Consider the following 143,697-nt stretch of genomic DNA (forward strand, 5'->3'; position numbering starts at 1 on the left):
AAGAGATGATGAAGAGGCCAGAACATAAGAAAAGTAAATTAAAAAACCCAGCACTGTTTAAATGTGAAAAAGAGCTATAGTAAAAGAGAGGAAGAAATTGCAGAGGTGGAAAAAAGAATGAGAATTACAAGAGGCAAGCTATAGGGAGCCAAGTTAGGAGCCCCATCTCTAGCCAATGTTATTAACTCCTTCTTCCATAAATCTGAGCTCTTTCCCTGTAGAGTTCTCCAATCCCAAGCTGTGATAGATTGTTTCCTTTGGTACAAAGGCTCATTTTAACTAACATAATGATTTTAGAAAGAGAAAAAGACCCACAGCCAAGAGTAAATCCAACACTTGTTTTTATTTTTTTCCCACGGATGCCAGGCACCAGTGTTAGAATGAATTACTGTGGCTCCTCCTCACATAGGACCAATAGCCCTGAGAATTTATCTGTGTTACAACCTCAGAGAATAAAATCAATAGCTGAGTATTATAAACACTGAGCAGTCCCACGCTGAGGGATGCTGAAGCAGGCTGCTAACACCTGGAGGGAACTGGCAAACAATTTTTTTTAACTTTCCATATCTCTAGGGTGAAAGAGCAAAGACTTGAAATAATAAACAATGTTTACAGAAGACTTTTCAGTTCCAATGACCTAAGGTGGAATTAGAAACACAGTTCAGGACTTGGACATAATCACACCTTTTAATAGCTGCAACAAAAAGGCTATAGTTACTTTAGCTTTTAGGTCCAATCTTCAACAATCTATAACCATTTATGTACATTTCTGGCTTAAAGAGACCGATGTTTTACCACCATGTATTTTGCCCTCTTAGAAAGCTTCAGAATCTTCAAAATTCCTAGGAAATTGAATTTTCAGTTTTATTGAACCCCACTGGTACCCACCAATTAGATGCCACTTTACAATGAAACCAGCCTCAAGCTCTTTCATTTTCAAATCTTAATGTGGGAAGCGGAGACTAGAGAACCAAAATGCGGGAGACACACACCAAAATAAGGACATCTCACTTTGGTTAAGCTAAACCAATGTCCTTCCAACAGCATCCTTTGGAAAGGTAGTTAAAAATACAGATGAAAAGTCATCTTATGTACACTCATGTTATATAACAGAATCATGTTATGTTAGGAATTATACTGTGTTGGAATATTCTTAGCAATCAAGAAAAAGGTCCATAACACCACACTTTACATAGGTATTTACAAAATCACCTTTTTAAAGAAATTGGTAGAGATCGCAAAGCCTGCCAACCAAAGCATTATGGGGCCACAAGTCCAGAAAAGATGCCTCATCTGTAGAATCTTAGCATCAGCTGAAACCACAATTCTCTCACTTTATCCTAGTCTTGAATTCTGCCTGCTTCTCAGATATAGACCCTCTTCTAGCAGGAGGGGTCCTTTGCCTATTGGGGTCCTTCAATGGGTTAGTCTTGGTGTCACTCCTCATGTTAAAAGTGCAACAGCTCTTGAGATGTTCTTCCACGGTACGGACCCCCTGAGAGTATGCCAAGCCATCTGAACCTCAGTAATACCCCATAATTGGAGTCATCTCCCTAAGGGCATGTGGGGCTCATGCACCCTCTACACTAGCTGCCCACATGGAGAGATTTTCTTCAGCTGCATTCAAAATGGTACACTGATGTAGATTTCCAAAGGCTACAGCAGCCTTTGGCTACACGGGCATGGCTACATGGACACCCTGTGTGGACTCTTCAGAATCCGATCTCTCTCTCCTCCTTGGGACTGGATCCTCCAAAGCTATCATGTCCTCACATGAATTTCCTATTTGATTATCTTTCCTTAGGAAACATCTCTCCCAGTTCCCCTACTCACCCTGCACTGATCAGCCTTTCATTAGGCCACGAGGCTTCCTCTGCTTCTGGGAAACATGCAAATTATATAGGAAATTCTTCTTTTTCCATAAATAGTTCTTTGAAAATTACATACAGGGGCAGAACCTGGTATAATCCATAGTAAGAGGTAGAATAGCCAAAGACATTATTTTTTTTTAATTGATGAGGATCTAGATCAAAGCAATTCCTTCATTTCACCCTGTGCCGTTTCATCATATGATATGTTTGGCACTGTCAAACTCATTCTAAATCTCAGGGGAAAAGTTATTAGAAGGAATATGATTAAAACAAACTCTGCATAACAAATCTAAGTCTGTCCATAGAGATGGTTCACTGTAAATGAATTGCTACACGTATAAAAAATACTCCGCCTATAAATACATATACTTTTCTCCAGAAATTATCAAAATATGATCAATATTATTAGTAACGTAACTAAATGAAGTATTTATCATAGGAGAGAGGCAAAAAAGGAATGGAGATATGGGGGAAGGGTGCTATTCTATACTGAGTGGTCAGGGAAGGCCTTTCAGATGACATGACAGCTGAGAGACCTGAATGGAGTAAGAGAACAAATCCTTGGACCATCTAGGGGAAGTGAGTTTTAAGCAAAGGGAACAAATGGTGCAAAGACCCTAAAGCAGAAGCTTATTTGGTGTGTTAGAGCAGGGGTCAGCAAACTATGGCCCACTAACTGGTTTTATAAATAAAGTTTTATTGGCATACTCCTTTGTTCACATATTGTCTGTGGCTGCTTTCGCTCTACAATAGCAAAGTTGAGTAGTTGTGACAGTATGGTCAACAAAGCTATTTACTGTCTGGCCCTTTATAGAAAAAGCTTGCTTAACCCCTGGGTAGGATGAACATGAAGGAGGTAAATGTAACTGAGAGATGCAGGCAGGGGCCAGATCACTTAGGGTCTGGTAGGATAAAACCACCCTAACAACCACCCACCCGCCAAAGGAAAGACACATCTCCAAGGGTTAGGAGTGCAGGTATCATCTACAAATTGGGGATCAAAGTCTTCTTTTCACTGACTCACTCCAGGGTGCCAGTCTGAACTCTGCTTTATTTCTGGTCCCCAGGTTCTCAGTCTTTTTTCCCATGTGACAGCAATGTGCCATCTGATAGGCTCCCATGCACACATCCTCAATAGGCCTAGGCAAGTGAGGAGATTTACAACATAAGGGTAACCTTGAAGGTGCACTAACAAAATCGCAAAATGAACATTCACAAATAATAATGATTTTCTACAAATTACTTTGATATAAACCTAATATTTTAAAGTGTTTCACAAGACACAATGAGCACCACTGCCACAGACTATGTTTTCTGCATTTTTTTCATTCAAGCAAAATTCCACAGACACAAAATGTATTCAAAGACTTTGCTACTCAAAGTGTGGTCTGAAGACCAGTAGCATCATCATCACCTGGGAGCTTGTCTGAATTGCAGGATCTCAGGCTCCGGCCCAGACCTATGGATCGGAATCTCCATGTTAACAAGACTCCCAGGAGATGTGAATGGTCACTAAAGTTTGAGACCACTGTCCTGAGAGGAATTGGCCTCTAATTACTGTTTTGCAAGAGTTGGAAATATAGAGTTTTAAGTTTCAAAGAGGTTAGCCTGGTTTATACTATTCATACTAGTGAACATTGGATACAACTTAAGTGCTCAATAATAGGGGATTGGCTAAACAAGAAATGGCACATTTATCCATACAGAAATATTATGCAGCTGTCAAAAACAATATTGTAGAAGAATAGCATGAGAATATATTCATAGTTTATCAGTAAGTGAAAAAAAATCAATTGTAGGTTGGACTAAGACTAAAACAAATGTAGCAATTATGGTTAAAGAACAGAATGTAGATGTGAAAAACCTTAGCAATATAGTAATGATAAAACTAATAAAAAGAGGCGAGGAGAAGGGAGAGGAGGTGCGTAAAGCAGTGTAGGCATGTGGATTTCCTCATCTTTCATAGCCACAGGTAAAAATATGTAATTTAAGGCTAATAAATCAAGTAATAGATTATAATTATATTTAAAAATGTAAAGTCAATCAATTAATCAGTCAATAGAATGAGTATTGAGGAATAGAGAGAAGCAGGGAACAGGTGGAAATACAAACTTATTACATTCATTTTTCACAGGATATTAATAAATACTGCCTAAAATATGAAGGATTAAGGAATTAATTTAAAGTTAAAAAAAAAACAGCTGTGGAACAGACATTTAAGTTTTCCAAATTATCAAAAGAAACACACACACACAAAAGGAAACAGAACAAAAAGCAGAGACCATATGGTAAAAGAAGCAATATAAACAGAAAGCATAACATAAAATGTGATGAGGTGAACAAGACTTCAATAATATAATGAGATAAATTCACCTATTAAAAGAAAAATATTTCTCATAATGGATTTTAAAGCAAAATCCAAATGTTCTTTATATACAAGCAACAGACCTGACAAAAATGACTCGGGCTGAAAACCAAAGGACGGACAGAGGCATACTTGGCCAACGCAAACAAAAAGTAAGCAGGGTCCCAATCTTAATATCAGATAAGGATGAATTCAGAGCAAAGAGCAATAAAGAAAACAAAGGTGGCTTTTTATAATGATAAAAGGGAACAATCTGTAATGGAGACCTAAAAACATGTCTTTATATATTCCAAAATCTGAAAAAAATACTCAAAAAATTGTATAACCTCATGAAAATTATTAATCAAAAATATAAATGAAAGTATTAACAAACAGAACCTATCAGCACATTAAAAGAATAGGACATTACTGTCAAGGATCACTTATTCCAAGAATAAAAGGATGGTTCAATATGAGTAAATCTATAACACAACTGATTACATTAATTGATCAAAGAGAAAAATCACATAATCAATCTCCAGTACACTGAAAGAGATTTCGTGAAATTCAACATCCATTCTTAAGGAAAAAAACTCTTTTAACAACATAAGTACAGATGAACAATTCCTGAAGATAACCATGTGTCTATCGATCGATCCACTTACGCTAAAGCCAGCATCATGCTTAATGGGAAAATACTACAGCACGCTCGTTAAAGTCAAGAACAAGACAAAGATGATATTGACTATTATTCTGACTTAACATTTTTCTGGATGTTCTAGCCAATGTAATTAGACAAAGAGCAAAAATAAGAGGTATAAAACTTGGAAAAAGAGGAGCTAAATTTTACAAAATTTGAAAAAAAAATCTATATGGAAAATCCAAGAGAATCAATCGAAAAATCATTATAATTAGTAAGAGAATTCAGTAAAGGGCAAGAGCTGGTACATAATTAATATACCAAAATCAATAACTTTCATATATATATGTAACACCTAGTTGGAAGAAATAATAAAAAAATTCTCAGAATGTATCATATTCCTCAAGTATGCTATTCTCCTTCATGATTAATCACCTTTTCCCAGGGGGTTCCTGTGACTGACATGCTACCTCCTTGCCCCTGCCTTCTTCCCTGGAGAGTACTTGATGCTCCTTCAAACTCAGCACAATGTCACCACCTCCAGGAAGCACCCCCTGACCTCATAAGTGTTTCGATATCCCTTTTCTATCCTCTGGTCCTCATTTAGACATCACATAGTGCTTACCACACTGTTCTGTAACTGATTATTGGCTGCTGCCCCCATTTGACTGTGAGCTCCTTGAGAAAAGGGACCTCGTCTGCATTATCCCTACATACTCAGAGCCCAGCACTGGGCCTGGCAAAGATTAGGCGCTCTGTCAAAGTCCACAGTAGACACTAAGTTAGGCTTTTGATTCTCTTCATAAGAAATCATGGCCCAAACCCAAAGACAGACTAAGAAATGGTGAAGATGGACAGATAGATAGAGAGGGAGAGAGATGTTAGATTCATATAAGTTGGAAAAGCAGGTGCTGGTGAGTAGGTTGTTATGCCTCATTTGGTCATCTTTATGGATTGTAATTCTTTCATTAATGAAACAATGAATTGAATAAAAAACACTTATTCAGTAAAATGCTGTCCAAAACTGTTAAATTGATGAATGCATGAATGTATTTGTTCTAGAAACAAATGGTTACAGCTTTTATTTGGTTCCTTTCCTAAAATATTTGTTAAATTTGTTGTGTTGACTTTTAGGATATTCTGATTTAGTTTTTAATTATCATAATCATTAATATTATTGGTTTCCCCAAATTAAAATCCTCCACTTTAACATAAGAAGTAGAATGTATACGTCTTAAGCCAATAATTTTGCAATGTCCATATCGGTTAACAAAATCTTAAAAGATGGCTGTATAGAAAATATATAAACATTTTCACCAATGGAAAAAAAGATTAGGTGTTCCATAAATAAGTAGATGGATGGATGGGTGGGTGGATGGACAGACAGGGGAACGAATGAACAACATAAAGAATCTGCTCTCCACATGAACTTTTCAAAATGAAAATTGTATCATGTCATTCTTTTACATGAAAACTTCAAATGCATATAAATAAAACAAAAACCTAAAAAAGAAGAAAGCAGGCAAAGGGCAGAATGGTGTGTAGAGGATGCTATCATTTGTGGGCTTGAGAAAGAACAAACAGGATGGTGGGAGGGAGACTCTATCACTGTGTAGCCTATGTACCTCCTGAATTCTGACATATACTCATATAAGCACAACAGAAAACACTTTCCTATTGTTCCAAAATGTTCTAACGTGAGCATGTGCTTCTTTTGCTAATAATTGTTTTTAAAGAAAACTTCAGAAATAAAGCACCTTTAATGACAGTACAGCCTCTGGAGTTAGTTCCTCATCATTTTAAAGTCATCTTTGTGTTTCTTTTTCTCTAGCTCTGATGTTTCAAGTGAACAGTTTGAAAAATGGCAAACCTTGTTGCGCCTTTTAAAAATACACACCCATCTCTCTTTGCTTGGATCTAATATACACTGTTTTCTTCCTATTTTAACATTTATGATTTACATCAGTGGCTCCTGATCTTTAGTGAGCTGGAGATGACCCCAGGGAGGCTGTTGAAATGCAGATTCTTGGGGTCCTACCCCTAGACATTCCAAGTCAGTGGGTCTGGGTGGAGCTCCAGAATCTGCATTTTTAACATCACCACAGGGCATTCCAATGCAGGTGATCCATAGACTGCACTTTTCCAAACATTCATCCATGCCGTGTTAAGGAAACTTAGTATTCCTCATATAAAAGTGACAATCCTAAGTAGTACAAAATTTAGATCTCTCCTTCTGATGACTCCTTCCCCAACACACACACAGGCACGCGTGCACACACACACACTACTTATACCTTTATAAACATCTGTATTACGTTATATGCCTTAAAATGTGGTTCTTTGAACACTCACCTTGTCTTCTCTCTCAGCTTTTTGAGAGTGAGAGCCATGTCTTTCTCTAGCCTAATGCTCCAAAGGTGTGAAATAAAGTATGTGTGACAGAAACCAGAGCATACAGTTCCAATTTTACTTTCTTTGCTTAAGGATTGTTTCTCTGCCAGCTGTGTAAGTTCCTAGTCTTTCTTCCTCCGACAAAGCTCAGATGTGGACAGCACAGTGCTAACCGTCTCCACTGCACTACTGCCCGGTAAGTCTAGAGAGGGGCAGTTGTTTTATGTAAAAGTACATGTATAAATCACTTCTGGTAGCTTTCCCAGGACCTCTGATGGGCCCTTTCCTCTGAGAATCTTAGAGTGAAAAGAATGCCTGAAAAAGCAGCACAAATTGTTCAGATAAACATCCCAGTGGGTTTCCCACATGACATAAATTATCGAGTGTGATGTGAAGGGACCCACGATTTATAGCGGCAGCTCTATGCTACCCCCTGGTGGCAAGATGCTCCATGGCATCCCAGCCCCACCCGCATCCCGGCTGTCACGGCGGACTCCCACAGCCCAAGTTCATTTATGCACCATGGACTCCGATGAACCAAGTTCATTTATGTGTCTCCAGGAGCACCAAGCCCAGTGCGCCTACAAATATTTGCTGGAAAATAAGTTAACAGTATGAGTGACAGGAAACAAAAACCCGTGTTTAGAGTTTTTCTTTCTTCTGCTCAACTGAGGATCACTGGTTCTGCCAATTGTGTAACTTCCCAGGTTTTTTTTTAGCACAGAACTTGTGAGCCTAATCTTTTAATGAACAGATCCGTCAAAAGGCAAATGTGGAAGACCTCTTAGACTCAAAGCACAATCCTAATAGCACAAAATATACACGCCTATCTCGTCACTGGTAAAACTCTAGAGCTTTTGAGAAAGGTCATTGCACTCAACAACTGAGACAATCATCCCCACCCAGACCTGGAACCCTCAGAACGGGCTAAGGCTAGCTTGAAAGTGATTGTTCCAGGAATATAACTCGGAGGATTTAGCCTGAAGAAGAGAGAGGACTAAGAGAACTGAGCAATGATTTACCAGCCTGGAGGATGCTCTGTGTCCACTGAGAATAAGAAGAAATAACCTAGGGTGGCAGTGGAGGGTGGCTCAGGTTCTTTTGGTAAAGAGCTTCCTAAGAAGCGCCCGAATCTTGCACCTGGATTCTTCTTCTTTAGAGGTCACTAGGAGAAAAAAAAATGTAATCAGAAATAAATGCGGCCCTGCCCAAGGCAAGGGGGATGCATTTGATGGCATTCTGGGTCCTTTCCAGCCCTACAAGTAGAGGCTCATTTAACAGTCCCTGTGAATAGGCAAGACGAAATAACACGAATAAAAGCAAAAGCCAATTTTCTTGTAAGACTCAGACAGAAACGACCTCATGGCACACACAGCTATCATAGGAACTGAACGCATCTCTGGGATTTCAAGTTCCCTGATGACAGAATAAGCCTTTAATGGAAGATGCTTGCTGTGCTAATGGTCAGGCCTAAGTGGAAATTCTGAGATCAATAGGCCTTTCCAAATTCAGGAAATCAAGACTGCACCTAAAGCTTAATGGCCTGATAAGAACAGCAAATACATACTGTCCTTTCCTCTCCACCCTGCCAGGCATTTAATTGGTTCACACCCCCTTTTTCCTAGAAGTTAATGCTGTCATTACATGCAAACTTTGGGAAGAGGTGAGCAAGGAGAGGAGACAAATTGTTCACAGAAGATCCCGTGGAAGATGGGTTTAAGGCAATCTAGGCTCTGCCTCATCACAAACAGCAACATTTTCAAAGCACGCCAGTGAGGTCCACTCCTAAGTTGAGTCTTTTCTATGCTTAAGACAAGTCTCTACTTTGCCGGGATTACTAACTGGATCAAATGTACCTAATTCAGAGTTATAGGTGCTTTGTTTTAGGTGAAAGTTTGAATTATACCTTTTTAAAATGCAAAATAATTCTTTCCTAGAACAGTGCTTACTGCCCTGGGCATTGCAGTGAATCTTCGATCAGGAAGGTTTCTTCCCTGTCCTTGGCTTTTATGAAGTGGAAAAGGCCAAGTTAAACATCAGGGAAATGAAGGAAGCCTTAAGAAAGTAAATTAGGAAACAAAATCATGGATCTTAAATACGAGCAAAACTTGCACGTTTAATAGGGAGTCATCTGTTTCCCACACTTTCTACAGGTCCAGTTCAGACAGAAGTCACGGGAGAAAAGACTTCTTTACGAGCTAAAGGGATCTTCTGTTCAACTGGATGACTGAGGGACAGTCCAACTCTCACCAGTAAAGGGCTGGAGAGAGGAGCAATGCGTAATGGAGGAATTTTCAGCAAGGGTTGAAGCACACAGGGGTGAATGGCCACAAGTGTGATGAATGAGAAGGTCCCTCGGCACTCCTCCCATCACTGAAATGTGCCTCACTCTATCATTGGAATTGCCTGGATTATTTTGTCCACCACCCCACTTCCAGCTAGACTGCATGCTTGGAGAACTGGGAACACGTCTGCTTTTTTTTTTTATCATATGTGAAGCACCTAGCAAAGTGCTGGCATTCAATGAATAAAAGTTAAATTAATTAAATTGAGCAAAGATTTTGCTCTAATAAGTAAATCAGGCAAGAACAAAAGAAGAATTAACAACAGGCCTCCATTACTTAATAACATCTCATAAATATTAAAGTTACTTTCAGAATATAAGAATTAATAACTGAATTCTGAAGTTGAAAATCTACTGGGGAATCGTTAATTCTTAAAATCTTACGTTCGGAAAAATCTATTGCTTTAAAACTAGATTCCTCTTACTCATCAGTAGGATCCATAAAATAAGTATTTAATGGTTTGCTTTGCGCAATCTTAACAAAGGCAAGCTCTAGCTTTGTCCTGGAGGAGGAAGGGACTGTGACAGCGTGCCTGGATGACCACTGTTTACCTGATTTCTCACCAGAAGCCCACAGGCGAAGGGACTGCTTACTCCAAAGCCCCAGAATATAAGAAACAGCCCAAGCAGCCAATAAGTCTGGAGTTTCACTTCCAGAGGAACCTCCCTACACACTCAAGAATTTTTTCTTGCTGAGTTTATCATTAACAACCACTCATCAAATCTACCAGTGTTGGCTTTGTGAAATCCCTCCCCACACCTGTCACCTAGGGCTTTCTCTTCTCTTCTCTTCCTTCACTGAGTGGGCGCAGAGTAACAGAGGAGAGTGGAAGGTGGTGATGGGCAATGCGGATCTGTTGCTGAAAAGTACACGTTTTAAAGATATTTTATTTTTCAAAATCATTAATGACCCAAAAAGCAAGCCTTAAAGCAGGAAGAGATAAAAACAAAACCCAAAAAACAAAACTTGCAATTTAAGCTTCTTAGGGGGAAAAATGCTATAAATATGAAAGGACTGAAAGAGAACATTCACTTTGAATGCACAGTCCCAATGTACCCGACCATGACTTCAAACAGCTATGTCCCCAGTGCCTTCCTAGTGCTCTAAAATCACCTCTCTCAAATAATGAGACACGGGTCTCCTTTATTTTTTTAATTATTTTGTACGTAATTTTTATAAATTGCGTCAGACCCACAGTGAGTGTCTTTCTGGGAGTTTCACCAAAACCAAAGCAAAGTTCAAAGAAAAAATTGCAGCGGAAGATCAGGGAGAGAATGCAGAACCGCGTGCTCACAGAGCTAACCTGCACGCTGTCCTTAGTCTTGGGCACCTGAAATCAAGCCCACAAGTCCACGCCCTGGGGCTAAGGGGACCACGCGGAGGCCAGCTGCAGGACAGCAGAGCCTGGTCCTATCTCCCCTCCAGGGGTCGAAACTGTAGCTCGCGCTCAAACTGCTCCGCAGTCAGAGTGCCCTGGATGGCCTCGCAGCCCGGGTTGAACACAGAGTAGGCGCTCTTCTCTCCCGCCTTCTTCTCTCCTGGGCCTCGTGTCCCAACGTACATCCAGTAGAACAAAGACAGGACAAAATAAGCCAAGCCAAATTCCAGTTCCACAAACAGTCCGAGCAGGACCAGCCAGAGAAGAACCTTCAAGAAGGTGATGTTGGTCAGGATAGACTGGTCCCGTGGCGATGGCAGAGGAATGGCTGTATTCCGTGGTGGCTGTGATGTGCTGCTCCCAGGCTGAGCGGCTTCCTAGGATACACAAACAAACAGAAGTAAGAATAAAGGGGCATGGGGCTGAGAGATTGAGAACCAGTGTAGAGAGGCAGCTCTCAGCGCTCTGGGAAGGCTTCCGGCTCATTGATTTCTATTTTCCTGCCCTGCTCTCTAAAACAATCATCTCCAAGGAGCTCATGCGCCCTGTTCTGACTGAATCAAAACTGATCAGCACTTAGTGAGATGCGACCCAATAAAAACCTTACACTATTCAAATGGATTCCCATTCACGGGAGACATTTCCTCAGATTAGTCTGCTGCTAACAAGAGCTAATTTGTGCCCCATACAGAAGCTCCTCAGTAACTGATCATGCGACAGCCATGCGTATGCTTTGCACACAGAATCGATATGTTTGTTGATTTGATTAGATGAGCTAAAATTCTGTGAGTGACATGATTCTAAAATGAGGACTATACCAGAAACAGGAAACAAAAATCCCTTCCACATAATAAAAAAGAAAAAAATCACTGTTATAGCCACAACTTCTCCATCCTCTGTGACCATCCTACTCCCCGCAGACCCAGGCAGTGTTTCCTAACTAGACTCCCGGCCTCCTCCCGCCTCCCTCCCCAAACCATAGTACGGCTACTAAATGAATCTCCTAAGACGCCCATCAACCTCCTGCTCACAAACCTTCAACACATTTTTATTGCCTGCAGGTTAAAATTTAAACTCCTTGGGCTGGAATCCAAGGCTTTCCATTTACTCAGCAGACAGAAATGCCAGGACATTGGCCTCTGCACTGGGTGCTAATGGGAGACACAGGTATTTAGGTAGCTTTAGGGAGCTTGATCTGTAGTCCAGTATCTTCCAAACTTTTTTGGGTATGACCCACAATAAGAAATACATTTTGTACTATGAGCCAGCATATATATGTGTAACAGAAAAAAAAACTTTCACAAATCAACAAATACCTTCACTATATGAAGCTCTCATTTTCTCTTCTATTTTTTAAACTTTAAACTAAATTGATTTCACCACCCACTAATGGGTCATGACTTGCAGTTTGCAAAACAATAGTCTACAATTTTTCCTGTACAACACAATCCACAATGTATTGCTCGACACATGAACCCTCTATGCAGTTCAACTGGGCTTTCTACCCAAAGCCATTGCCAGCTTCGGCCTGGAATACCCTCTGCTTCTTCTCCTCTCCCCAGCTCCTTGACTTCCTTCCAAGAAAGCACGACCAGTGAATTGTGGATGCCCTGACCTCCTCGGCCATCAAGGAGGGCGCCCCCTCTGCCTCCTGGAGCACTAACTGGCACTCTTTCTCGTTGAGCACCAAACTATTCAGCACTGAAGTCTCGCTCTTTTAATATAGGTCACAAATGTCCCTAGATTGTTACCATGAAGCCATGGACTGCCATTTATTATCTTTTGGTGTCTCCAGAGCCAAACACAGCACCCCACACAGAGGTTCTCAATGCAGAGCTTTTGGTTCATTTCTTCAGTTATATCCCCTGCTCTTCACATGATCATTTAAAAGGGGACAACAAATATCATTTGGTCTCAATAAAAAATACAGGTAATTTGATTTATGTTGCTTCAGAAATTCTATTTTGTTAGAACCTCCTTTTTTAGCACCAACATTGTAATTATTACCTTTTCAGTTAGATTGGAAAGGCCCTTAACATATCATCAGCAACACTCCCCCCCCCAACCCCAGGACACATACATTTACTAAATAAATAAACGTCCCTTTCAGATTGGACCAGTGTGCATAAGAGGAAATCACTGCAGGTCTTAGCAGGGAACTAATACGATCGGATTGATATTTAAGACTACTCTGGCTGCCACGGAGAGAAATGGGCTGCAAGAGCAGAAGCAGGAAAATTGCTAGTAGCTCCTGCCAGAGGCCCAGAAAGAGAGGACCAGGCATAGACTAGGGTGGTGACACACAAGTTGGAGAGAAATGATGGGTTGATGGATACAGAATACATTTTGAATGTGTATGACTTGAAATTCACAGTAAACTGAATTTATTTTATTATTGAGGGAGTATAAAAAGAATAATGTTTATGGCCACCACTTATTGAGCGCCTTCAAGACACCTGAGCTCCTGTAACCCAGGAGGCAGGTGTTATTATTCCCAATTTACTGATAAGGAAACATTGAGACATTAATTTCTCTAAAGTCACAGAGCTAGCGATAGGCAGAAATGAGGTTGGTCTAGGATCCTGGGATGGTCTCCCTCCAAGGCTCTTTGTACTTGATTAGGGGTCTTCATGGGGGATGGCAAGGGAAGGGTTAGAGAGCTAGAAGGAGATGGGGTGGGGGAAGGGGGTAAATGAACTGGCACAGAGAACAAACAAGGGAGAGAAGGGATGTGGGAATTCCTCTGCCTCACTTGGCATTTGCTTTGGTGCCAGTGCACCTTCTGCTGGGAAAGCTGTGTGTGGAAGTGTTGTGGTTGTCACAGCACATCTGGGCATAGTTTAAGGAAGATACTTTCATTCCTCAAATACCAACCTGCTTCCCACCTCAGGGCCTTTGCACTTGTGGTTCCCTCTGGGAGGAATGTCCCCTCCCCCTCATGTCACCTGGCTGGCTCCCTCTTCTACAAACCTCAGCAAAAATGTCATCACATGTGCCCTTCACCTTGTCCCCAGGTTTCTGCAAGAATGGCTCCTTCCTATGAAATGTCACCTCCTCAGGGAGGTCCTCCCTGCCCACACCATTTAAAGTAGCACTCTGCACCCACCTCCCAATTCACTATCACACTAGCCTGGTTTTCTTCCCCTTTCACAGCATTCATCCTTCTGCTCCTTTGTTTATTGGCTGCTGTCCCTGCCTCTTCAAATTCAAATGCAAGACCTGTGAGAGGAGGGCTTTATCTGTCTGTATTACACTTTCTCCTTGGATTTAGGACAGGAGCTGGAACACAGCGGGTACATGAAAGGATTTTGTTGAATGAACACATGATGGTGATGGACAGGAAGAAATTAAAAGATGACCCCTGGCTTTGAGGGGGTGATGCAAAGGCTGTGCTTAGCCAGGTGACTCCAGAGAAGGAGAGCACTGAGCTGTGGGCCAACCTGAGCCCAGGCCTGGAGGTGAGGAGCTGCAGGATGAGTGTGGGCAGTGGACCCTGGGACGACATGTTGCACTGGGGGCTGGTGTGGGATATGCTTGGGGAGGGAGACGGGGGGTTTCTGCAGGATTAAAAAAAGTTACAAGCATTTTTGTCCTAATGTAGTAGAAGCTTGTCACAGGAAGAAATATTTTATTTGAGGGACTGCTTTTCCCCAAGCTAAATTTGAGCGTGGAGGAAGGGGGATGTGGATGCTTCCTTATCAATGACTCCTGAAAAGAAGCAATTACAAAAAGAAGGCTAAAGAAATCTCCGGCAAGCCACCAAAATTATTAGGTAGAGATGGATTGCAAATTAGAAAAAAAAGAATTTAATGAGAAATTTCACATCAGAGCAAACCCAGGAATGATAACCAAGTCCATGACAATGAGCTTAAAACAGAGTCCCTTATGAAAAACAGAGTGATTAATAAGAAGCAACTGGAGGTCCAGCACTTCTCTCATCCTTTTGCCAGGGCATCAGCTTTTGGGTTTTTAACCATGGAAGCTTTCTCCAAGTTTGGCTTCTCTGGGTCCACCTCAGTAATCTCATATTTCTTTGGAAATGAGATATACAGTCAAAACCCATTGTGTGGGTTACACATTGTATTCTAACTGTGGGGAGGAAAAAGGGTAGGGGAAGTGGATTCTAAAATCTCAAGCAACTGTGCTCAGTGAGTTCTAATCAACAACAAAGTTATCCTGAGACAGACTGCCCGCAAGGAAACGGATTGTCTGAATCCTGCCACACTGTTTCTGCAAGTCAGCTGGAACCTTTCGTGTCATGGAGAATAAAGGAACCTTTCGTGTCATGGAGAAAAATATCTAATCAAAACTGAGAAACAAAAAGTTCTCCTTGATTTAAAAAAATCCCCCAAAACCAGACGTTGTGCGATAATAAATAAACTGAAGAGAAATAACTTTAAGAGGCGTAAAGCACACTTCTGCTCCAGTACCTTTTAATTTTTAAAAGGAATTTTTGGCTCTTATTACACTTTTGAGGTAAAAAAGCCTTGTCACAGATTGTCTCAAAGCACTGATTTTCCGTTAATGTTTTGTCCTGTATTCCCACACGGCTCCAATCTCACATGCAAGCCACCTTGCCTTTTTACTCCTGAATGAAAACTAAATGAAGTTACCAAGAGATGCTAAGTTTATCAGCAAAATAAGAGATTACCAAAGAATTAAAGGGTAAAAAGACTATCATACTAATCTAAATATTGATTTCGCCTTGGATATTCCTTATTGACCTTGAATAAGCTTCTCTAGTTCAACAGTGACGCACAATAGGCATATGCCACCACTGGCAGTTACAGGTGCCACACTTTTGCAAGTTTTGCATTCAAACGCTAGTTTGAATACAAGTTTTCTATTTCTAAAGCACAGGCTATTTGGTCTACTGGCTGCATGTGGCCCAGGTGCGAAATCAAATGCAAGCCTTAATTACGGCCACTTTTTATGAGTATCCAATTAGACCTTTTCCCCTCCATTAGCAGAGGGCTGTGGCTCGGCACGGCTGTGGAAAGCCACAGGGCGTCACGATAACTCAGCTCGCTGTGAATCACTCAAGGGCAGGAGTGCTTTCTTCCAGGACCTTAGACCCTCGCTTCCCGCCTGGAAACAGGACCTGCGTGGGCTCCACACTGGAAAGAAAATGTCAAAGCCACGTTATCAGCGCTGACACGAGGGCTAGGACACGCGAGGCCCCGCCCCCGAGCGGCCGGAGGCGCCCGCAGCCCCGGCCCCGCCGGGAACCAGAGGAGGGGGCGTGGCTAGAAGGCAGTCACATGGTGGGCGGGGCCTGAGCGTCACCACGTGGTGGGCGGGGCCTCGACTGGAGTTTCCGGAGAGTTCACGACTGCGGCGCTGAGGCCCCGTCTCGGGCCGAGGCTTTCGTTCTCTCACCTGAGCGACGCTGGGCTGGGTCTGGGCACTCGCGGGCCTCGGTTTCCACCCCAGAAACCGTTTTAGCCAGCCTGAGGCTGCCCTTGGAGTCGCAGCTGCTTCCGCCTTCTCTCCCGAGGTTTGTGCGCTCTGCCTCGAAGGGCTCGGTTCGGCCGCCTGCCCGGCCCGTTTGCGGGCCTCCCGGAACTCAGCTAACCGCTGTTCCATGGCGCGGCCGTCGCTCCCCCGCGCCCGGCAGCGCGCGCCCGCCTGCGGTCTCCGGCCCTCCTCTTTGCCTGGCGCAGGGCCGCGGTGCGCCTGCGTAGCGAAGGCTCTGTGCTGCGCGTGCGCGCTCGGGGCCTGTGGCCCTGGGGCTCCGCGTGCGCTGGTTTGTGACGTTCCGGGGCCGGCTGTATGGCTAACAGTCCCCTCCAAAACCGCGTGGACGCTGTGGGCAACTCTTCACGCTGCATCGTTCAGAATCTGAAGCATACAGACTGCCCCATTGTTCCTCTCTCTTGCCCCGGGCTTCATCTCTCTTCAGGGATCTGCTCCCCAGCAGGTGGAGCATTCTTGAGCAGTTGAGCGCTCATCTTGGGCGCCAGATTGAGAAGGTGGTCCCAGGGCGTTGAAGAAGGCCCTTGATCTCTGGGAGGTTCTGGTGTCCGAAGGAAGGCAGCCTCCACTTTCCCTTTTAACGGGTTTACCGATCTTTGCACTTGGAGAGGCTTTCTCGCTGCTCGTCTGGCAGGCAGGCCGTGCAGACGTCTATCATTGCTCGAACCACGATGGAAACTACTTGTTGATGTGTCTAGATAGATCGGAAACTTAAAAAAAAAAATTTATTGCAGTGAAACTTAAAATACATCTTAAGTGTACTGCTAAATAGGTTTGTACTTACGGATACACCTATATACCTACTTCCAGAATAAAGAACATTTCTATTACCCTGAGGGCTCCCTTGTGCCCTCTTCTAATAGCTGCTCACCCAAAGGTCACACTTCAGGTCAGGGACTGTTAGATGGATTTTTAAAGCTCTAAGCCTCTGGCTAAGTGCCACTCACATAATTGAGGCTGAAATATTTCTTGGATCTTGGTGAGTTTGAGTCAATAAACTAGACAAACTAGAATGGAGTCTTTCATTCATTTAACAAATATTTATCCAGAGCCTGCTATGTGTTAAGTATTTTACTTGGCACTAGAGGTGTTGGAGTGAATGAAATAAACCCCTCTTTTCTTAGCACTTATGTTATAAATGGAAAGACAAATGCGTAACCATGTGTTTATGTTTAATGTAATGTCAGGTACTGATTAGTGCTATGAAGAAAAGTAAAGTAAGGAATAGGAATGCTGGGACTATTTAGAGCAAATGACCTGGGAAGACTTCTCTCAGGAGTTGCCATTTGAGCAGAGACCTAAATGAAATGAGTGAGGCATGTAGATATCTGCAGAAGAGTGTTTCAGTTGGGGGATACAGCAAGTGCAAAGGTCCTGAGACCTCAAGTGGTATGTATACTTGACCTACTCACAGAACGTTGTGGAGGTCAGTATAACTGGATGGTGGGAGGAGGGAGAAGAATGGTAGAAACTGAAGATGCACAGGTATCCAGGGGCCAGGTCACATAAGGCTTTATAGGCCATGGAAGACTACTGCATTTGGGTGTGATGGTAGGTGATGGGAGGATTTTGATCAGGAGATGACATGCTATGACGTATTTTTAAAGGATCACACTGGCTGCTTCAGATGGGGCCCTGGAAGAGTGCAAGTTACAAGGAGGGAAACAAGAGCAAATACAGTAGTATAAGAGAGACTGGCTGTTTGGGCTAGAGTGGTAGTGATGGAGTTGGTGAGAAATGATCAGATTCTGGATATATTTTGGAGATCTGAGCCAGCATGATGTGCCGATGGATTGAATGTGGAGTGTGAGAAAAAGGAATCAAAGAAGACGGATTTCTGTTACTCCCCCTCCTCCCCACCCCCCACACACACCCTGAGCAACCAAGTGAATCATGCTGGGGCCCTCTACTGAAATGAGGGAAGATTAGGAAGAAAGGATTATGGAATAAACATGGGGAGTTTTGTTTTGGACATGCCGAGAGTTTGAAATGCTTATTGGATATCCAGTTTAGGCAACTGGTTAGTGAAAACTGGGAATTCAGGGAAAAGTCAGGACTGGAGATACCTTTGGGGAGTCATCAGTATGTGTGTGACATTTAAAGCCATGAAACTGGATGAGATCAACTGGAGAGTGAGTGTGGCTAAGAAGAGAAGATATTTGAGGACTGAGCCCTGAATAATTAGAGATGGTTTGTAAAGCATAAAAGAATGACATCATTATACCACAATGACCTCTCCTTGAGAAACCACAGAGAAAATTTCTTGCCCATCTTGGTGTCAGGAGTAGGTCTGCTTCTCTCGAGGGACTGGAGAATTTTTTATTGATTGTGTTTCTCAGTTGATAATCACACTGAAACCTCAGAGCTGTATTTATGGTCTACTTCGAGGAGGCATTTAGACTTAAGACATGTGATTTGTGGGCTGTTGCAATCAGGTCAGTGGCAGGAAACATGGCACCTTCAAAAGGGTTGAGTGAGGAGAGTCTCATGAAGGAGTTAGTTACAAAGATGTGGCAGGATTAAGGGAGCCAGCAAGGGATGGTTCACAGGAAGTGTTACCAGCCTCTAGGCCTCAAGCAGCAAGAGGACGGAGTGGTCATCAGAACCCAGTGGGACCTGTAGCTATAGGAGAAGCCCAAGACAGGGGAGCCCTTAAAGGAGCATAGAGCAGGTAGAGAAGAGTGGAAAGAGGATTGAGAGAGCAAACAGAGAAAGTACAGCCAAGTGCTAATGTCATTCCAGCTCCATCTTGCTTTAGTAACCTTATTTTTCCTTTGCTTGTTTTCTGATTTATTATACATTTGTTTTGTCTCAGTGCTTTGTAAACCTCTTAAACCCTTTTTGGAAGAGATTGAAAGAATGGAAAAAAATAAAGATGAAAGAGATGATCATGAAGAATAACTCCTGCCAAACTAACTTAATTTCCTTTTTGAATAAGTTTATGAGACTAGTAAATAAGAAGGGTCCCAAAGTGTACTTAATGTGTGAATTTGATTTTTATTATAAAATACTTTGTATATACCAAATTATATATGTATACATGCACATATATACGCATATATATAATATGTGTACATATGTCATATTTAAAGTTATAAGTAATAAAATACCCACATGCCTTGTGATATATTAAGTCTTTGGCCTCAGTTCCTCACTACTCCTTGTATCCATGCCGTAAAAGGCAGAGTAGACTTCCCCATTGCTTGACTTTGAACTTAGCCATGCAAGTTGCTTTGGCCAATGGGATGATGGCAGACGTTATGCAAGCAGGGGCTTGAAGTGTGTTTGTCCTGCTGAGTGCGCCCTCTTAGTCCTCTGTGCTGCCATGAGATGAACTTGCAACAGCTAGCCGGCTGGTCCAAGAATAACAAGAGTCCATGGATATAGTCACCCAGCTGACCCACAGACCTACAGTTTAAAGCCAAGCTGCCCAGCTGACCCCAGCTTACCCCATGATATGTGAAAAATAAATGCTTATTTTATATTACAGAAATGTGGTTTTTTGTTACACAGAAAAAGCTAGTCCAGAAAAAGAACATTTCTCTGTGTGCCTGTGGTCCGTCCGTTCCTGACTCCTTCCCACCTCTTCAGTCTAATAATGTAGTGAGTTACATTAATAGAGATTCTGTGAAACCATCCTGCGTTCCTGGAATAAACAGAACTCAGTCACTTTATAAAATAGAAAATTCAAAGCTAGATTCGGTTTGGTAATTTTTAAAGGAATTTTCATCTTTGTTCATTAATGAGATTTTCCTATAATTTTCTTTTCATGTACTGTACTTAAAAGGTTTGGGTTTTAGAACTACACTAGCTTTATGAAAGAAGCTAAAGTGTGCCTCCATCTCTGCCCCTCATTTTCTAGAACAGTTTGAATAAAATGGGAATTAACTATTTCTTGAATGTTTGATGGGACTTAGCAGTAATACCTTCTAGACCTGGTGTTTTCTTAGATCAGATAAATAAAGGTTAGCTACAGTTAAGTGGGTTCATAGCTAGTCAGCACAAGCTTACCCAAAAAGTGTTAAGAAATGAATCAACATCAGTGTGTCCTGTCTGATGTGGCCTGGATGAAAACACAAAAGGCAGTTTATCATTTTTCAGGTGACAAAAATTTGATAGAGAAGATCTACAGTTATGTCTTTAGGGTAAAAAAGATAAACTGAAATGAACTTCGTTCAATTTGTCATGATTAAAGGGTTGTGGAGATGCTCAGAGGGAACCCTGCTTCCTTCTAGATTTGCATTTATGTTTTGTCTTTGCTTTTGTTTCTTAATCATTTGTTTCAGTAGGACCTGGAGCTTTTCCCTGACCACAGACTGCGGAGGAGGGGGTGTATGTGGTGGATGCTTCAGCTGCTACAGTCACTCCCATTGTCATAGTGAGTGAGGACCCCCAGGCTCTCATGCTCTCTTTGGTCCTGTCCCTGCGGGTACCACATGTAAAGTTCTGAGCACTGTGCTTTATATGACAAGCCATAGCGTGTCCAGAGGAGAGTCACCTGCATAATGATGTTTCTAGAGCAGCGTTTCTCAGCCTTAGTACTTTAGACATTTGGGGCCAGATAATTCTTTGTTGTGGGGACTCTGTTCTGTCTGGTAGGATTCTTCAAAACATCTCTGGCCACAACCCATAGTTGCCACTAGCACTCCCTGCTAGTTGTAACAGCCAAAAATGTCTCCAGACAGTGCCAAATGTCCCCCTGGAGGCAAATTTTCCCCCACTTGAGAACGACTGGTCTAGAGACCATATTGTAAGAGTGGTAAACGCAGTTGATGATTTGGGCCCGAGGAGAAGAGTCATAGTGAAAACATAACAGATAGTTTTAGAAACTATTAAAAAGTCTATTGTCAATGGGGGAGGAGAATCATTCTGTGGGGCTCCAAAAAGCAGAACTAAGGCCAACAGCTGGAAATTACAAGGTGACAAATATGGAATCTAAAAAAAAGAAAAAAGGATTCCAGCAACAGTGTGGGCTGCCTTTTAGAGCAGTGAGTTCTCCGACACTAGCAGTATTCAAGCAGAGGCTGACTAACCACTTGTCAGGAATGTAGTAGAGGGGATTTCTGAACTGGAGAGGGATTTGGTTTACCTAGATGATCACCACATCTCTTCCAACTGGGGAACGTTATGTTTAATCCAAAGAGAGCAAACTGGGAGGAGAGAATGGAAGACTTTGGGGCATCAGGCTAAGAACGTGTCGCTTTAGGTGTTGGTGCTGCTGCCTGTATCATCTCAGATCTCACTATTGCTTCCAAGCTGATGGCTTGTTTCTACACGCACCTGAGGGCTTTCTCTGGCTGCAGGAGAGTGTGCAACCAGTGCATGAGGCAGACTAGTACCCCTCAAATAGTCTTCAACCAACTTTGGATGGCAGTTGGTGGATAAATACCCCAGCTCTCTCTCTCCTCATGGGGGAGATGACTCTGAGGTGTGTTCCATAGACTCTCCCAGGGGTCTTTAGGAGGAACAAGCCTCAGTTGCTCACTGCGGTGCTGCTCATTAAAGTACTGTATATCGCCTTTTTTCCCTTGCCTGTCTCATTTCCTTGCTCCACTCTCAGTGCTCCCTGAAGTCACTTCCCCAGTAAACCTCTTCATTTTAATCCTTATCTCAGGGTCTTCCAAGAGAATCTAAGGTAAGACCTAAGCCAGGCCTACAGACTTGCTTGCAGAAAGGGAAGTAAACTAGAGGGCTGGTTGGTATTTCACCTTTACAAGACCCCCGTCTTGAAGTTTGAAGCAAGCAAAACAGAGCTTTAGACTGGCACAGTCCGAGAAGGATATTTGGAGGCGGGAATAAAGAAATTGAGAAAGGAGAAAAGAAGGGGAGGGGAGGGCCACAGTGCTTCAGCTGAAGCGGCCTGTTCAGGACAGCTTCTGGGACGATGTTTTGGCCCACAGTTTGTGTTGAGCTTTGTGGAGGACAGAATCAGAAAAACTGAGTATTTGATTCTGTCCTCCAAGGACTTTAGAGACCATTCTGTCAACAAATGTTGGTTGAACACCTGCTATATGCCAGGCCCTGTGCCAGGCTTTGAGGGTGCAGAGAGGAATGAAATACAGTCCCAGCCCTTAGGAGTTTAAGGTCTGGTTGAGGAGGCAGACTCATTAATAGACAGTTACACACAGAGGTCTGTGGGAGCAGGGGAGGGTCACTAAGTCACGCTGGGGAGTAGTATGACTTCTTCAGATTTAAATGTGGGGAAACTGAGGCCAGAGAAGGAAAGCTGATGAGGTTATATAATTCCTGGGCATTACTGTAGACAAAAAATATTTCTGGTAATAGCTCATTTCTTTAGAGCACTATCTTTTGCATTTGCATCAGAAAGTATTGCCGCATGACCCCCTTGCCCCCACCTGCTCTTGGCTTGGTCACAACTGCTTTTTCCTGACACCTACTGCTGGTTTGAGCTTTGCCTTTTTGTGTTCCCCCATCTACAGGGATCTTGTGTTCCAAAAGAGCCCAGCAGTCTCTGCTGTCTTTCTTAGTCAGTCCTGCCCAATCCTGTTATCTGAGGCTTCCTCATTACCCTCTTCTTCATCTCCTTAACTCCCTTTAGATTCTAAGATCTCCGGTTGTGACAGTTTTCCACCCACCTGACTTGCCTTATGTTGTTCTATTTTGAGTTGCATTGTGCTCAGCTCTGATGCTCAGAGAAATGCCTCCTGTGGCTTGCAGGACAGATGATCAGACAAAGCCCACAGGATTACAGCAAAGATAATCTATATGTAAATTCCATCCCAAAACTGTCCTTAAAATTTTCTCAAAGTATTTGGAGAAGAATCTCTTTGCAAGTTGAGAAGGCACATAAAGCAATAGGCGTTGTGTGTTTCCCATGAGCTTGCTCTGCCTCGTTTACGTATGGGAATAAAATTGGAAGGAAGCCAAGCTTTTAAGCTCTTTAAAATCCTTTGAAGAACTGGACTGTTACACTAATATATATTCACATGCACCCAGAGTAGTATATTTCCTGATTCTTGACAAAATCCGCTGCTCAGCCTCTTCCATGGAAACCCCCGCTTCAGCCTTTGCATTTCTCTCCAGCCATTGACCTTCTAGAATCTTGCCTGACCGCCAGGGTTTGGGGCCCAAATGGACCCATTTTTCACCCTAACAGTACTAGCTGCTGCTGAGGCTTGAAGGGAAAGTTGGCCCGTTCTGCATGACTTAGCAGCAGGAACACAGCCAGGGTCCTGACTCTGCTTGGTTGTCGCCTGCTCGGCTGTTAGTCGTTTCAGTAGTCTGCACACGGGGGAGCCAATATTGCTTCTGTAGTGAGGTGGATGTGATGGAGGGGAAGTAAGGCAATTCCTACCCTATGGTCAGCCTCCTTCCAACTTATGTTTTGCTTTTCTAGACTTGTATCCCATGGAAAGGAGATTTTCTGTCTGAGTGCTTCTTTTAAAAAAAAAGTTTTTTTAACTTTGAGGACCAGTTGAGTAATTCACTATCAACAACAAATTCTTCTTGGGTTCCAAAATAGTTGACCATTGTGGAGTGATTAATGTGTGCTAGGCATTGTGTTACACCCTTGAAAACTATTATGTACTTAAATTTTCTCAACAACCCTTCAGGAAGGCACTTGGACAGAGATTAAGTAATTCCATGTTACACAGCAAGCAACCGGCAGGGCCAGGATTTGAACCTGAGTCTGACTCCTGAGCCCAGGAATCCACTGTTCTACCTCCTCCTTCGTGCAGACCATTTTTAAGTTTCTATGAATACAAACAGGTATAAGTTATGATTCCTGGCCTCTGAAAAACTTACAGCTCATAGGGAAGATGAAACAAGAACGTGAAATGCTAAATAATGCCAGAAACTATCTGCTAAGTGTCCTTTCAGTGGAACAGACGGGCAGGAAGTTACCAGGCAGGACTTAACCTCAAGATCAGTGATGGCAGGGGTGGTCTAAAAGGCTCCATGGAAGAGCAGGGCATTTGATTGGCCTTGAAAGATGGAAAGGACTTAGGAAAACTGAGAGGAGGAAATCAAGGGACCGAGTACTTTGAACACTTGAGTTCAAGTCCCAGCTCTGACATTACGCAGTCATAGGAAAGTCCCTCATTCCCTTTGTTGCTCCATTTCCTTCACTATAAAGAGAAAGGCTCAAGAAGGTGAGATGGAGTAGGGGAGAAAGCAAAAGTTTGGAACCAGAAGAGGCTTAAGAGAAGTGTGGAGGGAGGAGGTAGTGATTTGAGGTGGGAGGGATGTTGGCAAAGTTCTATCTAGGCTTAAGTGGTCGTTCCACTGAGCCATCAAAATAAAGAACCACCCCTCCCCACCCCCCACCCCCCAGCTTCTAATTTTGTTTTGCCTTGGGCAGGGCACTTCTCCCTCTGTTTCTTCATCTGTCAAGGAGGATAAACCTCACAGGAAGATATCAGGATGAGGTGAGCTGATAGGGAGTGCCTAGCAGTACCTGGCTCATCAGGTAATTGCCCAGTTAACATGGGCTGCTTAGAGAGTATGAAACCAGCATGATCCCAACTCAGTGGGAGACCAAGGGCCTGGGAAGAAACAGGGAGGAAAAGAAGATCTTCCTTACCCAGAGAAAATGGAATGCATGTGGAGAATTGGTACCTTGGTAGGTTTCTAGACTAAAGAAGACACTATTCATCTGAGATGGTTGAATTGAAATTGTTTACATATCAAAAAACTAACATATGACTTCTGCTCCTGCCTTCTCCCGACTCCCATCACTCTCCAGAGCTTGTCTGAACCAAAATCAATCTCTTCTTCCCATTATCTTAATAGGCTTGGGTTTGATTTACTCAACCATTGGCTTCCCTTCGAGGTTGCTTTGAGGTGGTGTTGATAGGGTTATCAATCAGCCAGCCTCACACAGTCTGTTTGTAGGAGCCATTGGGGATTCCTGTCTGCCTCACAAGAAATCCAGCTGTTAGGGACAATGGACTAAGCCCCTCTGTGAATCTGGGATCTCCATGAGGAAGCTAATACTAGGAGGGAAACCATTAGCACTTATCTTTGGCTTTCACTCTCATCTCTCATCAGGAGATGCTAATGATGTGGAGAGATTTCATGGTGAAGGATTCTCTGATTAGAGTTTTTGTCATGTCACCACACACTCTGCCATTCGCACACAAAAGCCACTCCCAAGCCCCAGCCTCATTACTTCCCACTGCCCATTCAAATGCTACTCTTTAGCTATGTTGAACTGTGATTTCCCAAACATCCCATGTTGTTTCCTGTCTCTGTACCTTTGTCCACACTTTTTATTTTCATCTGGGGGCATCCTTTCCTCCCTTACTCACTAAGTGCCACTCATCTTACATACTTGACTTAAATATCTCCTCTAGGAAGCCTGTTAGTCCTTGCTCCCCAGGTAGGGTTTTGTTCCCTCAGGTATGCTCTCTCAGCACCAAGTGCATCCTCTATAGCAATCTTTATCACCTGTATTACAGTTGTTGATTTACCAATTAGTAGGATATAGTTTACGATTTTTGAATTAAGACCAAAAATAATAGTGGCTTGAATAAGACAGAAGTTTATGTTTTTCTTCTAGGCATTACTTGAGAGTGCCACTGGGCAGTGACCCAGGCCCCTTCTGTCTTGTTACTCTGCTATCGCTAGAGTACTGACTAACATACTGCAAGTTGGCTCACAACCACACCAGAATTCCAGCCTGCCTTAATTCCAGAGCCAGCCTCTTAACCACTAGGTCATTTTGCCTCTATTAGTGAAGCTGAGCTCATTGGAGATTGGGGAGGAAGATGTGAAAAAAGTTAGAAAAGCTCAAGATATATTGGGAGACATTTTAAATGCCTGGTGGGGAGTGGTGGGAGACGAGATCATGAAGGTTGGGTCTCATTGCAGGACCTGAATGTCAAAAATACCTCTGATGATGACAGTAACCTTCGTTGTCAGATAGGGTCATTTCTCAGGCACATATCCAAAATCACTGCTTCTGAAGTGGGTTAAGACACTCCCAAATCTTTCTTACATCATTTTGGAGAGACACGGGTCAAATCTTTATGAAGGGAAATGGAATAGAGAAGCTAATACTCAGTGAATCACTTCTCAAGCAGGAACCCATGGGCCTAAGCCTTCCACCCTCTGAGCTGTTTCCAAACCTGACTGATCATCAGAACCACCTTGGCACTTTAATGCAAAAGATCCTGAGCCCCTCCATGGCCCTTGAATCTCCAGGAGGGGACTCAGGAATCTAGATAGTTTGTAAAGTTCTCCCAGTGATTCTGATGAAGAGCTGAGTGGGGAACCTCACACTTAGGAGACCTGTGACCACCCTGTGTTTCCTCTAACTGCAGATTCACCAAATGAACTCCTTTTTCTTTCATGGCAGAAGCATTTTTCTTTCTTTGGACCCATAGCAGGGTGATTCTTGTTTGATGTTCTCTCTGAACTCTAAGCCGTGAGTTATTGCATTGTCCAAAAGACTTTGGGCATTCTCCAAGCCTGCTCAGTGACAAATCCATTTTCTAGAAACTTAAATACAGAGCTCAGCAGTTCAAAAGTTTGATTAACCACTAACCCAACTGTTTTACATCTTGTAAAGAGGTTTGGAAAATCGTTAGACTTCAAAATTTCAAGTGGATCCCTGATAGAGATTTTTTTCTTACATTTGACCACTCATATCCTATGATTCCTATCTCCCAAATCCCCTGGACCAAGCTTTCTGTCTTTAGAAAATTACCCAGGCAGGGATGAGCCCAGTGATGATAATAGAACATTTATTTAGTGCCTTCATGAACCATGTGCTTTATATTCATCATCTCATGTAAACCCCTTTGACAAGCTGAGGATATTAACATGAGTAGTCCCAATTTATAGGTGAAGAATCTGAGGCTCAGAAAAGGAGCAGACATGGGATTCAAACCTAGATCTACCTGAATCCAAATTCTGAGTTACTAAACTACTTCTCCCCATGTTTGGGGGCTAGGGCGGGAGGAAGAGAGGAGACAGAGGAGAGGAAGAAGACAAGGAATGGAGGTGGAGAGATAGTATTTCTTTGTTGGGACCTGCTGCCTATTATCCTTTCCTGTCCCCACCCCCCTTCACATTCTCATTGCCAGTAGCAACCAATACAGGAACAGCCTTTCACGCTCCCAGGCAAACTTTAGCAAAGAAAGTTGAGCTCCTTTTGCAGAAACTAGCTTCCCCTCTGCATCATTTCAGAGCCTCAGTGGACCCACAAATTTCATTTCCAGCTAATCACATATGCACCAGACAGTTATGATATACAATAAATGATTAACACATTCAGCTGATTCCCTTGAAGGCAATTTACCAAATTTATTGGAAGGCACTTTTATTCAAGATGCCACACAGATTCCTTTTTTCTACATTTCCTTCCTTTGCTGATTCACTGTGTATTGTGCCTGAATGAATCACTTGGCTCTTCTAAGTCAACAGAGCTGAATGGGAGAAATCCAGGCACGTGATTACTGCTGGGAAAATGGCAGGTTTGGCTCATGAGAGAGATGATTGGGGCACTCTTTGGGATCAGGAGCATTCTAGGGAGATAACCATTGCATTTGGTTCAAAGAGGGAGATAACCATCACATTTGGTTCAAAGCTTCCCTTGCAGGAAGCTTTGGTTCATCTCCCCAAATGCTATTATTTGCTGATAGGAGGGAAATCATACTGGATCCTCTTGTTCTGTAGCAATTTGAGTGAATTCTCCTGTGGCAGGCTGGGCCCTTCAGAGCTTTAATTGGTTCTAATGCAGAGTGGCTTAAAATAATTCACTCTTCCACATACTAATCTTTCATTTCCCAGAGCAGATTGGATTGTTCAGAAATGAACCACTGAGAGAACCCTTTCTTCTCACTTAGCCCTAGATTTGAACAGTCTCATCCTTATCCCCTGAAGCTGATTGGTGAACTCAGGATAATATGCATTAAGAAAACCATTCTATTTCTACACCACTCATGGTGCTAGATGGCTGAAAAACAATGTTAGCCAAGTGCAACTGTGTAGGAAGGGTGCTGTGGTACAAGTTCTTGCCCTGACCTTACAACCAGCGAGCTCAGTTTTCTCCTCTGTAAAATGAGCCAGTTGGACTTACTGCTCTCTGAGAATCTTAAATTGATTAAGAAGAGTTTGATTAAATCCATTTCATTATTCTAAAGCAAGGTTTCCCAACCTCAGCACAAATAACATTTTGGGCCAGATAATTCTTTGTTGTGGGGGCTGTCTTGTGCATAGAGGATGTTGAGAAGCATCCATCATCTCTACCTACTATATGCCACTAGTGCCCACCTCCCTGAATTGCAACAACAAAAATTGTTTCCAGACATTGCCAACTGTCCTTTGGAGGGGAAAATTGTTGATAACTGCCTTCCATAGCTTCCTATTGCCTACATAAAATGCACTCATTTATGAAATATTTAATATAACTTACTGAGTACTTACTAAGAGCGAGGATAACAGACTCAGTCCCTGCCCTCAAGGAGCTCATAGTCTAGTTAAGAGGACAAACAAACAATTATAATCTAGTGTGGCATATATAGTGACCAAAAGAGATGCAGATGAAGAAAGGGGGAAAGTTTTTTGAGGAGGAAGTCAGGGGATCTCAGAAAGACTTTTGGAGAAATTAATGATTAAATGAAAAATGAAAGAATGAGTAGAAATTAGCCAGGCATTCCCAGCTGAAGGGACAGGCTGAGAAAAGGCATAGTGGTGGGAATAATGATCTACTCCCACAAAGCTCTTTGAACTAGGGAGTGGTGAAGTTGAATCCCTCAGGGACAAGGAGACCACCCTCTAATCCCAGCTGTGCACGGTTTCTTTTAACATTCCGTTCTCGAGAAGCAGTTCAGAACCCTAAAGAATTCCCAGCTGTGTTCCCCAGTTGAGTGGTACTGCCCTGGAGCTCTCCAGGGTACTGAACCATATCTATCTGAACTGCCCTTCATCAGCAGCTCTCTACCTAGGGACGGCCTAGAACCCTGCTTCTTCCTGATCCTGACTCCTGCCCATGCCTGCTGCCCTTGGCTGATGCTATGTAGTTGAAAGATAATAGGTTCACCAACCTAAATGATTCAAATTGGGAGACAGTCAAATAAATGATAAATTATGGTGTGTCCCTATGAAAGAATATTGCACAGTGTTTTGGTGGCCTTATTTTTTTTAAAAAAATTATTTGGAATTTTACATATTTTCTAAGATACCTATAATAGCATATATTTCTTTACTTAGAAAAATATTTAAAATAAAAAAGGGCCTTGGAATCAAAGGACTGAGATGTGAATCCTAACTCTGACACTTAATAGCTGTCTGACTTTGGGTTAATTTTTCTCTCTCTTTTTTTTTTGGTGAGGAAGGCTGGCCCTTAGCTAACATCTGTTGCCAATTTTCCTGTCTTTGCTTGAGGAAGATTGTCCCTGAGCTAACATTTGTGCCAATCTTCCTCTATTTTGTATGTGTGACTCCACCACAGCATGGCTTGATGAGTGGTGTGTAGGTCCACGCCCAGGATCTGAACCTGTGAACCCCAGGCTACCAAAGCAGAGCACGTGGACTTAACCACTACGCCACAAGGCCAGCCCATGGGTTAGTTAATTTAATCTTCACTGGCCATTGTTTACTCAACTGCAAAATGAAAAATAAAGGACAAACCTTCAATAATTCCCCAATGCCTACCATGCAGGTCTCTTGTGGATACTAAATGAGCTCAAGCACACGCATCTACTACTGTGTTGCTTAAATAAGAGAAATGCTCAGCAAATGCTTGTTTGCTATTTCCTATCGCATCACTTGGATGCTCAGTTTTCTACTACAGCAAAGGCAAGCCAGGTGTATAAAAAGGTGGCACCAGGTTTTGTAGGCATGGACTGATAATGCCCTTCCCACTTCGCATTCTTGAGGCCTTCATTAGGAACAGAATTATGAAATAGGACTAACTCTGAGTATGATTGTGTTATTTCTACACTTGGCTCCCAGTACATTAGCATCTAGACCTTTACCGTCATGACAGGACACTAGAAGACCATTCCCTGGGTTATCTGACCACTGAAAAAGTAAATGCCTAAAGAATTTAGTGTTCTCCCAACAAACAGCTGATCTAGATCACTTTACTCCGAAGCCCAAAGTTGTCAGGCCCCATACACTGGAGAAAGAAGAATTTTTTACCTTCCAATTCATTATCATGAGCATACAGCCAAGTTTTACATCTAAGGAAAGGCTTTGATATTGGAGATAAAAACAAACAAACAGAAAAAAAGCAATTTGAAGGAAACAAAAACTATGCAGGGAAAGAAAACTTCCCAAATAAATTCTAATATTAATATATTTTGAGAATCAAAGAACTTCCATGAAACAAGAACAAGATGCTATATATATATATATAACTCTTTATATATCCAAGGAACTCTTTAAAAGCACTTAAAAATGAGAAACATGATAGAAGACTTGAAAAACTCTAACATGGTAGGAAAATAATACTGAGGAAATTTCATCTCACCCCCACCCCATCACCTCAAAAGAGCAAACATACAGAGAAGGAAAATAGGAGAAAACATTAAAAAGAAGAGAGGATCATCTTAAATGTGCAACGTTAGAACACTGGCAGCTCTAAAAAGGGACAACAGAGAAAATGGAGATGCGTAGGAAATTCTCTTAGAAATAATGCAAGAAATTACCCAAACAGATGGAAAGAATGCACCAAGTGCCCAACATAATGAATGAAACGAAGAAACTCACAAGGCACATAGATCATTGTGTAACTTCAGATCAGTGAGGGTAAAGAAAAAATTCCACAAGCTATCAGAGGGAAAAAAATGTTTTATAAATATAGCTACAAATACACACACACAGCCCCCTCAAAAAATCTGGAATCAGAATGACTTTAAATTTCTCAACAGTAATACTTGAGGCAAGACAACGGAGAAGTGTCTTCAAAATACTGATGGAATAATTAACCCGCACCTGGAGTCCTATACCCAGCCCAATTATAAATTAAATACTATAGAATAAAAACGTTTCTAGACCTGTACAGTCTTAACAAATTTCTACCCCCATGCACCCTGCCTAAGGACTTACGAGAGTATATGCTCCACAAAAAAGAGAGAGTGAGCCAAGAAAGAGAAAAACACTGAATACAGGAAACATGAACTCCAAGACCAGAGAGGGGTGAAAGAAATACCCGAGAGGATGGTAAATGGTGGTCTCAGATTGACAGCTATGTACCAGGCGTACAGGACAACCAGTTCAGATGAGAGCAGAGGGCCTCAAAAGATAGATATGTTGATGTTGAGAGCTGTCATCACCAGGATCCCCACTGCTATTGAGACTTTTTTTGACCCGAGGACAGAATTCCTGGGTGAATCTGGCTGAGATGATCTGTTCTTGACTTGCCTTAATCATTTATTATGAGGTTGCTGCTTTTCCTGCTATGGCCTATTTTCTGATCAGCTGAGGATGCTCCTTTCACCCCACAAAAGTGCTCTGATTTGAAGCTGAAGGTAGGCTGCGGTGAAGCAGAAAATCAGGAGCAACCCACACTCTGGGCCATATTTCTTCTGGATACCCGAGTGCCTGGCCCCCACTATAGCCTTATCAGATTTCCAGCTCTGGAGAGCCCTGTGTTTCCCAAGACCCACTCCTGACCCTTTCCACCTCCTTCCCCAGAAGGGGCTCTCGCAAACTCTTGAGGAAACTGAAACCAGACTGACCCAGAGATTCTGTTTAGTTTATCTCTCTCCTGGATGCCTTCATCAAACAGGGGCAACACTGCCCTTTCATTCTTAGCTAGATTCGTGCTTCTACTCAACACACTTTGTTTAGGAATACATACCTAGATGGTAAAACTATAAAGAAGATCAAGAGGAAAAAAACATCAGGAGAATGATTAGCACAAAAGTCAAGATAGAGGTTGCCTCTGGGGAGGAGGTTGGAAAGAACAGGGGGCATTTGCAGGACTTCTAAGGTACTGGTTAATGTCCTATTTCTTAATTTTTGTGGTAAGTACATAGGTGTTAAATGTACTGTATTTCAACTCTACACATATTTAATATACTCTTCTATACTTATAATACACTTTACAGTAAAAATTTACATAGCAAGCAAAACCACCCTCTGGAGTAATGAAATCATATGTTCATGTGTCCTCTCTGGGCCTTGAACAGAGGAGCATATGAAAAGGGACATAAAGTTCTCCTCTTTCACAGCCCTAATCAAGAGGCAGCAGGAAAAACAATAAAATACCCAATGCTGAGGTTTTTTAGACCAGTTTAATAAACTGGTTTCACAGCACTTAGAATGCCCTTGTAATGACCTAGATTCCATGAAAGACAGTTCTGCATAAAGAAGCAATTCAGAACTCCACCAACGCTGTAGTGAGAGGGTGGGTGGCTGTGTATTCTCCCATGGCCCCTCTGATCCATTCTCACCCTGTCCACCTTGCTCTATGCCCCAGAGGCTGACTTCTACGGACTACATCACCCAGGCTCCTCTGTTCTTTGGCTTTTAGCTGGGTTCTGCCAATGGCAGGCACTGTCAGGAGAGTGGAGGGCAGGGAGGAGAGAGGGGTCAAGGGTATTTCTTCCTCTCTCCCTCCCTGCCTCACCATCCCTTATTGTTCCCTTAGTCCCACCACACCCCTATAAATAGTCCCACATTAAATTTTCTTCAGTTAAACCATTTTGAGTATCCCTTTCATTTCCTGCTGAGACCCTGGCTAATACTTTAATATTTAGGTGTCCCTGCCCACTGGTACATTTTCACGTTAATATAGATTTTGAGGCTCAAAAAGCCCTCAGAAGCCCAAAGAAGTAGCTCTCTAATGGGGTGGCCTTTCAGGCAGTATTCCAGAGAAGTTCCCATGTCAGCTCTCAAAATCAGACCGGGGAGCGGGTTGTTTTTACAAGCAGCCTTGTTCAAGGGAAGATACACATCTAAAAACAGCTTCCTCCACTGGGGGTCGGCAGCTGTGGCTTTTTGTGGAAAGGTTATACATTGGTTTATTATACAATGAATTATACTGCTAGCTAAGTATAGAAAGGCCTGGGGGAATTTGTTTCTTGCGTGTGGAATTTTTACTCCTTTTCCAGCTCTGTCCTGGAAAAAAGACAGACCTCCATCCAGGTACTGGCAGGGATGCACCGTTCTCATCAGCATCCTCGAGTTGCTTTAAAAGAGGGATTTTTTTCTTTTCAGAGAGTGAGTCAGATGCTGACAAGACTCCTAGCATCTCTCATCGTCTTCCTGTTGCCCCTTCCCCTCTGAAGATCAAAGCTCACCTCAGGAGAACCTCCAGAGAGAAGAAATAGCCAGCGGAACCCCCAGGGTCAGGCAGGAAAAGCAAGTAAACAAGTGATTGACGCACTTTGTAGACAAGCTGGAGGGGCCTCAACGCAGTCTCTGCTGGGGGCCAGCGTGAGCAGGGGAAGTTGAGGAAGCAGTCCAGGATGGGGGCGGAGCCCTGGAGGGCTTGGGCAACAACTCATTGTTCCTCAGGGTTCCCAGGGAATAAGGCAGGCCTCCAACAAAACAAATGTGCCAGGCGGACAGGCTATTTGTGTTGATAAACACGAAAAGAAGGGAAATGACTAGCTGGAGGGAGGGTGAGTTTAAGTGGAATGTGCTTTATCCTGGGCCCCTAAGGGACAAAAGAGGAAGAGGCAGAAGGAGCTCAGACAAAAGGAGGCAGTGTCGGGTGTTGTGAAATGCACGGGACCAGGAGGTGGGCAGACCAGGGTTCAAATCCTGGAACCTCTATTTCCTAGCTCTGTAACTTTACCCTGTTATTTAATTTTCTCTGGGCCTTGGTTTTATTATCTGTGAAATGGGAATGATGCTTCTCACCCATAAGGTCTGATTGAAGGCTTGATAAGATAATGCACTTCAAGTGTCTGACACATAGAAAGTTCTGTTGAAAAAATGTTTACTATTGTTTTTAGGAAGATGTATCAGTGAGAGACCGGAACAGTGGGGAAGAAACATGTTCTGTGGGGAAAAAGCACTGCATTGGAACCACCTGGGTTTTAGTCAAGGCAATGGCACAAATTCACCATGTGAACTTGAGCAAGTGACTCCACTCCCCATCTCTGGACCTGGGTTTCGCCTCCCTGGAACGGGGTTGCTGAACAAGGTCTCCATAGTTTGTGCGAGCGCCAAGAGCCTGGGTTCTAAACTGTATCCAAGGTGCGACTAGGAAATTCTATGACTTAACAGTAATGCAGAAGCCGCCAAGTGTTTGTTCCCATCCTCCTGATCTCCCTGGGAACTTGACTCTTATTATAACGACGCTGCCATTTCTCAAAACATCTTCAGATTCATTGGTTTAAAATTATCTGCAGAGCCAGTTCTTGGAGCCAAATTAGAAAATCATCTCATTGCTTTATAGCCATGAGTTTCTTCTTTCCTTTTGCTTCTTTTATTTTTTAGCCAAAAAAAATCCCCTCTCATTCCCCTAAGGCAAATTAGATTCCAGCTCCAGCTTTGCAACTAACTACTGGAGGATTATAATTTTATCTCTTTTGACCTTGGTTTCCTTCCTTGGAAAGTGGGGATAATAGTATCCACCCTGTAGCATGGCCACAGCCGAGCTTAGGGTTGGACGACAGTACCAGGCAGGGTGCTTGGCTCAGGGGACACAGTAAAATACATTAATATATCCACATATACATACCTTCAGTCTGTCATTCCTTCTCCATCCTGATTACCCACTTTATCCACTAAATAAATCCACAGCCCACTAAACTCTCAGGTTCTGTATTGGAAAAACCTAAATCTTTCTCCCCCGTGTCCTTCTCTTTTACTCTCACACAGAACACTTCACTTCTGACACTGCTGGTCACCACATGTGTGGGGGTTTTCCCCAACCAAGCAATTCTCTGTGACACCAGCTGGGCATCCTACAATTTAACTCAATTCTGACACTATCTACCTGGAGACAGCGTCAGATCCCACAGGTTAAGGGCTCAGTCCCGTGAGACTGCCCTCCACTTCAGACACCAATCACGAGTGGTAGGTCCCCGGGTTACCCACAACTCCTGTCCGACTTGACTATAAATCGGAGGTTCCCAAGACCCCCTCCTTGTGTTCGATTAGTTTGCTAGAGCAGCTCACAGAACTCAGGAAAACATTTACTTATGTTCACCAGTTCATTAAAGGATATGATAAAGGATACAGATGAACAGCCAAATGAAGATGTATATAAGGTGAGGTCTGGGAGGGTCCCGAGCACAGGAGCTTCTGTCCCTGTGGAGTTGGGGTGCGTCACCTTCCTGGTACCTGGATGTGTTCACCTACCCGGAAGCTCTCTGAACCCATATGGTTGAGATTTTATGGAGGTTTCCTCACGCAGGCATGATCAGTTATTAACTCCATTTCCAGCCCCTCCCCCCTCTCTGGAGAAGTGAGAGGAGGGGCTGAAAATTCCAAGCTTCTGATCATGGCTTGGTCTTTCCGGGGACCAGCCCCCATCAGGAGCCACCCAGAGTCTCCTCATTAGAACAAAATATGCTCCCAGTGCTCTTATCATTTAGGAATGTACAAGGGTTTTAGGAGTCCTGTGTCAGGGACTGGGGATGAAGACCAAACATATATTTCTTATTAAGTCACAATATCACAGGCTCCAAATGATTTTCTTCCATTTCCAAAAATCAAATATACTTTTAGAGGTAAAGATTTGCTACCATAAAGAGTATTCAAAGGGATGCTTAGATTCTAAAGATTTCTCTTTAGACTACAGACTATATTTATGAGTATGTATGTATATGTGTGTGCATTTGGTATTTAGTAAAATCCACAACACCATGAGACCAGCAGAGAGACCTGCAGCCAAAGGTGTGATGCTGAATTAGTACCTGACTTCGGAAAGCCAGGGTCAGGCTGATACCCAGAGGCAGGGAAACATTGAGGCGAGGATGCCCTTTGGAGCCAGCCAGGCCTGGCCTCCAGGCTCAGGGAAGCCCACTCTGGCTAGGTGACCTCTGTCAATTACGTCATCCTTTGAAGTCTCAGTTTATTCACTGGGAAAATGGGAGAGAAAACATAAGCCTCCTAAAGTTGTTATGAGGATCATAACCAGTAAGTTCTAGTGTTATGGGTGAGCAAAGAAGAGGCACCAGTTGGTGGAAATGTTAGTTCTATGCAAAGCATAAGCATCCATACTTGCACTAGATCCTGTGTGGCAGGGAAGGATGAGGAGGAAAAGGCAGACAGGCGGTCTTAACTCTGTCCACTGCAGCCCATAGAAAGAAAAGAGGTCTCCCCAGTGGTGTCCAGTTCCCCTGCCCTTCCTAGTTGAAAGAGTGGTGGCTTTGTCCTCTCCCTCTCTCCTCAGGAAATCATTCCTCAGCCTCTGGCCTCCCACAGTCCATTCAGCCCTAAAGCTGCCAGGCGGGTTTCAAACATGTTTATGAAATGCCTTCACCTGAGGCCGCCTGATTGGTTTATCAGTCCTGGCCCTGGGAACATTTCTTTACAATGAGCAGTGACATTTACAGCTTCAAGAAGTGCAAGGGAAACATTTTTCTTGCTGACTCCTCTCTCTCTCTCTAATGAAGCGGTCATTATAGTCTTTCAAAGGTGGACTCTATCAGTCAAACATGTGCCATAACTTCTACAGGAGAAACACTGTAAATGTCAGAAAGCCGATAGTGCTGTCTGAAGGGCACAACATCAGCTGCTTGAAAAATGTGAAACAAAAGCCATGTTTCCTCCTGTTCTGCAGCCAGGGCTGGCTTCATGGGCATGAGATTTGTGCAGTTGCCAGAGGCCTGTGCTCAGAGGGCCCTGCTTTGGTCTAATGGTCTGTATTTAAAACTAGCGTTGCATGATATGAAGAGGAACAGTAAAATTCATGCTGATAATTTAAAACCTTAATTATCTTTTTCTTAGAAGGACTTGAAATAGCAAACAGAAAAACACCATGACCAGTTGAGAGACCTCAGAAGAAAAGAAAAAGCTCTCTATTTTTGTACTTTTAACGACACCTTTTCCCCTATTTTTGAACAAGGAGCTCTGCATTTTCATTTTGCATGGGGCCCTGCAAATTATGTAGCTAGCTCTGTGTGCAGCAGTATAAAAAACAGCAGATGTTTCTAACATAAGGATAGAAAATAAAAATAAACACAAATTACGAGCACTTTGGCATGACTCACCTAACGATGACCACTTTACTGAAGATTTCTCTTCCCAGTTTGTGGTCAATTCATTGCATGGACATATTTATTCTTGCCTACACTAAAAAGCTGACCACTGCTGGACGCACAAATTTTTCTCGATTTCAGTTGTCTAGGATTGGATGTTGAATATTTTTTTAGGTAATTGCAATTATATCTATCTATGAACACTGTGTGAAAGCAAGACTCTTTCTTCTCCCTCCTGGCCATCTCTCAATGGTTCTAACTCTGCATCAGTCACATTAGCATAGTAAAGGCTCTGAGAAGTCCTGCAGCAAAAGCAAACGGCAAAAACATCCAATCTATTTCACTTTGATTAACCCAGAATTTTCCAAACTTGTTATTTTTCAGAGTGGTTTCGATCCCTTTCTTTAGTATAACCCCTCTCATCGTCCTCAGAGATGACAGTGTAGCATACTGCTTATAGACCTGGCTCTGGGCTCAGACTCCCTAAATTTGAATCACGTTTCCACCAGCGTCCTGGAGGAAGTCTCTTAATCTTGCTAAACCTCAGTTTTCTCATAAGTAAAATGGGATTAGTAATCCTAACCCATAGGGTTGTTGTGAAGATTGAATAAAATCCTATGTGAAACGGACACAGTAGGCACTTGATAAAGGTACAAGCTGTTGTTATCACAAACCTTAAGGAAGTGCTTCCCCTCTGTGAGCCATTCCTGCCCTCAGCGGTCACAGCAAGTTTGTCTTTGTGTTCCTCACCCATCTTTCTCTCCTGTTTTCTCAACCCTCAACTTTGAGCTCATTGTGAAGTCAGCGCCCACCAGCCCATCAGTGTGTCTCGAGTTCTTACCCAGCAGCAGGAGTTGCTTTATAGATTACTCTTTCATGTCACCCTCCTGAAACTGGACTGCAGTGGGGAGTGGGGTTGAGGAGAATAAGAGGCCACTTTTGCTACCCCCTCATAAAGAGTTGTGGTCCGTGTCCTCATTTGGGAAATGTGGTTCTGTTCTGTTTTGTTTTTTTAGACTGAGATGTTCCTTTAAATGTGCCCAGGTGTTTATGGCTATAAATACTACAGTGTAATAAAATCCGGCTGCTGAGAGACAGATGTCCAGCCCTGGGCTGAGCGACACCCAGAGGCAGATCACCACGTTAATGGCGGGTTTGAGTTGGTAGAACTGTCTCTTCTACAGTCAGATCTTAATCCAGAGCAAGAAAACCGGTACAGTTCGGAAAATGCCTTGTGCTGGGCTGGCTGTACTGATGCTGTCTCTTTTTCTTCTGTCATCATGACAGCTCTAATCCAGAGCCTTTCTCTCTCTGAGAGGGCCTGCTGAGGAAGACCCAGGGAATGTTTCTGGGCCTGGTGGACAGAGTGCCAGCCTGGAGAGCCCTCAGGTTGCAGAGAAGAGAGCATCATGAAGTGACCTTCAGGGAAGTCTTCTGTAGCAATCGGGCTTCAGGGCAGGAAACAGAAACCACTCTAGGGATCTCAAGCCCAAAGCAATCAGACTTAATCCAGGCAGTTAGAGAGTTACAAGAGAAATAGAAGTCAGGGCCACTTGAAGGCTAAGGGTTCAAGGTCACACCACCACAGCTGCAGGCCAGAGGTCAGGAAAACACTGTTGCTGCGCTGCTGCCCCCATGTTGTGAACCCACAAAGCTGGTGACCAATAACCAAAACTTGGCCTCTGGCAGCCATAAGCACATCCACCCAGTCTTGCTTGCTTTGTCCGTCCAGCTCTTGCCTGAGTTGCTCTCAGCCTAAACTCTCTAGTTGAAAAGGACTCTAGCAAAGTAGATTTTGAAACTTCCAGCTCTTATAATACAGACAGGGAGTCAGGGGACATGGAAGAGAGTGGACTGGATTCCAGGAGATCAGATCAGGCATATCTTCTAGACAAAACAAGAGTAGCTTTTGTTTATTAAGTGTCTACAATTTGCCAGATGCTATGTTAGGAGGTTTACATATTTATCCACATTTATTTTCACAACAGTCCCTTGAGGAAGGTATAATAATAGCCCCCATTTTACAGATGAAAAAACTGAGGGTCAGTGAGCTTGAACAAATTCCTCAAAGTCTGTAATGGTTAATTTTACATATCACCTTGGCTAGCCTATGTTGCCCAGTTGTTTGGTCAAACAGTCTAGATGTTGCTGTGAAGGTATTTTTTTAGAAGTGATTAACATTTAGATCAGTAGACCTTGAGTGAAGCTGATCACCCTCCATAATGTGGATGGGCCTCATCCAATCAGTTGAAGGCCTATGAGAAAAGACTGAGGTCCATCTCCCCTCCCACATACCAAGAAGAAGGAATTTTGCCTCCAGACTGCCTTCAAACTGTAGACTGCAACATTAACTCCTGCCAGAATTCCCAGCCTGCTGACCTTCACTGAAGATTTTGGACAGCCCCCTCAATTACATGAGCCAACTCCTTAAAATCTCTCTTTCTCTCTCTAGATAGATAGATAAATAGGTAGAAGATGGATATAGTTAGATAGATAAATAAATAGTATCTATATCTTTATCTGTCTATCTCTCTAACTAACTATATCCATCCTGTTGATTCTGTTTCTCTGGAGAACCCTGATGAAAACAAGATCCAACAAGAAGTAGATGTTACAACTGAATTTCAAACTTGGGTTTGTCCAACTCAAAAGCCCATGCTCTTGGAAGACAGACTTCAGATAGCCTCGTGTTCTTGGATTTCCATCAGCTCCATCAGTGCTGAGGGGAGCTCCAGACTCAGTGGGGGAAAGATCTGTGCATTCTGGGACATCTCAGGTGGGGTGGAAGCAGTGATGTGCCTCAATATGTAGACCCAGGTTAGGGGGGAATTGCTCCATCTGTTTGACAGTCATTCTTCCAGCATTTGTTGACTTCCTATTGGGGATCAGAGACTGTGTCAGGCTTAGTGAAGATGCACAAAATATATTCAAAACAACAGCAACAACTGCATGGTCCTGACTTCCAGTTTGAAGATGATGGTCTCAAGTTCATGCTTCCCTGTTCTTCTCTGGAAATCACCCAAAAGCAACAAGGAGAACAAGAAACAGAAATTCATACTCTATCTTTGTTAAAACTATAAGAAAGTTGAAACTCTAAATAGGTGGAAAGTGTCAAAAGATGTGGAATTAGATGAGGAGCAAGGGAGGGAAGAGGAGAGAATGCAGAGGCTGCAGATCTCAGAGTTTGCAAAGTCCACTTATCTAAGGTGAGGGGCATGCCTTAAGTTTTACAATCTAAATCCTTTACTTACAAGAGTAAGAATTGGGTGCCCAGACCAGGAACTGAGCTTTCCTGGATCTAGTTTGGTCCTGAGGACAGAAGAAGAAGGGGTGGTATGAGGAATCACACAGTCAAGCCGTGTTTGTAGGAAACTATCAGTGTGAGAGTGGGGAGAGGAGAGGTTTTACTTTAGTACCAGGCCATTGGCTGTCTATATCGACTGTCTGAAGAGAAGTAAAGACTTGTTACTGACCAGGTTCGTTTTTGCCCACTGACTGGAAAGCCAAAGACTGAGACGATGAGATTGCAGCTGAGAGAGGGTTTAATCACAAGGCAGCCATGTGAGGAAGCGAGAGCATGAGTCTCAAATCAGCTTCCTCAAAAATAGGGACTCAGGGATATTTATGGGATGGGGAGCAAGGCGGTCTGAAGTGTGGAGAGAGGTGATTGGAGATGAGGAGAGGTGAGGTAATTGATGATCTGTGCAAGCATAGTCAGACTTCATGGCTCTTCATAGAATTCATGCTCACAAAATGGTGACATTAGTATGACCTAAGGGTGGAGTTTTTAGCCTCTTTATGTCAAAAGGTTGCTTATCAGACATCTGTGCAGGCCCAGTTGATGGCCTGAAGTAGACAAGGGGTTCTAATTCCTGAAAAACCTTCTCACATGCCCATTACCATGATGACCCAGGCTCCAGGGAGATATTATCTATAGGAACCTAGTGAGAGTCAGATAGCATACTGCCTAAGCAGCACAGTTAACAACGGGTGGGTTAAACAGCTAAAAACTATAATCAGTAATTGCAAAAAGGAAAAAAACCTTTAGTTCCTAGCTAGCTAATCATCAATGACTAACTGTTTGCCAGTTTCAGTCCCTCCTATTCTTTGGTCATTCCTCATTCTTGAGGGATTCGGGGTGATGACCCATCTAGCTACTTCCTGCTGAATTGGGGCGTAGATCTGGATTAGAGGAATGAAACTCTTCAGCACTCATTTGGAAATATTCTCTTGTTCCTGGCTTCAGGTTGACATTTTGCATTATTAGAGTTTTGTACCTTGCTCAACAGTTTTGTAACAACATCCAAAGGCACATATTAATCAAGTATTGGACCAGAAGGATAAGAAGTATAGACACTGGGCTGGCCCGGTGGTGCAGCAGTTAAGTTCACATGTTCTGCTTTGGCGGCCTGGGGTTTGCCAGTTCAGATCCCAGGTGCAGACATGGCACTGCTTGGCAAGCCATGCTGTGGTAGACGTCCCACATATAAAGTAGAGGAAGATGGGCACAGATGTTAGCTCAGGGCCAGTCTTCTTCAGTAAAAAAAGGAAGATTGGCAGCATATGTTGGCTCAGGGCTAATCTTCCTCAAAAAAAAAAAAAAAAAAAAAAGAAGTATAGACAACCCAAATTTTAACAGTCCCTGAAAAATAGACCTAGACCCAGTGGGGTCTCCATCTGATCTCCAGGTGGAGGCAGACATCTGGTCTTAGTTCCTGATAGTTTTTTATTTTACTCAATATGCATCAGAGACTGAAGCAATGCCCTGTACCCTGATCCTTCAGTTGTCACTGATGATGGCTGTCAGCATAGGCTCTCTGCCCAGGGGCCATCACATTCCTAAGGAACTCAAAAGAACAAGATTATCAATTTATAGCAGCTGGGAGGGGCCATAAAATCTACAGAAAGTGTCTGGGTTAGTTAATCAGAGGTCATTCAAAGTTACAACATAGTTTACTTTCTACAATATGTCTTCCCTTATGTCAACCCTGTGTTGTGCCAGTATCAGACTCAAACTTACATTCCTAGTTTATAAGGAAAATTCCTGCTGGTTTGAAACCTGACTTCCTGCATGAACTCCTACAGGTATCAGATGGAGAAAAAACTCCCCTCACTCAAAGTTTATTCATCAGATGTCTATGCAACGATGACTTCTGCTTCTGAACAAGGTGGAGTAACAGGGACTAGATTTACCCTCTGCCTGAGGGAAAAAAAAAAAAAAACCCTAAAAACGAAGACAAATATTTAAGCAAAGTTGTGTCATTCAGTGATGTTCAGTGACCCCTGAGAGATGGGAGATAAATGAGGTGAGCCCTACAATTGTCCCAGGTTACTGCTTAGAGAGTTTTTAGGTCATAGCACAGAGAAGGAAAAACCCAGGCAGAATCTGTCAGTCTCTCAGTTCAGTAGAAGGAGCTAGAAGACCTGAGAGGCTAAGGGGACTAGAGTTTGCAGGGAATAATGTTAGAAAGGAGAGTGTCACAAAGCTCCAGAGCTCCAGAGGGCCCTCTTGAGGCTTCAACTGAATTCTAATAAGTGCATGGATGTAAGGAAGCTACCTGGCGGGGGCGGGGCACAGGTGGGGGGCGTGCATGGGGAGAGACCCACCTGAAGGATCAAATGAAAAATTCCTATTGAAGATCAGGAACAAGGCAAGGATGTCTGCTCTCACCACTTCCACTGATACATGCAACAACGTGGATGAATCTGAATAATTACACAGAGTAAAAAGGCAGACCAAAAAAAGAATATATACTGATGATACTATTTATATAAAATTTTAGAAAATGCAAACTAATCTGAAGTGGCAGAAAGAAAATCAGTGGTGCATGGGAGTGGGGAAGGGGTGGGAATGAACTTAGGGAGGGAGTATAAGGGGTACAGGGAAACCTTCTGGGGTAATAAATATGTTCACTATTTGTGGCAATGGTTTCACGGGTATATATACATATGTTAAAATTATCTATCAAATTGTACACTTAATTGTTTCTTGTATTTAAATACACCTCAATAAAAATGCAAAATACTACCTAAAAAAATGAAGGACAAGAAAAGCCCAGGAAATACAATATACAAAAAAGTAGTGGCCCTGAAGAAAAAAATCAGAAATTACGTAATAGGACACATATTTAAAGATATAGTTCACCAGAGCTTTTCAGAAGCCAAGGAAGACTTGAATCTAGCTATTGAAAAGGGACAGCTGATTCCAGAAAAAATTAACAAGCATTCTCATTATCAAAGCATATGCTAGCAAAATTTCTGGACTTCAGAGATAAAGATTCTTTTGGGCAATTAGGCAAAAGGACCAACGTAAGTGACTTGCTGACTTGAGAATTCTCTAAGTCAACACTCAATGCTAGAAGACAGTGGAAAAATCCTAAAATTCCTCAAGGAAAGAAAGTGTGATCTATAATTTTTATACCGAGCTTTTTATTTTAAAAAGGTAAAATCGAACATTTTTGAACATGCAAGAATTTAGGAAAGATGTTCTTATGAACATTTCCCGAAGAAACCACTGGAGGACCAACTTCAATCCAAATGACACTCAGAATGGAAGATAACAAGGAATTGCATGAGGAACATTGCCTGGTAGAGAAATTCAGTCCATTGTTAGAATGGAAATGCCTGAAAATTTAAATATGTTGGAAGAGTCTGGGAACTTGATTGTACGTGAGCTTGGAAGCACCAGTGCCTCAGAATATAGCTAAGAAGTCATTTCAGAAAAGTAACCATGTCTGACAGCAGTGGAGATTAAGAATTCTTAAACTGATATACCGAGATGCTATTGGCCACTGCCTAAGGAATTTAGGGTGGGGTGGATTTTTATAATGTGCCCTGGGAATATGGAATTTTTACTGCCTTCTTGGGAGTGGTGCATTTGCCAGTTTCTTTTGGGGGAAACACTCCTTTCTACAAAGAGTAGAAGATACCAAGTGATTGAACAACAGATTGCTCAGTAGTTCAAAATGATCATGGCAGAATTTTTAAAAAATGATTGAAAAGTTGTCAGATTCATTTTGGGGACAAATAAGGAAATTTTAATGTGGGTTGTATTAGATTTTGGAATTATTGTTAATTTTCTGAAATGTGAGCATGGTATTATGGTTATGTAGGAAAATGTCCTTATTTAATGGGGATTTATGCTGAAATATTTAGGGCTGGAGTGTCACATCTGTGATTTGCTTCCAAATTATTCAACAAAAAAGTATATGTCATATATAAAGAAAAAGAAAATATGACAAAATGTTAACAATTAGTGAATCCCGGTGGGGACTATAAGGGATGTTCATTATGCTAATCTCTCAATTTTTCTGCAGATGTTAAGTTTCCAAAAGTTATCTAATTAAGAACAGAACATCAAAGCAGCAAAGATTATCTTTTAGAGAAATCAAGACTCCCAAAAAAACACCTCCCTAAAGAAGTATCTGGGCTTAAAGATACAATCACATGACTTAAAGAAATAATTCAAACGCACAGGAAATGTGCTTGCTGTCTGGGGAACTGAGAAGGAGCAGAATATGAAGAATTCATTGGAAAGTTGGAACTCTACGGGAAGATGACACATTTTTACCAGTAATTTTATAAAACTTCCAGAGGGGGAAAAGAATTCGTAATAAAGATAATCTAAATAAAGTGAAGATGATGACTGCACACTGTTAAATTCAAGAAGAAGAATTCCAGACTTAAGCTGGCATGGAACTACAATTGCTCAAGAAGGAGAAGATTGGAATGGATGAAATACTGAGTTCAGCAAATGAATCAAATCCTATCAGAAATCTCAGGAAGTCCTAAAAGAAGCTCTGTTGTGCAAAGAGGATGGAACTCTGTTTTGAACAATTGTGCTGGGCTGCTGAAACCCCTGAAGAATCTCAGGATGAGAAGAGAAAAAGTCAATGGCTACCTCTGGGACAAAGTGAAGGATGGTTGAAAAAAAAGTAGAGCCCATTTCCAATCCAAACTGAGCAATGAGGTGTCAGCGAGGCGTAAGCTGGAAGCACAAAGGAGTTGGACACTGACCCTTGGACACAGCACTGCATCAAAGCTGCCCTGGAAAAAGGATGCACAGCCTTGCAGCTGAAGCCCAAGTTCTCAACAACCCAGACAGGCAGAGAGGTGAGGCTCTGCAGGGGAATGAATGGGAAGAGGGAGAGCCAGTGCCCTCAGTTGAGAGGAAGTGAAAGCTTATAAGCAGAGAATTTAAGAACAGGAGGATGAATTATGGAGAGAAGGGAGGGATGAGATGTAATAAAATCTAAATTGCTCTTTTTGATCAGGAAGTCTGTGACAGCAGGTGCATGGTTGGCGCTGCAGAAGAGCTCTTTTTGGAGAGAAGAGGCAAGCTGCCGGCTGGGGACAGAAATTAATACAAGTAAAACCAAGGCACCGATGCTTCAAACACCAGTGACTATAACTCCAGGAAGATGTGCTCACCAAATCCTGCTGCAGAGGGGTCCTCTGATCCCAGACGGCCCTTCTGGCCCACCAGCCGGCACTGGAGGTGGCGTCTACCCTGGGCCAACTACCTAATTTGCCGGGTTCACTGCAGAATGAAAATCCAGGTCTTTTGGTCAAAAGGCAGGAAAAAACTGCCAATAAAAATACTAAAGTACATAACTCCTTCCTTCTGGGATCTCTTGACTTGGCTTGGTGTTTTTTTATTTATTTAATGTCAATCTAAGCAGAGAAAAACATGTTTTTTACTATTAGCGTGAATTTTACCAATCATCTTTATATTATCCTATGGCAGTTTTAAAAGCAAATATAAGAGCATTTATCTCATATGCAGAATCACCAAAATTACATAATTCTCGTTTTGTAGCTTATACACGTGTATGTATTTAGTTCTTACCAGAACAGTGGAGACGCTGCACAAAACTAACTAAACTCTTTCAATTTCGCCTCTCGATTCATGCACATTCTACCAACACTCTCTCCCTTTGGCTTCCTGATGAGGAAGGAAGGCCTGAGGGAGAAGGAGCTATTCAGTTACCCTGTCTTTCCGTTTCCTTCTGTGTCATCCTTTTCAGTGTCAGTGGTTGGCAAATTCAGGGAAATAACACAAGTGAAAAAGGATCGGATAGAGTTCCTAGGTCATTCACATTTCTTAGAATGCCTCTGCCTTCTTTCTGCATTGGAAGCAAGTTCTTGTTCTAACGAAAGAATGGCCTCTCCAGGCTGTCAGCAGCCCCACTTACTCAGTCATAACACGTGCTTAACTTGTACTTGCTTTATACCTTGTCTCACTCAACTCCCACACATTGTGGGTCCACTGGAATTCTGCTCATGAAACTAACACACAAATTCAAAGACAGCATTATTAAGAATTTCAAGATGGCAACAGCAGAATGTTAAACCAAGCATGGGGCCTGTCTGAGCATCAGGCCCTGTGCAACTGTGCAAGTCGCACGCCCATGAAGCCAGCCCTGACTCTATCTCCTAAATCATGATTTGCTTCCTGGACTGAATCCTTTTCTCTTCAAGAGCTGGATGTAGAAGGGAATTTGTGACTGTCAATCAGCCTCTACCCAATTCTGGAAGCCTCTCTCCTTCAAATATAATGGATGACATAGTTGATGCTGTCCCAGGAGTGCCAGCATGATCTCACCTTTGAGGATACCACAGCCCTGGGTGATTGGACCCAACCTGTGGCCACCTTAGAGGCCTCCACCCATTTTCCTTCTCAGACTCCTACTGGGCTGCTCTTCTAGACGAGGAGAAGAGTCCTGGAATAAAGGTCCTTCAAGTATTTCATGGATATCCATCTTCTAGATCCATAGTTTCTTGGAGTAAAATCATACATTCCTTCTGGTTGCTATTTACCTACTCACGCTGTCACTGCCATCCAAGGAGTGGCCTCCATGTTTTAGCATATGCACTGCCCCTCAAACACACTTGCCTTTGGTGTCATGCACAGGACAATCCAGGGGCTTCTCTTGGACTTTCAGCCTGAGCCGCTGAACTTCTGAAACATTTCCTATGCTTCAAAGTGAAATATGCCTTTCCTTTGAATATTGGACTTGTCCTCAGCATTTTAAAAGTTCTTTTTTTTTTTTTTTAAAGATTGGCACCTGAGCTAACAACTGTGGCCAATCTTTTTTTTTTTTTTTTTCTGCTTTATTTCCCCAAATCCCCCCTAGTTGCAGGTCCTTCTAGTTGTGGCATATGGGACGCCGCCTCAACATGGCCTGACAAGCGGTGCCATGTCCGCACCCAGGATCCGAACCCTGGGCCGCCACAGCGGAGTGCGTGAACTTAACCACTCGGCCACGGGGCCGGCCCCTTAAAAGTTCTTTTCTTCTGCTTTTTGCCTTAGGATGACCAAGCAAGTCAACCCTGAATTTTGTAGTTGGGGGAAAAAATTTGTATTTATTCAAATAAAGATCATCTCTTTAGCTTTGTCCTGCTGCATCCCTGTTCTAGCATTAGTTCCTATAGTTTGGGTAATTGATAAATGATCTTAAATGCTATGAAAATATAATATGTTTGAATACTGTTTATTTTCCAAATTCCAAAACACTGGCCCCACCCTAACAGCAGAAGGTGACTCCATTGGTGCATCCCAGAAACAGTACCAGGACGTGTCAACTGCTCACTCTGTAGCTGCTCCTTAAGGTGACACCAACAGCTAAAGAGCGCAGCTTCTCTGCTCAGGGAATTAAAGGCTGAACCACAGTCACAGCCATGCCTCACACAGCTTGCAAGGGGTAGTTTGAGCCTCGGCTCCTCGAAGGAGCCCCCAGATCCTGGCCCACCCCCCACCCTGAAATAGCCCGTCTCTGAGCTCCCCTGGCTCTTTCATTTTCCCATCTGATTTCCCTCTGTCTACCACTGAACCACTGAATCTTTTTTTCCAGAAACTAACCTTTATTTAGAGTATTTGACCCAGAGTTTTTCAAAATATGTCCAGAGACCCTGACATCAGAATTCCCTGAGCGGGGGACATTGGGAGGATCAGGGGACTGTTAAAGGACAGATTCCAGCCTCCTCTGCAGACATTTGAAAGGACAATCTCTGGGCATCTCAAGCATCTGCAGCTTTAACAAGTCCCCTAGGGAACTGTAATCCCCACTGAAGTTTAAAAACCACTGATCTAGTCCCACCCATTTTACAGCTGAGGAAATTGAGGTCCCCTGAGTCAGACACAGCGGAGTGAGGCCCATGCTGAGTCCCTACACCAGGATGCCTAGTTCCCCCAGTTTCCTAATATACGTCTTGATCCTCCAGTACTGTGTAAATTCCTAAATGACAAGGACCAGATGAATCAGAGTATCCAGCACAGTGCTGGGTGTGACTCAGAGAATTGTTATTTGACAAGTAAACCAGTGAATGAATGAACGATGACTTCCCCCGGTGAGACTTTAAAACTTCCCAGTTCATTTTAAGTTTACTTTTAGGTGTCTTTATTGCTGACCGTTACAAATCCTCTTTGGCAGAGGGCTGGGTCTAAAGGAGAAAATAAATCAGGCAGATGAAAGCAAGGGGCTCCGAAGGAGTGGGAAATCCCTGCCTGCCTGCTCTGGTACCCAGGATGGGGCCCGCCCTCCCTGGCAGAGCCAACTCTCTCTTCCTGCCTCAGTCCTCCACTTACAGCCTCCATATTTTAATGCTTGGTTGTGGCTCTTTGCCCTCCCCAGGCCCCCAAGGTCAATTTGATCCAATATTTGCAATTGTCTGTTGCCTCCCATTTGGGCTGCTGGTGCTTTGATTGTAAAAACACCCGCCACCCCTGACGGGTCGGGGCCTGGGAGGGAGAAGTTCATTAGTCTTAACGGCTGTAGTGATATTTCATGTCGAGGCAGTGGGTGGATGGGCCCACGCATGCTCCAGCCTCTTCGCACTGCATGGCTGGCTGCCGGCGCTGATTGTATTGATTGCATCTATAATGACATGGTGGCTGCTCTCTGGAGCAGGACATGTGAATACCGTGACTCTCAGATGGGAGGAAAAGGTTCTTGTCAAAGGCAGAAATATGTCCCCAGAGATCACGAGAGTGTAACAACGGGCCCTCTAGGACCAGTTCAACTGACCCCGTCTTATCAGCAGAGTAATTAAGAGTGGTTTTTCAGGAACTGAGAAATGACTCTTTGTCCAGTTCAGGCTGGTTGAGATGACCAACCCATCAAGTGGGCTTGTGCAAATGCCCGATGAGTGACCCTTTTGATGTCTAAGGGCTGAAAACTCCACCCTCAGATCACGCTAATGCAACTATTTTGTGAACATGCATCCTATGAAGAGCCATGAAGCTTGACTACGCTTGTGCAGATCGTCAATTACCTCACTTCTGCTTACTTCCCATCATCTATCTCTATGCTTCAGACTGCCCTGCCCTTTATCCCATAAGTTTCACCCAAAGGCCTGGATTTCAGAAACAGATCTGAGAACATTGGCCACCTATCTCCTTGCAGATCGATTTAGCGATAAAGCTGTTTTCTTTTCCCCAAAGCTGATGCCATAATAACTGGCTTTTCTCTTATGTGCATCAGGTAGGAGAACCTGAATTTTGTGTGGTAACAGCAGTACACTTTGCTGGAAATGGTCTCACCAGGGCGCATCTCTTCTCTACAGTGGCCTAACTCTATCCCTCCCCTTGGATGCCCATGTTCTTGAAATGGATAGATGGGTGGGTGGGTGGAACCACTTTGGTTAAATTTGACAAGTAATAGGGTTAGAATGTCCGAAGTGAAAGGGCCCCCATAGATCTTTGAATCCAACACCCTTATCATACAGATGAGGAAACCAAGGCCCAGAGAGGAGAAGGTCCTGAATATTCTGACCAAACCTGCGTTGCTAGACTTTTAATTGGATGTCCCAGATGCTAATATGTCTTCATTCTAGTAAATAATGACTATATTTCAGTGGAAGGGATGCTTCTGGCTCATATGGTGGCTTTTTGTGAATAAGAAAAGGCGTCCCTTCTTCCTGTGGACACAGCTCTGCTCCAAGGTGCATGGCTTGGCAAGCAGAGTGGAAGCTGGATTTCAGTCCCTGTTGGCTCCTTGGCCAGGCACCCTTGTATAGTGAACAACCTTCATGATTCTCACTAGGAACTCTGGCTAGGGAGGTGCAAAGTTTGTCCCTGAGGACAGGGCCTGAGCCTTATTTACCTCTGTAATCCCACCTCATCTAGACCTGTGCCTGTCCCAGTACAGAGGAAGAGAAATGTTTACAGAAGGAAAGAAGGGAAGCGGGAGGGGAGGAAGGAGCAATACCAATATCCTTGGGAACTTCCCAAGTGACACTTTGTAAAGAAACAAAACAAGTAAAACCCAAGCAGCCGATTGCTGGGTCTGGCACAGGAAAACAAAGCCAAGTGAAATAGAGTCCAATTAGTTTGCTTAAACAATATTAAACTCCAGAGGAAAATGGAAAGATAGCCCAGCTGACATTACTGCGAACTGCGGAGAGGGGCCAGGCAATTATATTAGGGAAAAACAGATAAGTTTGTAACTTGCCAAATCAAGAAGCAATCACAGAGATAAAAGCTGGCGCTTTCCCCACACGGAAAACATAACTAAATCATTTATCAACTTCCCATGCAGAGCTCACGCACCTGATCTGGAGACAAATAAGGGGGTTGTTTTTTAAAAGGGTGTTATCTCGAATAGCCTGATTCCTTTGCCTTGAGCTAATTTGGTTTAATCTATCTCCCCAGGAGGCTATAAAATTCTTCCTTTCCTCTATAAACCTTTGGAAGGACAGATGGTCACTCATCTGCAAGTGAAGTTTGAATTCCCTCCTTACTCCCCATGGTGGGGGGTAGAGAGGTGGGGTCTGGGGGACGGGGTGGTGTCAAGAGCAGAGAAGCAGAGAAGAGGGAGAGAGATCAAATCTTTCACTATGTTCAGAAGTTCAATAATGTCTTCTGTTTCTCTGTCTCATTTATGGAGACAACAAGTCTCTGTCCTCCTTTTAAGAGTCAGCTCAGCCTGTCTCACCCTAGGGCAGAGATTTTGTGATCTTTTTGGAGTCACAGATCACTTTGATAATCTGCTCAAAGGAAATGTACCCCCTCCTCAGAAAAGCTGCACTTATGCATGTGCTCACACACTGTGCCCAACAATTTCAAAGGATTCATGCATCCCCAGAAGCCCATCCTTGGATCCCAAGTTAGAAACACCTGTTTTTGAGCCTGGAGGACGTCATTTTGGAGAGGACCTTAGAAGCTTAAATAGTAACACCTAACTGTTATTACTGGTCACAAGGGAGTTTGCTAAGCTGTCTTCATAAACTAGAGGTATTGTTCCCAGATGCCCACCCCCCACACCGTCCCCAACGCACCCACATCTAACACACACACACACAACCACACAACCATGCTTTAGGCTGCTGGGAGGTAGGGCTGCTTCTATGAGGAAGGTGAGTTTGGCTTAGGCCTTGAAGGAAATTTTCTCTGATTATTTCTCAAAGTATTTGTCTTACCTTCTTTGAATTTCCAAGTCCTTATGATCTGGCATTTAGCATAAATTACCCAACATTTCAGCTTCTTGTGTACCTGGCATGTCCTGCAGAACAGGGATGTGTTTCCACCTGCCAGGGCATTATTAGTGAAGTGCTCAATAAGTAACATTGGTTGACTATGCCAGTCAGGAGGATATGAACAGTCAGAGAAGAGTTGTAGGGGAGGGGGCATGCTGGGCAGAAGGGCTAACAAGTACAAGGGCACCCAGGTAGGAAACCCCAAGGCCCTCACAGGAGAAGGTGACTCCTCCCAGTGTGACCAGGGAGAGGGTGTCACAACGGTGAAAAAAGAGAGAAGACCTGGAGGTGGGGAGCAGACAGACTGAAGGGAACTTAAATGTCAACCTACACAATCTGGACTTGGTTCAGGAGGCAAAGGGGAGCCAGTGAAGGGAGCCAGTGAAGTGTTCCAGGTAAAGATTTCAGCAAGATGCAGAAAGGGCAGCATGGACTAAGCAAGGACCATTGGAGCCCACTACCCCCATTCAGGGGTGAGATCATAACGGGGCTGAACCTTCTTCTGCAACACCCTTGACAGTGACAATGAAGGGTAGACTCAAGTGAGACGGTTAATGGAAGAATGAATTAACAGAACGTGGTGACTGGATGCAGAATGGCCAAAGAGACCAACCTGGGGCCTATAGGGAGATGAAGTCCTGGGCCAAGCCTCACATTCAAAAGAGTATGTAAACTTTTGGTGTTATCTCCAAATGAATTTGAATATACAATTACAAAGATACACACAAACAAGGGTCTTTGTCAATATAGACAAGCTGATTCCAAAAATTATATGGAAAGGTAAAGAAACTCGAATAGAGAAAACAATTTTGAAATAGAAAATAAAAAATCAAAGGATTTGTACTACCTGATTTTAAGACATACTATAAACTACAATAATCAAGATAATGTGGTTTTGGGGAAAGACTAGACATATAGCTCAATGGAGCAAAATAGAGAGTCCAGAAACAGACTCATACAAATATGATCAATTGATTTTTTTTTTTGAGGAGGATTAGCCCTGAGCCAACATCTGCTGCTACTCCTCCTCTTTTTGCTGAGGAAGACTGGCCCTGAGCTAACATCCGTGCCCATCTTCCTCTACTTTATATGTGGGATGACTACCACAGCATGGTGTGCCAAGCAGTGCCATGTCCACACCCGGGATCCGAACCAGTGAACCCCAGGCCGCCAAAGCGGAACGTGTGCACTTAACCGCTGTGCCACCGGGCCAGCCCCTATGATCAATTGATTTTTGACAAAGGTAAAGGCAAGTCAGTGGCATGTTTTCAACAAATGGTGCTGGGACAACTGAATCTCCACATACTGAAAAAATGAACTTCAACCCATACCTCACACTATATACAAAAATTAACCTAACATGAACCATGGACCCAAATATAAAATGTAAAGCAACAAAATTCTTATAAGAAAACACCAGAGAAAATCTTTGTGACTTTGAGTTTGGCAAAAAGTTCTTAGACATGACACCAAAAATATGATTCACAAAAGAAGAAGATAAATTTAACGTCATTGAAATTTAAAGCTTTTACTCTAAGGACACAGCAAAGTAAATGAAAATTCAAGCCATAGAATGAGAGCAAATATTTGTCAATCATATATCTGACAAAGGACTGTATCTAGAATACATAAAGAACGCTCAAAACTCAGCAATAAGAAAACAAACAACCTGATTAAAAAAATAGACAAAAAGTTTGAGCAAATACTTCACCAAAGAAGATACAGATAGCAAACATACACATGAAAAGATGCTCAACATTCTTAGTAATTAGGAAGATACAAAATTAAAACCACAATGACACATCATTATATACCTATTAAAATGGTTTTGAAAATTTTTAAATACTGAAAATACAAAGTGCTGGCAAGGAAGTGGAGCCACTGGAACTCTCCTACTTGGTTGGTGGAAATGCAAAATGGTACAGCAACTCTGGAAAATGGTTTGTCAATTTCTTACAGTTATACATACACTTACACACAACACAGCAATCCTCCTCCTGCATATTTACTCTAGAGACATAAAAATTTATGTTCATACAAACACCTGCCCACAAATGTTTATAGCAGCACAATTCATAATCACTCAAACTGGAAATAATCCAACTGTTCTTCAACTGGTGAATGGAGAAACTCTGATACATCTCTATAATGGAATACTACTCATCAATCAAAACGAATGAACTATTGACGAATGCAACAAATTGGATGGATCTCAAAAACGTTATGCTGAGTGATAGAAGCCAGTCTCAAAGGATTACGTGATTCTATTTATATGACCTTCTGAAAAAGGTGATAGGGACATGTCGCAGGCTCAGTTATGTGCCCCCGTCCCCAAAAGGTAGCCACACCCTGATCCCTGGAACCTGTGAATGTTATCTAGCAAAAAAGTGATTTCTAGATGCAATTAAGTTAATGTTCTTGAGAGGCGCGATGATCCTGGATTATCCAAGTGGGCCCTCAATGCAATTATAAGTGTCCTTCTAAGAGGGAGGCAGAAGGAGGTTCTACACAGAAGAAAAGGTGATATGAAGATGGAACACAGAGAGAGATTTGATGATGCTGGCCTGGAAGATTGGATTAATGCGGCCACAATCGAGGAATCCTGACAGCCAACAGAAGTTAGAAGAAACAAGAAGCAGATTTTCCCCTAGAGGCTTCAGAAGGAACGCGGCCCTGCCAACACCTTGATTTTGGCCCCATGATACTGATTTTGGATTTCTGGCCTCCAGAACTGTGAGAGAATAAATTTCTGTTCTTTTAAGCCACCAAGTTTGTGGTAACCACAAGATTTGTGGCAGCCACAAGAAACTAATAGAGGACGGAAAATAGATCAGTGGTTTCCAGAGGTTAGCATTCTTCAGTGTTGAAGTTGTTCTGTATCCTGTTTGTGGTGATGGCTACGAGAATGTAGACATGCATATGATCATCTCAATAGATGCAACAAAAGCATTTGACAAAATTCAACATCCATTTATGATAAAAACTCTCAACAAAGTGAGTATATAGGGAACATACCTCAACAGAATAAAGGCCACATTTGACAAGCCCACAGCTAACATCACATTCAACAGTGAAAAGCTGAAATCTTTTCCTCTAAGATCAGGAATAAGACAAGGATGCCCACTCTTGCCACTTTTATTCAACATAGTATTGAAGTCCTAGCAAGAGCAATTAGGCAAGAAAAAGAAATGAAAGGCATTCAAATTGGAAAGGAAGAAGTAAAACTGTTACCATTTGCAGATGACATATTAGATATAGAATACCCTAAAAACTGCACCAAAAAACTGTTAGAACTAATAAATGAATTCAGGATGAAGTTTCAGGATACAAAATCAATATAGAAAAATCTGTTTTGTTTCTGTACACTAATAACAAAGTATGAGAAAGAGAAATTAAGAAAGCAATCCCATTTACAATTGCATCACAAAGAATAAAATACCTAGGAAGAAATTTAACCAAGGAGGTGAAAAACCTGTACTCAGAAAACTATAAGACATTGATGAAAGAAATTGAAGAAGACACAGATAAATGGAAAGATACTCCGTGTTAATAGATTGGAAGAATTAATATGGTTAAAATGTCCATACTGCCCAAAGCAATCTACAGATTCAATGCAATCCTTATCAAAATTCCAATGGTATTTTTCACAGAAATAGAGCAAACAATCTTAAAATTTGTATGGAAGCACGAAAGACTCCAAATAGCCAAAGCAATCTTGAGAAAGAACAACAAAGCTGAAGGCATCATGCTGCCTGATTTCAAACTATATTCCAAACTATAGCAATCAAAGTAGAATGGGATTGGCATAAAAATAGATGCAGATCAATGGAACAGAATAGAGAGCCCAGAAATAAACCCACACATATATGGTCAATTAATTTACCAAAAAAGAGTGCAGAATATACAATGGGGAGAAGACAATCTCTTCAATAAATGGTGTTGGGAAACCTGGACAGCCACATGCAAAAGAATCAAACTAGACCACTATCTTACACCATACACAAAAATTAACTCAAAATGGATTAAAGACTTGAACGTAAGACCAGAAACTATAAAACCCCTAGAAGAAAATGTAGATGATAAGCTCCCTTGACGTTGATCTTGGTGACGATATTTTGGATTTGACATCAAAAGCAAAAGCAAGAAAAGCAAAAACAAATAAGTGGGACTACATCACCTAAAAAACTTCTGCACAGCAAAGGAAACCATCAACAAAATGAAAGGACAACCTACAAATGGGAGAAAATATTTGCAACTCTTTGACCTGATAAGGTTGCCAAAGGTCGGGGGTGGAGGGTGGGCAAAATAGGAGAAGGGGGCCAAAAGGGACCAACTTCTAGTTATAAACTAAATAAGTCCTGGGATGTAAGGTACAGCATGCTGACTATAGTTAATAATATATCCAAAATATATCAAGAACTCATACAACTCAACAGAAAAAAAAAAAACCCAATCCAATTAAAAAATGGGTAGAGGATCTGAATAGACATTATTCCAAAGAAGACATACAGATGGCCAATAGGTACATGAAAAAGTGCTCAACATCGCTAACCATCAGGGAAATGCAAATCAAAACCACAGTGAGATATCACCTCACACTTGTTAGGAAGGCTGTTATCAAAAAGACAAGAAATAACAAGTGTTGGCAAGGAGGCGGGACAAAGGGAATCCTTTTGCACTGTTGGTAGGAATGTAAACTGGTGCAGCCACTACGGAAAACAGTATGGATTTTCCTCAAAAAATTAAAAATAGAACTACTCTATGATCCAACAATTCCACTTCTGGGTATTTTCCAAAGGAAACAAAACACTAACTCAAAAAGATCTATGCACTTCCATGTTCACTGCAGCATTATTTACAATAGCCAATATGGAAACAACCTAAACGCCCATCAATGGATGAATGGATAAAGAAACTGTGGTATATACAATGGAATATTATTCAGCCATAAAAAAGAAGGAAATCTTGCCATTTGCAGCAACGTAGATGGAACTTCAAGGCATTAAGCTAAGTGAAATAAGTTAGAGAAAGAAAAATACCATATGATCTCACATGTGAAATCTAAAACGAACAAACAAACGAAAATAGGCTCATAGATAACAGAGAACAGATTGGCGGTTGCCAAAGGTCAGGGGTGGAGGGTGGACAAAATAGGAGAAGGGGGCCAAAAGGGACCAACTTCTAGTTATAAACTAAATAAGTCCTGGGATGTAAGGTACAGCATGCTGACTATAGTTAATAATATTGTATATTTGAAAACTGCTAAGAGATAGATCTTAAAAGTTCTCATCACAAGAAAAAAATATTTTGTAACCGTATGGTGATGAATGTTAACTAGACATTGGGGTGACCATTTAATAATATATACAAATATCGCATCATTATGTTGTACACTTGAAACTTCTATAAAGTTGTATGTCAAATATACCTCAATAAAAAAATAATCTAGACATGTGTTAAATTCATAAAATTGTACACCAAAGAGAAAAATACTGTACTTAAATTTTTAAAAATCAATCAATAAAATTTTTTAATTAAAAAAAAACTAAGATCTCAAAGAGAAGTGGCCCCAGTCTCTGTGGAAACTTGGGCGACATCAGAGCAAGGCTGAGGGAAAGGCAGGTCTCCAGCCCAGGCAATTCTGAGGCCATTACAGGATGTGGTGGTGGGTAGCTGCTCCATGTGTGTGTAGTAGGGTTGGGGGTGGACTATCAAGCTTGTTCTAGACACTATGAACTTGAGGAGCACGCAGGCCACCCAGGTGGAAACGGTGACTCCAAGAGAGGCAGGACAGTGTGGAAGGCCAGAGAGTGCAGTAGTTATGAGCACAGACTTTCAATAAGACAAACCTAGGGAGTATATTCCAGCTGTGTGACTTTGGCAAGTTACTTAGCCTCTCTGAACCTCAGTTTCCTCTGGGAATTTGGCATAACGTTGGCACTTGCCTCATCTGAGGATTCAACAAGAGAATGCAGGTAAAGCATCGACCCCCTGAGCCTGGCACATGATAAGGGCAGGAAATGTGTGCTATGACAATCACTGGCAAGAGAGGAGTGAAGACCCGACCAAGGAACCACGAGGGGGCTGAGAATCTGATTTAGGACCATTGCAAGGCCACAGGGATGGACGTCCCGGAAGTAAAGGGGGCCGGATGGAGGGATTGAAGAAGAGGGTGGAGGCAGAGCCCAGGATGAGGGGCTGTCCTGAGGGCAGGAGCAGAAGCTGGTAGTTAGAAAAGGACGAAATGGTGTGTATTCATTTGCTATGGCCCCCGTAACACGCTAACCACAAACTGGGTAGCTTAAAACAAAAGAAACTTATTGTCTCACACTTCTGGAGGCCAGAAGTCTGAGATCAAGGTTTCGGCAGTGTCGGTGTCTTCTGAGGGCTGTGAGGGGCAATGTGTTCACACCTCTCTCCCAGCTTCTCCAGGGTTCCAGGGCGCTGCCATAACCAATACCTGAAAATGTGGAAGTGGCTTTGGAATTGGGTAGTGGGTAGAGGCTGGAAGAGTTTGAAGGTGCATGATAGAAAAAAACGAGATTGTGGTGAAAGAGGCTGTTGCTAGAAATATGAATGTTAAAGGTGAGACCTCAGACCGAAATGAGGAAATGGTTGGAAAGTGGAGGAAAGGCGATCCCGGTCTGTGTGCCTCAGGGCTGGGGAGGATAAACACGACAGTCCTGTGCAGGAATTGTTCAGCAAACATGAGGGCTCTGACGTCCTATTCTGTTGTCCCACCATGGGGTCAGCATGAGGCTCACGGGGTAGGGGGTGGGGGGACTAGAGGGACACGCATGGCCCCTGACGGGGAATTGCAAGGATATGAGATGCCCTGCAGACAAGGTGAGTTTCTTAAAGGCAAGGAGTGAGTAATCCTGGGGCCTGTCTGTGGGGTCGCCCAGGTGAGTTCCTCCTTCCCGCTTTCCTTTCTCTTTCAAACTCCCCAGCACTGCTTTTTCCAGGCTGGGCCCTCCCAACTCCACCTTTTTTTGCTCCCCGCTTGACAGTGACTCTATGTATTGGACACTCTGTACCCGCCCGGGGCTTTGTGCAAAGGGTGTTATCCAACTTATCCAGGACACACAGCGCATCGGAGGCAGCAATATTCAAGCTTGCATTCTCTAGACTCCCAGCCTGGAGCTGGGGACACCACACTGCATGGCTTTTGGTGGTTCCTGTTTTGAGAGGCTGAGCCTGAGGGAGAAGGTGAAGCCAGAGACAGAGATACCCTGAGTTCCCCAGTCCTGACCCCAGCCAGGGAGAATTGGCTCTGGGGGGTCTTCATCCCCCAGGCTCTTTGAGCATGGCTAGGGACAGAAGCTTCACCCTTGCTGCTGGCATGACCACAAGGGGGCAGTGGCGCCTGCACGATGATACGCTGGCGGGTTAGAGCTTGAGGTCTGCAGAGGTGGGGAGGGGGCTCTGCTTCCAGGACCTTCTCTGAGCTCCCTGCTGCCAGGACTCTCCCCAGAGCCCCCTCCGCCACGGAGAGGCTTATCAGCTTTCAGGGTACATAACTTTGACTCAGACTGGTTATTCCAGCGTTTTCTGAGCCAGGGCTGGGCTTGACGCTGGAGGAGCCCTCCATCTCCCACCACAAACACCAACATTCAACCTCAACTCAAAATCATTGGAGCCCCCACTCCAGCCTCCCTGGGGACTGAAATCCACACTGACCAGCCCCTCCGCTGCTCCCCGGGCACTGTGCACAGAGAGGGTCTGTGCCATCCTTTTGTGATTCCTCCTTCTCTCCCCTTCCTCAGGGTCTTAGAATTGAGAGAGCAGCCCTTCCAATGGTCCTCAAACTCGGCTCAACAGGGCTTCTGGGATCCCTAGAAGGGCTCCAGGGAACCTGTGAGTAGAATGGTGGGGAGAGGGAGTGGACTGGAGTCTGGTCCTTCCCCCCTCTCCCTTTAGAGCCCTTTAGGATCAGCTATTTGTATTTTGAGGTTTTTCTTTAGATTTCTTATGAAGAAAGGGCTCCGCTGTTTTGAGGCGGGAGAGGAGAAGTCTTTGCAAATCACCAAACGAACCTGTTCTCCTCATATCACAGATGGAAAAACTGAGACCCAGGGGCAGAGACTTGTGTGATCACCAGCCTCAAGAGGAGCAGAGTCAACCTGGAACCCAGGTCTCCTGGCCACCAGGCCCAGCCCACATGGCCCGCCATGGGCATATGGGGTATGTGAGTGGTGCAGGTGGAGAGCAGAGGAAACTCTCCTAACTGTCAGACACATGACAGAAGAGTCTGAAAGTCCATGAAACCATCCCAGTTGAGAATCTGTCACTCATTCAACAAAGATAAATTGAGCACTTACTATGAGCCAGGCATGTAGATACATGGGATGCAACAGTGAACAAAACAAAGTTTCCACCTTCGAGAAGCTTAAATGCTGGTGAGACTTCTGTTTGTTCTGTGACAAAGCAAAAAACGCAAGATAGGTGATTAGAAACCCACCCCGACCTCATCTAGATTCATAGCTGCTGTGCCTATATGCCACCCTCCTCATGATCTGTCCTCTTATTTCTTCGTACCGTTCGTCCATCTCTTCCGTGTATTCCCTGGCTCCTGGATCCATCCTCCTCTTCTTCCTCTAAGGAGGTGTTGTGACAGCCAAGAAGGGGCTGCCCTTCCGGATCCACCCAGGGCCAAGGCATGAACACTGAGGGCTATTCACTTGGGGCCGGACAGGAAGGGAGGAAGCCAGAGGTCCTGCTGTGCCCGGAGCAGGCTGCCCCTTGGCCCATCACTGGCACCCATGGGTTGAGTGTGCTGACCCCCCAGGAGAAGGACTAACCCATCAGGGACTGCCTTGGGCCGCAGATCTCAGACTCCAGCTCTTTCTGCCCCATAGCAGAGGGAGGGGAAGAGAGAAGGAATAGGAGGGAGGAGCAGGAGACAGCTGGCAGGGCAACCCCCGCTCCCCCGTCCACCTCCCCTCCCCTGCCGGCCCTGGCCGCAACACGCTCCCACCCCCCCCCCCCCCCCCCCAGCAGCCCTGTCAGGGGTCCCAGGCCTCCAGGTCCATCCTAATCATCTCTCTTAGTGAGGACTCCCAGCCGGGACCTCTCTAAACTCCAGCTGAGAAACAGAGCGCGTTCCCTGGGGGTTTCCACAGAGGCCTCTGAAGACTGAGGGAAAGTGGACTCTTCACAAATTCATCGTACACACACAGGGCGGACATGTGGTTCCTCATTCCTAGGTAGATCAGCTTCTCAGCGAGCCCCCATCTGAGGGGAGACGCGGCCCCGCCCTCGGGGAGCCCCGGTCTGAGGGGACACGGTCCCGTCCTCGGGGAGCCCCGGTCTGAGGGGGAGACGCAGCCCCGCCCTCGGGGAGTCCAGGTCTGAGGGGAGACAGGCCCAGTCCTCGGGGAGTCCGGGTCTGAGGGGGACGCGGCCCTGCCCTCGGGGAGCCCCGGTCTGAGGGGGGACACAGCTTGTCCTCAGGGAGCCCCGGTCTGAGGGGGACGCGGCCCCGCCCTCGGGGAGCCCCGGTCTGAGGGGGGACACAGCTTGTCCTCAGGGAGCCCCGGTCTGAGGGGAGACGCGGCCCCGCCCTCGGGGAGTCCGGGTCTGAGGGGGACGCGGCCCCGCCCTCGGGGAGTCCGGGTCTGAGGGGGACGCGGCCCTGCCCTCGGGGAGCCCCGGTCTGAGGGGGGACACAGCTTGTCCTCAGGGAGCCCCGGTCTGAGGGGAGACGCGGCCCCGCCCTCGGGGAGCCCCGGTCTGAGGGGGACGCGGCCCCGCTCTCGGGGAGCCCTGGTCTGAGGGGACACGGTCCCGTCCTCGGGGAGCCCCGGTCTGAGGGGGGACACAGCTTGTCCTCAGGGAGCCCCGGTCTGAGGGAAGACATGTCCCTGCTGAGAGACGAGACATAGTCTGTGGGGAGAGACATATTTTCTGGTCTCCAAGGGTCTCTCATAGAATATCCCTCTGTCTCCCTGCCTCTGTCTGGCTGCCTCCATTCCTTTTGGTCTCTCTGCGTCTTTCTCTCTCATGTGTGTGCACATGCAGAAACACACACATGCACACACACATTTGTAGACATTCAGAAGAAGTCTTAAAGACACTCAAGACCAAATTTCAATAAATGCTAAGAACACAGTCCAAACTGTAAGGGCCATGGAGACCCAAACTCAGTGAGGAGTCAGGGAGGATCTTGAGGTCGAGCTGCCAGGGCTAAGGCTCCAGACTTCACCTGAACTCAGGGGCCTTGAATCCAGCTGTGCCCTCTGAGCCTTCACCAGTGGATGTGTCCTCCATGGTCGCCAGGATGGGGTATGAGCCCCACCTCCTTGGTACTATTGCCTCCTAGCCTCATATGCCAGGATACATGGTCTGACTGCTAAGGACCAGGACTTGAAAGGATGAGGAGCACATACAGTGACTGAGGATGTTGGAGGGATAGGGTGGGACGAGAGAAGTGGGGCCGATCACCAATGTCCAAGCTCCCCATAGGAGGCCAGGCCAAGAAGCAGAGAATCACCCCCGCCCCTGCCACACACACACACATCTGTCTTGACTCCCAGAGCCCAGGGGAGAGAAAGCAGGCCTTGGCATCTTCCAAGCATGGGTCCCATCGCCCTTGTTTGGGCCTCCACGCTGGGAAGGGCCAAGGGGTGGGCAGGAAGGGACTCTGAATGGGGTTCGATTCCAATAATATTTGGAAAACACTGTTCTGTCTCTTGCATGACCCTAGTCACTTTCTGTCCCAAGAAAAAGGCCACTCCAATTCTTCCATAAACATGGAAACTGGAGGCTATGCCCTGGAATTAACACTGTCCAAATGAGAGATGGAGGAAAGGAAGTCATGAGTGATCTGTGGATACAGAGAAGCTGTGAAGGCAACTTTTCTAGGACTCTTTAAACTCAGGACCAATCGTCTTCCTTGCAGTTCAGCCAGTCTAGAGGCAGAGGGATGAAGAATTTGACATCTACAACCACGGAAACTGTAAGTGGCAAGATCACCGTCTCCCAGTGACAGGTCATATCTCCAGTGACGAGGAGCTAACTCTTTTTCGAAGTTGTCCTTGCCTTCACTAGATGCCTCTGACCGGGGGGATTTGGATGGTGAGGCTGCTGGGTCCCCTGTCCTCCACCTGGTCACAGCAGATCCTGGCCAGTAACAAGATGGGCACTGGAGCTTGAGTTCCATTTTCTACGGAACCCCAGCGTCTTCCTGGATGAGTCTGGAAACTTCTCCTGGAAAGACAGATTTTGCTGTGAAATGGCCCCATTGTGCTCTCCGTGGCGCCAGGGAGGTGGGGGTGGTGTGGTGAGGAGGCTGCATTCTGAGGCACGGGGTGATGAAGGTACGGTACATCTGGTCCAATCCCAGGCCGGGCATGGAGCCTCCCTGCCTTGGCATTTCCCATGCTGGCTTATGGTTCAGCCAGACTTCCTGTGCAGGTCTGGCCCGTTCTGAGCCCTGGGGGGCAGGAGGAGGAGTGTGAGTCCTCGGGCTACTGTCTGGTGGACAAACAAGGTGTTTATTCGGTGAAGGCAAAAGGACAGGACGAGGGATGAAGCTGCTGGTGCCCAGGCCCTTCCTTCCTGCCTTTCCCTCTTCACGCCACACACACTCAAGCATTGGACTAGGGTCAGAAGCCCAGGCATATACACCCGATGTCAACACCAAAGGACCCACAGACAGACACACGTACACACATATACACGCACCACACAACAACACAACAAGGGGACCCCTGTGGACAAGGCTATGTTCCCTTTTCTGATATAATCTTCCTAAACACACACACACACACACACACACACAGAGCCTTTGTGTTTAAAAGTTAATTAACCCTGGCAAAACAGAGTTAAAGAGGTGGCTCTGGTCCAAGGGTGTCACAGCAGCCATCAGTGCCAAGATGCAGAATTGGCCTGCAAAGGGAAGGAGTGGGAGCTGGCGGCAGGGGCAGGACACGCAGGGTGCAGTTGCCAGGTTTGTGGTGTGGCGCCTCTGGGGTGAACAGACCAGGCCTTGATCTCGGATGCTGTGCTGAGAGGCTAAAAGGACAAAGGACCTGCCTCTTTGGACTAAGGAGCCAGGCTCAGGGGCCCCACACAGAGACAGACAGAACAGGAGAGTGGACAGATGGACAAATAAACTCCTGGAGGGACTCTGAGGCGCCCTAGGGCCTTGCTAATCTAAGCGTGACTCATGGGGGCAGCAGCGTGACCTGGGAGCTTCTTAGAAATGCAGAATCTTGGGTCCAACCCAGACCTACTGAATCAGAGCCTGGTTATCCATTTACATATGCAAGTTCTGGAGGCACTTCTCCAGCAGCTTCCTGGACCCCCGGTGGGGGTTTCTCCGTGGGTGAGGCCTGGATGACATCACTCTTCGTAGACTCCGCCCTTGAGTCTGGAAGGCACTTTGTGAGGTCAGCCCAGCCATTTCCTGGCCCCCAGGTGTGGCTATGCCTCTGGTCTCCCAGATGGATTCATTCATTCATTTCACAAATATTATTGTGGCATCATGCTAGGCATTAGAGATACAATAATAAGCAAAAAAACAGACATGGTCTCTGCCCTTTTGGAGTGTTCAGGCTAGTGGGACTGATGACAGATAAGACTTTCCTGAAGAAATGTCGCTCGAGCCGCATTTGAAGAGGTTACTTTGGCGAAAAGGGGAAAGGCATATTCCAGGCAGAGAGAACAGCAGGAGCAGAGGCCCTGAGGTTGGATGGAGGGTGGGTGGTTTGAAGAACTAAAGATCAGTGTGGTTGGAGGGCAGACAGTGGAAAAGACATTGGATCAGATGAGACTGAGCATAAAAGTCTCCAGTAAGCCAGAGTTCCCTGGGGCCTGTCCCGCCCCTTGATTAATAGGTTTCAGAGAATTCTAGAGGGTCAGAAATGGATAGAACCTGAGCTTCATCCAGGCTAATGCTTTGAGCCTGGCTTCAAGCCTCAGCTCCATCATAAATTAACTGTAAATGTGATCTTAGGTCATGGGTTTCTCATCTGAAAAGCATTGGGTGTGCAAGAAGAAACATATACTTTGCCTAGGCTGGGAATAGCTCATGTAAGACTTCACTGAGGAGATATTTTAGTTACGACACATGTTAGGCTGCTATTAAAAAGAAATCCCAAAACATAGTGGCTTAAACAAGAAATAATTTCATTTCTCTCTCATATAAAAATCTGAGTAGATGGTACAGAGTTAGTATGGCAGTTCAGTGGTGGTGGAGAGCTATGCGTCTTCTATTTTCTTGCTCTGCCACCTTCAACACATAGCTTCACATGGTCCAAAATAAATGCTCCAGCTCCTGCCATCACATTTGCACCCTCCTTCCTTTTAAAAGCGTGATCCAGATGTTGCACCTGGCTCTTCTGCTCGTATCTCATTGGCCAGAACTTAGTTATGTGGCCATATCTAGCTGCAAGAGAGTCTGGGAAATGTAGTCCTTAGCTAGGCAGCCATATGCCAGCTAAAAATTCTGTTACTATGTAAGAATGGAAAAACGAATACTGGGGGGCCACAGGAGGTGACCCAGAGTCTGAAGGTAGAGTTGGAGCCAGTGCACCCAGCCAGGTCTCTCCAGGATTCTCCTCTTGGCTTTGAGCTGCCCTAGCCTCCTTCACTGAGTTCATCAGGGCTGGGCTCCATCCTGCCCCACAACCCACCCCCATTCCTACCAGCTTCAGGAAGGGATGCAGCTATAGAGGCTTGGTAGTGTAGGGTTACCATCATAGAAGGCAGCCCAGCCCTTGCCTGCCCCCCATCATGTTGCACACTGAGTTCTGTGAGGGTTTCTGGGCCACTGGGAGGACAGGCTCAGAAAGAAGTAAGTTTCCACTGCTCACACTGGTCAGAGGCTGCTCCTTCGGCCTTCACAGTGGCAGGAGAGGCCAGTCTGGTGTGGGCAGTGGGCTGGCTGTGTTTTTCTTACCTGCTCCTGAGCCAGGACTGGGGGTGGTCCCACAGCCAGGTAAACAGCTAGAACAGCAGCTGGAGCGGCTAAGCAGCACTGTCCCACCAGACAGTCTGACCCCTAGAAGGCCAAAACCAACATCGGCAGATTCCCGAGGCTGCGTCCCGCCCACCGTTTAGGCTGTTCTTCACAGCCAGCTGCTGGCGTGGCTCCCTCTCTGGGCCTCTGCTCTGTACTCTTGGTTTTTCTGAGAGGGACCGGGAGTGTACATGAAGTAGGGGTGACGGGAGAGCAGGGTTTCTCACCCTCGGCACTGTTGACACTTTGGCCTGGGTAGGTCTTTGTCGTGCGGGCTGCCTTGTGCACTGCAGGATGTTTAGCAACATCCATGGCCTCTACCTATTAGGGGTCATTAGCTCCAACCCCCTCCCCAGTTGCCAGATGTTTTGTTGGGGGGTGGGGATCAACCCTGATTGAGAACTACTGATATAGATTGAAAAGGTCCTGATTTACCAAAGGAAGAAGACAGGGATGGAGGGGGCGTGGGGAGAGAGAAGAGAGATGGGGAAAAGGAAAAGAAGCGGGCGGAGAGAGAAAAAAGAAGGAGGAAGAGATACTGAGAGTGAGAAAATAAGATAAAAAGTGAAAAGAATTAAAAAGAGCAAAAGAGAGAAGCAAGTTCAGAGAGACAGAGTGAAGGCCAGGCCCTGGGAGGCAGGGGAGGGCAAGCAGGTGGCCAGACCCCAAGGATTGGGCCGGAGTCAGGAGAGTAATGGGGCCATGCAGGTGCTGGCTTGGGGCGAAGGGGCCCTCTCAGAACTCTAGTGCTGCGGTCAAAATCGAGGTCCTGGCATCTGCACTCCTCAGAAGTCAGGCACAGAGCAGAGCTTTGAGGGGTCAAGCCTCTCCCAGGCCTCTGGCCATGTTGCTTTCCTAGTGGGGTTGGAATTTGAATGTGGGATTTCCTGGAAGTTTCTGTAAGCCTCACTTTTCACCGCCAGAGAATAGGCCACTGAAGAGACAGCATGGAGGACTGATTGCTTTTATCTCTGCTCGCTCCTAAAACCCACTAAGATGGCCAGGGTAAGGCACAGCCCACAAGCTCAGGAAGAGTGAAGTTGTAGGGCAGTCAGTAAAATCCTGGAAGCCGAAAAAGGGATGGACGCTTACTTAGCCTGGCAGAAGCTGCACCTTAACTGCCTGGGTGGAGGTGGGAGGATGGGCAGGATGGCATGAGACACAGGCCGCTGCGAGCTGTGGGTGCCTTAAGCATCTTGGCACTTGGAATCGCCAGATCCTTCTGGAAGGGAGGTGCGGGGTGGGGCTGAGGAGGCCTGGTTGGAAGTAGGTAAAGGAGCAGCAACAGCCCCAGATCCCCTCCCACTCCTCGCACTGCTGGACACTGCCTTCCCCACCCTCGCAGACGCTGGGCTGGCTTGTCAGCTGAGGCGGGGAATTCAGTGCAAGTCTGAACACCGAATGGTTAAATTTTCCTGATGCTCCCCGCTCAGCATCAGAACGTTGGAAACAGGTTTATATCCCCCAGCAAATTCTAGGGACCCTCTGTAGGGAAATTGGCCCAAAAGAAAAGTCTTACAGATACTAACATTAGGGACTTCTCAATGAAAAAGTCCACTTGCCACCAAGTCTACTAGGCACAAGCTCGCTCATATACTCAGAGCCTCGGTGTGAAATATGAATAGACAACCAAGGATCACTGGGTGTTGGAAGAAAGTGTCTCTATAAAAAAGAGAAACCAAAATAAGAACAAAACATAACTGAGAGATGACGCAGAAAGCAGAATCTTTTTTGTCTCTTTGAAATAATTTTCTCAGAGATTAAAAAAATACTGCAACCTTTGAAACAAGAATAGGATGCTGTAAAAAAGTAACATTCACAGAATAAGAAATAGCTCTTGAAAATTAAAAATATGATCCCAACCTCCTTGCTAAAAATATTTAACCTGAATCTAACCATGATCTAACTTCCAGTCTCTAGTAAATACAGTGGGTAGAGGAAGGAATTAAATGACATTATGAGGAAACAGTCAGACAAATCCAGAATGTAGGACATTCTATAAGACAACTTGCCCAGACTCTTAAAATGTCAATGTTGTAGCAGAAACAAAGAGATAGGAAAACCATTATAGATTTTAAAAAGACTAAGGAGATCTAACAACCCAATGAAACCAGACAGGATCTCAGTTCAAACAGACCAGCTATACAAGAAAATTTGGACACAATTGAGGAAATTTGAATACAGACAGCATATTGAAGATATTAGGGAATTATTGTTAATTTTCTTAGCTGTGATAATGGTGGTGTGATGGTATAGCAGAATGTCCTTAATTTTAGGATCTGCAGGCTAACGTGTTTAAAAACCAAATATAATATGGCCTACAAATTTCTTTCAAATCATTCTGCCAGAATATACAAGTAGTTCATAGATAGATACATAATAACAATTGTTCAATCTAGTCCTGCACTGTCTAATACAGTAGCTACTAGCCACATGTGGTTACCAAGCACTTGACATCATCTGAATTGAGATATGCTGTGAATATAAGCTATACACTGGATTTCAAAGACTTAGTACCAAAAAAGGAATGTAAAATAGCTTGTTAATAATTTTTATATTGATATTTTGAAATGATATTTTGAAATAAAATATTAAAGTGGTGGTTTTTCGTTTTTGGTGAGGAAGATTGGCCCTTAGCTAACATCTGTGTCCATCTTTTGGCACCCATAGGAGATCATTTGAAACAGCAAGGCAAGCTCATCTATTCTCTTATAATAATGATAATGATGATAAAGAAACAACTGTGTCTTGTGGAGGGCTTTTCTATTTTTGAGGAGGTTTGCACATCTAACTTGGTCAGCGCTGGCTCAGCCCCTTACCAGGAGCCTGGGATGAGGATCAAAAAACAGCCTTTGGGGGCTGGCCCCGTGGCCGAGTGGTTAAGTTCGCGGGCTCCGCTGCAGGCGGCCCAGTGTTTCGTTGGTTTGAATCCTGGGCGCGGACATGGCACTGTTCATCAAGCCATGCTGAGGCAGCATCCCACATGCCACAACTAGAAGGACCCACAACGAAGAATATGCAACTATGTACCAAGGGGCTTTGGGGAGAAAAAGGAAAAATAAAATCTTTTTAAAAAAAACAAAAAAACCCCCCAAAAAACAGCCTTTGTATGTGGGATGCTGCCACAGCATGGCTTGACGAGTGGTGCTAGGTCCCCGTGTGTGGGATCTGAACCTGTGAATCCCAGGACACGGAAGCAGAGTGCGTGAACCTAACCACTACACCACTGGGCCAGCCCCCTTAAAGTTAGTTTTACTTTTTTTTTTCTTTTTTTACCTTTTTAATGTGGCTACTAGAAAGTTTAAAATTACATATGTGGTGGGGCCTGCCCCATGGCCAAGTGGTTAGATCCACACACTCCACTATGGCAGCCCAGGTTCACAGGTTCAGATCCCCTGGGTGGAACTGCCCCATTCCTCAGCCATGCTGTGGAGACATCCCACATAAAAGTAGGGGAAGACTGGCACAGAGCTTAGCTCAGGGCCAATCTTCCTCAAGCAAGAAAAGAGGAGGATTGGCAACAGATGTCAGCTCAGGGCGACTCTTCCTCACCAAAAAAAAAAAAACCCATATATGGCTCACATTATATTTCTTTTAAACAGCACTGACCTAGATGATGGGGAAAAGAATGTGAAGGATACTATTTTTTCAATTTTTCTGTATATTTGCAATTCTCTTAAAAAGTTAGGAAGAAAAAGAAACAATAAAAATAAAGTAAAAGAATTTTTTTTAATCAATAGGAGAGTTGAATATAAAGTTTAGAAAATCCTCCTGAAAGTAGGATAAGAAGACAAAAAGTGAAGATTAGAAAAATCAGAGGACCAACCCAAGAGGCCTAACTCATCAGGATGGGACACAATAAGCACAGAAAGGGGCCAGAGGGGGTGAACTTCTAGGTTGAAGGGGAGCCTGAGGGCTCAGCACAATGAGTGAAAAAATACACCAAGCAAAGCACTCAGAAATAGAGGTTCTAAAAAGTTTCCAGAGAAAGAGAGAGAAAAAAAAGAAAAAACTGGTCACATCTAAAGTCCCAGGAATTAGAATATCTGAACTTCGCAACCACGCAGGAAGCTAGAAGACAAAGGGAAAAAACTCTCAAAATTCTGAAAAAATTTCCAACCTAGAATTAGATATCCAGCCAACTGCCAATCAAGCCGAAGGTAGACGAAAGATATTTTTAGATGTACATCTCAAAAACTTTACTCCCTTGCACCATTTCAGAGAAAGCTATTGAAGGAAGTGCTCCTTCAAACAAGGAGGTAAATGAGGAAAGACAGAAGGCATTGGATTCAGAAAACAGGGGCTCCAATGTAGGAAGGAGGCCAAGGGTGGCATTCTTACTCAGTGGTGAAGGGACATGTCAGGATGCTAGCTATGTAGCAGGCCTAGAGAGCAACCATGCAGCCAAGAGCAGAAAGGCGTTTGGCTCTGAAAGCAATATATGAAGAAAAAAAAAATGGGACTGACAGATTATTCTTCTAAGAGAAGTTTTACAATATGTAGCAGGGAGTTTGGGAATTAATTAGGGACAGGAACATACAAATTTAAGCAAACAAACAAAAAACACAGACAACAAAATGCCCTGCAAGAAAGAAAGTGTATCCAACTACATTATGTAATATTTTTGTTGTCGTTAATGCCATTAAGTCAATTCTGACTCCTGGTGACCTTGGGTACAGCAGAGCAGAACCCTGCCCTGAGTTTTTGCGCTGTCCTCTCACCTTCTGGCTCTATGTTACACAATGCTTTGATACTATTCATACGGTTTTTGTGGGCAATTTTTTCGGAAGTGGGTGGCCAGATCCTGCTTCATAGTCTGTCTTAGCCTGGAAGCTCCACTGAAACCTGTACACCATGGGTGACCCTGTTGGTATTTGAAATCCCGGTGGCATGGCTTTCAGCATCACAGCAGCACGCAGCTGCCACAGTACGACAACTGACAGATGGGTGGTGTGGTTTCCTGACAGCAAAATGAACCTGGGTTGAATCTTAACCACTAGACCTCCAGGGCTGACTCATGTAATATTTACATAGTCATAATAATGTAAGCACCAAATTGAGAGCTAACCATAAATTGAGATCCAACTCTATTGGGAGGATAGGGAAAGAAGTATGTGTGTTGGGGGTGGAATGGAGCTAATCCTCATCTTTTGTAGTAGGAAGATAATCTCTACTAACGAAAATACGTTAATGAAAATAATAATGGGTGAGAAATAGCTATATGTTATTTAAAGAAGTGGAAGAAAAATAAGAAGAAAAAGCTGGAAAGTCTAAAAGGAGTTGCCTCTGGGGACGGGGAAGGGTGAGGCAGGCAATTGCTGTTTTCCGTTACAGTCTGTGTCATATTATTTGACTTTCTGAAAGTATTTATCTATATATATATCACTTTGCTAAAAATAAAAGTTGAATTAAGAGATAAAAAGAAAACCCAGGCCATCCAGGGCAGGGCAAGTGACTGCCCAGAACTGGGGATCGTTCCAGGTGTCACTGCCTGGCAGCTGCCGACGTCAGCAGCTCCGGACATGGCTGGAGGGAGCCTTTTTGGAGAAATGTTATCCTGCCTCCCCCATGACTCATCGGCTCCCATTGTTTCCACACCCCTGCCACTCTCCCACCGTGGGGATGTGTGTGCTGATGTGGGGGCGGGGACACACAGAACTTTCTTCTGCTCTTTGTTTACTGTGTGCCCCACTCCCATCCCCAGGGTACAGGCTTCCTTGCCAGGGACCAAGTGTCAGGCATGGGGCACGAGAAAGAGAAAAAAGCAATCTTAAAATACCCCTCTGCCCGCCCATCGTGGAAATTCAGAATCATGAGGTTGAGCAGGACCTAGGAGATCAACTTGCCAACATCTCCAAGAGGTGGACACTGACCCTTTGCCTGAGAACTTTGAATGACAGGCACTTAGTGTCTCAGTGGGACACTGATGGGGGTTGGGGAAAAAGTGAGGGGCACATAAGGATCTTTGGTGCCTGTAGGCTTTTGCATGGGCTGTTCCCTTGCCTATATTGATCAAGGCCCCTTGAGTATCAAGGAACCCATTAGTTATAAAAGATGAGGTTCAGTGTAAGGATAGAGCTCTCAGGGGAAACAAGGCCTGCCCAGTGCCTTGTCTCTGCCTCTCTTGCTATGTCTCTGCTCTACTCTCCTACTTCTCTCTGCACACCTTCTTGTTCTCTCTTTTCACATGACCCCACATGCCTGCCACCACTCCCAAGCCTCTGCGACCTCAGGCTCAGCTCCCCACAGCTTAGTCTCTCAATATCCTGATTTCAGATGCCTTGCTGGGTCATCTCATTATTCCATCTTGGTTCAGCTTTCCTCTCCTAGTCCAATCAGCTTTGCCAAGGTGGGTCACATGGTTCAAAGATGGCTACCTAGGCTGTCGCATCTTCAGGAAGGACTATGGGTAGGAAAAACATCTCAAATGTGTCTACTACACTCGTCACCCTTCTCTCCCTCCTGCTCAACATTTATCCATGGATGCCTTTAGCAATTATCTGCCAGGTAACTTCAGAAAGGGCACTGGGAGTTTGAAGGTGGAGGAACCAGGCTCAGATCTGTGACTTTGGGTAAGGCCCTGCCCCTCTATGGGCCTCAGTTTCCTCCTCTGTAACATGAGGGGGCCTGTGTTTCAACTAGACTGGAGGTTCTCCACCCTGGGAGAACATTAGAATCATCTAGGGAGTTTTTAAGTAAAATTCTAATAGCTGGCCTCAGCCCCCTAACGCCACAAAGATTCTGATTTCACTGGTTGGAGTAGGATCTGGGTGACATGCTTTGAAAAGGCCCCAGTGATTCTAATATGCAGTCAGGGTTGGGAGCCATTGGATTAAAATCTAATCTTTAGATTATCACTAATATTCAATGGTGAAAATGAATGGTCCTTGGCTTGCAATAGGTACTCAGTAGGTTCTCCTTGAAGGAATAAATTCCCTTCAGCTGTAACATTCTGTTCTGAGTTGAGAGGCAGGTTTGGGGGTACTGGGGAGCTCCTGTGGGACCAAAATAAAGGGTTTGCTCACAAGCAGGGGTGGAAAGACACTGGAGGGAGGGGCATTGCCAGTTAAGGAGGAATCTCAGCGAGGTTCTTTGGAGATGACTCTTTGGGACCTACGCTGCCGTGGGGACCGTGAGGCTGGAGGCCTGCCCTGCAGCAGAGACGAGATCTTGAGGACCTGAAGGCCAGCACCGCATCCTCCCCTCACCAGCTCTGTGACCTCAAGTAAGTCAATGAACCTCCAGATTGTCGTGTGCAAAACAGGAATACATAGTTCTTTTTCACTAGGTTGTTGGGAAAATGAAGGGTGCCAAAGGATTGGAAAACACTAGACGAATGTAAAGAATTATTCATCTGAGGCCTAATCTCAGGTAAATCCCAGGTATATGGCTGCCCAAAGTACCCTGAGGGAGTGGTAGAGAGAGGACAGTAAATTGTCAGGGTCTGACCCTGGAGAATGACAGCTGTCCAGTCATAGTTCTCTCTGGAATTTCAATGAGTCGTCGTTAAGCATTTAATGGGTGAAAGGAATGACAAAAATGTACCTACTGCCCGTATGGACAGTAACATGAAGTAACAGCACAGAGGCCCAGGCAGGTTAAATGACCTCCCAGGGTCAAGCAGTTGGGAGAAGGCCGAGCCTGGGATGTGAGGCAGCCCAAGAACAGCCCCATCCTGCCCTCTCGTTGGGAAGATGGGACATCTAGAGAACAAGCCAGCAGCCACAAATGAGAAGTTCCCTGCCAGGTAGACAAGATCAGAGAAAAAACCTGGGAAGGGCAGAGACTACTAAAAGAACCGTTCTAGATGGTTAGTGTAGAACCAGGCCACCCAGTGGAGGAGGGGCGTGAGGAAATGACGTCTCACTAACTAATGTCTTGGGGAGCCTCCCCTGGGATGGCAGGCCAGGGTCTTTGGGGTTGAGAACTCTGGATGTTACAGTGAGGGTTCTTTCCAAGGTAAGGACCAGAGACCACTTTAGCTGGCGCAAGGAAAGAAGAGTTTGTGGTCAGGATTCAGCCAGTGATCTTGAGGAAGTCCAGAGGTAGGACCAGCATCTCCTTGCAGAGTCCTGGAGCTGGGAGCTGGAAAGGTATCTTCTCTGTGGTGTCCACTCTTCCTTCTTTCTTTCTGCCTTTGTCTTTCTGTTTCCCTTAGTCTTTCTCCCTCTCTCTCTCTGACTTCACAGTGCACGCACACATACACACACACACACACACACACACACATACACACAAGCCCTTCTGCCTTTCTCTCTGAACTTACTCTGTTCTCTATCTACTGTCTGACTTCTTCTATGTAAGCACTCTTTCTGCTCCCCAATAATTGTAGTGGCAGCTATAAAATTGCACCCCACAGACCTCCAAAGACAAGGAGCATAATTAACCAAAGACCCCAGCTAAGTCCATTGCCAAGTTTGCGCCCAGCCCGTGGCTCTTCGAGCCAGTGACGGAGCCTGGCAGAATACCAAGGTAGGTCCATTCCCAGGAGACCAAGGACTTGTCCTAGCTGAGCCAAGCCTGCCTTAGTCTGTATGGCAGTCTAGGATGCTTCCATCTCAGTTACTTGGGATTGGACTTGCACTGCGGTCAGATGATGCTCCCAGCTTCTCACAGGCGCCTTCCCTAATATAGTCCTTTCCAGTTTAATCCAGCTGTGGCATCTGCTTCTTGGAGAATTTGGGCTGACACACTGCACTTCTGAGTGGGTCATTAAGAAACCCCCATTGGATCCTCCATGACCTCTCCTTCTATCTCCCACCACCAACACACACAGAGTATGAGAGTAGAAGAGAACAAAGAAAGAGGAGCCTTTTTCCTGGGTCCGCTTGTAAAGTGCCTAGCACTTTACAAGAGCGTGTCACAAAGCAAGTGGTCAATAAAAAGGTGTAGAGGGACAGCACCACAGAGGGCTTACAAGCCCAGAGCATGTCTGGTGGACTGCGGGACAATGCCTGCCCTAAGGGGTGGGCTGCACAATGGCTGGCTCACTGTGGACAGCTGCTGGCAGGATTCTGGGGTGGGCTGAGGGGCACTGGACCTCCGCAGTGTCCACTGCCGACCGGGGCCGTGGACATCCTGTGTGAAGTCACCTCCTCCGCCGCACTGGGGACTGACCATTTCTGGAAGTCCTTAGACTCCATCCTGTGTTGGCTTACCTCAGGCATAGGGTCCTGTGTGTCAGCTGGTTTTTGTGCTCAGCAGTACAATCCTTGCAGCCTTAGTCTGGATCCCAACCCGCCCCATAGTCCTAGTCCAGTTGCCAGACCTCGTGTTTGCCAAGAGGGTCTCCTGTTTAATTGTAAGACCACCCAAGGGATGAGGACTCTGCTGAAGTCACAGTGCAGTTCGGCAGAGCGCAAGGCAATGCCTGGACTGGGCTTGGGGCAGTCTGAGAATGCCAGCGGAAGGCAGACATGCCGTCTACATGAGGCCTGTGTGCCCCTCTCTGCCTCCAGCTTGGAGCATGACCCAAGAGCTTCCGTGTACATATGTGGGGCACGGACTTGTGTAACCTGCGCCCCATCACCCTCATGGGCAGTCCCACGGGCCTTGAATCCTCACCCCAGACCACCCCCAGACCAGCAATGGTCTGAGGGGGCCAAGGGAGTGCAAGCGACACTTTATGAATTATGTTCCCCTGAAAACCAGACGCTGCTTGCTCCTTTCCAAGGGGGGCAAAACCTTACCGCCCCCCACCCCACCCAGTCCTCACAGCCAGTCCAGAAGTTCAGTACAATGATGTGCTGGTAAATGTTTAACCTCTGGCAAGGGCCGAGCCTAATTTGTAGTGTTTGCCCATTTCTGTAGTGTAAATACTCCCGTTGTGGGTGATTTTAATGTTCCAACACAATGTCACAAAATGTGACCATAGCATACCATTATATAAAATTTCCACCATACATCTACATAAATGCAAATAACCTCAAAAGCACAGATAACAGTAACAAGTAAAGTAGTTAGGAAATGATGAGTTTTGAGTATTTATTACCTTTGTTCTTAATGCAATTTAATTGTATGTTTATATGATTTAATTTTCCATACAATCGGTTTGTAAAATTTCTGAAACTTTAACCATTGGCTCTCATGAGCTGGTATAAACGGGCTCTAGACCACTGGGTCAGAACCTTTCCCCCGGAATGAACCGCTGAGGGTGGGAATCTGAGCGGATAGAGAGACGGAGATAGGGCCTGACCACCTGGTCAGTAATTGTCTGTTGCTTGTTTTCCTTCCTCCTCAGTCACCAACATCAGGTGTTCTAGGCAACCTAAGAGAGACTCAGCAACTGCAGGTCATTGGAACTGAATAGAGTGTGACGTCAACACCCCAAACAGCGCTCAGCTGGCCAGAGCCGCAGGTGGAGGAATCAGAGAACCAGGAGGAAGTTTTGCATCACTGGAGGTAAACACAGGTTTCAGTGCGGAATGAAAACACAGGCAGGGGTGGATGGGCAGGAGATATCAGACACACAGACAGGACCTGACCTCTGAGCTCTCCAGCCAGGGATTTCCAGATCCTGGGTATTTCTGGGTTTTACACCAGACCTGCTGAGTCAAAAGCCCCTGAGGCAGAGCCCAGGAATCCCCCGGTGATTCCTGGGGAGTCACCGCAGGGCTGGGACCCGCCGATTGGCTCACCTTACTGGTCCTGCAGATGAGGAGTGGCTGGGAGCTGCAGCCAGGGCACCCTCTCTGGACACCCTCGCCCTGGAGCAGGAGGGCCTTGCTCTGGCTGGCTTGTATGGTAGTTACTAGCACAGGCTCTGGGTTCTCAGGTTAGAACCCAGGCTCTGCTTCTAGCTGTGTGACTTTGAGCAAATTACATAACCACTCTGAGCCTCAGCTTCCAAATGGGGATGACACTACTGACCTCACTTTGTTATGGGGATTAGATGGGATCATGGGCAGAAAGTGTTCTGGTCAGGGCCTGTATGTAGGAAGGATCCCATGATGGCAAGTGTGGCTATTTAGGTCACATGGCTAGATGGTAGCAGACCCCAGGCCTCCCAGGGCTGTTTAAACATAGCAGAGAGGACTAGAGACCCCAAAGTAGAAGGGACTTTGATATCTTGAAGGTAAAATACTTTGATCTTGCGTAAGGAAAAGAGCCCCTGGTAGGGAGTCAGAAGACCTGGTGGCCTGTGGTCTCAATTCTGCCACCTAAAGAGTTTCAGTCTCAGGGTAGTAGATGCCGTCTGTGCCCCCTGTCCCAATCCCTCAGCCTCCTTAGATGTCAGGGCAGCTGTCGCGGACAGTCCATACACACTGCCTGAGCGCCTCCTCAGGGCGCCTTGGTGCCTCTGCCATCTGGCCTTAGAGCTTTTTCCAAAGCCCGGCAGAAGGTGGCTTAGCCCGGGGCCAGCCCAGCCGCGGCTCCCCTTGTCTATTGCTGTGTCACAAACCACCCCAAGATTTAAAGGCTGAAAACAAGACCCATCATTTTTTCGCTCGTGATTCTGCAATTTGGGTCATGGCTGGGCTCTGCCCCACGTGGCCTCAGCTGGGGCTGGAATGTCCAAGATGGCACCTCGGCCAGACAGATTCTCTCTCCACGGGGCATCTCCACCTGGTTGGTGGGCTTCTTCACAGCAAGTGGGTCTCAGGGGGCTCGGGCTTCTTACACTGCTGCTGGTTTCCTCGAGAGCGCAAAAGTGGACGCTGCCAGGCCTGTTAACTCATGGGTTCAGACATCACAGGAAGTCACTTCTGCCATATTCTATTGATCAAGGAACAGTCCAGGGCCAGCCCACATGCAAGGGCATGACTCCCTTGCTCAGGGAGTGACAAGGTCACTTTGTGATGAGAACGTGGGATGGGAGACGTTGTCATGGCCATCACTGAACCATAGTCTGCCACATCCGGGCTGCCTGGGAGGAAGGTGGATTAATGCCCCTGGGGACATCCTTAACCAGTAAGGTGGGAACTGGTGGATAAATGCAGGTCTCCTGTCCTTCAGAGGGACAATTCTGGGGCGTATTCGACAGGTTCTTCAGGGGCTCCCCAGCACGATTGAGCCCCAGTTGCCCATAGTGGAATCAGCTCAGCAACTCAACAATACCCCCTTCATTGCTATCTCCTCTTTCCCCATCTTTCTGTCCCCCTCCCTTTCTGCTACTTCCTCCAACCATCTCCCAGCTCTGGTCTTAGGGCTTGCTCTTCTGGGAAACCAAACCAAGACACTTGGTTTACACATTTGAAAAAGCCCCTTAAATTGGGCTATAAAATATTGCACCTGGCTGCCAGAGCTGTTGAGCAATCCCACAGGAATGGATGTGAAAGGGCTTTGTAAACTGAGCGGCTGGGAACGGAGATGAAGGGTCACGGTGGGCAGAGGTATTCCCGAGGGAAGCAGGGGGACATGGGGGCTGCTGGGGTGGGAGGCCAGCCCCTGGGTCATCAGTGAGGGATGACTGGAGCTGCCTTGGGGATGATGAGAGGTGAGGACAGAGAGGTGTGGGGGAACACAAAAGGGGGTGAAGATAGAAGTGCTTCCTGGGGTGTGGAGAAATAAGGGGCACTGTGTCTCTGTCCTGCCTGCCAGATTCGGGTGACTTGGCACAATTAGGTGACTCACCCAGCCACTACAGCCTGCGGCAAGGTCCCTCAAGATCATCCACCCCACTTGCTGGGACTTGTCCTCGTGGAACAAGCCTTACCTCCTGATTTGGCCTCTGCCCTGGGAAGACAGGGACTGAGTTACTGATGGGAGGGTCCAGGAGTCTGGTTCATTCACCTCCATCCAGTAAACCCTGAAAAGCTGAGCCCTTCTCCATGCCCAGCCCTGCGGTAGGGATCCAAAGGTGAATACGCCACTCCCTGTTCTCTCCGAGGCTCCCAGTCAAGGGGGTGGATGTGAGACCAGGAGGAAGGCAGCTTGAACAGCATCGAAGCAGCTGGCTTGCTGAGGGAGGTGCTCTGGGCACAGAGGATGGACATCTGACTGGGGGGCAGGGGGCAGGTAACTGTGGAACTCTTCCCAGAGAAGTTGATAGGCACCTTGGACCCCAACAGGATTTAGGACTTAGCCAGGAGAGAGGAAGAGCATCCAGGGCAGAGGAAAGGGCATGGGCATGAGGAGGCCTGGCTCATTTGAAGAACTTCACTGGAGGGCCTCCAAAAAGAAAGGGAGATGGAGGGGGTGGAAGATGAGGCTGGAGAGAGAGGTGGCACCAGGAAGGGCAATGGAGGCCCCGAAGGAGTTTAAAGCAGGAGATAAAGGGGTCAGATTTGAGTTCAGAATACATCCAGTGATGACCAAGTGGAAGGGGGTCTGTAGAAGGGGGTCCGTATTAGAGGCAAGGAGACCAGCTAAGGGGGCTCATTCATTCATTCAACAAACATCTGTTGAAACTATGGCAAGGGGCTGTAGTGACCTGGATGGTGGCCAGGATGGAGAGAAGGGGCAGAGATTTAGGGAGGTGCTCTCACTGTTACATAAACACATCCTGCAATTCACAAAGTGGCATCCGGTTCCTGGACCAGCTGTGAGTGAATTTGGAAATTGGGGACCTGTTATTTCAAGGGTGGAGAGCTGATAGGGAGAGCTGAGCCTAAACCTCAGGGGCCCCATGGGAGGGCAGCCATTCCTGGAGACCCCACCCAGGGCAGCCCAGCCCAGCCTGCCTCCTTCTTCCCCCTCACTCTGCCCCAGGCTCCAGAAAGTTGCTCTGCAACGTCGGCTGAGGGTAACCTGGATGGGCCCTTTCCTATAAGAGGGTGAAATCCAAACACCCCGGTTTCTTTTCATCTATCCTGGCATGGAGCCAAGTGACTCCTGCACTATCACCTGAGAGGTCAGAGGCCCAGCTGGGACACAGAGTTTGTGCTTGTTTTCTATCTCTGTGCTTCTCTCACCCTCAGATTGCAGACTCTGAGGGTAAGAACTGTCTCCTCCATCAGACGGTGGGTTTTCTGAGGGTGTCTCCCCCATCAGATTAGGAGATTCCAGAGAGTAGAATGAGGAATGGGAATGCAAGTCAGGGAATCTGTTTTGCTGCCACTTAATAGTTTGAATTAATGAAAAACCCTACATATGCCTCAATTTCCTCATTTGTAAAATGGGGTTGATAATAAAACCTGTTGTGAGGATTCAAAGACATAAAGACGGAAGAGGTAAGATCAAAGAGCCTTGGGGCGTACGGACAGGACGTAAATACCAGAACACAGCCAGAAATGAGCAAAGGGCACCAGACCGTGAGTCCCATGAATGCAGGGATTTCTGTCCATTTACCCACTGTTGTTTTCCAAGTGCCCAGAACAGAGCCGGGACATGGTAGGTGCTCAATGAACACTAGTTGACCAAACGAATGGAGAGTCCAGGTGGTGATGGTGGAGAGCAGAGTGCCAGTTCTCTAGTAGGGCAGGAAGGCTTCTGGGAGGTAGTAGGGGCCGGCCAGGGGCTGGGGGTGCTGCTGGGAGCACATCCATGGGAGTGGAGCGTCCGCCTCAGAGGCCGGTGGTCCTCTGGGGGCTGAAGAATGCCCCCCATAAACCTGTAGGTCTCATTTATGGACGTCTCCCTGACCCAGGTTATGAATCTACCATCAACAGGGGGATTTCCTTGCCAGGGTCCTCTCCCTCAACTCCCAAAGCACTGTTTCCACCTTCCGTCTCTCCCACACCACAGCTCCCCAGCAGTCTACACAGTGATGTGAGGCCTCACCAACCCTCCTTGCCACAGTACCCCCTCCTCTGCTCTTTATCCCTCAGGAACTTGGGGCCTCCTGGCTCCCACCCTCTGTTCCAGCTGCTGTCCCCAGACCTTCTACTCAGAAAGCTCCTGACCGATCTTAGCAACAGTGGCCCAGGACCACAGCTCCACCCCAATCTTCCGTTTGTGCTTTATCATCTGTGAGCACAATTCTGCGAAGCTGTGCCCCGATAAAGCAGAATTTTCATCTCCTTAAAAGAAAAATGAGGCCAAATAACCCATGCCACAGTGGTGCTCTGAGCCCTACTTGTCAAAGGGCTTTGTGAGAGACGGTCAAGGGCTAAATAGATAGTACTTAGTGTGATGAAATGTTACCTGGAGGCTGAAAGGGGCTAAGGCAAAACCAGAGAAGCCTGGACCTGTGTGTGTGGGTGTTGTGTGTGTGTGTGAGAGAGAGAGAGAGAGAGAGAGAGAGACGTTCTGGCAGAGGGAGCGATGGTATCAAGTAGTTATAGAATCGGTTGGTATATTAAACACATAGAATGCTTTGTAAACACACCCATGCCCTCATGAAAAATGTGGTTGAGTCCTTCAATCACAGAACTTTACATTTTTCCCAAGGCTCAACATTTTAACTAACGTCTTGTGTGGCATTGGGAAGGGGGCCCTGGATTGTCATTGAACAGTTGAGACCACGAAGCCTGGCAAGTCCTCGCCTTAAATGATGCACACAGACCCAGTGGAGCCTGGTTCATCCTTCCTTGACATTCTCGCCCACAGTGCCCCCCTGGAACTCAGAAGGCCTGGTCTCCTCCAGAGTTCTTGGTCCACCTTCCTGGAGACAGGAGCCCTTTCAGGGGACATCAGATGTGCCACAAAGGCACAGGCTCTCTTTCTCATCTCGTCATGGTGGCTGTGGGAACAGACCTGGGAGCGGGGCTGCGTGGGTTTGAATCCAGGCTCACTACCTATTGAGATCATGCACAGTCACGGAGTCTGTTTCCTCGCTTAGGAAACAGGGATGTAATACCCGCCCCACAGGGCTGTTGCAAGAGCAAAGGCATTCATTCAAGTATAATGAGTTTAAAGCACGTTGAACAGTAGTGCCTGGCCAACTGGTGACACGAGTTTGCCGTGATGGCCCCTGACCTCTCCCCCCTGGTTCCTGAGGCCTTCCTGGTTCTTAGACCCTTTCTACAGTGCTCCTCCCCTATCCACATTTGGACCTGTTCACTGTCACCTCCTCCAAGAAGCCTGTTCTGACTACCTCATCTTAAGTGGCCAGCCCTTCCTCCACCTCTTCACCACTTTCATTTTTTTTCTCCCTTCCAGATCACCTCACTTCTCTTCTTGACCCTCAGGCTGTCCCCAGTCCTCCCTGCCCCGACGCTCCCAGACTGTCCCCACACCTTGCCCTCCCAGCACCCTCCCCGTCATCCCCACAGCACACACCAGGATGGCCTGTCCATCTCATGTTTTATTGTAAAAACATTAAAATAAATTACATTTGACATCCTTGCCACTATGTACATACAGTGTGTACGATTCCAGGACAGCCAGCGACACCCCAGCAAGGTGGGGTGAGGAAATAAAGATGAGCTCGGTAAAGCATTTCACAGAAGGACAGACGCCGCTCCTCACCGCACCGCTGCTGGGTCAGCACGCCCCTTGGGTACAGGATGAGTGGGGGAGTGGACACACAAGCCCATCACCGTCTTCACATGTTGGCGGGAGGTGGGTGGGGTTCTGGCCCCATTTGGCCCCACAGTATTGGCGAGGGAGCTGAGAGGCAGACAGGGCGTCTGGGTCAAGAGTGGTCACTTGCCTCCTGCCCAGCATCAGCCGCCTGCGACCGATGCCCCTCCCCCACTCTGCTCACCTGCTGAGCAGGGCCCCCTCCCCGACTCTGGTGGGAACTCTTGACATCATGACCCTGGCTGAGGTCCCCCGAGAAAGGCCAACGAAGCTGGGGGTGGAGGGTGAACACGGAATATCCCAATCCCTGGGACTCAACTCTGACACCTTTTCTCCCCTCTGGCTCTGAAGCCAACAGATGCCAGGTACACAAAACAGCAGTTTATGCAAAAAATAACAAAACATGCAGGACAGAGTGGGTGGCCCTAGGGTGCGCACTGTGGAGAACACAAGAACTCAGAACTCAGGCACACCCAGTTCCGCCAGTCCCTCACCAGAAACAAGCTGTGTACAGTTTCACATTATCTTTTGCTCCCCTGCCACAAATCCTTTCCTTTCTCTCTCTCTCTCTCTCTCTCTCTCTCTCTCTCTCTCTCACACACACACACACACACACACACACCCAACAGTAGCTGGAGGGAGCTCAATTCACATACTTGGCCATTCCCGGCTGTGAGCCAAGAGCAACCTGGGGAGCAGGGAGGTCCCTGTTCTGGACGCAGGGAATGAGGCCATCGGGGCGGGGAGGGTGGGGGCAGAAGGCGCCCAAGCTGTGCGCACTCCTGTGGCTCCCTGGCTTCCAGCTCCAGGAGCCCCAGCCTCAGTGGCCACGGCCTGTTACGCTCTTCCCCCCACCACTCCCAGGGGGCAGAAAGCCTTCGTCTCCCATCACTTGGCCAAAGGGTGTCTGAGACTCGGCACTGGCTCTGGGCTGTCCCAGTAAATCAAGGACGACTAGGACCCTGGGCCCCAGTCAGGACTTGCTCTGGGTCCTCTGTATCAGAAGTGTTTCAGCCCGCCAGCCCGCTGTCTCCTCTCTCCCTCCCCTTAGGCAGCCCCTTCCCTACTGAGGTTTGGGTAGGGGCCTGACAGGCAGGCAGACAGGTGGGACTAGGGATGGGGAAACGCGGGCCCCCAGGCAGGGCCCTGCCACTACTGAGGAGCTCAGGGCCGGCCCCGCACGCCACAGCTCCCAGGTCTCTCACTGCCCTCCCTCTCTCTGGGAAGTGCCTCTCTCAGTGCTGGCCACACAGAAGGAGCTCATTAATACTGGTGAGCTCAAATGGCTGAGCCCCCGCCTAAGAGAACCGTGTGACATTCTCAACCGAATGACTGGGTGAAGACCCACGCAGGTGCAGGTCTTCTCAGGGTCTGTCCTGCCAGTCCACACATGTCTTTGAACCACCAAAAATCCACCAACCGTGCTCAGGACAGATGCCTCCCATGGCCAGGGTGCCTGTTCAGCTGGAGAACAGAGGCCCTGTCCTGGGCGCATGCCATGTTTGATCAGAGAGGATGCAAGGTGAGGAAGGCCCCTGGTGCCCCCTCCCAGTTCCAGGGCCGCCCCCCCCAAGGGCCAGGGGTCCCAGCCATCGTAGGCTGCCCCAGGATGAGGGGAACAGAAGCCATCGAAGGCGGGGTGGGGAGCGGCCTCGCCTCATGTGCCTTTGGAGCCATCTGCTTTATTGTACTCATTCATAAGCTGCTCGTAAGGCACAGAGAGCTCCGACTCGGTGCTGGTGAAAGTGGACTCATCTGACGAGGGGAACTCGCCCAGGTTCAGGGGCACCTCGGCCTTGGGACCCTCCTGGGGCCTCTCTTCCCCGGCCAGGTTGTCCTCCAGCGAGGACTTGGACGTCTCCTCATCTGAGAGGCCGGTCTCCTCATTCACGAAGGTGATGCTGGCATTCTGGAAGATGAGTGGGTGATAGTCCTGTGCGTCCCACGGCTCACCCTCCTCGCTGATGCGGTCCAGCTGGTTAATGAACACCTCGGAGGTGGGGGTGCCATCCTCAGGGGGCCCTGCCCCGGCCTCCTCACTGGGGGTCCGTGACACGTGGCCTTTGCTCCTTAGTGTCTGAGTCACCTCTTCCAAGGTGGGCACCCGGTTCTTGGAGTAGACCACCAGGGGGGCCAGGGAGGTGGGGAGGGCTGGCAGCCCAACCCCCTGAGGCCCCAGCCCTGGGACCCTCTCCCCACCCCCACCTGTCTTCATGGCCTTCTTCCCGATCTGCTTGATGAGGTCATTGTAGGTTTCCTCCTTTTTGGACAGGAAGCTGAAGATGTTGACATCCTTGGACCCTGCGCTCCCGGTCATCTGCAGGGTCTTTCTGGAGTGTGGCGAGCTCTCGAAGGACTCCTTCCGCCGCCGCCGCCGCTTCTTAATGGCCTTGTGGACCTCCACAAACATGCTCACCTTCCAGTTGACAAAGAGGGACAGCCAGGCCAGCCCCAGGTAGATCCACAGCTCCACGAAGTAGCGGTATAGGGCGTGGTAGTTGGCGCTTGGGTTCACACCTGAGGACAAGACGGGGAGCCCAGAGGGTCAGGAGGTGGTCAGCGGGGACCCGGAAACACACGAAGGCCAGAGCTGTGTTGTCTAAGAGTGGGCACAGTGCTAGGACGCAGAAGGGGACACACTGAGAAGGAAGGGAGGCCTGTTCTAGAACCCGGACTGCCCCACTGTGCTAAAGGGCCTTGGCCCAGTCACTGATGTGCCTATGGCAGTCCCCAACCTGCCTGAGCCTCAGTTTCCTCCTCTGTGAAAGGTCAGGAGAGTGACTCCCTGGGGTGAGGGAGGTTCAAGGGGAGGGGCTTTGGGAAGGCCAGTAATGGAGCCAACACACAGGTCAGGAAATAGTTCACGAATGTTTGCGTCTCAAGCGTTCACCTCCACCTGGCTGCTCTGTGCGCTTTGTTGGTGTTTATGTTACAGTTCAGTTAAAACCAGGATGGAAGCTAAGTGAGAGGGTGGCCAGCACCCTCCTGGGTGGGGATGAACTCACTGGTTCAATATGAACGAAACCGGCGGTTGGGCCAACCGTCTGTGAGCACTGGTCCAGCAGGAAATTTTCTGGGCAGCCTCGATTTTCCTTCAGTGGGGTCTGGCCTGCCTCCTGACTTCCTGTTTCTGACCTCCTCAAACTGGCTCTTCCTGCGGCCGGAGGGCTCTGCCCACTTCACATATCCCTCCTCTGAGGCAAGGCTCCCAACGCCTGCTCCAGGGAGCCCTCCCGGGCCACCCCACACAGCAACGATTGCTCTCCTACACTCCAGGATTAGCTGAGATTTCTTGTTTAACTTTACACCTCCAGGCATGTTCATCTGTCTTATGTATCCTGTCCCCTCTGCCTCCCAACTGGGAGCAACTTGGAAAAGGGACTGGAGGAAGGGGCTTCCTTCAGAGGGGGCTCCCTCAGGGCAAGGACTCCCTCATTAGAGCCGAGACTCCCCGAATGCAAGGGCCGTTGTGTCTCCCCCTGAAGACAGGAGGTGCCGTTTGAGGGGCGCTGTCAATCTTGCTCAGGGGTCGTGGTCACAAGCAAGGTATGATGACAACCAGGACTCACACTAATGTAGCCGGGCCCAGCCCATAGCACTCATTTGATTTCCACTATCCTGTCGGGTGGGTGCAATTTCTTTTTTATGAAACTGATTTGTCAGGTGAGGAAACTGAGGCTGAGGTTAGGTGTCTTGCTGGAGCTGGGAAAGTGTGATTAAATACACTGCTGTACTCCACCAATACAAAGGCTTCTTAGCCGGCTCACGGTCCCTTAGACAATGGCAGGGTTGTGCCTCCGTCTAAATTTATCTCCCAAGACAGCAGGCCCAGATCTGCCAGGGTCAGTGGAGTGTTTAGGGCTCTTTCCTGTTCCTCCCACCCACTCAGTGGCCCCCCTCCCAGCATTCCAAGTCTCTGTGACAATGGGGCAGAAGGCTGGTTACCCGCCCCTGTCCCCTAGGAAGGGGGAAGGGGTGACCAGAGGCCCCTGGAGCAGAGGTCGAGGGCAAATGGGCAGGGCAGCAGGCACTGAGGGAACAAACAGCTGGGCAGTGTTGCCAAACGGGGTGTCCGAAGATTAAGAACCGAGATGCTGCGCAGGCCACAGGCACTAGTACAGGAGGGGCTGGGGCCGGACAGACAAAGCGGCCAAAGACTCTTGCGGCCCGCCTGGATCAGGCAGGGAGGAGTGGGAGGAAGGCCCGGCCGAGGGGCAGGCAGCTGGGGAGAAAGCCTCTCTTGTCTTGAAGCCGCCTGTGGCAAGAGCAGAGTGAAGTTTCGGGCCTCGGAGCCAAGCCTCCAGGGCAGCTCCCTCAGCTCCTGTGAATGAGGGAAGGCAGGCAGCTCTGTGATGGGGAGGGGCCCCTGGCACAGACCCTGCAGGGGGAAGGCCCTACCGCCAGCCCCTAGTGCTCAGGAGAGAGGGGAGAACAGTGGGAGAGGAAGAGGTGAGACACTAAACATGGAAAGAAAAGGAGGGAAAAGCCACGTCCTGAGGAAGGGGACTAGAGAGAAGTCTTCTGCAGTCACTCTGTGCCTTAGTTTCTTCTTGTACCTGGCAGGGTTGATCAAGGACTCACTGGGTAGGGTAAGTGCCCAGGACACTGAACGCCTGAGGGACCCCAGAGAAGGTCAGCTGAATTGAGAGTGGAGAAGCAGAGAAAGAGCAGGTAGAGAGGGGCAGGACTCACCGGCCACGAAGTCGCCAAAGCCGATGGTGGAGATGGTGATGAAGGAGTAGTAGAGGCCCTCGATGTAGTCCCACTCCTCAGTCACCATGAACACGAAGGGAGGGATCACCAGATGGACCAGGACACCCCACACGATGAAGATGGCCGTGCATGTGATCTGCGCCTTCCGCTGAGGGGGTGGCGGGGAGACCAAGTCAGACAATGGTGGAGATGGGGGAAACCCGGAGGGCTGGGGAGGTGGTCAGAGGGCTCTGAAACTGCCCTCTTGCCGTCTGTCCTACCACCTCTGTCCAATTCTTGAATCCTTCCCACCCTCCTGTCACCTGCCAGGGTCCCCCCACCTCTGCCCAGCAGCTAGGGGTGGGGACATACCAGGCTCACGCCTCTCTTGGTGAGGAACTGGCCCAGCCTCTTGGCGCGTCCTCCGAAGAACTTGCCCAAGGCACTGATCCATGTCAGGCAGAGCGGCACCCCGAAGAGGCCATAGAAGACACAGAAGAGGCGCCCAGCGGGGGTCTTAGGGGCCACATTGCCATAGCCTGAGGAAGAAGAGAAGTGAGGTCGAAAACAGGGCCATAGTGGGGACCTAGACTCAGAGTGCCCTGACTCCATCACACACACACACACACACACACACACACACCCCAGCTTGAGGGAGGCCCATCCTCTAAGATTACTTGCTGTTGATCTAATATCAGTACTTAGGAAATGAAATTTCCGAGCCAGCCCTGATGGCCTAGCAGTTAAAGTTCGGCACGCTCACCACCTTGGCGGCCCGGGCTCATTTCCCGGTTGCGGAACTACACCACCCCGATAGACAACCATGCACTGGAGCTTTGGGGAGGGGAAAAAAAAAAAAAAGGAGGAAGATTGGTAACAGATGTTAGCTCAGGGCAACTCTTTCCCTGCAAAGAAAAAAAATGAAATTTCCCTTGATCACACTATGCTCATGATCCTTTGTAGCAATTATGATGGTATGGGCTATGTCTCCTCCATCAGACTGGAGCTCCCTGAAGGTGGATAAGCCTCCAACATTAGCAAGTTGTCCACTAGCCCATATGGCACCAGTGTGCAAATGAGAAACAGATACTCTCTCTGGGTAGACAGCCCGGAGGCGCTGTGGTAGATGGTCTCCAGAAACGGCCATTCTCAATCCCTTCCCTTCTTATGCAAGCACACTGCTGCTCACGTCAAGCTGGAGTCTGAGTCCCCTCCTCTGAAGCTGGGCTTTGGTGACTTGCCTGACCATAGAACACAGCACAAGTGATGCTGGGTGGGCCAGGTAGAAGCCTTGCTCCTTCTCCCCTTGATCTTTTGAAATGTTCACTTTGGGGATTTTCCCTCTTGTAACCCAGCTGCCATACTGTGAGATGCCCAAGCCACTGGGTTTTCATCCCCAGCTGAGCCCCCAGCCAACAGCCTGCAGCAACTATCAAACATATGATTGGAGGTCTACCAGCTGGGCTTTCAGATGACTCCAGCCCCAGCCACCATGACTGCCACTGCACAGGAGACCTCAAGCAAGAACCAACCAGCTGAACGCAGTCAACCACAGAATGACAAAAGATAATAAGCTGTGTTTTAAGCCACTAACGTCTGGGGTTGCTGGTTGTGCAGCCATAGATAACTAGAATAGACACCCAGCTTGGTGAGCAAACACAGGCTGGATCTGTGCAGTGAACAACCTGTTCAACCTCCTGCATGGGTCTGGCTCTTGGGCCATGTCGTTTCTGCTCCAAGAGCCCAGGTCAGGACTTCTGAAAGACATTATCCCAGGTATGGCCAGTCACCAAGCATTGACTAAATCCACAGGAAAATGTCAAAAGAACAGATTGCAACTGGCTTGATTTTGAACCCCCATGAAGCTGTGTGACCAGAGCTGGACTCCTGTAAGGTTTCGGGGGCTAGGGCATGGCAGTGGGTATCCTGACGGTCTCAGAGGACTCACCGATGGTGGTGATGACCGTGGCTGCAAAAATCATTGCATTGGGCCAGTTCCAGTTGTTGAAGGTCTGGTTTCCTGTGATGGCCACACCCTGTCCTGCAGCATCAGATACCACCTAAAAAGAGAGAGACAATGAAGCGGGGAGAGGAGGCTGGACTTACAGATGCTTTCTCAGTGACAACACTCTATTAAACTCTTTATAAGCATTCTCACTTAATCATCACAATAACAAGGTGGTAGTTATTGTCTCCATTTTATAGATGATGAAACATTTTATAGAGGATCAGGGAGCTTAAGGGATTTGCTCAAGGTCCCACAGCTGATAAGAATAGGAAACCAGGCAATTGGTTCACCCTCTCACTGAGCCAGAATCACTAGGAGAGCTTGTGTAAAATACAGACTGCTGGGCCCCCTCCCCAGAGTTTCTCATTTAGTAGGTCCAGGAAAGGGTCCAAGAATTTGCATTTCTAACCAGTTCCCTGGTGATACTGATGCTATTGGTCCAGGGACCACACTTTGAGAACCACTACACTAGATTATTCTGCCTCTCAAAGAGGGCAGATGTGATGCAGACACAGAGGAGGATCCCTCTGCCGCACTCAGCCCTCCATGAGCAGTGTTCCACTGCTCAGAGTTGGCCCAGAAGGGACCCCCATACATCCTTCATTGCCCCTGTCAGGATACCTGCAAAGGTCAGCTCAGTGCCCTCTTGGATCTGTCCTCCGAGGGTACACCAATCAGCTGGCCTCCTTCCCCCATGCCTGGGCCTCTGTCCTCTCTCTCTACAGGACCCCCTTCCCTCCCTTCTTTGATGCCCTTCTTCTCTCTGCCTGGGCTGAGCAACTTCAAGATCTGGACCAGGACAGATCATCAGAAGGTGATGTGTATATTTCAGGGTGACTCAAAATCGTGCTATCAGTCCCCACAGAGCTTCCAGCCACCGTGGGCAGCAGGTTAGAGGCCACCTGAGGAAGTCCACTGGGAGACCCCAGGACAGACCTTATCTAGTCCAGGAACACTGCCAAACCTGTTTCCGCCTGACCAGACCCTGCCTCTATCCCATCCTTCAGTCCTGCCATCATTCACTGTGCCATCAATGGCAGGGCCAGGACCCCAGATGAAGGCTCACAAGGAGGGGCCAGGGGCTACTGTAAATCTGAGGTTCCAGTTCTGCCCCCAAGGAGGGCCCCAGGATGGGCCATCCAGCCAGGAGACCAGGAACACAGCCAAATTCCCTACGAAAATGGAGCCTAGGACCGAGGGAAGAGAGAGGAGGGATGGATGGAAGCAGGAGGGAGAAAGAAAAACCACAGTTCTAACCCACCCGCGGTGTGACTGAAGTTTGGTGGGAAAACAGAGAAAGGGTGGGTTATCCTGAAGGAATGTGCAGTTTGCAGCAGCACCAGAGGGCCGTGTAAACGGATCTGCAAACTCTATAAAGAATTTTCCATGATGACATGCTCATCTGACAGGCCATCAAACCACACCACTCGCTGCCCTGCTTCCTCACAGCATTTCCAGAGCATCTCTCTGCAGGCCGCGCAGCAGCCCAGGGGGAAGGAAGGACAGCTGCCTTCAACCCTGCCCTCAGGGAGCCACTGTCTAGCTGGCCAGGCCACATACAGATGAGAGCACCAGGACATTTAGACACGACTAGGCTAACAGGAGCACTAAAACAAACATGAGGGTCCATCAAAAGGTTGTCTAAAAAACCAAATCTATGTTCAAAGCAAGAGAATGAGGAAGTCTTAACACCCTGTGTGTTAATGGTAAAGAGATGGCAGAGCCACTGAGCTCCCCTTTCTCAGCCTTTGTTATCTCAGATATCCGTTGTACAGTGGAAAGGGCGGCGCAGCCCAAGACAGATGAAACGAGCAATACGAGAACACCTCTAAGTGAGAACGGCACCACTGACCAGAGAAAGATGCGACTGGAGAGCCACTTCTGGTCATCCCCATGGAATCTCGGGGGGACAGGAAAGATGTCAGAAGAGAAGTTGTCCCTATTCTCATACAAATGGAAAGCGTGGATTCTAGAAACCAAAACCTGAACTCTTGCAGACTTCTAAACGGGGACAGCAGAAAGTCTGGCACATTCAGAAGAGGAGGTGATGGGCACCATAAGCTAGCACAGGTTCACCAAGAACAAGTCACGCTCAGCTGAGTGCATCTCCCTCTCCCAAGGGGCTGCAAAGCCTTGAAGTTTGGTGGAATGCAGTCCATCCAGATTTCAGCAAGGCAGCTGAACAGATGGGCTTAAACATATTCATGTGGACAAGACAGGGAAAAGCAGGGTGAAGCTGGGATTAATTTGGGTCCATTTAAAAGCAGATCAACAACCCCAAGAACGAGTGATCATTATCAACCTGGCCTGAGCTCTCCACTGTCATGCCGAAGGCCTGGTCTCTTCAATATTTTAATCAACAACACAGTAAGGACATAGATGGCTGACCAGTCTAATCTGCCAGGGATGCAATATTGGGGACAAGGCTGGGCTGGGAAGATGGCTAACACACTGTAATGGCAGTTTGGGACTCAAAATCATCTGGACTGGGAAAATGGGCCCAAACTAACAAGAAATGACTGTCTTTTAAAAAAAATTTTCATGTCTTACACTTTGGGTTAGAAAAGATGAATATAGATTGAAGAGAAAAGTCCTTGGGTTTCACCTGACAACAAGCCAACAAATATGAAGGTGGCTCCCAAAAGAAAAGTAAATACTATCTGGGGCAGTGTCAATACCTTATCTATTCAAGGCTGGGAGGTAACAGCCCACTGTTTGCTGTGGGGTCAGGCCATACCTGGGGCACTCTGTTCTATTCTGGGTGTCAGACTTCACACGATATGTTAACCAGCAGGCCAAAGTCCAAGAGGGGATAGGTGTGGCTTTTTTGGATAATGAGCTACTTCAGAATGGACTGCTTTTGGCAGTAATCCATTCCCGATAATGAAAAGTGTTTCGATCAAGGGTGACCTCCGCACATTAGGGATGCTGAAGGTGTGACTGAAACAGGGGTTCTCCACTGGGGTGGTAGCACCCTCTGGAAGTGTCTGGAACTGCCGCCTGAGTGGGGAGCACTGTATGTGCCAAGCACTGTTCCAGGCACCAAGGACAGGCAGTGAAGGGACGAAATCCTTGTCCTCTCACACACCTATTCTAGGGGATGATGGAGGCGCTGCTGGCATTAAGTGGGCAGGGATCAGAAAGGCTAAATGCCCTGCAATTCACAGCAAAGCCCCACCCACTATGCCAACACTGCTCCCACTGCTCCCACTGGCTTGCCCAAGGCGATCTGTGATTTGGGAATCATTTAGTAAGTGGGAAGGAGACATCAAACCTAAAAGTGGGCAAAACAAGATAACCCACAAGGGCAGTGTGCCTCTTGAAGCAGAGAAGTTGGGCTTCTTGCCCTTCACCCCACCAATGGTGTGCCCATTGGGGCACAGCTGCAGCCTCAGCCTCTGGCCCTATGCACTTTCCCCATGACCTCCATCATCAATCCATGGTCACCCAGAGAGGGGCAGGCAAAGGGGGCATCCTGAAGGGTCCCAACCCCCTCGCCACCCCAAGGGCTAGAAGCACCACTAACCCTTACAACATTCCAGTGGCAGGAGCTGTGCCTACTGATCAGGTCAGGAAACTGAGGCTGAGAGAGGTTAAGCGGCAGAACTGGGCCAGGTTCTAGCTGGGGTGCAAGTCAATATGGTCCCTATCCCCCTCCCTTCACTGCTTGACCTGCCCCTGGGTGGTCTCCAGCATCCCTTGTTGTTGCTTCCTCTCTGACCAGGGGGCCCAAGCAGCTGGCCTGGGAATCAGCTTGGCTCCATCCCAAGGCTGGGGAGAGCAGCAGGGTTTCAGTGCTGTAGGATGTCAGACACCCCTTGCTGGGGCTTTCCTATTACCTAACTGGCTCTCCCTGCGATTCTGCCAGGCATCACTTGACAGGTGAGGAAAGCTAGGCTTGGGGAGCACAGGTCCAGATGTGAACTTGGGGTCCATGCTCCCTGTTCCCCTCATGTACAGCTGTGGCTCTGGTGGGAACACCTCACTGGTTATGGTCAGGGTCACACAGGCCAAGGCGGAGGTGTCCCAGAACAGAGGAGCTGACCCAGGACTGAGGTCATCCCAGGGTTGGGGGAGGGGCGTGGGGGAGCCAGGCCAACACCCCATTAGACAAGGCATCCTGTCCCCGGGGTTAGGGAAACAGCTTTCTCGGGAGGAGGCGGCCCCTGTTCACTCACAAGATTCTTTAACTTGGCTCCCAAGTTCACCCAAGGCACTATTTTCATTTTCCACATAACCCTGGATAGTGACAGGAGAGGGGGGATCCTGTACACGGCTCCAGCCCGGCTCTTGTCTGGGGACTGAATGGAGCTCCCACCTCTGTCACGTCCTAAGAAAGTAGTTCTGATTTACTGAGGGCTCACCACGCAGAGAGAGATGTGCTAAGTGCTTCACATGCCCTGAGCTCATTTAACGAGGACACAATCCTGCTGGGAAGATGCCATAATTTTTTCCATTTTGCAAAGGAGGATTTACAGCTTAGAGAGGTTAAGTAAGTAACTTAGGGTCTGATTGCTAAAAGCGATGAAGCCAGGAGGAGAACCCGGCCCTTCTGGGTCCTAGCCGCTGTCATACCCCCCTCCCCGCAAAGGCCACAGGGAGGAGGCAGTGCAAACTTCCACCCCTTCACACCAGCTGAAAAAACAGTGCCCTAGAACCAGTCCGTCCACTCTGACCGAGCTCAGCATTTCCAGCTAGGCCTCCAGGAGGCGAGATTCATGCCCTGGCCTTGGCTTCAGGCAACCATTGCCCTGACCCCACCCTCCCGGGCTCTACTGTCCACAAAATCCGGGTTCGCGGATAGCTCCTCACCCCCGGGGATCCGGGGTTTCCCAGGCAGAGGCGGCTGCCAGGCCTCCTCTTCCTGGAGAGATTCATCCTGACAAGTGGGCGGTTCCAGGCGGGCACAGCCAGGGCTTGGGACATGAAGCCCACCTTCTGATACAGGCAGGTGGGGCTGAGGTGGGCCCTGCCCTCCATCAGGCTGGGTGGGGGAAATGGAAGGCAGGGGGCAGCCTGTCCAGGGATGGCAGCTACTCCCTGGGCTCCGTCCAGCTCCCGCAGCATGGACGGACCACAGAGCTCCTTCCTGCTATGCAGGATGAGCCTTAAGGACCCTCCTTGATGCTGGCCTCCACCACACCCAGCCTGTCTGTGGTACCCGAGCCAAATGTCCTTTACCATCCCTGGCTGCATTCATCCTGAATTCATTCCATCAAAGCTTACCTGGTTCCTCTGGCGTGGAAGGTGAAACAGGCTAATTGTCCTAGGTGCACGGTGCTGGGCAGGATAGAAAGAACCTGTCATCCCTCTTATCTAGCCCTCTAGCCACCTTAGGAGGTGGGCGGGGAATGGCTTATTAATCCTTATTTCATAGAGTATAACAGTTGATATTTGACTAGTAGCTGACGTTTGAGCACTTATATGACAGGCACCAATCAAAGCACTTTAAATCACTTAGCTCCACTGAATCTTTACACCTCTATAACATAGGTACTATTAACCCCATTTACAGGTGAGGAAAATGAGGCACAGGAGCTAATTAAGTAACTTGCCCAAGGTCACCCAGCTAGTCAGGGGTGGGGCTGCGGTGTGAACCCAGCAGCCTGGCTCTTAATCTCTGTGCTACCTACAGCCGGAGAAGAGGGGATGCAGGGCGGGTTTCTTAGCCACACGGAATGAAGCCAGGCCTCAGGAACACAGCTTCCCAGGAAACTGCAAGGGAAATTTCTGCAGGAACGCAGAGACTCCCCCTGAAGGTCCGCTCTGAGAGGGCAGGGACTTTCATCTGTATCCCCAGAGCCCAGAGCACTGCCTGGCACACAGCAGGTGCACAACAAATACTGTTAAAAGCAAATGAACGTGAATGAATGAGGATACACTCTCTGGCTTCTACTAACTCATCCTCTAATGTCCTTCCCTCAACACCTTCCCAGCAGCATTCTGCAGGAGGGTTTTAACTAAATTCATCAGTAACAAGGTGGAAGGCCTTGATCCAGCAAGAGGGTGGGAGGCGGAGTCAGATCCCACCAAGAGGAGGGGTTGGCGGGGTCAGGGGATCAATGCCCGGCTGCCTAAACCACCAGCATTCAACTGGCATGTGGAGGGTGGTAGTCACCAGACCGCGAGAACAGAGAGGGCAAGGGGCTGAAGGTGCTGGGGGCGGGGTGAGGGAGGCAGACGAAAGCCCCCTCATCCAGACAGCAGAGTGAGTGGCAGTGCGGGTGGGAGAGTCCCTGGGGTGACTGGAGGGACTGTCCTTCCTGAAGAAACGGGAGGCCTGGCCCCTCCGGAAACTCTCCCAGGGGACAGTGGATGCGCAGAGAGCAGGAAAAGGAATATACAAGTCAACACTGGTGGAAACATTTACTACCACAAGCCTGGCACTTTCCTCACTGAATCCTTACAAGCCCCTCTGGGCTCAGGCTGAGCTCTTCATCTAGGGAGAGGCAGGGCTCTCTGGAGCGCAGCCCCGACCCCTCTCCCACGCGGAGGCTCAAGGAAATGTGACACTGACCTGGGTCTGAATCTAGGGGGGCTCTCTCAATTGCTAGCACCAAGTCTCTGGGTGAATAACTTAGCTCATCAGCCTCAGTTTCTCCAAGTGCCAACACTAACACCTATCTGAACACATGAAAAGTGCCTAGACCTCCATAAGCAATGAATCAACGTATTTGCAATCGGTGTTATGACTGGCACGTGTGTCAGGAAACCAGCCGCTGTGGGGACTTGAGAACCCCGGGGGAAGACCACTTACCCCCAAAGCTGAATCAAAGGGCAAGGGGTTTACCTCCCTGCCCTGTCCCCAAGCTTCCTCACACCTGCCACCTCGCCCCAATCTCCCTGTCTGAATAGTGAAAACGATCTTCTCAGTCTGATCAATGTGCTTCCTCGGTGACTTCTCCAATGTCCTCAGGGACCAGAAAAATTCACAGGGGGCACAGGAGAACTGAGGCTCAGCAGGGGTCCCCGGGCCACCGGACAGCTGGAGCGGGGGACTTGGGAGGCAGGGTGTGTGCGCTAAAGGTCTCCTCGAAGGCAGCAGAGGGCAGGGGAAACAGAGGCACACCCCAGATATCCCGCCCCCATCCCTCAGACGGCCCATCTCTCCTGATCTCTGCCACCCAGCCACCCTGGCCAGTTTCCCACACAGCCAAGCAAGGTAGGCAGCCTGCAGAGGACAGTGCCACATACTGGTCCCCCTCCTGCCCCGTCAGGTGGAGCTCAGGCCGGGGCCGTGGCGGCTTCTCTGAACCCTGGGCCCCACTCCCGCCCGGCTGCCCCCAGCTTCACAACACAGCCAATGCCCACTCCCCAGTCTCTGTGTTGGGCTCTCCCTGTGTGTCCATGTCTGTCCACATGTCCACCTAGTCTCTAACAAAGAACTCCCTCAGGGCAGGGGGCCGAGGGTGGGGTCAAGGTCCCAGGGGGTCGGGGCACTTCTGAACAGGACAGACAGAAACGGAGATGAGGAAACCCGTCATGGGCACTTTTCAGGCAAAGAAATGCAGTTTGGGCTTGTTTAGAACAATGGTTTTTAAATTCTTTAATATCACGAACTTATGAACAGATAAAAGGTGGTGGGGGTAGGACCCCAGGTCCTACGCATTGGGACCCCCCCAACTCCCTGCCTCAGTGAGAGAAGGGGGAGTAGGGTGGGACGGGGCTGGTGTATATAGATTGTCTGTCTAGCTGCTCAGCTAGTCCTCCCCCTGATCGTCCTTTTGGGGACTGCTGGCAGATCAAAAGTACCTTGGAGATAAGGTGAGCCCTGTTAACTCCCTTAGTCCCAAGACAAATTAGAGAATTGAAGGTTCTATTAGCCAAGTCCTCAATTATCCTCATCCGTCTCACTCTCCATCTTTCAGACTGACTCAACTTCTCAAACTTCCCTTAAGGCGAATTGGGGGTGGGGGAGGGGTGTTGGGAGTGTTTTCAGACAAGGAAACCGAGGATCAGGGACCTTAGATACTACACAGCCACAGACGCAGTGGCTCTTAGTCCAGGCTGCCCAATGGATCCACCTGGAAGTTTACACAAACACTACGTCTGGGTCCCACGCACACGTCTCCTGTCTGTGTGGTTGACCCGGGCCTGGGCGACTGGCAAGCCCCCCAGGTGATTCGGACGCGTAGCGGCTCCCTGCCTTAGTGGAGCGGGAGGGGTGTGGGCGCTGGGCTCAGGCCTCCTATCTCCCTGACCCAGGAGGGAGGACGTGAGGGCAGGCAGAAGGAATCCTCGGTATTCTCCCCACCCTCTTGCCTCAGCCCAGGTGACCAGGGTGCGGCTTGGGGGCAGGCGCGGTTTATGAGCAGGGTATTGGCAAGGGCCCAGCGGTGACACCCTGATACCTGTGCCAGCTACAGGCCCAGCTTGCCCGGGCCCTGTCTCTCCAGGACGCTGTGGGGCAGGTGCAGGGACCTGAGGGGACAGAGCCACACCAAGTCTCAGTTAAGACCAGACCTGGGTGGTTGCAAAATGAACTTTAACTTCTTTTTTATCTGCATTCCAGAGTTGCGCCAATACCTACATGGAACATTTATAATGTTTTTGGAAGACAGACGGAACGTCAAGTTGTTGGAAACGTGGTTGGTGTGCTAGGATGTCAACAGAGGGTCTGAAGACCCGGGTTCAGCTCAGCTCTGCCTGTCACATGTTGAGGTTCTCCAGGGACCCCTGACCTCTGCCCACTTCCTTCTCTGTAAAATGAGGAGGTGGGCCTATGACCACCAGGGTCCCCCTGCCTGGGCAGGTGATGCCTCTCTACAGTTCACATGTTCTCTGGCCAGAACCAGGTCTTCTGGGCCCAGCATCTTCCAAGCCCCCAATCCACACAGCACATTTGAGAAAATATGTTTTTGTTCTCAGGACTCAGCTTACTGGCCACCAGCTCCAGCTCTTCCCAAGCCCCCAGCAAGCCAGGCTGACCCTGTTGGGAGCTGGCCCTACTCCTCGATCACACCTCCTTCCTTGCTTCCCCAGATCCCACTGCAGGATGGAGAAGGCGCCTCACTGCACACTCTCCTCCTTGGTCCTTGAAGTAATGTGCCTAGGGCTGGCCCGAGCTGCCTGCCCCCAGGCCAGGGAGGAAGCAGCCAGCCACAGCATGATGTCACCACCCCAGCCCCCCCCCCGCCCCCGCCACCCCTGTGTCTCGGGTGGGGCTATGTACAAAATGCCATCCGCCAGTGTCAGTCACGCCTACAGTAAACCCAGGCAATCGTACTGGGCAAGGGGAATGTGATACAGCACGCCCACCCTCACTGCACTCTAGCAGTCACTATACTACTGCTTCTTCACCTGGACTGCACGTAAGACACCACCTGGGGGAGCTTGGGAAAATACTCATGCCTGGTCCTACCCCCAGAGATTCAGACAGAAATGGTTTGGGCCATGGATAGGGAACTAGAATGCTTGGAAGCTGCCTCAGGTGCCTCTAATGTTATATAGAGCTAATTTCAGAACCACTGCCCTAGACCCAAACCATCCTTGTTAGGGGAAAGGTCCGAGTCTGCCCCGCCCCTGGAATCAACAGGCATGCCAGGAGGTCTGACGGTCCTCCCTTTGGGCTTCCCCTCGTGTGCCCTCCACAGCCATCTCTCAGCAGCCTCGACAGAGCCCAGATGCACTGCTGGGTCTCACGCTCAAGGCGGGGAAGCCCGTGCCAGAGGTAAGCACGTTTTCAGCAGTAACCTCCGGGTTTCCGACTTTCTCAGGCTCGGGAGCCCTGTCCTCCCTCAGGAGGGACAATGAAAACAAGGCAGGTGACCCTGTGTCTCCATTGTTCTCAGCTGGGATGGCCCCTCCCGTGAGAGCCGAGTCCAGGGCAGAGCTCTGCAGGGACTGGCTGACCTGGGAGGGCTGCAGGCTTGGCTAAGCAAACAGCGAAGGGCCGGCGGGGTCTGAGCTCAGGATGGGATGTCAGCAGGCGTTCTCAGCCACCTGGAAGGCTGAGCTGATGAGTGAGACTGGAAATCCCTGTTCGTGCAGACACACAGGATCTCTCCGGCCCAGTTCCAGGCCCAAAGCAATGCTGCCTGAGAGCTGGCCCCGGGGAATAGGACAGAACTCCCTCCCATCCAAACACACACACCAGATGACCCTCTGGAGCCATGTTCTCAAAATCCACCCCCTGCCTCATCTTCTGAAGGACTCAGGGCAGGTGGGATGTCCGGTGAGGTTTAAATGACAAGAGGGACAATCCTTCATCCACCTGTAGCTTCCCTACCCCCCAGTCCTGTGCTGGTATCTCTTTCCTACCTGGGACGTTGGCCTGGGGCCTGGATCAGCCTCCAGAATCCAGATCCTGGGAGTGTCTGACATCTTTCTGCTTTGACTGATGCCAAGAGATGTCTCCCAACTAGTGGGTCAAAGACTTGAGGACAGGAAATTGTTCAGCCAGGACCCCTCAAACATGCCAAGCAGGCAGAACAGCCTCTCTCCTTCCCCACAGGGGTGGGAGTCACTAAGGACAGAGAGGTCCCTGCATAAGATTTGGCTTCTGGCTTGTTGTCCTTTCCAGGCAAACCTCTCTGGGCCCCATTCAACTCCTCTGTAACAAGGCTAAGGAGAGCACTGAGTCGGCATCTCCCTCCTCCCTGCCAGAACCCCACATTCATCAGGTACCTCTCATACCTAGCGCTCCTCTGTTCCTAATCTCATTTGAGACTCATGACCCTGTAGGGAAGACAGGCAAAATGGATATTGCTATTCCCATTTTGTAGCTGAGGAAACCAATCAGAGAGGGCATGTGACATGGTAGAAGTCACACAGCAAGCTGATGACAAAGCACAGAGAAGAACCAGCCAGAAGGCCCCTGAGTCTCAGCTGAGGGCCCTTCCACCAAAAAGCCAGACCATCCAACCCCATCCTAGGATGGGACTAAGAAATGCCAACCAAATTGGAGCAGGGAAGGTGACAGGAGACAGGTAGATACAGGTGACAGGTGACACAGAACTATAAAAGGGTTGTGCAGTCACACCCACCAATCTAATCTTGATATTTAAGATGAGTGTGTGCTTATGTTCCCCGCCCCCAGCCCCTGGAGATGCCTTAGGGTTAGCCCAACTTCACAGTGGGGTGGAAGGAGCAAACACGGAAGTCACCAGCCACTCAAAGTTTCTAAAAACAGCCCTTAAAGAGGGCACAAAGGAGGTCACGGGGACTGCTGAGTCCATCTCCCCATCCCGGGCCAATGACCTGAAGGAAATCTGGTGCATCATCAGCTCAGCCACCCTGCCCCCTTCTCCGGAGCCCAGGTCTGTGCGTTAGCCTGGACGACACACGGTGGGATGGCTACTCCACTTCAAAATCACAAACATCAAGTTTGGGACCCTCCACAAGCACCATGGGGGCAGAGGGGGAAAGGCCCAGCCTTGGAGCAGACACACCTGGGTCCAAATCCTGGTCACCTGGGGCATGGCCTTTCACCTTTCCATACCTGGAAAGTGGGGGTACCAAGGCTTCATCAGGTTGCGGTGCAGATTATGTGAAATGATGCATGGCTCGGTGCTTGGCATACAGGGTGTGCTCCCGTAACGGGCTCTGGGCAGAAGAGTGAACATGGGAAGAACGAGGGGGCTGGGGAGGCAACTTCCATTCTGAGGGTTTGTGCCTGCTGCCTGGGGCCTCCATTGCTGAGGAGATAGCTGAGCTATCCGTTGACAGCAATGCCCTCCTTCCTGGCTACCACCGTCTGGAAGATCAGGGTATGGGACAGTACTCATCGCCACATGACAGTCTGCAGGGGATCTGTTATCTGGCCTACTGTTTATCTCCCCCAGATAGACTCTGAGCTCTGCAGGCAGAGACTTCATCTCCCCTGTTCCCAGAGCAGAACCTGGCACTCGTGCAGAGTCAGTATTTGCCAGATGCATGACTGAGTCTCCAAGATGCATGCCTTTCATAATCACTCCTCCCAGGGCACAGGGGGGTGCCAGTGTTGTAGCTAAAGCGGGTTCTGGCTCCACTAGATGAGATGGGCAGCCCTGGCAGGTGTGGGCAGCCCAGGTTGATGGTGCCTTTTCCCTACCTCACCGCCCCCTACCCCCTGCAACCCGTGTGCAGGGCGAAAGCCCGCACAGGTCTTAGCCCAGTGAGTCAGCTGCCCTGCAGACTTTGGAACCACGAGGACTCCAGAGGAAGGAGGCGGGCGGGTGGGAGGGGGGAGGGCCCAGGAGGGATGTCACGGTTGAGGGCCGCAGGTCTTTCCATGCACGCCCTTGCTTATTGCTCCCCCAGCAGTGGGACGGTCGACGCCCTGTTCCACGAAGCTCTCTGAGCCCTGGTGGCTGCCAGCTCTGTTCCTTGCGGCAGATCTGAGGCCAAGACTGTCCCCCACTGACACCCCCAGACTCCTAGCTCCATGGGACAAAACCCCAGCCCTGCCACATTCATCCCTCCAGGTTACACCCACACCCTTAAGGAGAATTTCAGCCATCCCCCCACCTCTTGCCCTGCAGAGTGCCCCAGACCACCAGCAAACTCTCCCCACTCCCAGGGGAGAAAGCAGCCTCCCCACCTGCTTCCTCTTCTCCCCACTCCCTTCACCTGTTGCTGGCAGCTCCTCCAGGTAATAAGTAACTGCCCATCCTTGAAGGCTGGGGTTCTGATGATAAGAGATTATTAAGCCTAGCCACTTGCTATAATTTGTTTAAGATGACCAGATGGTTGAACTAACTGTAAACATCTTCACTAATTAAAATAAGAAAGCCCAAAGGGGTACTGGGCAGTGGGATGAATCCTGCACTAACCAGGGTCGGCAGCCGAGTTTCTCTGCTCCCATGAGGCAACCTCCCTCCCCGTTTATTACCGACCACCCCTTCCCACCCAGACCTGGCCCTGCAGCCTCCACGCGTGACCCCACCCCCATCCCTCTCCAGGAAGCCCCCTGCGGGATCCTCCTGAGGGCCAACCACCTGCCACAAAATTCTTCCTTACTGTCTGACTCTAACCTAAATCCCCCCCGGCTGCTGGCCAAGCCCATTTCCTTTGGTTCAGGCTCCAGCTGGAGATGGACAACAGCTGGCCTGCATCTTCTCTGGAATAAATTGTACAAGAACGACCGGCAAACTGGCACAGGCATTTGGGGATGGATGGTGCTCTTTGCAGGGTGGGGGAGCCCTCTGCCTCGACAGCCCCCAGATCCCAGATCAGAAGACTGAGTCACAATCAGAGATGAGGGCCAAGTCTACAAGGCTCGACCACCTCAGAATCACTGCTTTGCTCTGAAGTGCAGACTCCCTCAGCCCCAAGTGTCAGACACAGATCTCACACCACACCAGTGGCACCAGGGGCTCGGGCCCGCCAAGGCCCCCATTTGGGGGTCACAGGGATGGCATACAAACAGGATCCCCAAAGAGTGTAGGAAAGGAGCGGGTACCTGACATCTGCAACTGGTGCACCCCTCCCCAGCCACATGCCATCCCTGCCACTGCTACTCAGGTATGTCACAAAAGTAGAGGGGCAGCCCAGGCATAGCCACCTCTGCCTTTTCCACCCTGCAGGGAGGTTCTCCCACCCACCTCCCATCCCAGCCGACTGGTGTGTGGATGTGACCAGGGTGAAGAAACACAGAGCTGTGTTGTGCTGAAGGTATGGAAAAGTACAGCTGGCCCTCCCAGCACAGAGGCTAGGCTGAGGTGAGGGGCAGTGTGGGGCTTGGAAAAACCTCCCGCCCCAACCTGGGGCACAGGACCAGAAACAGGCTGGGCGACAGGAAATGGAAATTCTCCTGATGGCACAGGAGGAGAATCTTGACTCTGAGACAGCGGTGTTGCGAAATGCAGGAGGCAGAAAGAAGACCATGCCTTTGACACACACACACTCTCTCTCCTTCTCAAGGGCTGTGATTTTAAGCAAGAGCATTTTCAAAGCCTGCTTAACCCCCGAACGCCCACCCAGGCTCTGGGGGCCCTCAATCTGCCCAGGAGAACGGAGGAACACGATGCACAAGCCTGCATGGCGTTGTCTCCTCAGTTCTCAGGGTTATGGGTCCAAAGGCTCGATGGACATGAATGTGAAGAGCATGAAGCAGGTGCACAGGCAAAACTAGAGATGCTCCTGACCTACAAACTCTAGTTTCTAGCACCTGGTGTTGCTGGGGGTAGGCTTCCTCTCAGCTCTCCTCGTGCACTGAGTGTGGCCAGGGGAGGCTCAAAGACAGGAAAGTAAATGCCACCAGATTTCCAAGTCACCCAAGGGTCAGGCAGGGGAGTGAGACCTGCTCCTCAAGTGGCTGCATCCTGTCCCCCTGTGGGAAATGTTTCCCACCAACACACTGAGCGGCAGCTGGAGTGGCCACTTCTCAGGCTTGTCCAGGGAGGTCCAATCACCCTCAAGTCTGCTGAAGATGGCCATCTGACCAGGGCTGCTAAGGGCTAAGCCAGTGACCTTGCAGTGGGTTTCCAGGACAGAGCCTGCCTTCTCCCCATGTGTCACCTTCCAGGGAGAGTCAGGGGACAAAGGGGCAAGAGGGGACAAGGGTTCCCTCCATCCTCACTCCCGCACAGGGACCCTGGACCATTTCTTTCTTTGGAGGGGCAAAACACAGCTGTGCCTGCCTGCTCCAAATGCCACATCTCACCGGGTACCAGACCACAACCCACCAAACCCAATTTAACCCAAGGAAAGATGGGACCAGAGTCATGGGCACCTTTTCCTTGTACTATGCAGCTCAAAGTTGGGTTGACTGACTCATTAGGTGTTTGCTGAGTGGCAGCCATATGCCCTGACACTGTGGGCAAAACAAGAAGGTACAAGACACAGGCTGTGCCCAGGAGGACATCACAGTCTAACAAGAGTCAGGCGGGCAGATGGGGGTTACATGACAGTAGAAGACAGCACAAGAAAGCAGTGGGCAAACCAACGGCGAGGCCAGGACAGTCCCTTTCAAGTCCAAGCAATGGGGCATGAAGCAGGACAAGAAACCCAAACATAGATGGGGGGACTGGAGCTCAAAATACATGAATGAACTAGATCACAGCAGACTCCCAGTCAGATGCTTCCTGCTCTGAAAACTGTTCACCCCTCCTCGCTCCCCTAGCCTCGGGTCTTCCACCTTCCCTGGCCCAGGACCCCCATCACGTGTCCTAGGAGCAACCTGGAAAACTCCTGCAAGTTTCGTCAGTCACCCCCTTTTTCCATTCTTTCTAGATTTGTAGTGGGATGATATGTTCATAGTTCTCATCCCAGAGGGGAGATGTACCCATGTGGCCAGCAGACTGACCCGACCAGTGACCCTGAACCTTAAGGAACAGGCTTTCCTTAGAACTGGGGATGCATTTCCAAGGACTGGGGACGTGTTGATGCTTCACTGCAGACTGGTGGGCTGGGGGCTGGGGTTGGAGCAGGCAATTAGAAGGAACCTGGAGACTCTGAGCGACAAGTTGGAGATCCATGAAAAATGACTCTTTCTACAGCCTGGTCCCACCTCAAAGGGAGCCAAAGCTGAGTGATGACACTGGGTTTGGGACACCTGGAGTCACCCTCCCGCCAAATACACACTCATCTGAGTCTGATGGGACTGAGAGGGTAAGACAATCCACAGGCCTCTGTAAGACTCGCGCTTTCTTCAGATCAGACCAGTAGGTGTTCTCACCTCAGAAGAGCCTGCAAGTTTCCTGGCTGGTGGAACAGGAAAACTCCTTCCTGCGGGTTCTTGGTGCATCATCCTCCCCACTCCCAAGCTGCTGAGCCAGCTCTCCCCTTTCCCACCTTGAGCAGGAATGGAATTTGACTAGGCACTGAGAGAAGCAGGCATGCCAATCAAAACCTCAACAGATTCCTATCAACACTCCCCAGAGTCCAATAGAACTGTGCTGTTGGAATGTTCTCTATCTCAGCAGTCCCACGTGGCTACTGATCCCTTGAAATGTGGCCAGTGTGACTGAGGAACTAAACTTTAATTTTATTAATTTTAATTTAAAACGAAACAGCCACAATAATTAGGACTATCATGTTAAAATAAAATTAATTAGCAACGTGTGGGTGGTGATGACTATACAGATGCAGAGTCAAACACAACAGCACATGCTACCCAAATGCTCCCCTAGGCAGGGTCTGCCTTTCCCTGGACCCTGGGGTTCACCCAAGCCTTGGGCCGTGGTCTGCAGCACACTCTGACTCTGAATTGCACGCGTGGTCCTGGGCTGTCCCAAACCCTGCCTGTGCTTGTGTTGTCGATCTGACAGGCAGGACAACATCTTCTTGGGCTCCTGTAGGACCTGGAAGAGGTGGATGCAAGCAGAGGCCAAGACAATACTTGTCCTTGGGCCTCTGGAGGACGCCTTCCCTCACAGGGGACACTGACCCCAACACTGGGTACAACCACTGGGGCTCCCCTGGCTCTGTCAGGCCTCTCCTAGGGAACCACACTCTTCTCGGGGGACGGTCGGCTCCTGTGTCCAATCTCAAACTTCTTGGTCTGCAGACCAAAGGCCCACCTAGTTTCCCCAGATTTTGAGAGCCTTCCCCTCAAATTGTTCAACAGCACTACTGCCCAGAAGTCAGCGCTCCAGCAGCTAACACACTGTTTAGCAATTACAGAAGTGATACCAGTTTTCAGAGTATGGTCTGTAAAAACCATGTTTATCTATGCTTTGTGTCCCTTGTATATTAAAAATGGCCAGTGTAGAAGTGGCTGATGATATATGCTTACATCTTACCATTTAAGAAAATTCAATTTCTTTTTTTTTTTTTTTGAGGAAGATTAGCCCTGAGCTAACATCTGCTGCCAATCCTCCTCTTTTTGGTGAGGAAGATTGGCCCTGAGCTAACATCCGTGCTCATCTTCCCCTACTTTATATGTGGGACACCACCACAGCATGGCTAGATAAGCAGTGCGTAGGTCGCGCCTGGGATCTGAAGTGGTGAAACCTGGGCTGCCAAAGTATGCAAACTTAACTGCCATGCCGCTAGGCCAGCCCCTCGATTTCATTTTTTTAAAAGCAATACAACAGCATTTCAGAAAACTGGGGAGGCAGAGAAAGAAAAAGACATTAACCATCCTGCCTCCCACTCAGAACCGCCTGCCTTTCGTTTTTACGTGGAGTTTCTATGACTCAATGCTAACAGAAAATGCACGTTAATTTGAGTCTCTCTGCTTCCCCTAGTCCTGTTTTTGTGTCACTTGGAGTCTGGCTCAGGGCTCAGACCCACTTTGAGAAACACCAAATTGAAGCACCAGGAAACCATGCCACCCCCAGGGCCAGGGCAGCTCGTGCACCAGGTGTCCCCGTTGCAGTCTGTCTGAGGGTCTCCCACTCTACCGGCCAGAGCCCACCAAGTCAATCAACAGGCCAGGATTAAACCGCGTGTGCAGAGCAGCAGGGCAGAGGTGTGGAGGAGCATGTACACAGATGGGAAATGCCTCAGGAAGGAGAACTTTTAACATATGTACACAACGACCCCAACACAGCACAAGTAGAGACTAGGGGTTGGACCACATGCAGCTCTCAGCCCCGGGGCATTCTGAAAAGAGAAGGTGTGCCAAAACCAAGGTCTGTGAAATCTGAATCCCCAGTAGGCTTGGTGGAACCTTCTAGAACATGACCCAGAAGTACCCTCTGACTCCCAAGTTGCCCTACCCCGGCCCTGGGGAACCTGCCCTGGGTCTAGGCAGATGCACACCCAGGGAGATGTTGACGTACTTCTCCAGGTAACCTATCGACCTGTCCTAATAGGGAACAGAGTGTCCCCAGTGAGGAGGGCACTGCGCACCCAAGAGGCAGAGGCCTGGGGGCAGTCCCAGAGGGCTTGCTGGGTGGGGGCAGAATCTGTCCAGGCAGGGCCCCCACTGGGAGGGCTAGGAACAGGAGGTTTCCAGATTGGAGGTGGGCCCATTGAAAGGCAAAGGACCTGGCTCTGGGTTTGGGGGCTGGGGGGAGAGAGGTCAAAGGAGAGAGACACATAACTTCATGGCTCAGGAGGTTCATTAATAATTACCCTCTCACAGAGCGCTAGGTCAGGAATCCAACGTGGCACAGGTTGAAGGCCTTGTGGGGAGGGGGGAGGAGTGCAGACAAGGCAGAAGCCCCAGTGCAATGTGCTCTGATGGGGGCGGAGGGGCGGGGCGTGGCCCAGAGCAATGGGGCTCAAAGAAAGGCAACCCGCAGGCCCAGGGTCAGTGGGGCCTTCCCCGGCAGCCCAGCCTGCAGCAACTTCTCTCCCTTGGAGCCCCCTAGGCCTCTACAACATGCCACACCCCTACTTAATAATCCTTCATAGATGTTGCATGGCCCCACCCCAACCTCAAAGGCAGGGATATGTCTAATGCTTACAATACCCACAACCCTTAAACCAGCCCTAGGCATTCAGCTGGCACTCAGTTAGTGTCTAATTGGCCTTGGTGAGCAAGTCCTTGGCTCAGAGAAGGGCAGTGATATAGCTTGGTCACACAGCAAGTCAGCTGAACCAGGCCCAGGACCCAGCTCTGTCTTCTAGTCCCCAACTCACTGGGCCACTCAAGTAGATCTCAGGGCTGTGGCTAAAGTTTGGAGGATGCGGGAGGTGGGATGCTGAAAAGCTGATAAAAGTGAGGACACCCTCCCTTTTCCTGCTCCCCGGGGGGATGCTGACAAGACACTACTGCATCAGCCTGCTCCACTGAGCCCACTCAGCATTTATCCCTCGGCGAGAGGCAGCCCTTCCACCCGCTGCTCCAGAGGGGGCCGGGATGCTGAGAAGGGAAGGGCACCCTGCCAAAGCTAACACTGTCAGGATGCATTCCACGACCCGGGAGGCGAGAGTTTTATTTGAACAGGAGCTATGGGGAAGGCATGGGGCTGCAGTTCTTTCTCATCCAGAGGCACTGTGAACAGGTGCCATCCTGCACCTGGAGGCATGGGAGGAACAAGAACCTTACACTAGACACCAGAGGCACCTGAGCCAAAATAAACATTCAAGTCCATAAAGGGCCTGCTCTGAAGTCCTCAGCATGCTGCAAAATAGCCCCTCACTGTCCCTGGCCATGCGGGCAGTATCCAGGCGACGCTTACACTCCAGGAGAAAGGCAAGATTAAAGCTCTTCCCTGGCCGACCCTGTGGCTGAGCGGTTAAGTTCACATGCTCCGCTTCAGCGGCCAGGGGTTTTGCCAGTTTGGATCTTGGGCACGGACATGGCACCTCTCATCAGGCCATGCTGAGGCGGGGTCCCAAAAGCTACAACCAGAAGGACCCACAGCTAAAAATACACAACTGTGTACTGGGGGGCTTTGGGGAGAAAGAGGAAAAAATAAAATCTTTAAAAAAAAGCTCTTCCCCTCTATATGACTCCACTCATAGGTGGAAGTTAACATATTGACAAGGAGATCCGATCGGTGGTTACCAGGGAAAAGGGGGAGTGGGGGGAGGGCACAAAGGGGGAAGTGGTGTACCCACAACATGACTAACAATAATGTACAACTGAAATCTCACAAGGTTGTAATCTATCATAACATTAATAAAAAAAAAAAAGAAAAAAAAAAAAAGCTCTTCCCTCCCAAGGTGCAGACCAACCGTCCTGCGGGCAGTTAGCCCTGGGGAAGCCACGCAGGGCATGTGTCACAAATGTGGGTTTAGCTGCCAGGGAGGTGGCAGGTAATGTGGGGACGCAGACAGGAACCCCACAGCCAAGAGGCTATTGTACCTCCCCCTCCAGCTCCTTGATTCTTGAGGGCTCAGTTTCCAGGTCCCGTGACCCACAAACCCTGCAGTGAAGGGTCAGGGGCCTGTTAGATCTGTAAGGACGATGAGGGAAAGGAGCTGAGGCCAGGGACAGAGCTGACAGCCCCAACTCTGAGCTGTGGCACCTACATACATAACTCAGGTTTTCTTGCTTTAAAACTTTTCACGCTGAAAATAGCAAACAAGCCTATATGTCAATGTGGTCAGGAAACAGTGGTGTCAGAACCCATGATGCTGAAGAGAGCAGTGCTCAGCGAAGGCCAGCAAGCACGCTCGGGGCGCTCCTGGGTGGCTGGGAGCCCACAGGCCCAAGTAGAAAGCTGGTCCCAAGGAATGCTGGGAGCCTAGCAAGATCAGGGTCACTGGTGCTAAGTTAGGACCCTACAGAGTCTACATGAGAGGTCACTGCAGAGCTCTGGCCTTGGACCCAGAAGGCCTGGGTTCAGGCCACTAACTGGCTATGCGACTTTGACTAAATTGTTTAATGTCTCTGCCTCAGTTACCCTGTCTGCACAATGAGGTTCCCACAGCACCTGTCTTACCACTGTTGGGGAGTCGGTGTGATGTGGTGTGGCCCCGCCTTCACCAAGTGTCAGCTACTGTTACTACTGTCGCGTGGCTGTCGTTACGCCTCCATTGCCACCACCCCCAGAGTCATTTACGTTATCAGTAGACTGAGACCTGGAGTTCTTGGTAAAAGCTGAAACTCGCTATGAGTGTGCAGGCTCTGAGAACGCCTCTCCGCCCTCAGGAGATGGCCTCCTGTCTGGAAGGAGGCCAGCTGGAAGTCAAGGGCAGGGGTCCAGAAAGAGGCGAGACTACACATAGCAGAGTCCAAATCACTTGGGCCACTGCGAGGACCTTGGCTCCTCGTCTGAGGGAGAAGCTGCTGAGGGTTTTCTGAGTTGGGGGAGTCCCGATCTGACTCTACTGGGACCCCTGACTGCTGTGGTAGGGACCAAGAGACCTATTTCGAGATGTGGCAATCACCTTTTAACCAACCTCAGTGGCCACTGCTTCCAAGAAGCCTTCCCTAATTGCCCCACTTAGCTCTAATTACTCCTTTATTGTACTTCCCCCGCCCCTGGTAAGCACAGTAACCTTGGAAAAATTACATAACCTCCCAAGGTCTGGGCCTTGGCTCCAGGGCTGTAAAGGGAGGCCAGTCAGATAACCACTAAGCTCCCTGCAACCTCACATTTTATGATTCGCTGCCAGGAGAGGTGCCCAGAGCCTGACCCTCCTCCCCTCTGTCAGCCACCCCCTGCCAGCCTCCAAGGCAGGCTCCGGAGAAAGCAGCCAACAACAGCTTCTTGGGCGCAAACACACAGGGAGCAGGGTCCTGTGATGGGGAAACTCCCTGGGGAAGCATCAGGTCATTTCTGCTCCAGGCTCTGCATGGCCCCAAAAAAACATCCTCCCTCCTGAGCCTGCAATTTCACCACAATTTCACCTTTCACCTCTTTTCCCAGAAAAACTCACTAGTGGGTGGGGCAGCTGGCGCTCAAGATCACAGGAAGGGGTGTGCTGCGGCAGGTTATGAAATCCAGCAGGCCAATTTAGTGTAAGGAGACTAAGTGCTCTGCCCCTCAAAACGCCATCGAGGTTTTGATTTAAAAGGGGATTCAAGGTAGGGTGACAGACGGCTCAGGGAAGAAAGGCTCTGGACCTGGGTGAGCCAAGGTAGTGTAACCCGAGCTTGGTTCTAGAGACGGTGTCCCTGGCTCCTCGCCAGGCCTTGGTTTTGCCATCCAGCAAATGGGATGGCGTCTTGCTGCCAGACCTCACAGAGTAAGGCCCAGAGGTCACCGGAAGGTACCTCCAATGAACACGTGTGCACAAATCCGTGGCAAGACTAAAGGTGGGGCTCCAAGCGTGCAAAGCCTGTATTTCTTCGAGCTTCTTAGAGGTCACCCAGGCAACACCATACAACACTCCTGCTCCATCCCCTGGGGCCAATATCCTCGGTCAGATGTGGAGGGGGTGCCATCTGGGGTGGGCCATGGGGTTTTAGAAAAAGCCCAGTGCAGGCTCGTCATGCCAAAGGAGGTACCAGCTGGGACACGCCCTTCTCCCCTGCAAACAGCCCGGCCTTCCTCCTGCTCCTCCTGCAAAGGCTCTGAAGATCAAACACCAGCTTCCACAAGGAAGGGGCAGGGGGGTGCTGTTTCCCCCCCAGCACGTCCACTCACCCTGTCGGTTTCCGCAGTACGTGGTCTGAAGACACTCCCCAAAAGGCAGGGACGGGCCTGTTCTCTTCAGCAGCCTCTAACAGATCTGGGCACATAGTACGTGCTTAGGAAACAGCTGCTGGAGGAAGGCCTGGGTATTTGCTCTGTCTCAAGTTCCTTGAAAGCAGAAACCACAGCTCGCCTCCAGCACCTAGCCCAGTGTGAAGGACAGACCTGCCAAACACGCTCACGCTGACTGGCCTTGTTAATCCCAGGGGAAAGGAATTTAGGAAGAATTTATGAAACAAGGGGCGGAGGGGAGCAGAGACGGGGGTTCCTGGAGATAAACAGACCCAGAGAGGGAGAGCTGTTTATTCTGCAAAGTCCTTCAAAGGGAGAAGATAACAATAAGGCGGTTTTAAAGGTTAACTTGGAGCTGGAAGCTGCGGTGAGCTTTACCGGCATTTTTCTCCGGTTATCTTCACTCCCAACAAGACGGGTAATATTACTCCCACTTTCCAATGAAGCAGTGTGCTCAAGGTTGCATGGCTTGCAAAGGCAGTGGGACTTGAAAGCCTGTCTTAACCATCAGGCAACATGGCCTCACCTCAAGTGGCTTGAAGGGGAAGTGGGAGTAAATTTTGATAATGGCACTCCCCCTGTCCTTGTCATGATCTGGAGCCTAGGAGACCAGGGGCCAGAGTCTGGGCCTGCCTCAATCCACCCAGGTGACTGCCTTGACCTTCTAAGAGGCTTGGGCCCTCCTGACTGGACTTCCAACCTGAAGGTCCACATGGCTCTTGGGGTCCCCCTCACAGCCAGGTACACCGCCGGGCACCCAGGGCCCAACGGACACTGTCTGAGCAAGTCAGTGGTCAACTAAAACTCACACGCTTACTGAGCATGTCTTGTGGGCTACGCCTGGGTGCACAGGGCCAAGGATGGGAGACATGGCCCCATGCAGGGCTCCTGCAGTCTCGCTGGGCCTAATTTAACAGGCGCTCCAAGCCTTCTTGAATGAATGGATGAATTTACTCAAAGGAAGTGGAGTCCAGAGAGGTGAAATTGGGCTCACACAGCACAGACCAGTACTGTAGGGAGAATCAGAACCCAGGTTAGAATCAGCTATTCCCTACAGAGTTGTTTAGACACAGGTCCCAGCCCCAAGCGTGGGTCCACAAAGACACAGGGAGGAGCTCAACTGTGTACAAGGACAAGGCCCCCAGCAGCCCACAGCGCTAGCCACCAGGCTACAGGAGCTAGCAGTGGCCCTGCAACAAAGGGCCTCACTCGGCTTCTCTCCTAGCCTTGGGGGTAAGCCTCTCTCTCACAGGAGGGACCCAGCTAAGCAATTGCAGCCAGATTACAGTAGGCCATGGGAGGTGACAACACCAGAAGTACACAATCCTGCCTAAATATTTTGGCAGGAAACCCAAATATTTAGATGGAGGAGAGGAAAAATAGAATGTACATTTCAAAGCCAATCAAAGAGACCTAACTACAAAGGGCCCTCTGAGAGGGGAGATGGATGTTGTTTGCCCCCAAGGAGGGCATAACTCTGTCCCCAGATCCTGCGTGACCACCCTCCAGGGAGGACACCCATGAGGCCATCTGAACCCAGGAGTCCTCCAGAAGGGAAAAGGTTTAACCAAGGCCTGGGACAAGCCAGGACTGAGCAGAGAAAGCCTTGCCCTTTTTTCCAAGAGCAGGGAGCAGGGCCCAGCTGGTAGGGAAGAAGTAAACCTTCCATATTTTCAGATGCTGACTATTAACTCTTTCGGGGGGAGGGTTGTGGGTAAATGGAAAATGAGGGTTTGCAGGAAATGGAAAATGACGAGTGACTTCACTAGGAGAGATCTGGTGGGTTTTATCATCCTTGTCTCTATCTCCAGGTTAAGAGCTCAATACATGGTGGGCCTGAAGTGGGTGTCAGGAGCAGGGGCCCTGCAGAGAGATGGGGTACAGAAACAGCACCTCGCTAATACATAGCGAGTCACTGGTTGCACGTGCCAGGCACTCTGTCTAGTGTGTTTGCATGGATTCTGTGGGCATGAGGGGGATGCTATACTATTATCCCACTTCATTGATGCAGAGACTGACTTTTGTTCAAGGTCACACAGCTAAGGAAGCGTCCCGAAAGCTGTCCCATACATGCTAAGGCTCTGAAGAAACCACCCATGCCCTGCACTTTCCCACCTCTAGGTCTTTGTTCCTTGTTTTTTCCACCTTCAATGCAGCCTCATATGGAGCAGAATGGTTCAGAGGGTGGGCTCTGGGTTCAAATCCTTGTTCTTCCACTTCCCAGTTGTACGACCTTGGGCAGGTTACTGAACGTCTATGGTCCATATTTTGTTGCTCCCACCATGAGGTAGTGGCGGTAAGAGTACCAACTGCAGAAGGCTGCTCTGAAGATTCATGAGATGATGCACAAAATAGTTCCTGCAGTCTGAGGTTAAGCAAGTGCTCAATAACTGTTAGCTGGCATCTCCCTCCCCTACCCCAACTTCCTGCGCACTCCAGGCACCCCAATCTGGTGGCTCGACCTCCACTCATGGATAGGACCCAAGGCTCTGAGTCAGGAGCGGGGATGCATCCCAGCTTCTAGTTAGCCATGTAGACTCAGGCATGTCCCCTGGCTCTGGCTTTCTGTTTAATGGGAGCAGAATCTCACCCACAGGACTGGTTCAATGAAACAGAAGTAAAGAATCAGCCCAATGTGTGGCACATAGTAGGGACACTCACAGGGGCTGCTACTCACACCTCTCATCCTTCGATCCTAGCTCACACTCCCCCTTCTTTAAGTTCAAGAGCAGACATCTATCTCCATGGTACGCACTTGGAACACTTATCAACGTCACTCAGGTAACAGCTCCTTACCTTTCTTTCTCTAGATTAGGGGCTCCCTGAGGGCAGGGACCTTGTTTTGCTCAAAGCGAGATCGCCCACAGGCCAGGGGTTTCTACAGGCCTCAGGAAACAGGAACTGAATCTTCCGAAGCCCTCTGACCCTCATCCAACTCTCCAGCCTCTTCCATCTGCAACCCATCACTCAGCACCAGGACCGTATCTCCCCTCGTTTCACCAGGGAGGCCCCGTTTTCTCTCCCCAGCTAGACCAAGATCCTGAGGGCTAAAGCCCCCTTTGGCCTCTGAGGCTTCAGCAAACACAGAAATGATAGGTGGTAGGGAGGGATCCTTCTGTGACCCCACCCTTACTTTGCCCAGGTCTCTCTTGAGGTTTGGGGGACGGGGTTAACTCCTCACAAAAAGCCTAGAGGCCCCAGGCAGCTGTTAAGAGAGTTGGAGCACATCACGCCCACTTTTACATAAAGGGGCAACTAAGGCACAATCTGGGAAGGTCATCCACTGGGCGGGGCTGTGTCTTCAGCAGGGACAGGGACCCAGCTCTGAAGAACAGAAGAGAGAGGCGCCCTAACTGAAAGCTGGGATGTGAGGGAGGGTGGGTGGGCTCCTTGGGGGGCTGTAAGCTCTGTGGGCTTTGGTGGAAAAGCACACATTCCATTATGTCAGAAGGAGAAGAGGAGGAGGCGTCCTTATCAGAACAGCCACGGGGTAAAGGGATCAATGCACAGAAACGCCATTAATTTAGAGGAGAATATTCCACTTTTAAGTTGCAAACGGCTGTGAGAGACGATGAAACTTTCTGAAATGCCGTTCACTCCCCGACTTGAAAATTGCAAAAATTTAGTGAGTTCAAATTCCTTGGCTAAACCCAGCGGCTTCGTCATCTGACCCTCACCTCTCTGCCCTGTGGCCGCAGCCCAGGACCAGCTCGAAGTTTTACACTTCCCCAAGGGCTGTGGGCGAGAAAGATTCACCATCCCCTCCTCCTCTGTCTAGCTCTTTAAAAACTTGGTTGCTGTATAGTCAGAAGTGGGGTTGCTGGATCATATAGTCGTTTGTTCCATTTTTAATTTTCTGAGGAACCTCTATACCGTTTTCCATAGGGACTGCACCATTTTACTCAAAAAGACAAATAGTGTATGATTCCACTTATAAAGCATCTAAAGCAGTCAAATTCACAGAAACAGAGCAGAATGGTGGTCACGGGGACTGGGGGAGGAGGGAAACGAGAGTTGTTTAATGGGTATAGAATTTGTATTGCAAGATGAAAAAGTTCTGGAGATCTGTTTCACAACAATGTGAATATACTTAACACTACTGAACCGTACTCTTAAAAATGGCGAAGACGGTAAACTTTCTTCTGTTTTTTTGAAGATCGGCCCTGAGTTAACATCTGTTGCCAATCTTCCTTTCTTTTATTTTCCTCTCCAAAGCCCTGGTACATAGTTGTATATCCTAGCCATGGGTCCTTCTAGTTCTTGTATGCGGGATGCTGCCACAGCACGGCTTGATGAGCGGTGCTAGGTCTGCACCCAGGATCCGAACCAGTAAACCGCGGGCCGCCAAAGTGGAGTGCGTGAACCTAACCACTCGGCAACAGGGCCGGCTCCTTCTTATATGTTTTTTTACAACAATAAAAACTTTGGTTGACATTTCTTCTGCTCTAGGAAGGTCTTCCTGAATCTATGTGAGCCACACTCGTGCGTGGATGGCCCCATCACGTAGTAGGGATATCTGGGAGGAGGGGTGGCAGTGGCAGCTAACACAATGAGCGCTCACTATGTGCCCAGCACTGTTCTAAACAGCCTATGAGGGTAACATTATGGCATGCCTGCAGGGGCCACCCCATAACCACAGACACTGCTTGGATGGTGGGTCTTTCAGCAACAGCAGGGGGCCTGCACTGGGTGAGGCGAGTGGCAGCTGGTGAGAGATCCCTGTTAAGGGCAGCATGCTCTCTATCCATGCCAACCCAGGCCTGGGGAGGACGGACCAGTCAGGGCTCCTCTGCCTTATTCCAAGAGTCCAGGGGGACACTCAGTGAAATCTCCGAAGACATTAACCTCTACCTTCTCCACTCCCTAAAAGGAACATCAGAAGGAGGTGAACTTATTTCACATACTTTTCCATAGTCATCCACATCACCTGGCCTCTCTGTGTCACCCAGTTCTGGCCCATCAATTCTTGTCCCACCACTGGATCTAGCATACCAATTTGTACAAAGACTCTCTTGGGGGTTCCGTCTCAGGAGCCTGGCTCCTCTACTCCCCAAAGCCTTGTACTTCCCTACCCTCACCCCACCACACACATCGAGTTCAGGGGCTAGCCTAATATGACAGCGAACAGCCAAGTTCAAGATGAAAGCCCTTGACCTGAGGTCAGAGCCAGCCAAGCACAGCACCCACAACTGGAAGATTGTGTTTCTTTTAAACGCCAGATGATAAATATGGCAAAACCCCAGGAAAATACCTAGAAACAACAGTCATCACCTCCCTTGTACCCGCTTCTATAAGACTCCCCCCCACCCCCACTAGAACCTTTCAACACTTGCTAATTTCTATTCTGGCTAAGTCTCTATTACCATGCCATCCATCTGCAATCATCCTAAGGGCTCTAGTAAACCTCTCAAAACGATTCAATAAAAATTCACTTTAACTGCTAAAACTCTAACCAGAGCAGTTAACTAAGGCAGATTTATCGATTTGAGATTTTTTTTTTTTGGCTGCCCTCAACTTTGAGTGGAACATAAATAAGAAAGCGAGCCATTAGGAAGGGACCTCTTTCTTCCATTTCCTCTCAAAAGCTCAACTTCTCCACTTTCCACTTCTGCAGTCCTAGACGTGAAAGTTCAAGTTCAAACTAATGACGTGGAGGCTCCACAATCCTGGATAATCAAAAGATCTATTGTGTTCCCTTTACTTACAAAGGCAGTTAAGTGGACCAGTGCGCTTTACAATTTTCACCAAGGCTTGAAACAAAAGAGGTTTTCATGTTAACCCTCAATTCTCCAAAATATCCAATTAACACGCCCTGTTCTAAGCATTTTGGTCAGATGTAATTTTACCACATAATCCATGGTTATATTTTTCAAATTTTAGGAGGAGGATTGGTGTGAATAACAGGATGTCAGAACCTCAAAATGGGAATTGGCCTCACTACTGTAGACTGGAACGTGTATAGAGTAGGAAGGGTCCAGGAAATGAAAGGAGAGAAGTCTGGCAGACCTGGAAAATCTCCGGAGAGGATAACGCAGTTTGGAGCTTAGCGGCAAGGAGGCCAGCAGGATCCAAGAGGCTTCTGGGAACTGGTCAGCTACGTGAGCAGTCAGGAAAACCCAGTTAGGGATGGGGGCCCCAGTGGAGGGCAGGGCCTGGGGTGACCCCTATTGCACCCCCAAAAGCCACAGCACAAAGCAACACCCCACTCTCTTCCCCCTTCTTTTCCTTGCTAAACCCTGGTAATTCCAAAACCCCACTGTGGCTTGAGGTCACCTCCTCCTGAAAGCCCTCCCTGACTCCTTAGGCTGGACCTGGGGACCCTCATTAAGAAGCCCTCCTGAATTCCTCTGGGGGTGCCTCACAAACTATCCTGTCATGGTGGGTTTATTGATCCTTCTCCCCAGCAGCCAGTCTGAGCCCAGCCGTGTCTAACTCATCTTTGAACTCCCAGTGTTTTGCCCAGTGCCTGGCACACAGTAGGTGCTTAATACATGCTTGCTGACTAATTCCCATGTACTTTGGAATACAACACACTTCGATTTGAAACCTGACCCTGCACTCTATGATCCTGGGCAAGTTACATCATCTTTTCAAGTGTCATTGTCCTCATCTATAAAAGGGGGTGGTTGGTAAGATTAAATTAAAATAAGAAAGTATGTAAAGTGCTTATTCGAAGCCCTGGGGCATGGTGGGCTCTCAAATCCTTCCTGTTGATCACTGCACACCAGGGGTAAAGGCTGAGAGGTTCATTCCTCCCCTGTACCTCAACCCTCTGCTTTTTTGTGCTTCCATAGGAATAGTGGGGTGGGGTGGACGGCTGGTCATTTCAGTAACAGAGGAGGTGGCGCTCAGCCAGGCGGAACGCCGGGGAAGCCCACGTGCCAATGCCGTTTTAGGGGAGATAGAAAACAGAATTTCCCAGCAGAGCAGAGTCCAGCTGAACCAATGTACTCAGCTCACTTACAGGCCAGCCATTCAACAGGTGCACGTGCCCCAGAGGGAGGGCAAGGGCACCCAAAGAGCAGGCTCTGGAGGCAGACTGCCCCATTCCCCACCCAGGCGGCGCCCTCCTGCCGTGTCACCAAGGCCACTTTACCTTCCCTGAGCTTCGGTCTCCTTATCTGAATACATAAGGCTGCAGTAAAGAGTACCTTAACTAACGCAGGTAAAGCACCTGGCAAGTTGCCTTGGTCAACGTGTGCGCAATAAATGCTGGCGAGGGCTATGTGCTTGCTCCATACACCTCCAGCCTAACGCTCTACTTGGCCCTCACCAGAGCCTCATTTTGCAGATGAGGAAAGAGAGGCAAAATTAAATGGTTTGGTGGGTAAATGGCCAAGACAGATGGCAAAACCAGCCTGTGCCCTCTCTCATAAAAGTGCAGATACCACCCACAACGCCCAACATACAAGGTGCTCAGTCAACGCTTAACCCCACTTCTGGGAGCCTCTGCAATTTCGGAACAGGCAGGGGGAGTGGGTCACCCAACACCTGGTGGAACAAGGCTTGAGAGCAAGGGTTCAAGATGGTTCTGAAGGCAGGAAGGAGGGCGATCACGTGGTCCAGGGCTGGTAGCGTGCTGAGCATTTGAAAGTCCGCCCCCGTTCAACCACAATTGAACAGGGAGGAAGCGCCTGACAACTCAGGACTATTTCCAAAGATCTAAAGATCTAAAGGTGTGCTAACTCTCTTTCATGCATATGAAAGCACAGATACAACTTCCAGTGTTAAGAAAAACCCCAACCCAGAGTGCGCCCCCTCCCTTCCAACGACCCTTCCCAGGAACCTGCCCCCACCCCAGGAATTCCTAGCGAGGGACTGTTTTAGGCTTACAAAGGCAAGACGACACAGAATCTCAGGTGGAAAATGCTGAAGCAGCCAGATGGGAAAGAAGATTTTTGAGTTTTCATTTTTCCTTAAACCAATTTCCTGAGGCCTGAGGCAGTGCCCCAAGTCACAGATCAGAAAGCCGCGCCAGGCAGAATTTTCTGCAGACTAAAAGTGACACTAGCAAAATGCTTCCACTGGTCCGTTTTCGTTTCTTGGGTTTTTCCTATGAAGGGAGGGGACTTGCCCAGTTGGAGATGGTTTGTGCCGGGGATGGGGCAGGGCTGCCCATAATCATTTCCAAATCAGACTGGCCTGAAGCCCAATCCTTTTCTAAAAGCTACCTGCCCACTCTTGGGGGGTAATAGTTGACGGGTTTAACAGGACCTCAAAATAAGAGGCATTCTGTTTGCTCCAACACCTTGAGAAAGCTGTCTAACCTCCAAAGCTACTACCACCAGCTGCACCCGGCTGCCTCAGCCCAACCCCTCCTTTTCCCTTCCCCTCGTGTTTTGAAGTTTATTTTCCCACATTCAGCCTTGAATTCTTTCCTTCCTTCCCCTGCAGTGGCGGAGGAGCAGCGAAGAGGGAAACACTTCGAGGGCAGCTCGTTTCTTTATCATCCCCGCCTGCCCCTTTCCCCTCTAAACAAAGCCCTGGAAGAAACTAAACAACAACTCATTCTCCAGAGGAATTGTTTCCTCAGGGAAATTATCAAGTGACCCCTCCCCAACACACACACACAGGGCAGACACCCATCCACAGGCAACGGCTTCATCCCACAACTCCAGCTGTGAGGAGCGAACCCGCTCAACTACCTTCTGAAGCTCATCCTCCCCACCAACCTCACCTCCCACCGCCCCCACCCCGGGAACTGCTCCAGGACCCAGGCTCTCCCCACGAAAACCAAGCTCCCCTTCCACCGGCCCCTGAGAAGACAAGTCTTCATGTGCCCGGCTGTTGGTGGGCACCCATATGCTCATTCGTGTGAGTGTCCATTGACCTGGGGACAAAAATGGGGTGCCACAGGCAAGACATCTAAGACATCTTCATGTTTTCCAATGCTTTCTACCTTCCAACAGTCTGGGGCAGGACAAACGGATGAAGATGGGTTCATTCCCATTTTACCTATGGAGAAACTGGGGCTGGAAAAATGGGGACAACTAGACAGACATAAAGTAGTGTGGGGCTGGTGTAGATTAAATGCTGTTTCTCATCAAACCTCCTTTCTGGTATGTTTCACCCCAAGAGATCTACCCCTATTCTACCTCACAATCTAGAGCCCCTACAGGCTCTTACCCAGATCCTAGTCTGTCCACTGGGTGGAAGTCATTAGCGTAGGCCAAGAAGGGTGGGGTGGTTGAGGCTAAGAGCCTTGCAGAAACTGGAGTAGAAGGCCTCGGTTCCCAAACTGGCCCAAGGTCAGCCCCACAGTTTATCCAAGTGAGGTCAATGCCATCCATAGGGCATATGAACCAGAAGATAAGAGGTTCCCAATGCCAAGGTGGACGAGAAACTCTCCCCACCACCTTCCACTCTGCACAACCTCTCCTTTTCCCCCAAAAAGGGACTCCCTGGGTTTTATTCTTTTGTTCAACCTGCTACTTTCACAAAATTTAACTCCAAGCCCTTAAGGGATGTCTCCGCGAGATAAGTCTTCCCGGAAGCCTGAGCCCGTCCCGAACATTCCAGCCCACAGCCCCAGCCCCAGCCCGGGGGCTCAGGCCCGACAGAGCCCCGCACGCCCTCCCCGAGCCCTGTGGGGCGGGGTTCTTTGCTCAGCCTGGGGCTGGGGGACCCTCCCGCAACTCCGACGGGCTCAGGGTCCCGAAGAAAAGCTGGGCGGGCGCGGCACCGGCCCCTGAGCTGGGAGGTGGTGACGCGACGGGGTGGCACCGACTGGGCTCCCGAACTCCGGGAACGTCTCCAAGGAAAGATAAACGCCTTTATCTGCCCCACAGCCTCCCTCTAAGGAGGGAGGTACCCGCACACCCACACCGAGCCCCCGCGGGGCCTGGTTCACCGCGAGATCAACCCTAAGTTCTTCTCTGGACAAACTGGGTTCCAAAGAGTCTCGGCGCGTGGGTGACTCCCGTGTCCACCGGGGAACGAGAGATCCCAGCAGCCAGACGCATAGTGAGACATCCTCTCCTGTCATCCCCAGGACCACCCACAGGGACTGAGGGTCGTCCAAAGCTGAGAGGCTTCCCTTCCGCACTCCCACAGCTCCAGCCAGCTTCAGGTGCATGTAGGGGTACGGCGGCGGCTCACCTCCAGGATCTTGTCCAGGCCCTCCTGTCCCAGGCACGGGAACTCCTTGAGCAGACGCAGTTTCTGCGTATAGTAGTTTTTCTTGGCCTCTTTCCAGTGCGGCTCCTCGAGCACCTCGAAGATCGCCGCCCCGATGGCCAGGTAGAAGATGATGGCCGAGGTGAGCAGAGGGCCCCGGTCCACCATGGCTCCGGAGCGGCCGCCTCCTCGAGAAAGCCTCCCCTAGCCCCAGCGGCTCCCGATCCACCCGCCCTCCAGCCTCTGGGAACAGCTGTTTGAATTTGGAGCTCCGCATGCGCAGTGTCCCGTCCCCCCGGCGCCGCTCCCGGGACAAAGTTGCTCCGCCAAGTTGGTCCACTGAGCGCGGGGAACTGTGTGGGGCCGTTCTCACTCGGGCCGGGGGCGGGCGGACACCCAGGGGGCCGAGGGGAAGCCCTGAATCGCGGGGCGAAAAGAGCTGGGTGAACTGTGGGCCGGACTCCGGGGAGACACGTGGATCACCCCTCCGCGCGCCACAGCAGTGTGCGCCGCGCCCGCCTCCGCGCGCCTCTTTAACCCGCGCCCAGCGCGCGCTGCCCGCCGGTGTCGACCCCCTCCCGGGGGAGGGGCCGCCGCAGGCCCCGCCCCGCCAGCCCCGCCCCCGTGCAGGCCCCGCCCCGCGCAGGCCCCGCGGCCCGCCCCGGAGTCGCGGCCGGCGCGTGCTGGGCCGAGCTCCGTGCTCCGTGCGCTCGCGCCCCCGGGGCTGCCGCCAGGGGAGGCTGCGCGCCCCGCAGGGCCCCGGGGGTTGCGATCTCTGAGAGTCGCGTCCGTTACTAGCGCTGGTGCATTAACTGAGTGTGTACCTGATGACCGAGGTCAGGAAGTTATTACTCTTGGTATTTTCATTATAATTCAATTTTCACTTACTGATGTTTCTGCCAAGAAAGCTTGATTCTCAGTCTCTTTCTGTCTCACACACCTTCCTATAAGTCTGGGGAAAGGAGATTAGAAAGGGACTGGAGAAGCTGTAGAAAATCAGAGGATGTCAGGAACTAATCCAGCCATAAAGGCGCGACTCCCTGTCGCCCCTTTTTCACCTGGCCTGGGGAGACCCCCCATATCCCCACGTGCTCCAAGGAGGCAGCACTGTTCCAGCCTCCTCCCCCCACCCCCGCACTGTAACTACAGGGAACACTTGACCTCTTTCGTACTCCCAAGCCTGTTTAAAATTGCAACCCCCTCCACGCACGCTCCTTATCCCCCCGTTGGCCTTGTTTTCTTCCTAGCACTAAACTCCTTCTAATATACTATATAACTTTATTTCTCTGGTTTACTCTGTTTGGCGCCCCCCACTCCCCAATGCGCGCGCGCGCGCACACGCACACACACACACACACACACACACACACGAAGCTCAGCTAGGAGGGTGGGGAGTCTGGATTGTTCAACAATATATCCCCAGTGGCTGTGGTATAGTAGACACTCAACAAACGTTTGTGCAATGAAGGGGTAAATGAATTTGTCAAAAACACACACCCAGGATATGTCTCCCTCACTTGGCTACCATTTACTGAGTGTGGATAAAACCCCAGCGATACGGCATCCTTTCCGTGTATTGTAAGCAGGACCTATCATTATACCCACTTCGCAGCGAGGAAACTGAAGCTCAGGTGGGTTCGTTTGTTCAAAGTCTCTCCACCAGCCACGGCAGGAAGTTGGAGGGGCACGCTCCCTCCAGCGCTCTGCACTAAGGGCTGGCCCTGATGCTCTCCTGTTTCTGTCGGGGCAGAGGCAGCAGTGGGCTGAGTCCCCGGGCACTGTCCCCTGGCCAAGGCCATTTTTTTTCCTCATGGGAAGGGAGGATCTTTGCTCAGGTGTCATGAGTTAGGGCCATTTTTACTGGGGGTGGGGGGCCAGGAACTTGGGTATCTCTGGTGAGGCTGGATGGAAGGGGCTAGGCATGCAGGTTTGGGGGACTGATCTGGGTTTGTAGGTGTTTCTGTCTCTCCTTTATGGTACTATGTTTGTGTCCTTCTGGGAGCTAAGTCCCCTCAACAAGGTCTTGGAGTGGCTCCCTCTGGGGACTACCCACTCCCCAGCCACGTCCCTCGCCCACCCCAGAGAGCCCCCTCTTCTCTAACCTCTGCCCGCCTCCTACCCACCCTGCACCAAACTCTGCAGTCCCATGCCCCAGCCCTCAGCTGGTACAGAGACCAGGCTTCTGTCCCACATCCCCCCTCTCTGGATGGAGAAAGTCAGGGGCTGTGGTGTGAACAGTTCATGCAGCGTGGGGTGGGGGCAGTTTGAGAGGCCACAGGCTCTCTTTGTTTGGAAAATCCTCTGCCATTCCTCTTCCACCTCCAGTCCGTGTTCTCTTCCTAAGAAAATAAAGGGCCTCTTCCTATTTCAGTTTCACTGTCTCACAAAAACACTGCAGAATACTTTGGGATGAAATAGTTTTTATTTGAAGTTTTAACAATTTCTGGTTTCTCTATCTTTCTGCTTTGCCTATTTCTCCATGTCCTGACTCCTTTCTCGCTCTCAATTTCGTGCTCACTCTGTCCTCATTCTCTCCTTTTGTGGCCCTATTCCTTACTTTCTCGAATTTTCCCAAACTCCTTAACCCAGCTCTCCATTCTCCCTGCTCCTGCCTCTCTTCCCTGTGTCTCCTTCCACACTGAATCTGATTCTCCTCCCCTTCTCCAGCCCTCTCCACCCTCCCTGGCCCCATCCACAAGTTTGGATCAACAATTTCCATTGCCGATCAGGAGCTATGCCCATTCTTTGTACTGTGGCCAGGTGAGGCTTTTGGAAATATAAACTGTACTGAAATCAATGAATGTCTGGACAACTTGAGCCTCAAAGATGGAGAAGGAAAAAGTAGGTATAGGGAGAGGGGTGGGTATGTATTTTCTTACACGTTGCATAAATAATGCCATTCCAATGGCTTTATTATTGTACTTGCTTATCAGATGATGGCTGATAATCATTTCAGAGTGGCATGTTTTGAAAGGCAGTCAGCTTGGAGAATGGAGTTGAGTTTCATCTTGAGAGCAGCACATCACTAGACTTCCCTGGGTCCCACTAGGAGAAACTGGCGGTTGTGTTCCCCAAGCTCATGCTCTTAAGCACTGGTCTCAAAAGGATGCATACTCACTTTTCTTTCTTCCTTAGTTCAGTTAGGTAAAGGGATTATCCTCTTGGTGAATGAACATTTGATAATCCTTTCATAATGCTGAGACACTTGTTTTACTTCTATTCAGGAATATTTCTGTTTATATTCTGTTTAGGAATTTCAAGGGGAATAGTCCCCCTCTGAAATTCATGTATGATCTAAGGGGACATATAAAAAGCCGTTAAGAGCATAAAGTGGTTCAACATCACTGTCGACGAAAATAATCCATAACCAATTTATAAATGAAAATTTGGGTGAGTTTATTCTGAGCTGAAATCTGAGGACCATGGCCCAGGGCCTTTCTTCCCAAAGGAAGACAGGGCACCAAGGAAGTGAGGTATACAGAGTGATTATATACCCCCAAACAGGATGTTTCACATATGATTGAAATGTCCCTCCCACAATAGTCACAAGATTGCCCTGTCAACACAGCGCTTGATGGACACAGACGGTAGTGGGTCTGCTCTCTTGGAGGGCGTAGCAGGAGGCAAGTCTATTGTCTTGAGCTGGGTGGTCACAGGTGAGCTCAGCAATCAGTTCCTAGGCTAAGGAAAGATGCTTAATCCTTAAAGAAATGCCAACATTGGGAGGGGGAGGGAAGTTGCACCTTTATCTCAAGGGCCTTTGTTCTTGCCATAGAGAATATCTAAAGCAGATATACAACGCATGCTCAACGGCCTCAGTCAAGCCCTTTTGGAAAGAAAAGGTCAGGCCGAATTAGGTTTACACCAGATGGCTTCCTCATATTCTCCAATATATGCTATTGCTTGCCATTTTTATTTGTCATTTCCCCCTTTTGATCTCTAATCTTTCGATAGAAAGCATTGATGATCAAAATATTGTCCCTTGGCGCCAGGGTGGTTGCTGCCTGCCCTGGGTCCATCATGTCCCTCGGCGCTAGGGTTTTATCTCATTTATTTGCCTAGTCGTCCACGTTGGGGGGAAATAGTGGACAAGCATGGAGATATATGTATTAAGAGAGGAAGCATTTCATATGTCATGTAATTTCCAATTAATTTTAGATTGTTTCACAAACATTGTATATGTGCTTTTCTATGACACTTTGCAGTTACATTGTATATGATCATAGAACAAGTACAGTAACAATAATAATTCAACTTATTTGAAAACATTAGTTTAAAATGAGTTCTTAGGCATAGTTTTTATCAGAAAAGGAAATTTGTCCAGGATTATAAGATAGATCGACCATTTTAAGCCATGGAGCAATCATTACTTTAGTTTGTATGCTACTCTTACAACACTGAGTAAAGAAAACAACAATTAGTTTGAATATTATGACCAGTACAAGGATTCCAATAAGTAATAGAAATAGGAATTGCAATCCAGATTGAAAAAGGGAACAGGTACTGAAAGGGAACCAATCAAGCAAATCAAACTGGGTGTAGGATCACTTAAGGCATCCACTTGCTTCTTCATGTGCTTTAGCAGAGATGACGCATTGGAAGACTCATCACGTATAAAAACACAGCATTCAGTCTGAATGATTGCACACGTGCCACCTTGGGATGCTGTAAGAATATCTAAGGCCATTCTATTTTGAAGAACAGCCCTTCGCATTAAAGACGTTTCAGTATTTAAATAAGGGTATTCCTGCTTGACTATCATTAAGGGTTTCTTGAGTAAATTTAGTCAGAGATTCCATATGTAATAATGACATCTTTTAACCCCAAAGAAGAAGCACATATAGCTGCAAATATAGCCATACCAGTGGAGCACTGAACAAGCCCATCTGGCCTTAAAGAGAGGGAGGTTGGCAACAGGTTTTAAGTCAGCCTGACTCATTCCCTGCTTTTAAAGGAAACTCAGGGTGCAGTGTTTTAGCCATCCAGGCAGTAGCCAAGGCCAAAGATTTGTTCCATATAACCATTGAGTTCCATTAGGAGTCACTCGATAAATTCCTGGCCTTCAAGACAAGTCTGTTCCAAATTAATCCCTTTCTTTAAGTATGATAGTATTCCAAACAAATTATAAAATAGGTATACAGTTTAAGCATAACAAAGGTTTAAATGAGGAGATATAAGGTCAGGAATACAGGCCTGGTCCGGAGTCTTGGGACAGCTGTCTACAATAGATGTCGTGTTCTTCTCCTCCTGGTATGGTCCTTTCCAACTGGGCTGTATAGAGTCTTATTTGATGTCTCTTTCAATAAATAAATTCTTCAGGTTATAGTCGAAGATCCCTAAGTTCTGGGAGCTGTCTGTGAAAGAATCAGCTACCAATCTTTCATGTCTTTAAGCACCTCAATAAGACCATGACAACAATTTAATATACCCCTTAAGCAAACTTTGGTTCATATATTTCTTCATCTAATTGCATAGGCTGTTTTATTATTATTTCAAAATGAGACAGCCGATGTTTACAAAAAGTATAGATCTAAGATTAAGGAGCACTAGCTCAAGAGCTTTTGGCCGTGAGAGAGTAAATGCTTCTGAAAGCTTGCCAATTAAGTTCTAGTTGTGCCATTAGTTTTACCAGTCCTGAGGATCGAGGATGGTAAGCGCAGTAGAAAAACTGCAATATTGGCCAAACACTACAAACAGATTTGAGTTCCACAGTCACTGTGTAACTCGGGAGGAACTCCTCAAACAGGAATTATTCTCTCTAATGGTAATTTACCTACTGTTAAAGCAGTTGCTCTTCTGCAAGGAAAGGCCTCAAAACAATGTGAGAACATACAGATCATTACAAGACATATTTATCCTTGAGATGGTGGCATTTGGACAAAGTCCAATTGTCATACCTCAAAGGGTCCCTTAGGAAGAGAGAGTGGCCTTGTGACTCATGAAGTGGCTTCTCTAAGTTATACTTTGGGCATATAGCACAACGAGTAGATGCTATATAAGCCACTGGGAGAAAGCTTCCAAAGTATTATTTTCCCTTTTGTTGCAACCTATATACAATATTTAAGACCCATTTGTAAACCAAATTAAACAATAGAACACAGTCATGATCTTCTCCCCTTGTGATGTTGGAAGCAACGTAGCTGATGCAGGGTGGGTGAGCTGAGGAGTCAAAAGAAAGATTTTTTGGACTCTCTCAAGGTCTGGCAGTAGTGCTCTCCCATCTAAAGAATAGCATGGGGACAGAACCCATGGGCAGGAGGAGCTGCTGCTGCAAACATGGGTTGACAGTAGAGCTAAATCTAAGGCATGTGCATGTGAGTTATCTCTTTACAAGACAAGGGAAAGAATATGTAAAGAAGTTAAAATGGTATCAGTGGGGGTGGGGTCTGGCTATTGGGTGGTCCTATAACTTTTAGATAAGAATCAAATTGGATTAAGTAAATGGCAGAAGCCACCACCCTAAATACTATCTTTGGCTAAAGACAAAGGAGGACGTTGGTGGTGGGGGGAGTCAGCTACATGAGGTCACCAGACAAGCACAAAAAACAAGACTTGAGTCCTTGCCATCCCCATTAAGAGTTTCTAGAGATTAGGTCACCCTCCTTCCTCCTGGTACAGAGAGGGGAACACCCCAGATGGAGACTTCCTTCACAAATGCACATGTCTCTTATCAAAGGGCAAGCAATTTCCACTCCTCAGAGCCTCCTTCTCATCTGCAGTTTTAACAGTAATGAGCCAAAAATAATCCTCATCAGTAGCAAGGTTAAAATAGTGAATAATATTTACCTACACAATATAACCTAAGGTTTATTATCATTTACTTCACAATGCTTCTCATGCAATTTTAGCATTCCAAACAAGCCTAATTAGTATGCCTCCTTTATAGGAAGAGAGAACAAATTTCTTTGAGAAGTCCCAGGGGCCCTCTGAAAATCCTCAGAGAAATTCTCTTCCTTCATCCAGATCAAAGGAAAACCTTTATTTAGGACTTGACTATTTGTTTGAGGGAGAAGCTTGTCAAAAATATCAAAAGATTTTAAAACACTTACTTAAACAAGATCAAGAGGTTGCTGACCTTGTCATCATGAAACAAGGGTCACTGAAACAATGCTTCATAAAAAAAAAAAACCTTAATAAAGAGACCTCTGTCTTTTTGCACCTAGGAAATTACCTTAACAAAACATAGATCTTCTGTAAACTTACTCAGAAGGAAAAACCTTTTACAACTTCTTTATCAAGAGCAGACTAAGAGTTTAAGAAAATAATCCTTTTAAGAGAAAGCCAAATTTTAATTTCTGTACCAGTTTACTTTTTTATATTAAAACCCATTTACTTAATTAGATTTATTTCAATCTTAACCAACTTTACCAGGTATAAAACTCTTTTCTGAATTTCTTTCACGCAAACCTTCTATAACTTTCTTTTGCATTCAGAATTTGTCCCATGTCCTTTTATTTTTTTCCTCCTAGTACTTTAGGACAAATTTATCTTTCTTAACCAACCAAACAAAATTTTCCTTCCTTTTATAACTTCTTTACTGAAAACTTACACCTTACTTTCCTTGAATACAGAGCTTTTTTTCTTATTAATTTCTAGCAGCTTTAATCACATATATTAGAACTCTTTAACCTTTAACAAACCGTAGTAAACACTAAAAAGGTAAGCAACTGCGAATTGTCTTTTGTCTCAGCATTCTAAACATTTTTCATAATTTCTAGAAACGTGCCACACTTTACAGTAAGAGACCCAAAGACTTTTAGCCTCTCTGCAATAAGAAGCCCAAAGTAACTAACTTGGATACATTTAGCAATAATGTTTCAGTGTTCTACCCAATCCAAAAATGACCCAGATACTCAGATTTTTATCATTTAACTTGACTTGGCAAAACTCAAGATTGTTACCAAAAAGAATTTGGAAGCTGTTTTTTTCCCAAGTATACAGACCATAAAAGTTATTTTACTCACTTTTGTCTGTTTAAGTCATTTGTTTCCAACAATTATGTTCAGATTACCTACGAAAACTTCATGAGGCATTAGACAAACAGCTATCATTTAAAGCTATTATTTGCTGACAAATTTCTAACACATAACTTGAGCTTATTTGACTAGTAACCCTAGGCTGCATATCTGCATCATATTCAAATGCCAACAGCTTTTGAGGACATGCCTTTTCAATCAAACCATCAATTTAAACTTTCATTAACCAAAGATTAACCTATATCATGTTAACTTGAAAGACATTTGGGTTAAAACTTTTAGAAAAACTTTTTGTAAGCTCTTACTTTAATTGAATGGAATGGAGCTCTTTAGAAATTGTACCATCCGGAGGTAAAATATAAAAAACTTTTGTAACATATATAGACACACACAGACAGACAGACATATAGACAAAGATTTTCCTTAGATTTGACTTAGGTGTTCTCATAGCAGACCGCGGTGAAAAAACTTGTTTTCCCAGTTCTTTTTTTCCCCTCTTTCTTATTCTTTCTTTTGGCCTTAGCAATCTGGCTTGGGATCCCCCTTTGTTGAGCAATTGCAATCACAGCATGAAGCCAACGGGAGTCTGGAGGAAAGGCTGACCATTTGGGAACTGATCCGGCTGTTTTAGAAGCTCGATTTCCCACTTCTCTTTTAATTTTGTTTTGTTATAAAGTCCGAACAACTTCTAAGGACAGTGTCGTGGGTCAGACAGTGTGCTGCTTGTGAGTGTTACTCCCTATAGAAAGGTTGTAAACACTCTCTTACATGCCTTGGTTTTTCCCTCCGGCCGCCTAATACCACCGTGGGAGCTCGGAGCGCAGGGTGACCAGCCCTCATGTGCGTGTCCCCGGACGAGCCTGTAATTAATTACCGTGCATGAAAGTGGAGTTCCCTATGGGACCGCTGCACATTGCGAGGATTGATCCTCTGACACTCCCGCTGAGGTCCTTAGTCACCTAAGGACACCTTTTGGTAAAGGCCAGGAGGAGCAAGTGTCCCTTTTCTTTGGAGCTGAACACGTTCAGTCTCTCACTTCTCTATCAAGCAGTTTGTTCAGACTTTATAAACACAATTCTTTCCAATTTAAAGCCAAATTAAAAACGTCAGCCTTCCCCATTCACTCCCAAGTTCCTCTAGGCTCCTCTGACCTAGGAACTTCCCTCTAGGCTCCTCTGGCCTAGCAAATTCCTCCTAGGTTCCTCTTACCTAGGGTTGTACCGGTACCCTTTAAAAACCTCTAGTCTTAAGACCTTACCCAGCTCATATAAACTCTTGGACCGTCAACTTAAAATAAGGAGGTCCAGGTTTCAAGAGAACTCACCAGGGTCACCTGAAGAATGCAGTGATCCGGGGGGCTCAATGGGCCCTTATTGGTACCGAATGCCAGCTCAGTGTAGATTCCAGGTGGCCTCCAGTGGGTTTCTCTGAAATCCTGCCGAGACTACGCCAAGAACTGTCGATGACAATAATCCATAGCCAATCTACAAATGAAAATTTGGGTGAGTTTATTCTGAGCTGAAATCTGAGGACCATGGCCCAGGGCCTTTCTTCCTGAAGGAAGACAGGGCACCAAGGAAGTGAGGTATACAGAGTGGTTATATACCCCCAAACAGGCTGTTTCACATATGATTGAAATGTCCCTCCCACAATAGTCACAAGATTGCCCTGTCAGCACAGCGCTTGATGGACACAGAAGGTAGTGGGTCTGCTCTCTTGGAGGGCGTAGCAGGAGGCAAGTCTATTGTCTTGAGCTGGGTGGTCACAGGTGAGCTCAGCAATCAGTTCCTAGGCTAAGGAAAGATGCTTAATCCTTAAAGAAATGCCAACATTGGGAGGGGGAGGGAAGTTGCACCTTTATCTCAAGGGCCTTTGTTCTTGCCATAGAGAATATCTAAAGCAGATATACAATGCATGCTCAACGGCCTCAGTCAGGCCCTTTTGGAAAGAAAAGGTCAGGCCGAATTAGGTTTACACCAGATGGCTTCCTCATATTCTCCAATATATGCTATTGCTTGCCATTTTTATTTGTTATCACAATCACTTGAAAACCTTGTTTCCTTAAACAAAAGCTTTACAGCTCTCTACTCAAAAGGTCAAAGTTTTATTTTCATTTTTTGTCATATTGCATGAAAGAGAGGCCATTTTAAATGCCTTATAAAATAGCTTGCATCGTGAAAGATTATCAATTAATTTGTAACCTTGCTCTTTTCCTAATGGATCATTTAGATACCTAGGGAAAATCTGTTAAATTTGCCTACAAATCCTCTATTCATTTAATTAGGCTTCTGAGTGGTAAATTCAATGCACATGATAAGGCTACCTTCATGTTTTATACCAGGAAGAGCAAAATAAGATCACAGAGCAATAAAGTTGTAGTAAAAAACAGTAGTGAAAATGGTATATACATGTAGTGGAATATTATTCAGCCTTAAAAATGAAGGAAATTCTGTCATATGCTACAACCTGAAAGGACCTTGAGGACGTAATGCTAAGTGAAATAAGCTAGTCACAAAAAAGTCAAATACTGCACGATTCCACTTATATTAAGTAGCTAAAGCTGAAACCAGGGGCCAACTTGCTTTAACCATACTCAGTTGTCTGTCTCCAAAAGTAGTTTGATAATGCATTACTAAAGCCACCCTACAGAGAACATCTCTGGCTCCTGCGTCACCATGGTAAGGGGTAGGGTGCTTAAGTTTTTTGAGGAACTGAGAGTCAACTTCTTGTCCAGTGCAGGCCAGTCGACACCACCAACTCATCAATTGGACCCGCGAGAATGAGTAGCAAATGACCCTTTGATGTCAAGGAGATGAAAACTCCACCTTTGGGTGATGGTCATGTTGCCATTTTGTGAGCATGGGTCCTATCAAGAGCCATGAAGCTGGACTACGCTTGCGCAGATCGTCAATTACCTTACTTCTTAACTCCGATCATCTATTCCCACACTGCAGACCATCCCGACCCCTTATCCCATAAATATCCCTTATTCCCAATTTTGCAGGGAGGCAGATTTGAGATTGGTTCTGCTGCCTCCTCACTTGGCTGCCTTGTGACTAAATCCTTTCTCTTTGCAAACTCATGGTCTCAGTGATTGGCATAATCGTGCGGTGGGCAAAACGAACCTGGTTCGGTAACAAAGTGGTCAAAGTCTTAGAAACAGAAAGTAGAATAGAAGTTGCCAGGGGCTGTGGGGAGGAGGAAAAAAGATCTGTTCAATGGGTATATAGTTTCAGTCTTGTAAGATGAAAAAGTTCTAGAGATCTGTTGTACCACAGAATTGGTGTGCAGAATTAACACTACTGTGCTGTCCACTTAGAAATGGTTAAAATGGTAAATTTTATATTATGTGTAAGGTTTAAGGTAAAAACTGAAGTTGTAAATTCAATAGAAGATATTTGACGTTACAAGAATTGGCCAGGCATCGAGGAGACAGATATGACCAAGTGACAATAATTAAGTCAGGTAAGTGTTGCCTTGACAGGGTTTCAGTTACTCTCAGTACTGAAGCTGTATGTCCTTCGCTCTGAAAGCCAGTTAAGCTCTTGAGAAACATGTCCTTGTAGGTTAAGAGCAGAGCTCGAGCATTGATTCTGAATTATTTGTATTTGAAAATTTCAGATAGGTCTCTATTGCCATTTCAGAGCCTTTTCCTTAAAAAGGGAACCTGATAATACTAGAATTTTATTGCTTTTGGGCAACATCTAAAATTTCTACTGCCAAGAAAAACAACTCAGTAATAAGAGATGCCCCCACTCTGACCAGTTCAGAGGTCACCCAAAGCTATTCCTTAGATTGGGTCATTTTTAGAGTAACCAGCAGTGTGTGAGTTATGGGACCTACCCCAGAACTTTTCTCTCCAACTGTCATTGGTCCTTGAAATTCTACCATTTGAGAATCATTCCTTTGCATCAAATATTGACTTCTCCCTAAGACCTCTTTTCAAACCTCGGAAAAGAGTATGGCATTAGGACCCTACCACTTTACTTCTGTGGCTCTTATCCTCTTTTTGTTTGTTTTGGTCACAACTTTGAGTATCTATGGACATTTCCTTGGAAAAACACACCCATGCACAAATCCACTGAAATTTTTGTGCAAGTTTTGACGGTTCATAGGAACACCCTGCTCTCAACTCCCAGCAAGGTTGTTCCTGGCTGGATGACTCTATAAACTCCTTGGGCAGGCAGGTTCTGGGAGAGTGAGTGGAGCTGGTTGATGAGGAGAGTGGTTGAAGAGGAAAAAGATGAGTGGAAAATGTCAGGGGCACCTGGGCACATTTGACTGTCTTTACAATATTTGCCTGGAGCAATAATAATAAGGTGCTTTTTAAATGTTCACTATGTGCTAGATATTTAATAAACACTAAGTAAGATAATGCACATAAATAAAGCATCTAGTCATTATTAGTATCTCATTTAGCAGTCGCAGTGACACCGTGGGGATTATTAGCCTGTTTTACGAATGAGGAAGCTGAGGCTCAGCGAGGTGAAGTAACTTGCTCAGGGTGACATGAGACCACAGAGAGTGGCTCTCCTCAGTGACCTGAGCACTTCCTGTCACCACCCTCCTTCCCATGGCCTCCTCCAGCTGCCCTGAAGCCTCCTGGTTTCCTTCTGTGCCTGCTGGGCCAGGCGCTCCCCTACTGGTTGTTGGGGTGACTGTGTGTGCCTGGCAGCCCTGTGGGGACACCTCTCTCCTCTCTGTCCTGCAGTGAGCAACTTCCTATGTAGCCTGGGGTATCCCTTTTGGAGATTGTAACCTGTCCCTGCTGGCCTCTTCCAGCTCGCTCCTTGGCTGGTCACCCTTACTGCGTCTAGGGACTTTGGAGATAAGAAGACTAAATGGTCAGTGGGACAATTACTCTTTGCCTGTAGGGATGATAGTACCACACTGAGCTGCCAGTGTCTTTGGGCGACTGTTTACAATGCCTCATGTTCATCCACTTATGTATTTGTTCATTCCTTCAAGGTTTTTTTGAGCAAATACTACATTCCAGGCTCTGTGCCACAGCGCTGGGGAGACGGCATAATATGGCACTGTCCTTGTCCTAAAGGGCCTTTGAATGACCAGGAGACAACGGGGCAGTAAAAGTCTATGCAGGCTTGGTGGCCAGGGAGCACAAAGGTGGTGGAGGGGGTCAATTCTGTCTGGTAGAGTTGAGTGACTTCAAACAGGGGCTGACCTTAATAGTCACTTTGGAAACTAGGTAAGAGTTCACCAGATGGCCCGGGCGGAGACAGCAGCTTTGAAATACTGTAGTCCCCCCTTATCTGCAGGGATGCATTCCAAGAGCCCCGGGGGATGCCTGAAACCACCGATAGTACCAAACCCTACATCTGCTATGTTTTTTCCTGTGCATACATACCTATGATAAAGTTTAACTTATAAATTAGACATAGTAGGAGATTTACAACAATAACTTCTCTCCGGCATGTCTGAATTCCCAGAACCACTAGTCTTGCACTTTGGGGCCATTATTAAGTAAAGTAAGGGTGAGTTGAGCCCAAGCACTCAGATATCGTGACAGTTGATCTGATAACCGAGAGGGCTAATAAGTGACTAACGGGTGGGTAGCATGTACAACGTGGATACCTGGACAAGGGGATGATTCACATCCTGGGCAGGATGGAGCAGGACAGTACAAGATTTCATCATGCTACTCAGAACAGCACCAGTTTAAACCTTATGAATTGTTTATTTCTGGAATTTTCCGTTTAATATTTTGGGGCAGTGGTTGACTGGGGGAAACTGAAACCGCAGAAAGTGAAACTGCACATAGGGAGGGATTCATGTAGTCATGAAGGCAGAAAGCAAGGAGGTGAGCTGAGCAGCTGCAAGAGACTCAACAAGGCCTGCACTAGGGGGAGCAGCAGCCAGAGACTAAGTCTAAGAGCCGCAGAGATGGGGTATGTGCGTGAATGTAGTTGGGTTGCCATGAGGAGAGCTAACCTGCAGTCACCAAGAGGTCCATGGATAGAGTTCAGGGGCTCCATGAACCTGGATGCAAAAACATGTCACATCTTTATTTGCACTAACCTCTACCTGAAATTTATCATCATCCTCAATAACGAATCATAGTAGCATTAGCAGCCCCTGACACTCTGTCACCAACGGATATCAAGACTCTTTTGCTATCATGAGAAAATGGTGGCAGATACCTCAAAACATTGTTACAAAATTATGTCAGTTATTAGACCCACCTATAACTTGTAATATAATGTTAATTAAAAAGCACTTATATTGCTATATGCAATTTTTATTTTCAAGAAATATTTTGATAATCATGTTTTGATATAATTGGTTGCCTCTGCAATTCAGTGCATTTTATTTAATGCATGTAAAAACATTACACTGGCAAGAAATCAACAGGCTTCACCAGCCAGCCAGAGGGGTATGTGAAACAAAATAAATTTAAGCATTCTGCCTGGAAGGGTTTTAAGCAGACGAGTGTCCTGGTCCCTGTAGCATTTTCAAGAGTTCGCCCAGGCAGCTGTGTCCTTTAGGAGGTGGTGGCAACAGTCCAGGGGTGAGACAATAGAGATCAGAAGGAAGAGAGGAGTGGCAGTGAGAGGCAGGGACGACTCAGGAGATTTTAGGGCATTAACAGCTTCACAACTTGGGAGCTTGTCACTGTTTTCGTGGCTCCACTACTTCGTGCTGCTGTTTGCGGGATTGGCTGCTCTGTGGAGTTTGGCACCCATGATAACTTGCCTCCTATCTGCCTGAACACTTGGCTCACACACAAGCCTCTCCTGCAGCCTGCCTTCCCTCCCTCGCACCCTGCTGCTCGAAACCCAGAAGGCCTCGTTCAGAGCCACTCTTTAGTGCCTATGACAGCCATGTCTGGCCCCAATGTGACTGCGCCCAAGGGGTATAAAGATTGCAGTGGCCACTTGTCCACCAAATAGTAGAGGGTCCTGAGGATTGGTGGAGATGGGGGCAGGGAGGGGAGGAGGGGGAGGAGGATGTCAAGGGGAAGGAGGAGCCAGGAGCCCTGCAAGTTCTGCCTCCAGAACCAATATCCAAGAGTGAGCTAGACAGTAAACACTTGAGCACACACAGGACTTTGGCCTTGGCCTCCTGGGACGTGCGCTTCTGGGCGATGGCTCACCAGGCACTGGGCCTCCATACCTTATTATGGGGCTCATGGCACATAAGCCACTATTCATTTAATACCATAAGGGACTGGAATCCCTGCCTCTGGACATGAAGCACCTCCCTCCTCAAGCCGGCCACCCAAATCCTCGTATCCTTGTGTCAAGACCCAAGATGGCCTTGTCTGGAAAAACCGTGGATTGGGGTCCAGCTCAAGGACCTTACTGAAGGTGAGCATATTGGAATGGTCTAGCCCCTTTCCTCTTACTCCCTTACTGTCAGGGCAAGGAAGGGACTGGTCATAGCGATGCGTGATATGAGTCACCATTACTGTGTGCTTCTCACGTGCCAGGCACTGCCCTTTGCACTTGATACACATTACTGCATTTAACCTCACAATGGCCCTCTAAGGTGAGCCTAGTAACTGTCCCCAGTTTACCCACGAGGAGATTGGCGTTCAGGAAGAGGAAGCAACTTGCCCAGTCTGGTGCGTGGGGAAGCCAGGATTGGGACCCCAGCTGGTCTGATGGTAGAGGCCTCTGGGCACTTAGAGTGGGGCGGAGCGAGCTTTACTGGTCCAGCACCCAGTGCCGTGTCCCTCCAAAGCCAGGCTTTTACCTGCTGGGGCGCAGCGGTGCTAGCTGTGCTCCTGATGTCAAAACTAAAAACCTAAGGCAAAAGGAAAGCCCGGCTGAGGTTGTCTTCATTTGCCAGAAGCAGCTTCACATACAGGAGAGATTCCCTACCGAGGTGAGGACTGTCAGTGCTCAGCAGTGGTGGAGAGAAAAAGGCCCAGGGACCCCCGCCACCCCTTTCTCCACCAGCAAGTCCTTCCCTGGATGAACAGAAAGATGCTGGGCTCACCTGAGCCTCCAACTTGCTCTCCCCTCTGCACCTGGCACCAGAGTGCCACCAACTCATAACAGACCAATGTCCTAAGTGGTGACCTTCCGTGGCTGTCAACATCCCCAGAAGAGAGACAAAGCCGACTTTACGTGCCATCTGTGGATGTATCCGACAACCTCCTGCAGTAGACTTGCCAAAAATTGAGCTTGGATCTGATCAAGTCTCTACATCCAACTGCCATTGAGAAATACAGACCCTACCTGTATAGGAAAAACAAGGGACAGAGGAATATGGTAAACTATACCATAAGAATGTAATCTACAAGATGCAGGTCAAACAACTTGGTTTCCTTAAAAAATAAGTAAGAAGAAGAGGAAGAAGAAAAGAAAAGACGGGAGGGAGGGAGAAAGATCGAACAGAACCTATAGATGACAAGAGACTTAAAGAGAGCAATCAATTACAAGTGTAGACCTTATTTGGCTCTTGATTCAAACAGTAGAAAACAAAAGCAAAACAGCTTAACAATTTGTCACATTTATGAGGCAATTCGAAATGCAAACACCAAATGGACATTTGATGATATTAAGGAGTTTTTGTTAATTTTTTCCCCCAGTGGCTATCTGTTGCCTGTACTTTTTTTAAATTGTGGTAAAATATACATAACATAAATTTTACCAGTTTAACTATTTTTAAATGTACAATTCAGTGGCATTAAGTACATTCACAATGTTACGCAACCATCATCATCATTTGTTGCCAGATGTTAATATTTTTAAGGTGTCATACGGTATTGCGGTTTCAAAAAAGGACATTTTCTTTTTAGAGATTAAACGAAGTATTTAAAGAATCTTGTCATTTCTCTGTTTTCCCGTTGCTCATGGATAAAGTCCTATTTCCTACCATGGCCTCAGATCCAACCCCTGCCCACATCTCCCGTCATCTTCTCAGTCCATGCTGTCTGCTTCAGCCACGTGGGCCTTCACACCAGGACCACATTGTGACTTTCAGGGGCACGTCTGTCTCTGTGGGTCCCTTCCTCTATAAAGTATATTTTACAAATGTATTAATATAAAAACCAGGGCGTGAATGTTATATTTAAAACATATTCTTCAACCTAAAAGTTCATTTTTTTCTTCTAACTTTAAAAGAAATCAAAACACTTTCATGGGTTCCTTTTAGTATGGTGGGTCCTGGACACTGTACCCACTAAAGCTAATAGACAAGTCAGGCCTGCTCATGAATTCAGTCTTTACCTGCCCAAACACTCTCCCCTCTACCTTATCTTGGCAAGCCCTACTCTGCCTTGGAGAAGCTTCCCTGATCTGCTCAAGTCCCCGTGATGAGCTCGTGGCCCCACCATACGCACTCATGCTTCCCTGAACCCTGGCTTCATGAGCACCATCACAGTGGAGAATCATATATCAGTGTGTGTGACTCTGCTTGCTGTCTGTCTCCTCCGCTAGATTGCCCATCTCTATCCCCAGCACCTAGCCCGGTGCCCAGCATATAGTGGTGCTTAATAAGAAACGTTTGCTGAATAAATAAACACATTCGAGGTGAGAAGAGACACCCATGGTGTTTTAAAACATTCAAATAAGAAAAAGAAAAACGTCTGGAAAGAAATACAGTCACGTGCCACATAATGACATTTCAGTTAACAACAGACGGCATATATGACGGTGGTCCCACGAGATTAGTGTCCTATAGGCTAGGTATGCAGTAGGCTATACCATCTAGGTTTGTGTAAATATCCTCTCTGATGTTTACACAATGATGAAATTGCCTAACGACACATTTCTCAGAATGTATCCCTGTCATTAAGCAACACATGACTGTACACCAAAAGGTTAACAATGTTTTTTAGGGGAGGGGGGTGGATGGTAGTAGGGCGTGGAACGAGTGGTAGGTTTAAGAGTAATTTTTACAAAGTTGTTAAGAGACTAGCTCTTGAATGTTCTGGCCACAAGAAACAAATGATAATTATGTAACATGATAGAGGTGTTAACTATGCTACAGTGGTAATCATGTTGTAATATATAAATGTATCATATCAACACATTGCAGCCCTCAAACTCACTCAATGTTATATGTCAATTATATCTCATAAAAAAGAAGGGATCGTTATTTTCTTGGTTATGCTTAAGTGCATTTTCTAGTTCTTTCTCAATGAACACCTCTTGCTTGTGTATTAAAAACATTAAAAACCAAACAGAGAGAAGCATTCTTTCCAGATAAGTACTAAAAGAAAGACCCTACTGACTATAAGCTCCTTGAAGCATAGCTGTGTCTGTCTTGTTCTCTGCTGTGTCCCTCGTGATGGGCACATTATGGGTGCTCCATAAATATTTGTAGACTGACTGAATGCTGATCCTTGGGGTCTGGATTGGAGGTGGGCACTGGTGACAGCCGGAAGGAGGCTGCTGCCTCGCTCTGGTAAGGATGAGATGGGGATGCTGCACCGTCAGTGGAAGGTAGAGAGTAAGGGACCTTTCGGAGGTAGGATTATCAGGACTAGAGGGAAAGGATTCATCTTACCTGGACAACTGGGTGGATTGCAAAGTAAGGAATAAGGCAGAGAGAGTAGAGCAGAGGGGAGAGAGAATGAGCTCGCCTTGGGGCTTTTCATGTGTAAGGTGCTCTTGGCACACCTGGGTGAAGAAGCCCAGAGGGCAGTGGGGATGAAGGACCAGGAATTCAGGAATCTGAAGGGACAGATTCAGGGGTCATCGTGCCCAGATGGCAGTTGTCTTCTCCCAAGTGGATCAAACTGCCTCACTCCTGCTCTCAGGCTGGAAAACCAAACTGTTAGCAGCCATGGCTCTTGGAGAGGAAGAAAAATCTTCACTGAGACAAGGATGCAAACCTGTGCCAGGGGGAGACAGAACCAGGGAAGAACTGGAATTGAAACAGCCGTCAATTCCATGTATTGAGTCAGAGTCCAAGCAGAAGTTTAAGAAAACAAACACGTAGGAACATGTAGAGAGCAGACCTTCCTGTTCAGTGAAAATCACTGCCTGGGACCCACTGAATCGTCCTGCAGCTCATGCCTAGACTGGAGCCACTTTTCATTCCGGGTGCATCCTTGCTCTGAAATGGGCATATGAGTCACGGGAAAAAGAGGATTCGATTAACAAAGATTCAATCAGACTACAACTGCGGCCAAAAAGTGGGGCTCACCTGCAAGGCAAACCTTCTCCTTGGGCAGACAGGTTGCCATGCACTCAGGTCATGCTTGCTACCTGTCGTTGTGCCTGGATCTCACCATCAGGGGGCGTGCCATTGGGCGAAGGCATGGCAGCCTCCAAGGTTCTTATCTCAAAATGTTAATGTCCCTTCATGGTGGCACATCCCAGTGGCTAAGAAAGTGTTGCAAATCTGTTCCCTTTTCTCCTCGAGGGTTAGCTAGGATCAGGACCCGGAGAGAAAGGAGTTTTAATGAGGACAGGGAAGGACAGTGGTTGTTGTGTAATTTAGGATGATACAGAGGGTGGGGTGCAGCTTGAAGGCTGTGGGCATGGGGTGAGAATGGGGTACAGCATAGATGGAGCTGTGCTGTTCCAGATGTATGTGGGGACGAGTTGGACTGATCCTTTAGAAGTTCACATCCTCCCAACCCTGTGCGTCTTTGTGGATTTTTCTCAGGGTGGCCCATATATGCTCCATAGTTGTTCCTCCACTGTATGGAAAACCTCTTCTTCCAGGGGCCTTTCTTTGAACTCTGTATCTTTTGAATCTGTTGGCATCACACTGGACACACAGTCTGTGCTTTAATAAGATGTACCCCTTATTAACTCAGGGAGAAAAGCCCAGTCAGAAGCCAAGCATCCAGCAGGCATACTGATCAACTTCAACAAGGTTTGCAAACAACTATAGCATCTGCAAATAATGAAGAGCTCCACAAACAGCTGCATGCTCTACAAACAGTTGTAGGCTCTGTAAACACCTTCAAGTTCTGCAAACAGATGCATATTTTAAAACATTTCCAATTTTAAATTGTGATTTAAAATTTTTAAACATTTGCAAACTAGAGGCTCTGCAAATAGGGATAGGCTCTGCAAACAGCAGTGGGATTTGTGAACTGCTATAGGCTTTGCAAAAAGCGACAAGCTCTGCAGTCTGCGAGCACCTGCAGGTTCTGCAAACAGCTATAGGTTCTGCAAACAGTTGGACAATAGTCTATAAAAGCATCACCTACAGGCCCAAACCTGAGAAAACCATTACAGCTTTTGAAACTGATCATCATCTACCCTTTCCACAAGAAATAAATATTAGATAAAGATGAGAAGAGAGGGGAAAAGGACAAGTAAATTTGATAAATAAAAAAGATTAGGGGCTCTGGTTGCGTTTGAAATGTGTCAAAACAATTCAACAAACATTGATGGAAGCATTTTGATGTGGGAAGAATGCTTCCAGGCACAGTGGGAAATGTGAAGAACCATACGTCTGATTGCTAGTGGAAATTCAAACACCCCCTAGGCCCTTTCTGATAGCCGTTAGGAATACCTGCGTACAGCTCAGGTTGATTTCCTTCTGAGTCATGATTACTATGTACGTGGTTAATGCCTGTGGTTATCAACTGGAGCAATAAAACTCCATCATAATCCACGTGGATACTGCATCCAAAGGTGATTGACACCTCTGCTGATGGTTGCTGGCATCAAGGCTGGGACAGTCTTGTCTGCGGGGACATAGGCACTCCAAGGGCAAAGAGTGAACCAGGCCTGGGGGCAGGACTCCATGCACGGCACTGCCCCGGTTCATGATTCCCACGTGCTCCTGCATGTTCCTAACGGCCTGAGAAGCACGGGAACGATGCCAAAGCATCTGCTCAATTAAAGCAGACTTCTGGCGGAATGAGATGAGCACAGGACACATACACACCAGCTGACAGCTGGGGAGAAAGATGGCTGTCGAGGTGAGAGGAAAGAAGCAGTCCTGGAGGAATGCTGAGGCCCGTGCACAGACATTTTCTGGCTGTGTGGCCTTGGGAAGATGATTTAACCTTTCTGACCTTCAGTTTCATAGTCTATGAAAAATGGGGATGGTAACAGTACCTACCTCATAGCATTGTTGCGAGGGTTAAATGAGCTCCTAGAAATAAAGTGCTCAGAACAGTGACAGCATGTGGTGAGTTAAGTGACCGTGATGATGCTGGTGGTGGTGCTGATGATTGTGGCAATGGGAGTGATGGTGGTAGTGACGGTGATAATGATAAGGGTGGTGGCAATGACGATGATGGTGCAGATGATGGTGGTGGCACTGCCGCTGGTGCTGCTGGTGATAGAGATTGTACTAGTTTCCTAGAGCTGCTCTAACAAAGTACCACAACCTGGGTGGCCTAAACAACAGGAATTCATTGTCTCACAGTTGTTTATCGTCTCACAGTACATGTAAGTCTGAGACCAAGGTGTCGACAAGGTTGGTTCCTTCTGAGAGTGTGAGGCAGAATCTGTTCCGTGTCTCTCTCCTTGCTTCTGGTGGTTTGCTGGCAATCTTTGGCGTTCTTTGGCTTGTAGACCTATTACCTTGATCTCTGCTTTCAGGTTCACGTGGCATTCTTCCAATATGTGTCTCTCTCTGTGTTTAAATTTTTTATAAGGATACCGGTCATATTGGGTTGGGGTCCATCCTAATGACTTCATCTTAACTTGATCATCTGCAAAGACCGTATTTCCAAATAAGGTCACATTCTGTGTACTGGGAGTTAGGACTTTAACATTTTTGGGGAGGATACAGCTCAGCCCATAACAGTGATGATAATGATGATGATAATGGTGGCAACAGTGGTGGTGTGATGGTGTCCTTCCTTTTTCTTCCCTCTCTATGCCTGATAGCAGGTCCCTGCACAGTAGGGTTTGGAGAAATGCCTATTCCTGGCCCAGCGTTAGACCTTGCCCATTTTAGGCCCATAATAAATACCTATAGCCTTGAATTGCAGTCAGCCCCACCCTGCCATGACTTGCTGGGTGACTTTGGGTTCGTGGTTCCTTACTCTCTGTTCTGGGTCCCCCTCCAACCTGAGACAGAGGGCCACATGAGGTGGGAACACTCAGCGGGGGAAGCAGGAAGCAAGTTGTCCAGCCAGGAGCACTGTATCGATATTCCCAAGGCTATGAGCAAGCAAGGCACGAGGCCGTGTTGTTTTATAAGCGTCTGTACAAACAGATGGCAGGGGCGCACTCCGTTGCAACAGGAAGGGATGATAAGGCATGAAGAGTCATAAACACTTCGGCACAGCCTTCATCTCAGCTGATCCCAGACTTACTGTTTGCTCAGGTGTGGCCCTTCCCTGCCACAGCCCAGGTTGCATCACCTGTTGCCCTGGAGGAGAAGGGGTTAACACGGGGGAGGGAAAATAAATAAGCACGCACTCCATGGCAATACCACCACCCCCGCGCACAGCACACCCTCCGCAACAATCCACATCCAAAACATCGTACAACTGTCCCCTCCTGACTGTCTCTGCATTTGCAAAGCACTAGGGTACACTATTTTTTTTAAATAATTTATTTTGAAATCATTTTAAACTTACAGAAACATTTCAAGAACAGTACTAAGAACTCTCTTATCCCCTTCACCCAGACTCTTCAACATTTTGCCACATTTGTTTTATATCCTCTTTCTTTTTATAAACATCCATTAATCTTTTTCTGAATTTAAGAGCAAGCTGCACACATGATGCCCATAATCCCTAAACACAAGAATGATCTCTTGTAAGAATCACTCTATGGCTATCCAGATTAGAGA

The 143,697-nt window shown here is 47.5% G+C and overlaps 2 protein-coding genes across 5 annotated transcripts; both read right to left on the reverse strand.

Moving 5' to 3' along the window:
* Positions 1-323: 323 nt before the first annotated feature.
* On the reverse strand, positions 324-60,991 carry SAYSD1 (SAYSVFN motif domain containing 1). 3 transcript variants are annotated; one of them, XM_070245528.1, is made up of 4 exons: positions 60,535-60,991; positions 60,318-60,413; positions 16,349-17,154; positions 10,459-11,346 (listed from the first exon to the last, which is right to left on the reverse strand). In XM_070245528.1, the coding sequence occupies exons 3-4, from the start codon at positions 16,553-16,555 to the stop codon at positions 11,002-11,004; spliced, it is 552 nt and encodes a 183-aa protein (XP_070101629.1). In that variant the 5' UTR covers positions 16,556-17,154; positions 60,318-60,413; positions 60,535-60,991; the 3' UTR covers positions 10,459-11,001. The 3 variants fall into 3 exon arrangements, 2 of the variants coding, with proteins under 2 accessions (XP_070101629.1, XP_070101630.1); XM_070245529.1 differs by lacking the exons at positions 60,318-60,413; positions 60,535-60,991 and adding exons at positions 20,456-20,507; positions 35,678-35,776; XR_002802257.2 differs by lacking the exons at positions 60,318-60,413; positions 60,535-60,991 and adding an exon at positions 324-8,411 and having other exon boundaries at positions 10,895-11,346; positions 16,349-16,658.
* A 21,076-nt stretch (positions 60,992-82,067) lies between these two features.
* Positions 82,068-121,625, reverse strand: KCNK5 (potassium two pore domain channel subfamily K member 5). Of its 2 annotated transcripts, none has more exons than XM_001500611.5 (5): positions 121,016-121,625; positions 88,944-89,055; positions 87,368-87,534; positions 86,996-87,164; positions 82,068-84,820 (listed from the first exon to the last, which is right to left on the reverse strand). In XM_001500611.5, exons 1-5 carry the CDS (start codon positions 121,199-121,201, stop codon positions 83,961-83,963), a joined length of 1,494 nt encoding a protein of 497 aa, XP_001500661.1. In that variant the 5' UTR covers positions 121,202-121,625; the 3' UTR covers positions 82,068-83,960. The 2 variants fall into 2 exon arrangements, with proteins under 2 accessions (XP_001500661.1, XP_070101631.1); XM_070245530.1 differs by lacking the exon at positions 121,016-121,625 and adding an exon at positions 94,230-94,335.
* Between the last annotated feature and the right edge of the window lie 22,072 nt (positions 121,626-143,697).

This window comes from Equus caballus, chromosome 20 (genome assembly GCF_041296265.1).
Source record: "Equus caballus isolate H_3958 breed thoroughbred chromosome 20, TB-T2T, whole genome shotgun sequence".
Taxonomy (NCBI): domain Eukaryota; kingdom Metazoa; phylum Chordata; class Mammalia; order Perissodactyla; family Equidae; genus Equus; species Equus caballus.

Bases quoted from the DNA above. Each gene is read 5' to 3' on its own strand.
- SAYSD1 (XM_070245528.1), bottom strand. From the start codon at position 16,555: ATGGAACAGCGGTTAGCTGAGTTCCGGGAGGCCCGCAAACGGGCCGGG. The intron at 11,347-16,348 runs GTGAGAGAACGA...TGTGTATCCTAG, and splicing joins CCCAGCCCAGCGTCGCTCAG to GAAGCCGCTCAGCCTGGGAG.
- KCNK5 (XM_001500611.5), bottom strand. From the start codon at position 121,201: ATGGTGGACCGGGGCCCTCTGCTCACCTCGGCCATCATCTTCTACCTG. The intron at 87,165-87,367 runs GTATGTCCCCAC...CCACCCCCTCAG, and splicing joins CCAAGAGAGGCGTGAGCCTG to CGGAAGGCGCAGATCACATG. The intron at 84,821-86,995 runs GTGAGTCCTGCC...TCTTGTCCTCAG, and splicing joins CTTTGGCGACTTCGTGGCCG to GTGTGAACCCAAGCGCCAAC.